Source organism: Sturnira hondurensis, unplaced genomic scaffold (genome assembly GCF_014824575.4).
Source record: "Sturnira hondurensis isolate 20B ecotype Veracruz unplaced genomic scaffold, ASM1482457v3 Scaffold0008897, whole genome shotgun sequence".
NCBI lineage: Eukaryota > Metazoa > Chordata > Mammalia > Chiroptera > Phyllostomidae > Sturnira > Sturnira hondurensis.
Genome location: NW_028081528.1, coordinates 5,270,103 through 5,414,281, shown reverse-complemented (window position 1 = coordinate 5,414,281; position 144,179 = coordinate 5,270,103). Strand labels below are relative to the sequence as shown.

At 37.2% G+C, this 144,179-nt stretch overlaps 2 protein-coding genes across 5 annotated transcripts; one reads left to right on the top strand and one right to left on the bottom strand.

Moving 5' to 3' along the window:
- The first annotated feature begins 1,993 nt into the window (after positions 1-1,993).
- Positions 1,994-6,520, top strand: SP8 (Sp8 transcription factor). 4 transcript variants are annotated; one of them, XM_037056302.1, is made up of 3 exons: positions 2,002-2,088; positions 2,837-2,933; positions 3,090-6,520. In XM_037056302.1, exon 3 carries the CDS (start codon positions 3,123-3,125, stop codon positions 4,584-4,586), a length of 1,464 nt encoding a protein of 487 aa, XP_036912197.1. In that variant the 5' UTR covers positions 2,002-2,088; positions 2,837-2,933; positions 3,090-3,122; the 3' UTR covers positions 4,587-6,520. The 4 variants fall into 4 exon arrangements, with proteins under 4 accessions (XP_036912196.1, XP_036912197.1, XP_036912200.1 ...); XM_037056301.1 differs by lacking the exon at positions 2,837-2,933 and having other exon boundaries at positions 1,994-2,088; XM_037056305.1 differs by lacking the exon at positions 2,837-2,933 and having other exon boundaries at positions 2,006-2,088; positions 3,094-6,520.
- A 19,645-nt stretch (positions 6,521-26,165) lies between these two features.
- Positions 26,166-121,524, bottom strand: ABCB5 (ATP binding cassette subfamily B member 5). The gene is made up of 27 exons (XM_037056246.1): positions 121,472-121,524; positions 119,105-119,162; positions 116,589-116,739; positions 112,527-112,581; positions 104,014-104,205; positions 103,762-103,933; positions 101,439-101,563; positions 101,177-101,354; positions 99,712-99,825; positions 99,273-99,383; positions 97,091-97,216; positions 95,595-95,798; positions 86,861-87,031; positions 69,690-69,851; positions 68,047-68,184; positions 59,803-59,946; positions 58,794-58,898; positions 58,548-58,625; positions 53,561-53,644; positions 45,316-45,519; positions 42,418-42,518; positions 41,423-41,563; positions 33,306-33,462; positions 32,767-32,964; positions 31,394-31,600; positions 28,042-28,188; positions 26,166-26,423 (listed from the first exon to the last, which is right to left on the bottom strand). The coding sequence occupies exons 1-27, from the start codon at positions 121,522-121,524 to the stop codon at positions 26,226-26,228; spliced, it is 3,774 nt and encodes a 1,257-aa protein (XP_036912141.1). The 3' UTR covers positions 26,166-26,225.
- Positions 121,525-144,179: the final 22,655 nt, after the last annotated feature.

The window sequence follows — 144,179 nt, the reverse complement described above, 5'->3', positions numbered from 1 at the left end:
TTAATTTACTTCACACTTACTTCAAAGTATAAGAGTGTACCTTACTCCCTTAATCAATAGATATGATGTACAGTCAATATCCCAACACTGTTAGGAAGGGGTTGGAAACACACTCTCACACCACATCAGCCTGCTCAGGGAAACTTACACAAATGATACCGCCTGACTTTGGATTTCAGTAAGCCCCAGGAGGACCTTTTTTTTTTTTTTTTTTGTACTGCATCTCTGGAAGCTGTGATACACTCGAGGAGTGTTCCAAAATGACTTAATTTTTTTTTTACCCAGTCAAAAGAAAACAATTCTTCCAGCTAAACACACTTTAATCAATTCATCCTTAAAAAATAGATTTCTGGGAGCATTTAAAGCTGTTTAAAATATGAACTACTTTTTAAAAAACATGAATATTCAGGAGGGCTCCAAGGGCTGTGGACTTTTTGCTACACTGGTGTGGTGCGCTCTGTGGTTTACGATGTTCCCTTGTGGTGGCAGTGAAATTGTAATGACATTTCTGAAGGCAACTAGTAACACGAATGGCAAGCCAGTGACTAAAACCCAGTGAATCTGAACTGAGTATACCTATTAACGCGCACACACATTCACAGATATCTGACCCAAACACTGTCAGATGCAGACGCCTCCATACATGTGGTCCAAGATTTGTCAAAACCTTGTCTCTATTCTCAGATAAATAAAACCCACACATATCCATTAACATTCTAATTTTTCTCTCAGAAAGAGGCAGTGGGGATTTCCTTGGAAAACTTCTAAATTCCACAAAACGCTCCTTAATTTCTCACCCAAAGAGAATACAATACTCTCGTCCCTTTCTCTATCTAATCCTTTTGTATTGAAATTTACTCATCGCCACGGGACAAACACACCCTTTCCCTTAGACTGAGACTGGCACTTCCAAAGACGAATCCCTCCTCAGAAGGAAGAAAAAAAAAAAGAAGAAGAAGAAGAAGGAAAAGAAAGCCACTGCAGCAAAGTAACAACTGGTGGAGGAAGGCGCACACACGCCCTAACTCACCCCTAAAAATACCCTCAGCCTTCCCCACCTTTCTTCTACCCTGCCGCGGTGGAGTTGGAAAAGGTAAGGTAGGTGGTGTCAGTACGGATTTCCTTTAAAAATGTAGTAACAATGTCGAAGAAGTTAAGAACAAGATCAGTGAAGATTTTAGGTCCAAGGACCCAGGGAGCTGGCGACAGGGATGGTGTTTGTGCGTGTTTACTGACTCAGCCTCCCCTAGCCTCGCAGTTCGTTCTTCAAACCGCCAGTCTCCCCGCGGCCTCCCGTCGCGCACTTCACCGCGCTGCTCCTTTCCCCCCCACCCCAGCTTTGTCTCACACTCACGCGCGCACACACGCCCCGCGCTCACGCCGGTCGCCCTCTGCCACACACACGCACACTGCCTCCCTGCACCCCGCCTCGAGCGCGCGCACTCGCGCCCACCCTGCCCCCGGCTTCACGCGCACAGACAGACCCGCACTCCTCCTCTGCCCTCCCCGGACTCGTCACTCACGGTCACACTGCAGTACACTCACTCGCACCTTCCCCCTCAACACTTTCCTGGTCTGCCCCTCCACCCGCCTTTGTCCCCCGCAGCCCCGCCGTCACCCACCACACCCCCCGTTCTCCGCACCGTCCCTCCCCTCCCCGCTGCTCTTCCCCACAGTCACGGTCACGCCGCCACACTCCATCCCTACCCCACTCCCCGGGCTGCACTGTCTCCCAGCTCGGGCACACGCGCACAGTTACACGGCCTCCCCGCCAGACACCCGCTTCGCGCCCCGCGCGCCCCGCCCGCCCGCCGGCCGCGCACCCCTGGCCCCCCCAGCGCGGCCGGCGGCTGCGCCGATGACCTCACGGCGCGCGCGCGGCGCGGCCCGGCGAGGCCGCAGATTGGCTGGCGGCGCCTCCGCGGCACTTCAAAGCCGGAGAGGGAGCTACAATTGTGGTGGAATGGGCGGAACTGATCATTGTATTGCACACCTCTAAAAAAAACACTGCCTCTGATTTATCAATATAAAAAAGATCCTCTGAGAGGAGGAGGGCACTTTTGTGTGATGGCAACTTCACTTCTAGGGGTGAGTCTCAGGATTTTCTCTTGCTGGTTTAATTAGTTTCCTTTTATTGCCGATCGGAGGGGGTTAAAGTCGCCCCGGCCAGGCCACGGGCTATCAGTCTCTATTGAGAGCTTTTCCCCCCCCTTTAAATACAAGTGAGTTTGGAGAAAAGAAAGAGGGGGAGAGGGGGGCAGAGTCACTTTTTTTCAGCGCAGGAAAAGGTTCCGAGGGCAGTCAGACCAGCCACCTCGCAGCGCCCGGCCGCTCCCTGCCCAGGAGACGTGCGCCCTGCCCATTTCCCAGGCGACGATTTCGGGGGTAAGGAGAGCAAGTTTTTCCTCCTGGGCAAACTGCAGATTTTCCCTCTTCCCTCTAAAAAATTTCGCAGCCCGCCTGGTCTTGCAGGTACGTTGAACCCGTCTCATTCTTTAAAAACTATTGTAGACCTTTTTTTTTTTTTTTAAGTAAAGTGAAAGAAAGGCAAGAAGAGTGAGCGAGCCAGCTTTATAGTTTGACCTCTTTTGGCCTGGGAGACACATCCCATGACGGGTTTCTGGGGATCGGAACAGAATTTTCAAAGCTCTCTCTGGATTACACGGCAAGCGCTTTTAGAAGCAATCCAATGGTATTCCCTGAGGCTTCTCAGCAAAGGAAACTTCCTTTCTCCCTAATCTGGACTTTTGCTTGCTTGTTTGTTTCTAAGTGCCTGGGGCCTTGTGTGCACGAGAGTGTTGTTTTAGGTGAGAATATTTGTCAAACTCTTCTTTAGCATGACGCTTTGCTCCCGAATCAGACGCCGGCAGCCAAACTTGTCCCCTCCCGTAGAGTAGGAAGCAGCCGGGCGCCGGGGCTGTTGGGGGAGCCAGGTGAGTTGGCGGCGGCACGCCGCAGCGAGAGATGGGGTGCCGACAGGGCGTTTTGAGGGCTACCAGAGATCTGATGCAGATTTCTTTCCTCCCTCCCCCACCGGCCCTTTGCCCACCTCCCCTCCCCCACCCCTTCTCCTCTCCCTCTTCCCGCAGGAAGAACCGAGGTTGGGATCCACTCCTCTGGCCATGCTTGCTGCTACCTGTAATAAGATCGGCAGCCCCAGCCCGTCTCCCTCCTCCCTCTCGGACAGCTCCTCTTCCTTCGGCAAAGGCTTCCACCCCTGGAAACGTTCCTCGTCGTCCTCCTCCGGCAGTTGCAATGTAGTGGGTTCCAGCCTCTCTGGCTTCGGTGTGACTGGCGCCTCCAGGACCGGCGGTTCGTCCTCCGCGGCCGCGGCGGCCGCAGCGGCAGCGGCAGCGGCGGCGGCCCTGGTGTCCGATTCGTTCGGCTGCGGCGGCTCGCCGGGTTCCAGCGCCTTCTCCCTCACCTCCAGCAGCGCCGCTGCCGCAGCGGCCGCGGCGGCCGCCGCTTCCACCTCGCCCTTCGCCAACGACTACTCGGTGTTCCAGACCCCCGGCGTCTCCGGGGGCAGCGGCGGCGGAGGCGGGGGCGGCGGCGGTGGGTCCTCCGCGCACTCGCAGGACGGCTCGCACCAGCCGGTGTTCATATCCAAGGTGCACACCTCGGTGGACGGGCTGCAGGGCATCTACCCGCGCGTGGGCATGGCGCACCCGTACGAGTCCTGGTTTAAGCCCTCGCACCCCGGCCTGGGCGCCGCCGGCGACGTGGGGTCGGCCGGTGCGTCCAGCTGGTGGGACGTGGGCGCGGGCTGGATCGACGTGCAGAACCCGAACGGCGCCGCGGCGTTGCCCGGCTCGCTGCACCCCGCCGCCGGGGGGCTCCAAACCTCGCTGCATTCACCGCTCGGAGGCTACAACTCGGATTACTCAGGCCTGAGCCACTCAGCCTTCAGCAGCGGCGCCTCCTCGCACCTGCTCAGCCCCGCGGGGCAGCACCTCATGGACGGCTTCAAGCCGGTGCTGCCCGGCTCCTACCCGGACTCTGCCCCGTCGCCGCTGGCCGGTGCAGGGGGCTCCATGCTGAGCGCCGGGCCATCGGCGCCGCTGGGGGGCTCCCCGCGCTCCTCCGCGCGCCGTTACTCCGGTCGCGCCACCTGCGACTGCCCCAACTGCCAGGAGGCGGAGCGGCTGGGCCCGGCGGGGGCGAGTCTGCGGCGCAAGGGTCTGCACAGCTGCCACATCCCGGGCTGCGGTAAGGTGTACGGCAAGACGTCGCACCTCAAGGCGCACCTGCGCTGGCACACGGGCGAGCGGCCCTTCGTGTGCAACTGGCTCTTCTGCGGCAAGCGTTTCACGCGATCCGACGAACTGCAGCGGCACCTGCGGACCCACACCGGTGAGAAGCGCTTCGCTTGTCCCGTCTGCAACAAGCGCTTCATGCGCAGCGACCACCTCAGCAAGCACGTGAAGACGCACAGCGGCGGCGGCGGAGGCTCGGCTGGCTCCGGCAGCGGTGGCAAGAAGGGCAGCGACACCGACAGCGAGCACAGCGCTGCGGGCAGCCCGCCCTGCCACTCCCCGGAGCTGCTGCAGCCTCCTGAGCCTGGGCACCGCAACGGCTTGGAGTGACTTGCACCCCGCTCCTGTCCCTCCCCTTGACCTCCCACCCCGCTCTGCTTGGTCCCCACCTGTCCTGGTCTCAGCTCCAGCCTCTACACTGCATACTGCTCTCTCTTTCTATCTTTGTTACTCTTCTAACTCCTTGTGTGACTTAAGTTTGTAAAGGGGATATGAACATGTAAGTAACACGCATTGCCATTCCGGGCCCTGGCTTTCCCCTCTACCCGGTTTTGCCGTCCGACACAACCCGAACCCACGCCCCTCTGGGCCTTTAATTCTCGCCTCCCCTCATTTTATGTCCGCCATCCCAGGGTGTGACAGGCCTATTTTAGAGGGAAGCAACCCTGGAGGTAGAGCTGGAAGATTCCAGCGCCTGGGAGATTGGCCTCCACTCGGGCGGGAGCAATTCAGCTGAACAAGGTTGAGCTCCGCTGTGGGGAGAGCGAGGCAGGAGGCCTGCGCAGGGTGTTCTGCCGGGGACAGCTGCGTAAGTGGTTGTAGAACCGCCGGGCTGCTGCCTGCCCTTCGCCCAGCCGTCGGAGCTTGGTGCGTGTGCCCGGCATCTGTCCTCAGAGATCCGGAGTTTGCAGAGTTTCGCTCTCCCAGCTTCAGCTCAGTCTCTTTTTCTTTGTTCCCTAAGGTGGAACCGATGCAAGTTTCAGCTAAGGGCAGTCTTGGGGAATCGCTACAGCAGCCTTCTTTCAAGTTTATAACATTTTTTAAAAAACTGAAAACCTACAGGAAAAAAAAGGCACCCTTCCACTCGGTTTCTAGCTAGTTTTTCTTCTAGCAGTGAGCAAGTCTTTCTCTTCAAACTGTGCTAATATTGATCCCAAAGTTATTTTGATCGCATTAGCTTATGGGGTGGGGGTGGGGGTAAGTGTAGGTGTCTTTCTTATGCAAAATACCCCTTTCCGGTGAGAACAGATTCACTATCTCCGTGTTTGTCCTTTTCTACCTCGTTTTTTCACCACTCCCTAGCCTAATCTTTTTTTTTTCCATGCTAGTTCAGACATCAATTTGTATAGTACTCATTTCTGTAAATTCTTGCAGTTCATTGACGATTCTTAGGGTGAAACTTTTTTTGTGTGATTTAAACTTACAAACAAGTGAAGAAGCTATCGTTTATTCCAGACGAGGCTGTAGTTTAAATGCCAAAAGGGGGAACATGGGGGGAGGTGGGAAACTTTGTAAAATATATCTGAACCTAATGGTTTGTACAACTGGAGAATCGTTCTAGATTAGTTACCAATTAACTATGACTCCACCAGTGTATGGATGCGAGGTGCAGTTGTCCAGGAGACGATTTTGTATAGTATTTTTCTTGTACATTACTCCCAGTAAATATTTGAAAATATATTGAAGTAAACTTGATTTTTTTTTGGTTACCAGAAAATATTAAGAGTTATTGTTGCAGTTCTGATGAGCTGCAGGTTTTTGAACTCACTTCTGGAGGTGCAGAGCCACAAACGCACTTTCGGGGCCTAGTTTTGCTCGAATATTAATTTAGATAAGGTATCAAACTGTAACTAAGACAATATTTGATAAATGTGGGATGACATTTAATTTAATGGAGCATGTACTTATTTGCATTTGCTGGCAGTTCAGGCATAGTTAAAGTGAGAGTTATCCTATATTTCATAGCTGGGTTTGTCAAAACCCGTGTATTAAATAAATTGTCCAATTGAAACTCAACTAACTTTGGCCTTTGTGTATTTCCTGAAGGTAATATTGTTAGCTGTTAATCAACACTCCTGATAGTACATTTAAATGTTTGCAAATTCTGCAAACTAATTGCTCATTGTAATGTTGAAATAATTTGGATATTTCACATTGAAATGAAAAGCCCTTCTCTGGAACATTTTAGACTTGCATTTTAAATGCATGAAATGTAATTGATTTATTTGTAATATTTTAAATGGTATTAATAAACTCAGATAAAAGACTAGGCCAGTTAATTTGTTTTTGTTTTCCTTTTTAAACTATAGACATTTGCATTTTTTTCAGTTAAATATCTAATTTAAACAAAATATCCTGTTTTCTGGTAATATTTAAATAATTGCCTTTAATATTACTCAGATGGAATGATCTATTTGGCAAAACTGTTTTCTCTATTTACAAAGAAAAAGATTAGTGTCTAAGAAATGTAATTAATTATTTACCAGTAGATTTAGCTCAAAGCATCAGGACTTACTGACCTCTTAAAATTTGGACTAAGTCACCAAACAATTCAAAGAAATTTCCTGTGTTGCTTCCTTCTCATTCTCCAGGAGGAGTCCGGTTGATTGCATTTGGTATTTAAGAGGGCAAGACTTACACTGGAAGATCAATACATCTAAAATAAAAACATGGGTTCGGGGATAACTTTTGTTGTTAGGGGGTGGAGGAGGTCAAGCCAACAAAGGCTTGTTTTTGGCATTCCATGTCTTAGCTAAAGATCGTGTAGAGGTAAATATCAGCAGTAGATTCCTGTTGAAATGAGTTATCTGTTCTTTTAAAGTCTCTAAACAGCCACCAAAGAAAAGGAAGGTTAAACCTTAATCTATTTACTAGGCTTTTTGTTCATGGGTGTCAATGATGCCAATAAAAAATATTGTCTTGTTATGTCTAAGTGCATTTAAGCAATGAGTTCCTTGAGCCATACTTTTGAAGGTAAAAAAATAAAACTTTAAATGTTGATTGTTGTTATATCAAACTATTTCACTATTAGATTAATATTATTTTGAATCAAATTGAATAAAAAGTTAGTGTTCAGATGATTTTAAGTTTAGCTTCTTTCTTTCGGTTTGCCTTCTCTCCGCCCCAAGTTCAGTCTGGGTGTATATCTCAAACTGAAAACCTTCTTTTGAAATGTATATAAAGTCATTACTACCCGTAACAACAAGTGAGAATATAGAGTGCTATGAATATTGTAAATTTAGAAGAAGCAACAGAGTAGCGATTAAAGTGTTTCAGGATAAGGGAGTGTGTGCTTCAGTGGCAGACTGCCTGAATCCTACCATCTCTGCAGGTACTTGAGACCTCCAGTCCCTAGGGTTTTAGGGAAGCAAGTTAGTTCTGAGTCTTTGGTATACTGTAGCTCCAAATAATGGTTTAAAAAAGTAAAACAGTCTCTCTCTCTCTCTGTCACTCTTTCCTAGGAATAACACGCAGAACACAGTTTAAAGTGTTGTTTCTTTTTTATTGAAAGTTGCAGTGCTGAGGAGGAACCGGTTCTGAAGGAGTTAAATGTAGTGGCAGGTAAGGAGAGCTGCTTGGTGCATTTATAATATCAGTTGCATTACTTACAGATCGCATTCAATTTAAGAGGTGGATGATGACATATTGTCTAGGAGAAGATTTCTTTGGGGTGGTTGAAGGGGGACAGATATTTCTGAAGTGTAAATTTCAAACTTTCACTTTCTTCCTTTGGCTTCTCCTTCCCTTTGTAGCTTTGGTGTATTTTGTTGTGGTAACTATTGAACAGTATTTCTAGACTCCTGCAGGGTGGGCAGGGTTCCCTTTTGCAGACGAACATCCTCTTTTCAGAGGACAGTGTGGATGAAGTGCAAAATTGTGATTTCTCCCTTCCTTGTCTGTGATAAAGCACCTCTAACAGTGCCTTAGAGGCTCTCTCAAATGAAGTCAAAGGCCGAGTTTCACTGTCGACCGAGGCACAAGCTTCCAGTCTTGCAGATCAAGGTAGAGTTAAACTAGTTGTTGACCCAGAGGTCAGGCCAGCATGTAATCAGCCTAACCTCAGTGCAGCCTTTCTGTTTACCTGCCTTATTTCTTCCCCAAACTTCAGTGTTTCTTCCTTCTACTGCTCTCTCCTTCTCTGGCTCTACTCTTGCTTAGGGACATATGTGACTGTGATTTGTTGAGGTTGCACTATCAACGAAAATATTTTATGATAGAAACTTAATTTAAACAAATGCAATGAGTTACTTACTCTTTGGTTATCAGATGATCTCAGAAATAAGTTCCTGGATGCATTCGCCCTCTTTCCACTGTCCTCTTACTTCAGTTTTGTTATAACTTCTCAGCTGGGCTTCCCTTGGGGAGAGAATGCTGAAATTAAAAATTGAAGACAAGCAGGTGGTGAGACGAGACTCCCGAGTGGGCAGATCAATAATCCTGCCATTAACATTTTCATCTCCCCTCAGATCTTTTGGTGAGATTATTGAATGTAATATTACAGCAGGCCTGTAGAGGAATTTCTTTAAAATAAATATTTTATTTTAGAGGATTAGATAAAAGGTCAGATGGAGGTTTAGATTGGTACATCAAGGAAAGAACTTTAGAGGAATAAAGTATAGATTTAATTGTTCTTCACTCACCTTATATGGTAGAGATAAATATTATAATGAAAGGAGTTCTGCATTTTGCTTAGTTTTTCATATAGATAGCTTCAAAGGGGGATTGATTTAATGCAGATATTTTGAATAAACTGGGGTTTTTAGTTTCCTGCTGATTTTTTTGCTACTTCTGTCCAAACTGGCGTTATTTTTGCCTACACCCCTATGAAAAACTCAGGTATGATCAAGTCTCTTCCTTTTTAAAAATATGATTTCTACAGTTGTCTGCTTTTTCTTAAAACATAGCCCTGTAGATGAATTCTGTCGTTGCACTTAAAGAAAATCGTGTTAAGAATCAAAAGGAATGAAGTGTAGACTAATGCGGTACTCATTTTTAAGTTAATACTGTTCTGGGTGGCATCTTTTGAAGACTTTGCTCGATATACAATTGTTGCCGTTGTTTAAAAAATAAGATTCAGAATTTGCCTGTGCCCCATTTGTTCCCTGCTTCCGGATTAGAGGCAAGCCGGTAATTCCTTGCTCTCCCGAAACCCAGGCCGCTTCGGTTTAAGGTGATGCGCGTCAGTGGGCGTCGCTTTTGGTTCGCTGCTCTCCCTCTGCACACAAGTGTTGATCTGCTAGAGTAGCGGGGAGGGGGATCTATTTTCTTTGGTCCCCGGGCGCGTGTTTAATTTAATTTGATTTTCTGCGGAGTCTCTGGGCGGTGAGGGAGGAAGCAGCCTACTGCATTTTGCTTTGGCTCCTAACGACAGCCAGGCTTCAAGAGCTCTAGGACAGCGGAGAGCTTGGGGGTGACTGAGAAACCAGGACTTAAGCGCCCGCTCCAAGTTGCCACTTTTCACTGTTGTTCGAAGGATATTCTTTCAAGCCCATCTACTGGGGCTTCTTATGAGCCCACTCCCTAATTTTGCTTCTCGGGCAAGCACTTTGCTGTGAAGGAGGGGACCGTGGAGGCTCCCTCTGCTTCTCTTGCGGGGCTGTTAGCCGAGGTCTGTCTGGACTGCCCAAAGTTTCCCTCATTTGCCTTTTCAATGAATTCAGGGGGGGATTTGGAGCCGGGGATAATTTCCCTGCCTTTCGGAAAGCTACGTCTTCTTTCCTCTAGATGTGCCCGTGCGGGCTGCTTGCAGAAGGACCCCCTGACCCCGCGGTGGCCCGCCCCCATTGCGCATGTTACAGGGAAGCATAGGGCAGCGGGGCAGGAGTCTGGGGTCTTCTCTAGGAGCCCCCGCCCGCAGTTCTTCTAGAGCTGCTGGGGCCAGCTGCCAGCGCACATACAAAGGTGCGGCAGATAGCGAGCGCCACCCTGTGCCCCACGCCCGCTCTGCAGCATGCCAGGGGCGGGCAGTGCCGGCCCACCAGGCCTGTGCTTCACGGGGGCCTCCGGCCCTGTCCGAACCCACCCTGGGAATAACAGTGGTGAGCCTCCTCCGTGTGCACCTCCAGTCTTTCAAAAGGCAAAGGGGCGGGACCCGGGTGGAGGATTCCCTTCCCTTCCCCGGCTCTCCAAACCCTCAGCATCCTGACTGCCCTCAGTCATCCAAGTCAGCTCCTGGGCCTCGGGGACTCCATCTCACTCTACCCAGGGTGGCAGGCCCCACATTGCATCCCGCCGGTTCCATCCTGCACCTGCCAAGGTTGTTTTCACCAAACTTGTTGGGATTTCCCTCTTGACCTTAGTGGTCACCGCCTGCCCTCCTTCACCTACTGTGCTCTTTTCTTGTCCAGACTGTGGTGTTCACTGCCATCTGCGCCCCCTCCCGCCGAGGTCTTGGGGGGGGGGGAAGCGCAGCGTTCTCCATTGGTGGAAGTTTTATTCTTGTCATTTTATTACGGCTTTGTCAGACTCCAAGGAACTTGCGCACCTTTTCCCACGCTGTTATTTTAAAAGAAGGAAAATTAAGACTAATTGGCTGTGAAACTCTGCCCTTTTTGATTTCACGAATCAAGGAACAGGTTGGCCACCTTGGTGGCTACCTAGGGGAGCATTTCATAGTTATAGAAGTATGATCACTGTACTTGTTGAACAGAACTTCTTTTTTATCATGCTGTACCTATACCCCAATAACTTCTCCTGGGCTTTCTTCCTCTTCTCCTTCCTTGCCTTTCAATCTTTTGGGAATTGGGAGTGCCGGCAGCGTTCTCAGGCCCCATATATTGGTAACATCTGAAAAGAGGGGAGGATGGATAGATAGCGCTGCCTGAAGTGCGTGCCATACTCCCTTGAAAGGTTTTAGAGAATGAACCCTCAACTCAGGGAGGAAGGTGAGGGAGAAGTCAGCTCCTAGTAAACCTCTCTTCTGCCCCTGTCTTAGGCACCTCTAGGACTTAAGCCTTCTTGTCTTAGGAGCTCATCATGCAGGTTGGATTCCTGGTTCCGCATCGTATTCCGGAGGTATGTCAAGGATTAAATTGGTCACTTAGTGATGGTTGTGCATGCACCATGTGTATGCATTTAGGGAACCTTCTGATGAGGCTGGAGCATAAACATCCTTCTCGACATCCACATGCGGGGAGTTCTCAAGAGTTGTACCCCAGTGCAGGGGCATGGCTCCAACCATGGCGGCCTATGGTTCAATCCACAGCCTCAGCTGGCTCGGATCTCTGTAGCAGCGAAGGCAGGGCAATGGCCTATCTGATCTGCAATGAGGGCCTCCAGCGCCGAGCCTCTGCAGCTGCCGGTGGAAGCTCTCTGTCCACTAGGCGCTCCCAAGTCCTCCTCCCCCTCCCCCGCCTTCCACCTACCCAGCTGGTGACTGGAGCCCTGCCCCCACCCCTCTCTCCCGGGCGGAAGCCGGGAAGCGCCGGAATGCCGCGTTCTCTCATCCTATTGGGCTTAGGTGTTGGAAACCACCGGAGGACAGAGTTTCAGTGCTTTGATCTCCTGTCCCAGCCATTCTTTAGCACAGAGGGGTGAGTTTAAATTAAATTTCTTTCTCTGCTGATAAGTTCTAATGGGCCCCAGAGGTGAATAATTATGCAGTAACATTTCATGGGCTGTTGGAGTGGGACTTCCCACTGCGCTGTCACCAGGAACAGAATATCCCAGGAAACTACAAGTACCTTTCAGACCTCGGCGCAGATGAGCGAGTCCTTGCCCACTCTCACCTTTCTCGTCCCTGCAAAGCAGTTTGTCGTCACATTTTTCATTCAACTTTTATTTGTGGTTTTAAAATACTTTAGAAACCTCGACTGAAGGATCTTGTTTGAGGGTAAAAGGATATTTGCTTTGGGGAGTAAATATGAATTCCTATCAGGACAAGGTACACATTGATAAAAGCTGGGCTGCATTTTTCTGGAAACAGGCAGATTTCATGGACTTGCCTCAAACTACCCAGAATTACTCTCACCACCTCTCTTCGCTTGTTTTAGTGAATTACTACTCTGTTGCTTGATTCCTGAGTAAAAGGGTCAAGACCCGAGGCTGCAGCAGCGAGTGCTCTGGACCTACTTGGTTTGCAGTTCAGAAATGAACTTTCCCTTTGGGGCGGGGGCGGGGGGGGGGGGAGCACGGTTAAAAGGGAAAATGCATTTGCTGCTTCATTCGAAATACCTATTTATCAGGGAAATGTGGACTTAATTCTATAAGATTTTGATTTATATTTAATTTCTCCCCAAGACACATAAGAAAGAGCATAAACAGTTTGAATATTTCAGTGGGTCATGACATGTTGAAACTCAAAAGGAAATCAGACTCCTAACCTAAATCAAAGAAATCTAAATTTGTAATTTAAAAGCACAATGGAATTCTTTATTGTTTTGTTTTTCAAAGAAAACCCTTTATACTCCGTTTACATCAGTGTTTCATTGCATAGCATTTTCCTTGTTTACTTTTCTTCCCTTTAAATTTCTCCCATTAAATACATTGAGCTCCCACAAGCTTTAAGATTTCTAAATCAACACATAGAAACTGGAGCCTGCTTATCAAGTTTTCACTCCTCTCTTGGCAACTAATTTGAAAGGGCCCAAACAATGAGTTGATTTACAACATTATGCTCAATTCACCCTGTACTGTAAGAGAACGTTGAAAAAAAAAAACCTCACTAATTCACCTGGGGTTATCTTTATGTCTTTGAGGGGACCAGTCCTTCCAGCTTTAAGTTTTCTAGCTGTTCCATTTTAAGCACAGAAATAGAAGAAAGTAGATGTCCACTCCCCCAACCCCCAACAAGAGTTCAGGTGATTGTCTAGTTCAACTGAAATTAAAGGATTTGCACTACCCAATTTTGCACCCAATTTACTGTCCCCAATTATGCAGTTACCCTATCATCAGGTTTCCCGTCGTTTCAGGAAGTTCTGTGCTCGCTCTTCTACACTGATCAATGCTTCATTTCTCTATTACATGCTTAGCCCTTAGTTTGGCTTTATTTTTGTTTCCTTTTTTTGCTTAAGCAGTTTCGTTTCCTTTTTAATTTAATGAACAGTGGCCTTTGTAAGGGAGGGGAACCTAGTGGCAGGTGGAAATGGGTTTATAAGACAGTCACATTAATTTAGTGAAGTTTAAAAAATATCATCAAGTTATATGTACTAACAGAATTTGTCTCTAGAGACAAATAGAGAATATGAATTCTCTATTTTTGAGGGGGGGGATAGTCATTTTTATAATATTAAATTATATTTCTCCCCAAACTTGAAGAAAATAAGGTTCTTCTAGGTGAAAATTCAGCAGCCTTTGTACTATCAAGCAGATTAAGCTTTGCTTTCATCCCAACAAATATTCGGTTTAAGAGTTCAGTGGTTAAACTCTTGGAAGGAACGCATGTCTCCTATGCCCTCCAAAATAACATGTTTTAGTTTATTATCACAGTCAAATGTTGTAATAGTAAGAGAGACCAGTAAAACAACCTTGTAAATATTTTGGTGAAAAAACATGATAAATTCTTCAGTTGCCTATACTTTGTGGAAAGCATATGATTTACTTTATTTAGTATGTGGTATAATTATTAAGTGTGAACATATTTTGCTTCATGACATGTTTGCTTGAATGTTTTAATATGCATGCCCAGCAAAATCAGAATCATTGAAGTGTTCCATTCTCAAAATTTTACCTGTTGTGCTTTCAGAGAACATTTTGCTTCAAAAGAGGGATATATAATAGTAATCCCTGTTATAGAGAAATGGTATTTAGGTCTGTGAAGTGGTTTTGGAGCTATTCTCAGTATTTTATGTGGTATATTTTGTTTTGTTTTTTACTTAATTTTTTAAAGTAAACTTTTCATTTTGGAATCATTTTAGAGTTACAGAAAAGTTGTATAAATAGTACAGCGAGTTCCAGTTGTTTTCCTTCTTGTTAACATCTGACATTACAGTGTTATATTTGTCAACCCTAACAAATCAATATCGGTATATAAGTTTAAAAAAAGAACCAAAGGCAGCAAGTGTTGCATGGCTCATCTGTCAGTGGTAGATTGTAGCTTAGCACAACGTTGACCTCTTTTTGGGCGGCTTCTTACAGTCAGGGCTCCTTACGGTCTTCTCACCTGTGCAGAAGCTATGTCCTAGTAAGTAAGTCACTACAGAGCTGGTGCTCAGGGGTCTGTCTTTAAAATAGTTTCTTAGGATGAAACATTTTAATTTTTTATAGGTAATTAAAATCTAAGAAATTATTGTATATCTAGTTCCATGTTTATTTTTATTTCATGTTTGGAAGCACCAGATTCACTTTTAAATGATTGATAGTTTCACTCCAAACTAACAAAAATTTATTTTTAGCAATATTCTATTTGTAGTCTAGGCTTATTTTATATGCTACAATTTTAAATGACTTATTTACTTATTGTTATTGTCCTTAATATAGTTACTACAAAGTACAAATAATCTAATTATTCAAGTTTTTTCCTATATATTTTTCAATTTAAGTTTTAGGGTCATTTTTGTGGAGGAGTTGTTTCTCAGAGTATAAAAAGCTTTAAAATCTTAATGGTTGACTTTTAAAAATAAGCACAGGTAAATGTCTCCTACACTCCATGGAGCAGTATATTTACATGGATTTTTGTCTTGTTTAAGTAAGATTGTGGAGAGTTTCATGAAAAAGAAAATTATTCTTTATTTCGAATGTATTTACACTTTACCTAGGGTTGCCAGATAAAATACAGGATATAGAGTTAAACTTGAATTTTGATAAACCATAAATAATTTGTCACTATAAGTATACCCTGTGCAATATTTGGGACATACTTTTACTAAACATGATTTTTTTAAAAAGTTCAAATTTAAGTAAATGTCCTGATTTTTCATTTTTAAATGAAACTCATATATCTATAAGGACAAAGCTTAAAAAAAGGAAAATATAAAAACAGAATAACTCATGCCTGTTCACAAAAACGCTGGGAGTAGCGTTCTGTACTATTTTGAAAGGGAAATGAAGGACGTAATGAAGTTAGGATTTACTTGTTATCTGCAGGTGACAGTTGCTTTTCCAATTATTCTTTTGTGCTTTTTAGTTTTCAGCTTGTTTGGCTTCATTCTGTCCGGGCTATCCTCAAACATTTAGAACGCTAGTACTACTCGCTAGTACTACCGGGCTGTAATTAGGAGCTGCATTTACCTAGCTCTCAGGAAGGTAAGATTGTGCTGATGTTTGCTGCTCAGCATCTCCATGCTTTTTTATTATAATAATGCTGTAAGAAAGGAAGTACTTTGTACTTTATACCCACCCCCTGGTTTAATTGCGCTTACTTAAACTGTCCAAACATGGACTCTTACTCCAAGTAGTCACGTGTAAGTTGTAGCAGCAGTACTGCATATGAAATTCACTTGCTAGGTGTTCTATAAATTATGACTAAGTAATCAATTATGAGTAAGAAATCAAAGTACTCTATTCCAGGTGAGTCTGTCTTTCCTCTGTGGAAGTATTGCTATAGGAAATAGAGGAACTAGCCACTCATTTATTCATGGCAATTTCTCAAAAAACAATCCATTATTGCCCTGGCTGGGTGGTTCAGTTGTTTGGAGCATCATCCCATCCACCAAAAGGTTGCAAGTTTTGTCCCCTGGTTGAGGCATGTGCATGAGGCAACTGATTGATGTTTCTCTCTCTCTCTCTCAAATCAATAAACAGTTCCTCAAGTGAGGATTTAAAAAAAGAAGCAATCCTTATTTAATGTAATGGCTTTCTGTTTTGTGGTTCATTTATGCCATTCATTTATTTTTTCTAATAATTTCCTATCTCTTGATAATGATTATTTGTGATTATCCCAGAAATAATGATAAAAATTCTGCATAGCTTGTACATAATACAGGCTAATAAGGGGTCAGGGAAAGAATGAACCCAACATCTAAGGTTTATCCATATTGCCTTCACACAGCTCAAAGAGTAAGTAAAAACAGTATTAACAAGCCATGTATGCCCATCAGATAAATCATTAAGAACAATACAGGCAGTCTTATATCCATAAACAGAATTTATTTAGGACCTACGCTTAAAAGGCAGCCACCCCTTAGATTCTACTTTCATCAGGCAATAAAACTACAACAGTGAGAGTTCAGAAGAAACTGGTAGGTGGGAAGTTTAGAGATACTTAATTTAAAGGCTGGCTTGATGGTAGCACTCCCTGGAAAATTGTATTTAAAATTAAATTTTAAACAGATTCCCACAAACTGCTATACTTATGTTTTCACTCTGTTTTATAAAACCAATCATATATTCATTTGGATTAATAAATATTTAAAAAATATAATTATCTCTGTGAATTCCAAAGGGAGGAATTTTGGACAAAATTAGATGCTCAGTGAAGATAGTCTAGAAAGTACCAGAAATTGTGAAAAAGCAGAGAAAACAAATTACCTTAACTCCACTTCTGAGATACAATTGTGTTTTTACTTATAATCTTTTTTCTATGTGATTTTCTTTTCATATGTATGTACAAGTGCATAACCTGCTTTTCTCCCCATTAATATTAAAATAAATTTCCCTTACTATTAGAAATTCTCTGCAAATATAATTTTAAACATTTATAAAATATTTAACTTTATATATCAACTTTTTGCCTACTTCCCTAATATTGAACATTTAATTGTTTACAAATGATTGAACATCCTTATGCATGACATTTTGTTCAAATTTCTGATTATTTCCTTAGGATACTAGAAAAGGAAGAAATTCTTGAGGGATAAGAACATTTTAGAGGCTCCAAGTAGAGATGACCAGATTACTCTCCTGGAAATACGGAGCAGTTTCTATTGCAGGAAACAGCAGTTAAAGAGCCAGCTTTACACGGACTGATTTCCTAGTCTTAGTTTATTTAATAAGGGAGGAATGAATTCATTATTGCTTTAGGATGTAAATTTTATAATCAATAAAATGTATTTAAAAAGAAGTGATTTTGGAGAGTAATTAAAAAATCCTATTAAAAAGATGCAAATATTAGATTCCTGCACCTTTTCCATATATTTATTTGCCATTTTCACTTTCTCTTTTGTGAATTGCCCTTCCATGGTTATGCCCTTTTCTGAATGAGAGTCCACTTGATTGCAAAATGAGGCAAATGATCTGGGCCAGTGGAGAACATTCTGGAAAAAGTGAGTGCTGGCTCTGGAAGCAGAAACTCCCTTCATGCCTTTGCACCATAGAATTCTCTTAAATTGGGTCCCACAAGTAGATTCCCTTTTATTAGTAACAGATTAATTATGGTAAGAGGGCAGATGTGTTATACTAACATTTTACAAAAGAATTTTGGAAAAACGACCAGTTGTATTTCCCAGTTAAGACTGGACATTGTTTTGCACAGGCACGTGACACTAAAATATACATTCAAATAAATATGTTAGTCGTAACTGGTAGAAAAGTTAAAAAAGGATTCAATCAGTGTGTCCATAGGATACACAAAAAATGACATTTTAATGACTTTACTAATTAGCCAGATGTTTTGGCCTCTGGCTGCATGAAATCTTTAAGTTTATTCATTCATTCATGGCCAATACAGGCAATAAATCTGATTAGAATCAGCTGTTATAACTGGACAAAAAGATTTATTTAAAAATTTGGTATTTTATCACCATTGGAGAAGTAGTGTCCAAGAGTTCTGCTGCCTATAAAGTCAGGTCTACTTAGTCAATAATTAATTCTAAGTTTTTTAGTTTCCTAAATCTTTATAGTTCAAAGAGTAACTCTTTAGTAAGCTTGAAGTTTTGCAATACCTTGGTGACATATTCACTAGCACTTGAAAGAAATGCTTAAATACAACCACTAAAGATTCTTAAATTCTTGAGTTGTTGAGAGGAGGGAAAGGAAGAAGAGGAAGAAGATGGTGAGTGGATTGGACTCATGAAATCATAGCACATTACATCTTATCTCTAATATAGTCTCAGTTTGTAGTAGAGATAAGAGTTTAATTTATAGTGATATTTTAAGTCATTTGTTTTTGTTCAAAATTTTTTAAAATCAAATCAACAAATACTGAATGTCTACTTTGTGCTCATACTTTGGGTTAAAAGTTAGCCTTGAGCATGATCATGATTCAGTCATAATTTGAGGACTTATCCATAATTGTAAAATAGAAGTTAATTCTGAAATTCTTTAAGGGAAATTTTTGTTTTAAAAAAATGCCCATCATCTTGCCCTTATGACTCTAAAATTAACTATTTAAAAAGTAAAAACATGTAGGTATTATAGTATAATAATTTTAAAATGTTCTAAGTATGTTAAAATAAAATAACTTCAACCTTGATCTGCAAGTGTGTATGCATTTATTGGAAATTAAGCCCAATCTATTTTATCTAAAATTGCTACAAGGGGACAGAGATGAATTTAATTTGTCCTCTAAACAAAGTTACTTGACTATTAAGTATATTTAAATATTCAATTGTGTAAAACAAACTAAGAGAACTCACTCATGGGGGTAAATAGACATTTAGCAAAGCTTTTTTTAAATTTTACCCATGTATAAGAAATTCTTAATACACTGAAACTCAAAAGAAACCAAGGAAAGAAAAAAGAAAAGAAAGGTGACAAGAGTTTATGTCTTTTTCAACTATAGTGAAGCAGAGAAAATAAGTTAGCACTTACTGGTATTGATTAATTGTTCTACATATGCTCAGGTTTACAACTTTTATTAATAAATTCTATATAAAGTGACCGGTTTTATAGACAAGTTTTTCTATTGTTTTGACCAATGCTTCTCAACCTTTTTGTTGTTGCTCGCAAATCCCTTTGAGACTCTGATAAAAACTATGGATCTTATCTTAAAAATATGTTCATCTCAACACCTTTCTGCTGCCTCTAAATGGAGATTTAGAGCTAGAGGCCCTTTCAGTCCCTAGTTTGTATTTCTACTAAAATGGTACATATTTTAGAAGAATTTTAATGGTGTAAATCATAGAAAATGTCTCATCTTTGGCTGTACAATCTACCTTGATAAAAATTAACAGGGAGAAAGGAGAAGGGTTAACTCTTGTCTGACTGTGGAGTTTCTGTGAAGATACTAAATTCTTATTGANTCTGATAAAAACTATGGATCTTATCTTAAAAATATGTTCATCTCAACACCTTTCTGCTGCCTCTAAATGGAGATTTAGAGCTAGAGGCCCTTTCAGTCCCTAGTTTGTATTTCTACTAAAATGGTACATATTTTAGAAGAATTTTAATGGTGTAAATCATAGAAAATGTCTTATCTTTGGCTGTACAATCTACCTTGATAAAAATTAACAGGGAGAAAGGAGAAGGGTTAACTCTTGTCTGACTGGAGTTTCTGTGAAGATACTAAATTCTTATTGAAGGAGCAACTTGAGGTACGTAAGAGAAAAACATGGGAGTGTTGCCCCTCACATTTCAGAAATGTATGATCAAAATTTTATTATGTTTTATACTTCCTTTGCTTACTTTGTATATGCTGGGTTTGTGATACAGTTTTCTAGTGGTCAGGTTTAATTGTGTCTAGGTTAATGCCATAGGCATTCTGCCAATACATAGGATGTTATTGTTAATCATTAAACACTCTAATTTTAAAACAATTTCATTACTTGAGGTGGTATTTATTTTATAATATTTGGAAAGTCATTTGTATGAACAGGAGCCTTAGTATAGTTAAGTAAACCTAAACCACTTTTGATGACTCCACCTTAGTCGACACTTTACCTCACTACTTTTTTTCAGTTACATTTGTAAATCTGTCTGTGCTTTTGCATGATATAGCTATCAAGATCTTTTTTTATCTTAACCAGAGAGAGAGGAATGAATGCACCAGCTAGTGGATTGCAGAATGGGACAAAAGAGTTATGCTAAACACCCTGAAGGCAAAGATAGCAGGGATTGTCTCTCTCCCACAGTGAGAGACAATCTGTGTAGATACCAGGGTCTAATCTTCCCTTATGCTTGTGAGTGTGTGTGTGTGTGTGTGTGTGTGAAAGTAGGGAAGGCTGAAGGGTTGTGAGGAAATCATGCTATTGCTGGAGCAGCTGTATCACAACCCTTCCAAATGGTAACTGGGTTTTGTATGAGAATTTTTTCAGAGTATGGGTAGGCAGCAAAATCCAGCTTCACACCAGAATGTTAACCAAAGAAGAATCTGTACCTTTGTGTTTTTGCAGTGCAAGGAGGAGGCAAATGGCAAGTCATTTCTCTCCCTCTTTCCTTTCCTTCCTTCGTCCCTCTCTTCTTTTTTGTTTTAAAGACAACAACCTTTTTAAAAAAAATATTGGTGTGTGTGTGTGCGAGGGAGAGAGAGAGAGGGAGAGGAGGAGGAGGAGGAGGAGAGAGAGAGAGAGAGAGAGAGAGAGTGTGATCGACTTGTTGTTCCGCTGTTTTATGGATTCATTGGTTGGTTCTTGCATGTGCCCTGGCCAGGGATCAAACCGGCAACCTTGACGTGTTGGGATGATACTCCCATTAACTGTGCTCTTGGGCCAGGGTGCAAGTTATTTTCTAAGAGAACAAGTCAAAAGTATCTTACCATTTCCAATTCCTTCTCAGAGAGATAATGGGTCAGCTGTGGAGTCAGATTTTCTGGGTTATAGCCTGGTTCTCTAATTTCCTTGGTGTTTGACCTTGGGATAGTTCCAAAATTACTCTGTGCCTCATGTAGTAAAATATGAAAAATAATAGGATTATTCTACTGTCAGTAAGTTAATGCCTATAAGGCTTAATCCAGTGTCTAATACATGTGTGCTCAATGCATATAAAGTTATTTTTAGTAGTTCTAGCTTATTTTATAGTATTAATTGTATTATTATTATTGCTTCTACTAATACTGGGAACATTCCAGTTTATAATGGACCTTTGTTACTTTGGAGGTTTTCTACTTTCTCCATTTTGGGAATCCCTGTTGACCTTGTTCTTGATGAATGTCTCTTCATTTCTGGCTTAGCTCTAGGAAACTGGGAACTAAAAGAATTTATGAAACTAATATAGGCAAATGTGTAATTTTACCGAAATTGGGGCCATGGGACTAGGAATTTAAATTTAGATTTGTGCCCTGGCTGATGTAGCTCAGTGGATTGAACGCAGGCCTGTGAACCACATGATCATGGTTCGATTCCCAGTCAGGGCACATGCCTGGGTTGCAGGCCAGTTCCTAGCAGGGGACTCATGAGAGGCAACCATACAGATGTTTCTCTCCTTCTCTCCTTCCTTTCCTCTCTAAAGATAAATAAATAAAATCTTTTTAAAAAAAATAAATAAATTTAGATTTGTACCTCTCTTCTTAGGTTTGCTGAGGACTTGATGGTGGGATTTTTTTTATTCCATTACTAAGCTGATTGCTGGAGTGCATTACAGTCTTTGTTGCTTGTTTTCTAATAGGTTTTTCTTTCTTTAGCTCTTGTTATCTCTCCCTTCCCCGCCCCCCCCACTGATGTTTTGGTAATTTAACAACTTTAATCCTTTTCATGGAATCTCTTCTTGACTTTCAACTGGGTAGAGAATATTTTAGCCATTTATTATATTACTGTGATGCAACAGGGTTGCAGATCAAACAAAATACCTCCATTCAATAGCAAATTTTTCTTGGCTTATAAAGAATAGCATCCCACCATTTACATCTACAAAAACACAGATCCATCCACTAGACCATTTTCCCCCTCAGTCTAATAATGCGACTGTGATTGCTCATGTGTAGTTTTTCATACCTTGTTGTCTGATTTTTGTTTTTCTGAAATCTAAATAAATAAATATCTTCTTTAAGGAGATCCTCAAGCTGTTTAAAAAGAAAAACATTTTCCTAGGATTTTAAACTTAGTTAATTTTAAATTATTAAGAGAGCGTGTCCAACAAATTCAGTTATATTGGTGATGATTTTTAGCTTATTTCCAAAGATATTATGATCACAGATACTATGCTTTTGTCTAAGACATATGTGTCTTAAATTTTTTTTAGTTTAAAATTCTCACATTTCTGCAATTTTATCCATTAGAAATTTTTTTTCAAATCTACGACACTTATACAGGGAAGTAAACACTAAAGGAAAAACCGATCTCATACCTTGGGCTGAATTCAGTCTTGTTCCAATGGTGTGGATGTAGAGAGTATTTTTAGGGCGTGGCTGGCTAATTTTATTAGATCATGTAACTGCAGCCCACAGTTTGGTTTTATCCTCACATCCACCTGAGGGACTCCTATGAGCAATGACCACGCTCTCCATTCAGCCAGCCATCTCCCTGCATAGACTGTAGAGACAAGTCCTCGATGCTGTGGTTGAGACTGTAAGCTCTGGAGTTAGACAAGGATGTGAATCCAAGTCCAAGCCTCAACAAGTTGCTGAAGCTTCAGTTTTCTTCTCTTTAAAGAGGGATAATATTAATAACATGTGCCATTACAGAGTTGATGTGAAGACTAAAAAGATAATGTACATAAAGTGCTTATCCCATGTTTGTGTGAAAAATTTCCCCCCAAAATGGTAGCTCTCATTAGAAGCAATAGTTTAAAATGATTTTAGGAAAATTCCAAAGGGTATGGGGTCGGAAGTGTGTGAAGCTCCTATATTTACAGGGTACTGTTTTTACTTGCTTGCACATAAAGTTATTAAGTGAAAAGAAAATAAAGTTAAGTAGAATTTAGTATAAACTTCTACTTAATAAATCTTGTCTCAGGATAAAAGGAAATAGCAACAATAGCAACATCCAATAGAAGTGAAGACAGAAAGACAACTGCATTCCAAATCCTGGCCTAGAAATGAGAATAGATAGCATGTTGTGATGGAAATCTATGGGGCTTGGAGGCAAGAAATGTGAGTTTTTGCTTTCTCATCAGCATATAATGGTGACGTTGAACTGGATGTTTTCAGAGTTCTCTCTGAGTTTATACTCAGTGCAAATATATGAAAACTTGTCTTCTCCATGGACTAAGAGTTTCAGTGTACAGCCTTGGTAGCAGACTGAGTGATGGCCAGAGAGGGATGGCAATGTGACGAAGGCAGCAGAGACAAGAGGGATGCAGGCCCAAGAAACGGGCAGCATCTAGAAGCTGGAAAAGAACGAGGAAGAGATTTGTTCCCAGAGCCTGCAGAAACTGATTTTAGACTTTTGACCTCCAGAACTGTGAGACTAATTTATGTTGTTTCAATCCACTAAGTCTGTGGTAATGTGTTACAGCAGCAATAGAAAAGTAGTACATGCTTTATCGGCATGGTTTTGTTAGAAAGAGATAAATTGTGTAACTTGAGGTACGATAAAGAGATATTTGGTGATTTTTGTTTTTTTAAAAAATATAGCTTTTAAATGAACTTTTTAACTTCCAGTAATTATTGCTAATAGCAAGGAAATGAAGGCTTAAAAGCAAGTGTGTCTCCCGATCCCTCATTCTTCTAGTTCAGTTTACCCACTTTCTTCCCTTGATTAGTTCTTTTTTTAAAGATCTATTTTTAGATAAAGGGGGAAGGAGAGAGAAAGAGAGGAAGAGAAACATCGATGTGTGTGTGAGTTGCCTCTGACACACCCCCAACCGGGGCCTGGCTCACAACCCAGGTATATGCCCTGACCAGGAATTGAACCAGCAACCCTTTTGGTTCACAGGCTGACTCTCAATCCTCTAAGCCACACCAGCCAGGGCTGATTGGTTCTTATAAGTGAACTTCCCAATCAATCTGTAATTCTACCTCACAAACCCACTTGGAATAAGACCTCTAACTAAACAAAGAGCACATAGCTCAACACTAACAGGAAATATTTTCATACAACAGGTCATGTGCAAAGTACCTGTGCATACTCTATGGGCACAATGGTACAACAGGTCATGTGTAAAGCACTCTATGCATACCATGGAAGTGACACACTGAGTAAGCTAACAACCAGGTTATTAGCTATGACCTAAGTTGACTTAACATGAAAACATACCACAGCTTGTTTTAAGGAGTGGCAAGATATAAATAGGTTGGCTGGGTTAGTTATGAAACTGGTGTGACATGGTAGGGATTTTTTTCCCTTACATTAACATCTGTGCCATAGCTTATCCTTGCTAAATTGTTTCTATTGCACTGGTACTCTCATTGGTGTTGCAGTTATTTTAAGACTCACTGAACAGCCCTTCCTCCTAGGAAGGAGTCTCTGATAGATCCTGGCCTCTCTGGTGAACAATTTTTGTTGTATTTAGAACTTTCTAGGCCAGGTATTTACAGGTCCCCACCTCCTCTCTTTTTATACTGGTACATCATTATTATCTCTTGTTACTACTGTATATCCAAACCCAAAGGCAAAGGAGAAGCAAAGGGCAAGCACGCCTGAACAAGTTTGAATTGAGGTCAATCTGGATAAGTATTAGCATGTGAATCATGACTACCAGAAATCAGTGTTTTCTTGAGACCAGGAAAACCTGAGACTAAGGGATGTGTCATAATATAGATAAATGTCTTGAGGGAAATTAGCCAGTGTATGAAATTCGACAATGTACACTCAAATACAAAATTATTTCAAAATTAAAGAAAACCAACTTGAACTATGGTACGACTAAAATTAAAAGAAAATTCAGGTAATTAAAATTACATTTGCTGTGTGAATGGAAAGAAAAAGTTAAGCGAGCCAAGAATAGAAGTATCCTAGCCAATAGATCAGCAATGACTGATCATAACCCATGACAAGGTGAAGGTGATACAGGTATCCCTGCTTCCCCAAATGTGCCATGTGCCACTTTCCTTTTAGGAAAGACCTACGTTAGTACCTGTTTTCTCTATCCAAAAGAAGCCTGAAGAGGATGCTCAATTTTTTGGTAAAAGGGTTAAAGTGAAGACAGTCTTCAGGGTTTGTTCTGCAGCTAGAGGTTATATGGGCAGTGCACCAGCCGAGCCACGACAGTGGCAACCCCGGGCTCTGGAACTACACTCTGCATCCCAGCATCGAGTCGCCAAGGCTTGGAATCATCTGTGAGCATCTGGGCTTTATTTCGATTTATTTTGTACATCTGTTAGCAAGATTATATATTACTGGAAAAGTGTACTTTAGATAGGTTGGCCGTGTCACTGTAAATGAAAGAAAATGTAATTAGAATGGAAATAAAATCACGAAGCAATTACATATTTGGGTAAATGGAAAACATGGCTCGGACTACCAATATTGTTATTTACACAAAACATTTAAATCATACATATATAAAATAAGGTATGAATAAAATTTATACAAATCCCTTGATTAATAATAAAGGTATTTAAAATTTTTCACCCACAATAAAAGTAGCTCTTATTTCAAGTAAATTTAAGTGTTCATATACTGGTAGGTCTGTGATTTATTCTGCCAAACCCAAAACTCAGAATAATGGAATTTTCAAGATGGATCACATGAAGCATTTTGCTTACTGGTAAAGTGAAAGATAACCACCTAATTCATAAGAGATTCTACACTGTCATCCTCCCTGCCCCCCTAACAAAGCAAAATAATTTTTGGAAACAGTGGATATTCATTAACAGAAACATTGAGAGAGATATTATGAGAGAGATTCCTGAGGTCTAGAGAAAAGGACTAGCTCAAAGTACTCTAATAAGAATTAAATGTGCTGGAAGTTCCAAATTAAAATCATTCTTCCTGCAATGCCATAGGCCCAGCTACATCTTACTCTCTATTTGCTAAAATCTTTCAACTTAGTTAACTTGACAAATTTTTCCTCCTGGAACGTAGTCCTGGTTTTATAGCAGAAGTTGATGGGAAAATAGATTCACTTTGCAGAAAATTGCTTTATAAGCAAGTATGCTAGAACACTTTTATAAAGTGAGGGATAGGGGCATTATTTTACTCAAATGAGTTTAGGAAATTTTTGTTTCCTTTAAAAAAATCTGAAGGGAAGAGAGTGTATAAACACAACATGTCTGTACTTGCAGAGTATGATTCTAGATATTGATATATCAGTAAAAGAGATCAAAGCATGCCAAACAATTACTAAGTAATCTTTCTTTTCATCACACAAAGATCAAGGTATGTGCTAACTCTAACAGCATCACTGCACTGACTGTGCATTTACTAATTTAAAATATGTGTCTTGATTTCTCAGGAGCTCTTGGTGAGTGCCCCATTCCTTTACTTTTCCATTGTGCAGAACCACTATCAAGTCTGCATTCTGTATCGTGGAGAGTCTGTGAGCCACCACTAGGCACGTCCTCTCCTTACTGATCTCATCAAGGGCATGCTGGACCACCTGGAAGAGAGAAGTACTGGTGATCACTAGCTCCCGTTAGATGCTAATAAACTTGCCTAAATCAAATCAATTAGGGTGACTTAATAACATTCTTTGTTTATTTGCTTATTCCCAAGGAAGTTGCCCTACTTTGAGAAATATTCACCCTAATCAACAGAAATCTAGAAAAAGTAATTATAGACATTGTAAGTAACACTTTTAATTGGACAAACATTTGTGACAATGAAAAAAAATGAAATGGTTATTTGTATGTAAGTGGTTCCAAACTCAAGGTCAGAAAGTAGTACTTCCACACATAAGTAGAATTCATTTACTTTCTTCATTTCTTTTCATAGTATTTTTAAAATAGAACTTATCTGTAAAACTTTTCTGACCAAAACAGTATCTCAGCTACAATAAGGTAATAAGGCTGTATAAAGGAAATAAGACTAGAGGTAAAAAGCAGTATTTGTTGAATATATAAAATGTTCCATTGACTGCTTTCCTCCAAGGTGGATGGATATCCCATTTGAATCTGCAATAAACCTGTAAGGTGGGGCATTTTCACTTTTCTGATGAGTGAACTTAGATTTGAAAAGCTTCAGTCACTTGACCAAGGTCACATTGATAGTAACTGATGACACTGATGAAAAAGAAAGTTTTTTCTTTCATAACACACTGTCTCCTTGGAAATCAAGAATGATAATCACCTACAAACAACAGAAGAGCAATTGCGTAGGGGTTAACCATATGAGTTCTTAGGTCAGACACCCACTATTGGCATTTAGGAAAGTTACTTTACTTTTCTAAGCCTTAGTGTTCTAATCTGTAAAATGAGCACGATGATAAAATAACCTAGTTCATTGAATTGTTATGAGGATTGAGATACCAGCATATAGTGAACAGTCAATAAATACAAGTTGGGGCAAATGTAGGTTTATAGTTGTGAGTATGCAAAACAGAGTTTATTCTTGTATTATTGTTACTGTATTAATTTCCACACGGACAACTGTAAATCTATGTTTGCCCCACCCTGTATTAATTATTATCATTTATTTAACCAATGTACATTTAACAAATAAGTGCCTACTAGGAGTATGAAACTCCTGAGGGACAAAGGACATAGCAAAACCAAACATCTGAAGGGTTCGCAGTGCAGGTTTCCTGTCACAGGGCTGCCTGCTGCCTTGCCCCCTTCTCAAACAGAGCTAATCCTCTGTAGGAGGTGGTGTAACCAGCAGGCTCTGACGCTGCTGTTCAGATCGCTCTGTTACACAGGCAGGTTGGTAGACTGCCTTCTTAATTTGTTTGGCTTAATAGGACTAATAACAAAATAGAAAAGTTAAATTTCTTGTGCTTTTTCCTTGAGTGGATAAACATCAGGCCCCTTTTAAAATAATGAGACAAATTCAAGAGAGGAAAGCCTTCTAGAACATGAGATGCCCTGGGTCCCAACTCTCTCCCACCTCCCCACCAGCCCCTAACCTTATTTTACAGGCCTATTTCTTAATTAGAACTGGTGACCCCATGACTACAATTCTCTCCAGGCTGTTTCTTCCTTTAAACTGACTTTATTTCTTCCATGATACTTCACTCTCATATTTGATATTATATTCTGAGGTGAAAAAGAGGATGTTACCTTTTCATTCTCATTGTCAAGGGCTGAGGTGGCTTCATCCAACAATAAAATTTTTGGTTTTCGGAGAAGAGCCCTTGCAATAGCTAGTCTTTGTTTTTGGCCGCCAGAAAGCTGTGCTCCTTTCAGTCCAACTTGTGTGTTGTATTTCTGTTACAGGAACATGCAATTAAGAGAGCAAGGCTTGGTTATTTAAATTACCATGGCAACTGTGGGCGAGAACCATCTAAATATTTCAAATTTTGCTACTCTGGAAAAATTTGTGTCCCAACAAGTGCTGAAGTGTATTCTTGTGCTTTGTTGTAAATAAATGCTAAACCAGCGGTAAACACCATCTCATTTACATATCTAATCTGATCACATGCAGCAGATCTTTGCCAGTGTGCTCCTACAAAGGAATTGTCTGAATTAAAGCATAGGAAAAAAATTATTGGCAAAAAGAATTTCCAAGTAAACACAAATCTTTTTCCATTGTTACATTACCTTCTATTTTGAGGTCAAAATAACTTAAAGCATCTAAACACATGGAAACTTTTTGGTTCCTTTATTTGGCTCTTGCTAAATCCCTATCAGCAAATCCCTCCAGATGCCAGAATGCTGTTCTCAGTGTGTAGGTAGGTATCTTTCTGGCTGTGAGTTAGGCTGGCATCTTGATAGTGACATTTAGCATTTCACAATGTTTCCAAAGCTCTCCTACTTACTAATGACCCCCTCCAGTGTTTCCCTCTGTAGAGGGTAAAGGAAATTTCTCATCTCCTGTAGCCTTTGTAGTCTGCTAAGTCAGGATCGATCAGTTTAGTTGGTGGAAGCTGTCTCCTGCTTGTTTTCCAGATGGTCCCATTGACTGCTTCCCTCCAAGGTTTCACACCACTTTCTAGTAGTGGTAGCCAGTTGTCTAACAAAATACATGCCTTTGGTACCCAGACTAGAATGGGAGGAGGGGTTAGCTCCACTGGAAAGTAAGTCCAAGGGTAAGCCTTCTAAAGGTGGATCCTGTAGCAGATCACAGAGAAGGTGCAGCATGTGACTACATGCTGTTCATTTTGTCTTAGTACGTTGGAGAATTGGAATGAATTGTCTCTCTCTTTACATTTGACTACTTTAGGAGGTGCCACTCAGGCAAAGTGAGTATGGAGAGAGCCTATGACATAGTCTTAGGACAAATGTGTCTACTTATTCAAAGTTCATTTTTCAATTTAAAGTACGCAGTTGCTTGCTTTATATAAAACAATGCATGTGTGAATTATTAGAGTTCAGGGAATGTGTCTTTTCTGAAGTGAAATGCTCTACAAAGAAAACAGACTTCAGCTATCTCCTCTGAGATTTTAACTGGGACTGCCAGCAGGCCGGGCCCCTTCCTCCTAAAATGTATTTTTTATGAACTTCGGAATCATAGGGCAGGGTAATCTGATAAAACTATGTCATTTATTTCCACACACTGCAAAATTTCAATCTAAATTGGAGACTCCAATCTTAAACCCAAAAGAGAGAAGATTGGGGAATGATAATGGGTTTGTAGCTCTTTCAGCTAGACTTGCTTAAATTGTACATGGATTTTTCCACGTACCTGAAGAAGGTTCATTCAATACTATTTTAGAAATTACTTTGAATTTCTTGTCTTCTCTGGACTGTAGGAAAATATAAGTCTCAAGGATGAATTAGATGAAAATCAAATTCAAGTGTTTTGCCTATCATTAAAAAGAACAGGTTATAAATGTAGATGTGCACATTGTCTCCATAGCAACTTTAAAACATTTTCAGGTATTTAAAATGATGATTTTTGTTTTTTAATGAAGAATCATAGAGTTCCATTCTTTTCTGTTTAAACTGAAAATCTAAATCAGTTTTCTGGCAAACACTGGGATAGTGAGTGTTCAGAAATCACCTGTTTTATGAGGTCTGTCAAGAAGTGATCCAGCCATGTACAATGAAAAATAGAGACATTTTCTGAAGAAGATACAAATACAAGGAACTTTGTACACAGGACAATGACACCTCAGTCCCCTTCAAAGTAGGTACCTTGGGACCTCACACAGTTCTCCCAATCACCATCAGCTGCCCTGTCATATTTTTCTGAACTTCACCAATGGTCTGAAATCTCTTCCCTTTCAAAGGTGATTTTAGTTTGGGGAAAATCTGGAAGTCAAAGGGCACCAAATTGGGACTGTAGGGGGACTGGGTCACCTGGCTGATTTGATGTTTCACCAAAAAACTCTGCATGAGATGCGATGCATGAGTGGGTGTATTGTCGTGATGAAGCTGCCAATCACCAGTTGCCCATAAGTCATCCCAGTAGTTCACGTGGAGGAGTGTTCAAGCTCAACACAAAATTGGATACAGATTCATTGCTCTACTCCCTCAGTTTGAATGCCATGGCCACACAGTAAATATGCTCACTCATTGGCATCTACCATCCCCACTGACTAGTACAGTGAAGTTGTCATTGTTCATGCGCATTCCAGTCCACTTTTGGCTGCCAGGTTACATGAATGTCATGCACACTGACATCATTATATTAACAATGGTTGGACTTTTTCTGGAGAGACCTGGTATGAGATGCCCAAGGGGCAACAGCTTCTTACTATGAAATGGGCTAAAAGCCATTTGGGTCCTAGAGAGAAAATCAGAAAGGATTAGACAATCCTCAACCAGCTGGAAAGTCCTGCAGGGCCCTGGGGAGGAGTTGCAGAGCGGCTCCAGTGGTCTAAGCCCTACCCAAGGAGCAATGGTGTGGCTTGCCTGAGCTGCCATTCTGTGTGATACTGTGGGGACCAGGGGACATCTACACATGGTCTGTTTCTCAGAGGAGCTTCAATACCAAGGTTGTATTGCTTCAAGTTGTCTCCTATGCCTCAGGCTGACATTTCCAAACACCTGCAGGTCATCTCCATGATATATATCATACATATATTACCCTTAGCACACTTCAAATTGACTCCTTGGTATTCACCCTTGTGAAATCCTGAGAGCTACATCTGTTTAAGAATTCCATTTTTTTTTGTTAAAAGGAAATATACTATAAATTGTATATGCTGTACATTACATATATTTAACACATGATATTATTTAATATCCCCAGAAAGGTCTGAGGAAACAACTGATAATCCAATACACAAATATTTGTGAGGAAACATTTCATTATTCATTCTAAGTAAGATTAAAAAAGGCTACATATAGCCTCATGTAATTTTGATCACAACACATACACAATTTGTGCATGTAGGGGTAGGGGAGGAAATGAATCTTGAGAGCTTTTGGAAATTGGAACTGGGATTGGCTGTCTCTGAGCTGGCCCACTAAACTATTTAGGCTAACTTAGCAGCTTTGTAGCTCAAGATTTCAGATATTCTCTTACCTCAGGGAGACCCTCAATAAAAGAATGGATATTTGCTGCATTTGCTACTTCTTTTATCTCATCTAATGGCACCACACGGCTATTATCACCATAGGCGATGTTCTCAGCAATGCTGCAGTTGAAGAGCACAGGCTCTTGAGAAACAATTGCTATTTGGGAACGGAGCCATTGCACGTTCAACTCCTTTGCATCCACACCATCAAATAGCTGCCAAGACCAGAATGGAGAATGGTTTGTGCAGATCCAACAGTGTGTCATATTACATATAAAATTATATAAATAATAATATATATTATTATTTATAAAGCATATAAAATATTACAGTTCACTGTATTCAAAAATATACAAATCATAACAAGAAGTTTAGGCATTCAAGCTATTTAGTAGTATAATGTTACCCAAGGAAGGCTCATAAATCATATGTTGCATACAAGCCAACAGTGAGAAATGACTAAAATGCCAACTCCCAAACTTACTTGTCATTTCTAGGAGTGGCCACATATTCTAGACACCTGCTCAGAGTTGAGAATAAAGCCTGCTGCTCTGTTCTAAGTTCTTATGGAAAATGAACAACCTCCACTGTAACAGGACTGTTGCATTTTATCAATTGTCACTGAGAATCAGTGATGGGGAAAAGGTGGCAAATTACAGGAGAATAACAACTAATAAGGACTAACAAAAGTCTTTGACTTCTAGGAGCTTTTTTGTGTGTGAGGAGGAAGAGGCAGAACAGGAGGTGGTGTCTGTGTTGCGTGTAATGCAGTGGTGGTTGAGGGGAAAGGATAAATGAAAACCTGAAAATAACATAGTGTAAGAAAACCGTTAGGTGAGAAAAACACCTAGTCTTTGGAGTTCAAAGGAGGTAAAGGTTGCATTTTGAGATCAGGATGCAGGATTTACTGGAGCTGATTCAGATAAGACCCAATTATGCATAATGTTTTGAGAACTGGGGTTGGGGGTTTTGAAGATGGGGTGGGGGGTAAAGAGCAGAATGCCTTAACCAGGGAGGCAGAGGAAAAGTATTATCTCTTAAACAAGAACAAAATAAAGGAAGAGCCTGGATATGGATATTAGACCATTCTTCTAAACATTAGACCTGTATTTTAAAAGAATTCCATGGTGTATAAGATCAAAATTTCTACTGCCATAATGGTTGAAGAATCTTTGGGTCTTTATACTTAGCCTCAAAGTTCTATCCATTATTTTTGTTACTGCTTTGCTTGTCCTCTTAGTAAAGGGATAGAATTTGTTTTCTTTCTCTTAGCTAGTGTACTGTTTTGCTCTACCCAAGCCAGTGAGGATGTTAAGCTCAAGAGACTGTTTAAGAAGAGCACACTAATCCACAGATAAATTGTATTTAAATTAGGTCTTACTATTTGTCCTTTCATGGGGTCATAAAATCTCTGAAGGAGTTGGACAGAAGTGCTTTTTCCACAGCCACTGCTCCCAACAAATGCTACCGTCTTCCCTTTCTCAATACTGAGGGATAAGCCGTGAAGGATGAGGACATCTGGACGACATGGATAGAAGAAAGAGACTTCTCGAAACTCTATATTCCCTTCACATGTGTCCTGTGAAAGAAAGTTGACAGCATTTAGAAGGATGCCTTTGAAAGGCTGTAATACATTATAGCACTGTGGATGAGTGCTTTTTGGAAACTGTGCATGTTTCCATACTATTTAAACATCATATTCCTCTCCATAGAGCTTCTGATTCCACATTGGCTTCTGTTACTTTTGTTTACATTTTTATATCTGTACTTCTTGTTGTGTTCACTACTGGGCTTCACAAAATTGCTTAAAAGCCCTGGTTTCCTTTGAATTCACTACACAAACACAGTCCAATCTGCAGATTAACTGTTAATATGGACAATTAACAATAAGTGGACATTTAAAATCATAGATGTACTTACTGGTTTTTTCCCTTCTTGACTATAGCTGTTTATAGTTGGCTTCTTTTCCAATAAAGCAAATAGATGTGCAGCCCCAGATTTGGCTCTTGAATATTCAGGTGCCAAAGCAAGTGTTTCTCCAATGGCCATAGCTCCATATGCAATTGCAGTGAAAACTCTATTGGAAGATAAAGCATTGGGATCTTAATTAGTCCCATTTCAAACAATGGAGTCCTAAAAGTAAAGGAAAAAGCAGGCACAGGAGTATAATCTTTTGAACCAGACACCACCACTAATACTAAAGGCCCAACAATGATATCTCTTTTGTAATAACCACAATAAGCTTTGAAGCTCAGGTAATCTTAAAAGTTTCTCTTCCAGTTAGAGACACAGATCAAAGGCCCTAACTAGTGAATATAATTTTTTTTAGCCATCTTGATGTAAGGCTCACTTGCTTGGAAACATGAGAGAGAATTCAACTGATATTAGGAAGAATGAGTCTCTGGAAGTGAGATCTGAATGTACACATTCAGTATGAGTGTTCTCCCCTTTTTTCTGCATATACTATCATGTAGTTAGAACAGATAATTGATGCCACATGATTTAAAGACAGCAAAGCATGGATTTTGTTAAGCTCTTCAAAACAAAACCTGATTAAAATGTACCTTAGCAAGATATGAAGAAGAGTTTTGATCTTTTAGGTTTGCTATAGATTATGATGTCAGTTTCAAAACATGTTAATTATAAAGTGGTAAGTATGCAAATGATACTTGGAAGCATATAAAATATTCATGGGAATGTGGCATACCACATGATCATGGTTGAATATTATTCTTTTTCATTTTAGACATGAAAACATTTTACTGGAATGAAAAATAATGCATTTTAGTAAGCAGAGCTAAATGTACATTTCAGCTAAGACCGGATAATAAATTTCACTGGCCACATTTAAACATCAGACAGTAAAAGGACATCACAGAACCCAGTTGCTAGTGTGCTGTGCTGGATGACAGCAAGGTTAACAGGTGTGGGCTCCTTATGAATTTCTCTGGAGATGGCACCTATCAAGGGGTGGGTGTTGATGCCGTCTCTTCAGTGACCCAGACCTTAGTTCCTGACTCTTGATTTCACAAATGTTAAGCACAGCAGAAAATATAAAAACACCCAGTTTACTAAGATGTTGGATGCTAAAATTATTGTAGGCACTAGTTCTGTGATGTCAAGGCATTTTTAGTATTAATACTTAACAGACATTGTTTAAAGCTCAAAATACCTTGCAAAATATTCAACACCCAATTATAAATATTGGAAGTGGTTATTGAGTTTGGGTAACACATCAGAGGTTTTTCTTTTATATAATGCAAAAAAAAAAAAAAAAACAAACCGAATCAGATTTAAACCTCAGTTTAATCTATGAGCCAGCAGGTGAGATAGGAGGATAATTGGATTATGAGTCAGGTGACTTGGATTCTGTTTCCATAGGGATAAAGGCTTTTCAGAACAATTGAGAAAATACCTTCCTCTTCTGATTTGAGAGGTCTGAAAATATGTACCTATCCCAAATTTCAACCATTGTAGTCATTTAAAGCATTAGGTATAGATTTATAAAGGCTAATGTCTTACGTCCCTTGTGAAATGGAAATTTATCAAGAAGGGGAGAGGGACCTTCCATTTAGAATTTGGGTCTGTGAGAGGCAGATGACCAGATGCACAACAGATCAAAAAGAAAAGTTTCAGCAGAGGAGGTAGAATTCCAGTTTAAAGCCCCGAGGCTGTCTTTATTGTGTACGTGCTGAGTGGGATGGGGGTTGATGCTCATGAGGATTATATGGATGGAATCAGGGACATTTCATCTTCTTTATATTTTTCCCCATGTGCAGTAGGCCAAGGCTAGCCTGCTACAGAACCTGTCCTAACTTAGTCCAGCCCAGTTCATTACAGTAAACTAAACTGCAATTGACTTCTACTCAAAGTGTTTAGTGCACAGCAACCAGTGCTATCACTCCATGTCAGAGTTAAAACCACATCCTTCAAATCTGGTCCAGACTCTTGGAAGCATTTGAAACAAGAGCCTACTCCAGAGAAATGTTCAGGCCAACTTCCCATGCCACTGCTTGTCTGGGGAACTTCATCTACTTGGGAATATATAAAGAGGAACAATTTGCTATAATAAGAAATGTTTTTAAATCACTAACTTTAATGTTTTAAAGTATTAATCTATAATAATTGCCTATGTATTCCCTTCATGCCTCTAAGTAAGATTATAAGAAACATTGCATAGTTCAGAAATGATTTTCATGTTGAACTCTTGATGCATAACTATATAAAATGGGAATTAAAAATCCTAAAATTTAACTTCCATAACTTTCTTAAGCTTAAATTGTACATGGGAGAATAAATCTTATTCACAGTATTATCCTTAAATGGATTTATACTGAATTTATACTTCTATACTGAATGTACAGTAAAAATGTTTGGGTTGGTAGGGGTTGAGGGAGAAGAATATTCAACAGGAAGGATTTTCAGGTGCTGGGTCTCCTCTTCTCCAACCTTACAGGTTTTCCATGGGTTTATGGGCCATTGTCACTGTACCCTCACTACACTGGNAAATCTTATTCACAGTATTATCCTTAAATGGATTTATACTGAATTTATACTTCTATACTGAATGTACAGTAAAAATGTTTGGGTTGGTAGGGGTTGAGGGAGAAGAATATTCAACAGGAAGGATTTTCAGGTGCTGGGTCTCCTCTTCTCCAACCTTACAGGTTTTCCATGGGTTTATGGGGCCATTGTCACTGTACCCTCACTACACTGGTCTTTTCAATCATGTCAAAGCAATGGGAAATCTCCTTGTTCATTGTTGCTGCTGAAATACAATTTGAATTTTAAATAAGATCTTTTGGCTAATAAGAACACAAAAAAGCATAGAAATAAATAATCCTTATTTAAGACAAATGGCAAATAGGAATATCCTACACAGTTACTGATTCAGATCTAGTTTTCCCCTTTAACCCTGCTCCCATATACAGTTTGTACCACTTTGACGACTTACTCTAAGAGGGAAAACATGGGATTTGGGGGTTAGGGGTTCAGAGTGAGGGCTCTGAAGCCAGATGACTGGGACAACATACACACTCTGCCATTTATTTGCTAGCTGTGTGACCTTGGGCATGTTCTCCATGTTTCTGTTTCCTTGTTAGAAAACAGGAGATGACAAGGCTATACACATCTTAAAGGGTTATTGTGAGAATTAAATACATTAATAGCACAAGGTGCTTAGTATGATGCTTAACAAATGTTTAAGTTATTATTCCTTTCATAGAACTGAAAATTAGTGAATGGCATGCATTCTACTGGAAACTAAGATCTCACAGTTCTATAAGCACAGATTGGCACAGCAGACCAAATTGCAACATTGGAGGTCCCCACTCAGTTTCCTTTTTCTGACTGGAGGGCAGAGTATCCTTCCTCACTGAGGTGACCATTATGATTATTCTTATACTCGTTTCTCCTAACATCCATATAATAATCCAAAACTCCTTTCTTCCCATCCTAAATTCCTTCTTCAACAAATGGGAAAGGGAATATACACAATTTATATTTATTTGGTACTTTGGGTTTTATAGAATGTTTTCATATACATTATACCATTGGATCACAAGGAGACAGGGCAGCAGGAACTCTTATCACTTTTTAACAAATGAGGAGAAGCCCAAAGAAGTCAAGGCTAGATTTGCCTAGGGTCACATAACTATGAAACTTGGGACTGGAACCTCTTTATTTATTGTTTTCCCTTACATGTGCTCTTTCCAACAGTAAGCTGCCCTGAACTATCGCTCTCTGCATGTTGGAGTTTGTTAGCACTTGTCTCCCATATTAAAATCTTCAGAGGAACCTAGATATCAAATCTCCCTTGATTTGTCTCCTTTAGATCCCTCCAGTCATTGACCCCTCTATTTAGTCTCCTTATCTTGTCCGCCTCTCTTCTGGATAATCTCTGGGGAGGAGTGGGGCAGAAATTGGGTGGCTGCCATCAGAGTGAACACAGGAGAAGACTTGCTTTCTTGGTTTGGCTAACTAAGGTTGCTCTCCAAATTACAATGATCACATACACGATTCTTCCAGGGCCTTCCAGCCTACCAGAGCAAAGACAGTAGTGGAAGCCTAATTGGCTTTTCTCTATCCCTTATTATTCAAGCTATCAACCAACCACCAATATTTATTGAAAAATCTGCCTATACTGTTCTTTCGGTCAGTAATCACATTGAATTTTCAAAGTCCTATATGATTTCCTGTCAATAGCCACATTTGGAGTTTTGAAGGACTAGGCCGAAATACAAAGGCCTCCTGGCTCTGCTTCACAGGCTGCTTTCAAAGCTGTGGCTTTATTATTACCATACTAAAGGCTGCCATGCCTGGATTCTTTCTCATCTGTGTGCTCTACTTTGCTTCCTGCTAATACAAGTAGCAAAGAAGAAGGAACAGACAGGAAAACTCTGAAGTGGGGGTACGAAGAGTTAAAGAAACTTCTGCTGGTCAATAATGGTTTCTGGACAATATTGCAAAAGGAAAGTCAGCTAGAAACTAACCTAAAGACACTAAAAATCACACAGAAGAAAATTATTTTCTATTTTTCAAAGTCTATGCATTTATAGTGAAGTGAATTGAAAGTGTTGCCAGGGCTAATGGAAGCAGAAGGGGACAGTTTTATGGAATGTATGTGTGTGAGAACCTAAACAAGAGATTTTCTACCCGACTATGCATCAGTGGCAAGGTAGCAGAGTGAACATGTTATCACCTTTTAAAAAAATGCTCATTTCAGAGAAACTTCTGTAATAATAGAGATGGATGGAGACAGCTTCTACTGTAAGAAATGTATGTTGCTGATCTTACCTTTAACTGGAACATAATCAACAAAAGAAAAAAGCAAACAAAATATAACCAGTCATTGAAATTAAGAACAATCTAACAATAGCCGGGGGGTGGGGTGGGGAAGGACAGTGTGAAGAAGGGTTTTCAGGAGCTACTATAAAGGACACGTGGACAAAACCAATGGGGAGGGTGGAAGCAAGGGACAAAGGTGGCTTTGGAGGGGGTGAGAGAAAATACAGACAGCTGTAACTGAACAACAATAAAATAATTTAAGTTAAAAATAAGAAATGTATGTTGCCTTTTTTTAAAGGAAGTAGTTAAGGCTGATAGTAGCCATGCTGATAAACTGATATTATGAGCACTTTAAGGACTGTGCCCCTGCCTTTCATTTCTTATGGCACACTGTCATTTCTTAAAGAGAGACAGCTTACCCATCCCTGTGGCTGTAAATCCTGAAAATACATGCACATTTTACAGGTGAATAAAACATCTTTATTTTTAACAATAAACTAAAATATAAAAAAGTAAACTAAAATATGACTTTCCCAATTTTTATATAAATCTAGGAGATTTCTAATAGTGGCCAAAAGAAAGCCCTAAGGTTTTAAGTGACTATGGAGAGTAGCATGGGATTCTGTCTCCGTGTTTATATTTCTTGAAAAAGTGTGATCCTCAGAACAATCTGTGGTATTTAGTAAAATGTAGATGCCTGGCCCTAAGCCAGATCTACAAGTGTCTGGGTTAGAATTGTGGGTGAGTTTTGGGTATCTGCATTTTTAACCAGCTCCTTGATTGGAAACCGAGTTTGGACACCATTGATTGAAAACCAAGTTTGGAAACCACTGATTGAGGGAATGACACAAACTTCTTTTTACCTAAGGAATATTCTAGAAGGACAGAGTATCTTTGTAAACTTCTTCCATTCAATTAACTGATTAGATAGAGAGCTATCACCCTAGATTCTGGGATGCACAGAGTCTTCTAGGCCAGGCGTAACTTAGTGTGTCTAAAGGGACACTTGTGACATATTCATGGTGGTTGGGGGGAATACACTGGGTTTCTAAGAGGCTAGAGATTTTGGTGTTGAAGACAAATCTCATCTATTCACATTTTTGCATACTTCTGTACTCATATTTTCCAGAGACCCTCTCTGTTTTGTCCACACTATAAAAAGCATAAGCATGCTTATTCTGTCTGCAGTCTCGTTAAATGAAACTCAGAAAGTGATATGAGTTGCTCTACCTCGGATAGTTCCCTGTTTCTTCCTTTCCTCGGGCACTGGGAAATACCAATGTGATACTATTTACTAATCATTACTCTTATGGTGATAATCTACATATATTCTGACAGCTAAAATACTTTGTCCAGAAATGACCCTTTTTAAGGAATTTAATGAAAAGTAATTCAGGAAATATATGCTAGTAGGAAAAGGAGTTCTTTTATTGGGGCCTTTGATTCTCTTATATTTTAGGGTCATAAAATAACATTAGGCAAGTTACTTTTTCCATTTATGTTAAGAGAATCAAACCATCTCCAGATATTCAAATATTTAGAAAACTAAAAAAGAAGTTTTTAAAAAAGTAATTTTACAGAAAGATTCTATGAAAGTTTGTCTACAGAATTAGTAACAACAGTAAATCGTAATAACAATAATAATAAAAAATGTCTGCCAAGCAAATCCTCTGCCATATTGAATCATGAAATTGATTTGTGCTTTGCCACTTACTGATGAAGTGACTTTGGGAAAATTAGGTAACCTCCTTGTGTCTTAATATTCCCCATCTGTAAAATGGGAGCCATAACATTTCACAGGGTAGTTGAAAGAATGACTCAGATAATGCATGAATCAGGGCAGCTGAGAGAATGAATCAGATAGGTGTGTGGATGTAAGGGGGGTGGAGGAATAGAATAATCTTGAAAAATAAGAGTAATATGGAAAAGTTGACTTTGTAAGCACATTTCCAGGAATGACTAGATTGCTTAATTATGAAGTCCAAATTTCCTTCTGTATTTTTATTTTATTATTTTAAATATTTTATTTATTTAATTTTGGAGAGAGGGGAAAGAAGGGAGAAAGAGAAGAAGAGAAACATTTATATAAGAGAGAAACATCGATTGGTTGCCTCTCATATGCCCCCAACCTGGGACCTGGCCCACAACCCATGTATGTGCCCTGACTGGAAATCAACCCAGCAACCTTTTGGTCTGCAGGCGAGCACTCAATACACTGAACCACACCAGTCAAGGCTCCCCCTTTATTTTTGATTCAGTTATTAATTCAGTAAATACTTATTATGTGCCTACTGTGTGCCAAGCTTTTGTTTTTGGTTCTAGGGAAATATCCGTGACCAAAACAGGTTAAGCTCTGCCCTCCCTGAGCTTATAGCCTATTCACTCAAATAAATAAGGAAACAAAAAGATAACTCCGTGTAGTGGTAAGTATTATACATAAAACAAGGTAATAAAATGGAGAGTGATGATGAAGAGGGGCAGGGGGATTTCTTAGGGCCATCAGCAAAAGTCCCTCTGAGGAATGAACTTAGGAGCAGAGGCCTGGATGGTGATAAAGAAGCAGCTTGGCAAAGACATGGGGAATGGTTGTTCTAGGCAGGGGGAAGACCAAGTGCAAGGAGATGGTAGTTTTAGGGACAGAAATGGCAAGTGTGGGGCTGATGTGCAGGTCACAAAAATTACAGTGATGGATAAGGTTGGAGAAGGAAGGCAGGGGCCCAAAATTCATACCTATGTAAACAGAATTCCAAAATAGAAGCTCCAACACATATTTTAGGAAGAGGCAACGTTGTTAGGATACCATACTTAATTCCAAATGTGACTTTTCTGAAGGGTAATACTGACGTGTGTTTCTTCTGGGACATTTGCTTAGCAAAGAACTCAACCTCGATTTAAAGTCATGTTTGATAAAGCTATCTGTACCTTCAGAGTTTTATGAAGCTTCACTAATTCCAGAAGGAATGGATGAACAAAAAACATATTTTACCCATATCTTCCTAAATTCTAATAAACTGAAATAGGGAGCAATTCACTTAGGAATTTAACTCAATAGATTACCTGTATTATATCAGTATCAGTATTTTAGCAGCTCGATTGAACTTACAGATATTAAATAACAAAAAATTAAACATTTTCCCAGCATGCCTTTCCCATATACATGATTTAAATGATAATGCCTATAAACTAGACAGCTTTCTGGTTAATTTAAGTACATGACTCATTTACAAGGTTTAAATATTTGTACAACTTACATGAACATGCCCTCTGGGGTCATTCGCCCAGCTTGAATTAAATAGACTCCAAATCGAAACCCCACTGCATAGGCAAAATACACAAAGGCATGGCTGAATGCATAACAGCTTCCAATGATCTGTGCTTTCTTCAAGGTATTTCTGAAATGCACAAAAATTTACCAAATACTGGGTCACAAGTTATACCAAGAACATTTCAATAAATGTAGAGTAAGGAATATAGAAGATTAGACGTGTTATTTAGGGGATATACATTTTCTAAGAATTGGAAATAATTTTTATAACTACTGAAAATTATTATTGGGAAAACAGAAAATGTAATGATTTTCTCTATAGCTATACACTTAATTCAGTATAACAAAATTGCCTCTATTTACTTTCAAATGAATGGATAAGTCTGAAAGGACAGTTAATGAAAGAGTTAAAGAGGTTTAGTTTAGAAGTATTTAGAAATATTTTCTGTCCTAATCTTTCACTAAAGAGAATAAAGTGTGGAAATTAAAGGTCAGTACCAATCACAAGCATGGGTATAAAAGGGTATAAAGCTATCTCTCTGATAAAGTAATACAAAGAGTATCACTGAGTAAATATGATAAGGAGGACTAATTTAAAATTAAAAGGGATGATCCATTTATTGTGTATATATTTGTTTTAAAATGTGAATCATTTTAGACATTCAATTTAAAAGGCTGAGCAATCTTGTTTTCTTTCTTGAATTGATTTCTCTGGTTTTCCTTCAGGAAAATAAGAAAAGGTGCACACTTAGTAAAGGCACATGGCAATGTGGGAAGAGCTAAAACATATTCTAATGGTGCTTGCTCTCGACTCCTCTTTTAGTCTTCTCTTGATGAAGTCAAATGAGAAATTATGGTATGCCATTATTAGGAAAGATTCCTGAGCAAATGAATTGGCAGGCAAAGCTCTGGGATCACCAGGAGTACTGCCTTTACAGGAACAAACTCTAGTTAACGGAGTCAGTATGAATCTACAATTACCTGTGCTGAGTCAGAAGCGTCTCCTCATATGTTTGCTCAAAAGCTTTTTCTCTGGTCAATGACACTATAGTACGTATATTTTCTACAGCTTCAGTTGCTATCTTATAAAATAGGATAAAAGATAGAAATAAAGTTAGTAAAGATCAAAAATCGCGTGGTCGTGAATTTCAGTCACTTACATAGGGGACATATTAAAGTAATTAAGTCGGTAAGTTTTCTTAGTGAGTTTTCTTAGCTTCCCTTTTTCTTTCCCCTAAAATAAGATAGGAAAATAGCAGTTCAGGATACTAGGCTCAAGGAATATTTCTTCTGAAAAGATTTAGTCCATTGACTTAAATTTAGCCTCCTTTAATTTTTCACAGAATTTCTATTTAAACTGGTTCCATAGGCAGAAGTTTCAAAAGTTAGTGAGCATTATGTCCATATGTAATTATGGAAAAGAACTGTCCTGTGAATTAAAAGATAACTCAAGGAGATGAGAGCAGATATAATAAAATAAATAACTATTTTATTCTAACAGAGAAAAGCAAATTGCAACCGAAAGCCCGGGGAATATTGCAGTAAAGTAACGGGGTGTGGCTATAGAATTATGTACAAGCTGCAGCTGTTTCTTACTTTATTGTCTGTGAAACTAAAAGATATTTAATTAAAATCTAACTGATGCTTTTCCATATTTATATAGTTTTAAAAAGGAGTAATAATGTGGGATCCAAAATGGAGACTCTTGGCTTAGAATAAGTTCATGGACATGGGAATACACATAGACTTGAAAGAGAACCTTCCTGCTTTCACCTTCTGTTTCCAGACTGGCCGAGTGGGTTGTGGGACAGAGTAAGACCTAGATGTACACAAAGTGTTCTTTGAAGGAAAACTGGGGTTATAGGGAAAGACTAAGTTTCTGGACTATGGCCAGGAAACCTGGATTCTACTCTCTATTTTGATGTTTTGTTTGAAATTCTCATTAATTTAAAAGTGAACTCAAAGAAATCTCAAATTGTAACATTCTGTGATATGCAAAGAAAATGGGTAAGAATGCTGAGCACTTGAAAAAATTTGAAATGAATAAAAAACATGAGATCACTTTTAACATTGGAGAAAGTGTTATTATGAATTTAGAACCTTAGATAATAATGCGTCTTTAAACTAATACTTCCATTTTAAGTCTGAAAAATAAAACATTTGATATTTGTCAAAAGCTATACATGCAACCAAAGAAGGAACAATACATTTTATTTATTCATATTCTCAGTTTTGGTGCCTGAAAAACTGACTGATTTAAAGCTACCGAGAAAGCTACTGTATATTGTGATTAATCATACAAAAAGGAAAAATCAAAGGGCACATGTACAACTAAAGCTCATGATGAGTAAGATGAGTAAAATATAATTAATTAGGGTCCCATTAATTTGGAAGTTGTGATGATTTGCACATGGGAGGCTTAAGTAAATTTTCACTGTGTTAGTTGCAAATAATACAGTATGTAGTTCAGTCTACACTGCTCAAGCAGATATTCCAAGGTGCTTATCTAGTGCAAGAAGCGTGGAAAGGTCCAAGGGTCATGCAAACCCAATTTTGATGGGTCACATGTTTGACGTCCCTCTTCATGAATATTCATGCTCCTTATGATGTGCCAACTGTGATACAGTCACTGTCTTACAGACCTTTAATGAATATTAAAATCATTTTCATATTCAGAGGATGTTTAACAGTGTGCTAAAGATTTGTGAAACTGTATTGTGAGAATAGGTAAAAGATCTGGGGATGGATGGCCAAGGCAGGACTCTGCATTGACATGAAGTAGCTTACTAGAGGCTGTCATGAGAAACAGGCTTTGGATCTCTAGCAAGATGAAAGCCAAGAGGAATAGGATAGAAGACCACCAAAAAGAAGGAGGAGGGGGAGAGGAGGGGGGAGGGGAAGAGAAAAGGGGGAGGGGAAGAGACAAAGGGGAGGGGAAGAGAAAAGGGGGAGGGGAAGAGAAGGAGGAGGAGGAGGAGAACTGAGAAAGTAATGCACTGCTCTCAACTGAAGAGACAGGGTGGGTAGAGATGGATGGACACTTGACAGGTTGGCTGGGATATTATACAAGGGAGTCCTGCTTTGGGTGCCTGATTAGATAAAATGACATCTCTTTCCATTGTTAGATGTTATGGCACTACAATAATAATGTTTCCCTAAATCTCCAATACAAGATTGTTTTCATGAATATTATTAATCCTAAGAAGCTTAAACATGTCAAAGCTTTTTCCAAGAAATTAAATAATTCATTTTAATCGGCATAAAAGTGATTCTTGTTTCTAAAACCTTGTTATAGTGACTATCAATTAAAAAATTTGCAGCACTTTATATTCAGTAACTATTATATTTCTTCTTTATTTTGAAAAATAAAATACCCAGAATTGTTCAAGAAAATTTAATTATTCAACAATCAGAGGACAGGGAATCATATGTTAGCAAAGTCTCCCATGATGTGGTAACAGTAATAATGGCTGACATTACTGAGTACTTACTGTCCAGATACTATTCCAAGTGTTTTGTACATAATAATACTGTTTTGTATAATTCAAAAATATGTACATGGATACTATTTTTCCCACTTTACAGATGAAGAATTGAAGTCCAGAAATGTTGACATACTTGCTCTTGTCACACATTTATTAGTGACATATATGGACTCTAATTCAGCCAATTTGACTCTAGAGCCCATGGTCTAAATCATGCACCCCATTGCTATAACAGACCTATATCCTATCCTATATCCACACTTGCCTGTATGCATTTCAGTACATATATACCACTTTATAGATTCCTAAGAAAAGAAATTAAGATATTGCAAAAAAGGGATTTCTGATTGTTTTCCCTTAAATGTTATGATGATAACAACAGTCTTTATTTTACCTTTCCAGCACGCTTAAGTTCTTGTTTATCTTTGTTGGCAAATCCAGTCATTGCTGAGGTTTCAATCATTCCTGTCAGAGCAAGTACTGGAGCAATACTCAGAATCAAGAGTGTCATCTCCCACCCATATATGAAGGAAATGATCACTGACAGTCCTATGTTAGTTGCATTTTGTGTTAAGACACCAATCCTCGGACCTGTTGCCTATAATCATACATATTGAAGGAAAAAATGTCAGTTAATTTAAAATTTATAAGAATTGTTATTATAGTTTCTTGCAAAACAAGGTAGGCTCTTTTTTTTTCAGAATGTATACTTAGATTTTAACTTTGAGTTCATGCTTAGAGATTAAATAATATCCACATTTTAAAAATGTCCTGTATTATGGAGTCATTTTGCTTTATCTACCTTATATCTGATAGTGTTGTTTTTTGATATGTTCCTATGATTCTTTAAATATCTTTACTTTCTGTCACAAGTAGGTTTTCTCAGCCCTATGCCTGGAATCTACCTTCTCCAAGGATTCTCAGTTCCTCTTAGAGGAGAATGCTATTTAGAAGTCAAAATATGGTGCCAGTTATACTCATTGTTAGTGAAATGTCAGTAGATAGAACTGGGGAATGTGTGTGTGTGGATGCACGCACACATTGAAATCTACTTTATTTCTCTAGTTATATTTCTTAAAATTCATGAGTTCACATCAATACCTACAATTCCAATCCAACACAGCAATGTCATTTTCAGCTCTCTCCCTTCCAAGATTTGTTGTCTCCTCTTCAACAGTGAGAAACCTGGCTCTCATTTTCTTTAATAGATGTATGTGACCGATCTCTCTATATGTAACCAGTCTGCCATCATGGCCCCTGCCTCTCCTCTGTGTGGACATATTCCTCACTCTGCTCTGGCTTGGTTTTCCCAGACAAGCATGCTGCCACACGTGAATGCCCCCTCCCCCACCGTACGTGGGCCCAAACCCAGCCCTGCCCTTTCCTCTGGCACTGATGGAAGGCTGGCTTCTCAGCCACTGTGCTAGGGGAGAGCTGAATTGAATAACGGAGGATATTCATTAAAATGTACACTTTGAAAGGGAATTTAAAATTATATCTTGAATCGCCTTTCTGCACTTTATAACTTGATTTCACTAAGCAAAGTCTAAAGAAGTATTATCAAAGTGGAAAAGAAGTTGGAAACATCATGGTATAAGGTAACAAAAGAAATTTAAAAAATTAAGTAGAAATATCTTTATTACTCTTTTACAAAAACCACATGTTTATGAATCAACTATCAGTAGAGGTGTGAAACATAATAAGGAAAATGTTAAATTCCTTTAGTGCTGGGATGAAAATGAGACCCTTATTTACTTAGAAACACAGCTATAATCAACCAATATGTCAATTCACATTTTAAAACATATATTTTACACTGATCATGAAAGTATGACCATTGGAAAAGGTTTAGATAATGCTAAAATTTACATCTTTACACACACACACACACACACACACACACACATTCAAGTTAGGATTGTTATGTATATGTAGCTTTTTCTATCCTGCTTTTATCCCTTTACATTATACTATAAGCTTTTTCCTGGATCATTATAGTCTTAAAATATTTAGATTGCTTCCTATTTTTTCAGTACTACTAATAAAGATGTAATGACTATCTTTGTGTGAAATCTTTGTGCTTATATTTCATTTCATAATGTTAAATTCCTAGTCTGAAGTATATGTTAAACAATATATGCTCTTACATTTTTGGTAGCTATTGTCTAATTGCTTCTCTAAAAATCATATCAGTTTTCACTAAACTACTTCCAAATTAGTATTGTCATTAAAGTAACAACAGTAAAAAGCCCCTTTTCTCCCCAGAGTTCTGTCTTATTCCTAAAAAAACTTCTGTGGCTTCAGTTTCAAAACTGCATTTGGCATTGATCCACTATTTCCCAATTTCTCACTAAGTTATCAAATAAAATTTCAAAAAAGTAAAAACAATAAGAGCAAACACCAAATCAACCACTAAATACTGAAAACTAAGATAGGCAGATAACCTATTTTAAGTGCCTTAGGGTATAATACACACAAACTCTAAGACCTATGAGGTTGAAGTAGGAATGTCACTTGGTAGTTAATGATGACTTACACTCTGTCTCTTGAGAGTTTAAGGATGAGATAAATGTTTTTACGTATAAAATTATGCAGTATGTTAGAGAAAGAGGTAGAGATACATGTCTAAATGAGCCACGCTAGATAAACATTTGAAAGCTACTTAAAACTAGTGCAAGGATTATACATACCAATCTCATTTCTCAAAACAATTCAGTGTAAACTTGTCAAAAATTTTAAACAATTTTGTTCATCAAAATTTTTGATGAGATGGTTTTTGTATTTGAGTGTTTCTTGGTACTTAATTTTCTACAAAGTAACCTGTACTTGCATATCCTTGCTTACCCAATGCATTTTGAATATCTTCTTGTGTACTTAAACTGCTGCTTGAGAATAAGATTATATACCTTTTTAGATGGTATTTTCATTTAGGCAACCAGAAACTTATTGAAATATTCAGTCATTTCAACCAAGAACAGGGCACAAACCTTGGCTTTTGGTGATGGTGGTAGAATAAGAAAAGTATGAATGTATTTTTCCCTTTCCATGAAGAATTAACAGAAAATAACAAATATTTGGCCTTGAAAAATACTATAAGCAATTGAGCAAAAAAGAAAATAAAGAGAAGGAACTTATGTACACAGACAACAGTGTGGTTTTGTGGGTGGGAGGTGGGTGGGTGAAAGAGGTGGGGGTGAAACAGGATAGATAGATAAATGGCAATGAAAAATATAATAAAAGATAAAAATTAAATTAAAAAATGTTAAAAAGAATAATACGGTAAGACCCAATAGAAAATGGTCTCAAAGAACCTGAGGCATTATGGGTATCTATGGAATAAATTTATAACTGGAATCAGAGTAAATTTAATAAAACTTCCTTAGATAACAAAAATATAGTTATTTTCTTGGAAAGTAAGTGCAGAAAATTATGCTTAAATAATTCTTTAGATAACAATTATTTTTGGAGTATCTACCAAGTCTAAGGTAGCATGGTAAATGTGGGGAATACAATTTTTGTAAGAAAATTATAGCATATAAAGAGAAATGGCTAGCAAAAGAAAATAGAGGAAAGGAAACAGTACACAATTGTAGAAGTAAAATTCCATATGGTACGATTTCAGCTTCTGGCCAACATGGAGTAATGGAATGGCTTTATACTCCCATCTAAAACAAACAAAAAAAACAGGCAAAAACATGAACCAATGGTATTCAAGGTACTGAACCTAAGGGCAGAGATGGGAAACAAACAAGGTAAGTCCTATCACTGCCCCAGTGTACCCCCCTCGAAAGAGCATCCAGGCGGTGGAGTAGGAAGGGTGAGCTGACAGAGCCCAAGAGATGACCTAATTTGAGTGAATGAAGCTGAGACTGGGAGAGTTGAAGGAAGCAAGAATTTGCTGCACAGAATACCAGAGAGAGGTGTATGGAAAGAGAAATGCAGATATCTGCAGAAGGTCCTCCATTATTCAGCTCAGCAATGCCTGTGTGAGGGCTGGGAATAGTACCTGGTCACACCAGTTAGACGGGAAACCTCATGATTCACATTGTTGGGTAGAGTATGTAGGAGGGTCTTGCCTCAGTAGTAGGCTCTAGTCCTGCCTAATAAACCTTAAAATCAAGATCCAAAAGGACCAAAATGTTTTCAGGTAATTTAACCACATCCCAGAAAAAAAAACAGACTTACAGAAATACAAAATTATTCAGCACTCAAAAATATTAAATTTGCAATATGTGGCATTTGCTCAAACACTACCAGGTATGCAAAAAAGCAGTAAAATAGGGCCCATAATGAGCAGAAAAATCAATCAATTGAAACTGAGCAAGAGCAGCCACAAGAGTTAGAATACAATGAAATGAAGTTATTATTGTATAACATATCGAAAAAGTTAGATAATCAAGATATCAAAAAGACCCACATCAAACTCTACAAATGAAAATTTCAGTGCTCATAAATAAACTTTCATTGGAACAAGTTATGCCCTTTTGTTTATCTATAGTCTGTTTTAACGCCACAATGACAGAGCTGAGTGGTTGCTAGAGAAACCGTAGTTCTCGCCTTGCGCTGCTGCTCAGTGTGCTGCAAATCCGGGATGTGATTATAATTTGACTGCATGTTAAGTGCCACGTGTATTGTTGAACTGACACTTTATCCTAATTTTAAAAACTATGAGTGCATATTCAACATCTAAAAACAAGAAAGGAAAAGACTCTGAATGTCCTGCTTTTAAGGGACAGTGAACTGTTCATTATTGTGTGTTCTGACTAGATACCGCAGTGTTGTGTTTATTATGCCATGACACTTTCGGTTACTAAAAATACATAAAACATATCAACATTAACAGATTAAGCACTCATTGCAATATTCCTAATTCACAGGAAATTAACATTCAGAAAAATTCAAAAATTTAAAATGATGTATCTTATCTTAGCATAACTTTTTTGTAAAACTAAAAAGTAAAAATGAGGGTAGAATCAAGCCTCTGAGTGGTTCATTTATTCGCTAAGCAGAGAAAGCCATTTATAGGTAGCAAGTTAATTAAATCATGTTTGCAGCAGTGAAGAAATGTGTTTAGAGAGCATAAACTTACACTGGATGATTAGCCTTTTGGTGAGAACAATGGCTCAAAAAGTTGAGAACCTTGACAACAATAACAATAGTCAATTAAAAACCAAGGTAGATTATTTTGCTAGCTCTACCTGGTTCTTGATAGGCTGGCATATGTTACTGATACTGCTCAACTGTATGTAGGTGTTTTGAGGAGCCAATGATGAGTTTGAAGTAACTGAAAAATTAGCTGCTATGAATAGTCTGTGTGGAACAGCTACAGGTGAAAATATTTTCAAAGAAGTTGAAAAAACTAAGTCAGTACAACCTGAAGTGGAATCTACCCAGATGTATTATAACTGATGATGGTGAAATTATTTGTAGCGCAGAAAAAAAGCTTCATTGGACAAATATACAAAGTTTGTAGAAATGTAATATAAAGTGTTTAATATTTTATTCATTGCATTATTCATCAGCAAGTAGTTTGTGGAAAATAATTGCATTTCATAAAGACTATTGGGACAGTATGGCTTTTGGGTGCTGAAAAGGGGGTGCAGAAAGAGACGGCAATTATGTCCTTATAATTTCATGCAACCTAGTCTTCCAAGGAATCTAAAATGGCCTCATACCTTTAGTAAAATGATATATTACCCGGAAAATAGCCTGTTGATAGACATACTGGCAGTACATGATTACCTCAGGCTGAAATAATACCAGCTGAGTTAGTTGTATTTAATCAACTATTTCAGGAATCATGTTGTCCTATGACTTTATTTCACTAGCATGTTCTTCTCATGACACTCAAAATATCAGACCTCTAAAAATTGCCAGGAGAATATATTTGTGCTCATTAGGAAAGATTTCAAAATAATGTTTATCTTTATTAAGGAGTGTTTTTAATTAACATTCACCTTAATAAATTTGATAAAATAAAGTGTCACTGAAATTGCATGATGAATAAACTGAGATGAAATGTAAGTTGCTACGATAGGAAATACGGCCCTGAATTATTTTTTTCATAATTCTTCTCTAGTGTAGTGTGACTTTGTGGGAAAAGAAATAGCGGACAAATAAGATGGTAAATAATTCTTCCTTTGATAAAAAGAGTATCCATTCAAGCAAGGGTTTATGTGAATAACAGGTTAATAGACACAGTCTCAGTCTTGAAATCTTTCTTCAGTTATTTTGCTTTTTTTTGTTGTTTTTTTCCTTTTTCCTTTTTTATTTTTATTTTTTTAATATATATTTTATTGATTATACCATTACAGTTGTTCTATTCCCCTCCTTCATTCCCCTCCACCCTGCACACCCCTCCCCCACCACCCCCCCTTTAGTTTATGACCACATGTCTCAAGTTCTTTAGATTCTATATTTCCCCTACTATTCTTGCCCTCCCCCCTATTTTCTACCTACTGTCTATGCTATTTTCTATACCTTCTCCCCCCTTCTCCTCCTCCCACTCCCCTGTTGCTAACCCTCCATGTGTTCTTCATTTCTATGGTTCCACTCCTGATCTAGCTGTCCTCTTGGTTTGCTTTTGTTTTAGGTGTGGTTGTTAATAACTGTGAGTTTGCTGTCCTTTCACTGTTCATATTTTTCATCTTCTTTTTCTTATATAAGTCCCTTTAGCATTTCATATAATAAGGGCTTGGTGATGATGAACTCCTTGAACTTGACCTTATCTGAGAAGCACTTTATCTGTCCTTCCATTCTAAATGAAAGTTTTGCTGGATAAAGCAATCTTGGCTGTAGGTCTTTGGATTTCATGACTTGGAATACTTCTTTCCAGCCCCTTCTTGCCTGTAAGGTCTCTTTTGAGAAATCCGCTGACAGTCTGATGGGTACTCCTTTGTAGGTGACTGTCCCCTTATCTCTTGCTGCTTCTAGGATTCTCTCCTTCATTTTAATCTTGGCTAATGTAATTATGATGTGCCTTGGTGTGTTCCTTCTTGGGTCCAACTTCTTTGGCACTCTCTGAGCTTCCTGGATTTCCTGGAAGTCTATTTCCTTTGCCAGACTGGGGAAGTTCTCCTTTATTATTTGTTCAAATACGTTTTCTACTCGTGGCTGTTCCTCTTCCCCTTCTGGTACCCCTATAATTCGGATGTTGGAACATTTAAAGATGTCCTGGAGGTTCCTAAGCCTCTCCTCATTTTTTTGAATTCTCATTTCTTCATTCTTTTCTGGTTGGATGTTTCGTTCTTCCTTCTGGTCCATTCCATTGATTTGAGTCCCAGTTTCCTTTCCATCACTCTTCGTTTCCTGTGCATTTTCCTTCATTTCAATTAGTTTAGCCTTCATATGTTCCTCTAATTTGTGGCTAAAATCAACCAGTTCTGTGAGCATCCTGATCACCAGTGTTTTAAACTGTGCATCTGAGAGGCTGGCTATTTCTTGGTCACTTAGAGTTATTGGCTCTGGGGCTTTGAGTTCTTCTTGAGCCATATTTTGGATTGTTCGTGCCTGTTAGGTATGAGGAGTGGAGCCCTAGGTGTTCACCAGAGCAGGACAACTCAGTGGCTGGGTTGTGACACTATATGTGGGGGCGGGGTCAAAGAGGAGCAACGGCGGTCTCGTCTGCTGCCTCCTACCGCTGCCGCCGCAGCTGCCACCGTCACTGGGACCCGCGTGTTCTGTCCCACTGTGCGTGAATGTGTGACTGTGGTCAGCCACTGGGTTCGCCCCCTGGGGCCTGTGAGGTCCGTCTCACTGTGTGTGAATATGCGACCTCGGTCAGTCTGCCCCGCACCCTGACTGGGTCCGCGCTGCCTGTGTGCCTGTGTTGGGGGATCTTTCTTGCCCGACCCTGCTCCCCTCGCTGGCTCCACCCCTCTTACCTGTCCCAGTTGAATGGTTCGTTGTTGTTAGACTTCCATATAGTTCAATTTTCTGTTCTTTGGCTGTGTCTTTGTTTACTAAACCTTTGTTGTATTCAAACTTGGTTGTGGGAGAAGGCACAGTGTTTCCACCTATGCCTCCACCTTGGCGGAATTCCTCTGCTTTTTAGATTTAACAACTTTAACATCTGCCATCAGTATTCAAACCATTTTTCTTTAGCTACTACTTCTCATTCAATGAAAATGATTTCACCTGTTCAGAAGTTATTATGAGACCAACATTCACTAATTGCAACAAGAAAGTTTCAAGTGATCTGAATAAAACTTAGCACATAATCATTTCCAGATGTACACATGAATCCAACTTGTCAGACATTATGGTAGATAAGATCTTATTTGCTGTGGGAAGAAAGAATACTAAGCTCTTATTAAAACTTCTAAATTTTGTGTTTTTATTTTGTTACTTTTTCTTGTCTACTTAATTCTAAGCTCTTTCACTAAGTCATTCTTGCATCTTCTTCAGTGTACTCGTTCTATTACATCTGCTAAATCTTCTGTATTTTTGGTTAAAAATATCCAGAACGGCAAGGCTTCCTTACATCTTTTATTGAGAACTCTTTGTTAGTCCTGGGACTTACCTGGTCTCTGTATGTGAGTCATGTCAGTGTAGCCGACACATGGGCAGTCACCTGTGTGTATATGCACACATGTGTACCACATACATATACCATTTAAAAATAAAAGCAATATACATACTCCTTGAATTTGTGCTATATCTATGGCTAATATTGTTGTCAAGGCTCCTGTGTTGTTTTCCTTATCATCAAACCAGGAAATATCCTAGAGAAAAAAGGGAATTAACATATGATTAATAAAAAGATTCTCTGAGTTTTTGTTTTGCTATAGTATGTCAGAAGGCATTTACCTGTCTCCTCATTCACAGTTACTTAAATTTTATAAATATCATGGATCAAATGACTTTTGTTTCTTATTTCAGAAAGATCTGTACTTAGATATAAACTGAAAACTTAAGTCCAACAGCATGGACTCATTGCCATCATATAATATTGTTATAATAATTAATGTTATAATGGTCAGTTTGAACCACCAAGTAATTTGTAGTTTTATTTTGCAAGTAATTTGTGGAGAGTAGTGAGGTGAGCCCTCACTGGCTTGGTCAGTGGTTTGGGCGTTCTGCAAAGTGAAAGGTCGCTAATTTGATTCCCAGTGGTACATGCCTGGGTTGAGGGCCAGGTCCCTGGTTGGAGACATGCAAGAGGAAGCTATTTGATGTTTCTTTTCTTCTCTTTCCCCTTCCTTCCCCTTTCTCTTAAAATAAATAAGTAAAATCTTTTAAAAGCTAAGGGGATATACAACAGAACTTAGAAATATTTCCAAACCTTCCTACCTAAACTGATTGATAATAAACAGCTTCCTTCCCTTTCAGACCCCATAGGGAAGATTTACCCTGATACTTCATAATACCCCCTAGATTTTACAGGCATGGGCCATTGTGAAAAGCTGAGGAGGCTAAAGGCTGCTATGAAATGTGTGCAGCCAAGAAGCGTGCAGTCTGAAGGAGACAGGTCAAAAATACAGGCGATAAAAGCATCATGTTATAACCAATTTCATTTTTAACAGCAAATAGAGACAGCACTTAGCACTTCTCAAAGTAAGGAATTCTGATTTCCTTTTATTAGCTATTGAATGTTTCCTCCTACTCACTCAAACCAGTTATATCTCTTGTGGATTAAAACTTCATGGAAGCTGTCTCTGAAAAATGACTTATTTTTAGCAAGTGAAAAAAACTGTGGTCTTGTCACAAGCCAGCCAGGAACCTGGTGCTCAGGTTAGAGATTTCTGCCAGCTAGAGAAACAAAAACATAACACATGGAGGGCTGTGCATTAATCATGAAGTCACGTGGGAAGAAAGCTCCCATGGAAGAACATGGCAGGAGCCAGAGTGTGTACAGCCCTGGCACGACAGCACTGATCTCTAAATCCCTGCATTGCAATAGTGTCCCAAAGACTTCAGGGTCTTTGATATCCAAACGGCATCCTGTAGAGATCTTGATCTGCACAGCACAGTAACCCAACCCTAGTTGTGCACTTACATCAGAAGCAATGATGCTATAGCAGTCTTGAACTGGAAGACACTGTCTGTTTTTTATTATATACTTAAAAATTTAAGTATATAATACATTTTCCAATTATGTCTATATTGTAACATGACATGAATTGCATAAATAATATTTAGATACAATAGAATGTTACAATGTAGAAAGAGAATTTATTAATGAATATTACATTCTTAATTCTATAGCAACACATAAGGCATAGGATACATCTGTGACTAGTCTTAGTCATTATTTGACGTTCAATCAGCAACATGTCCAACATTGCTTTTCATGTTAGCGGCTGTACACTCTAGGGATTGTTTTCCAGCATAGGGAATACATGCTCAAACACTTAGCAGAATTTCTAGAACTCTGCATAGTTGGGGTTGAGTAAAAATTCTTGCTTCTTCTATTCCTGATGGTAAAACAATTACAAGTAAGGCTATCATGTTTTTTTATACTAGTTAATATATTCTTTTTCCTATCAATAATTTTACTAGAAATGAGTAGACTATGATAAGTAGTTGGTATGTACTTTTCCATTTAACCATCACAATTCTATGAGATAGATACTATAATTGTCTGTATTTTATAAATGAGGAAACTGAGGAACTAAGAAATTAAATAACTTGTCTAAGGGCATACAGTTGGCAAATACTGAGGCCAGGATTTGAACTTAGGCAGCCAGATGCCAGAGTTTTTAATCAACTATGCCTCCCATCTAACTGAAGCACTGTAGTTGAATTTCATTACCTGTTTCTTCTGTTTCAGTACTTGTTACCTGAAATCCTTTTGGAAGTAGTTTTTGGAGATCCCTTAGTGATCACCATTTAATACCATCATTGTATCAATTAAAGACCCTCCCTCTGAGGCCTTAGCCACTCTATTTTAGAGAGTAATGGGAAAAAAATAAATTTCAAATCTGTTGAAAAACTCAATGGATCTATAGGTCAACATTTATAATTAAGAAATATGTTTAGCTTTGAAACAAAATGAACAATGAATTATCCACAACAACTGAAGTCAGCAACAATTAGAACACTCTTTCAACTAAAAGGAGCTCAAGTAATCAAATAAAATATAAATTTTATACCTACAAAAGGACCACACCTGTTTCCATAAATACCTCTACCTCAAATGAAGTTTCAGAATGGTTATAAAAAATGCTGCAAGTCTTAGCATGCTGTGTAAGACTTAAAGTCTCAGGACAAAAATGAGATAATAAGAGTTAGGCAAAACTGAACATTAGGAGCTTCCCTTGCTATAGACAAAAGTAAAACTGGTAAGATATTTACAAAGAAGAGGCCAAATATATTATTACTTTCTTTTTCTCCAATTAAAAGAAAACAAAGATTAGAAGAAAAAGAATACTGAAAGATGAAAAGGGAAAACAAACAATAAGCTGGAAGGGCTGAGTTAAATTTATGAGGACATTTAAAAAGGCAGAGAGCAAGAGAGGTTCTGTGTGTGTCTTTGCATGTGCATGTTTTTTGAAGGACCAGAGTTTATGGGTGTAGATGAGTACATTCTTATGGGCAGAAACGACTTTATTCAAGAATGTTACTGTCCTGATGTTCACATGGCTAATGCTAGCAGGGCATTAGTGCCCATCACTAACAATCAGGATATTGGATTAATAATATTTGCTGGCTAAACTGCTCATGGCCTTGAGACTCTTTCACTAAAAGCATGCTGTGAACCTCTAAAGAGGAATTTCAAAGTAAAGTTTGAAAAAATTGAAATGTATGCTCTTTTTTTCAAATCCTTACCCAAGGACACATTTTGGGGGTATGGGGAGGAGGGACGGAGAGAGAATGTGAGAGAGAAACTTGGATCAGTTGCCTTTGGTGTGGAGATTGAACCACAACATGGGTATGAACCCTGACCAGGAATCCAACTTCGATCCTTTGGTCTATGGGACGATGCTCCAACCAAGTGAGCCACACGAGCTGGGGCAAAATGTACTTTCTTCAGCATAAAACATTCAGACACTCAGGGAACATTTTCAAAAATTCCCAGGAATTGAAAATCCTCAAACATGAAAAGACATAAATCACACCAAAAAATGAGCAGGAATTGTCAACAAATGTGAAATCTAGCATTAGTTAGTTATAATTCCACTTTATTTCATCAGAGATGTGCTGCAGACATAACATAAAGTGTTCATTAAAAAAAAGCCCCTAAAGTATCAAGCTTAACATGAGCAAGATGTGCAGGAATTAAAACGTTTTGTGATCTCTTAGGTAGTTTTTCTTTTTTCTGGATTAAGGAGTGTCTCCAGTTGTCTCTGACTTGATCTTTTTGAGCACAGGGTGTCAGGCACCAACTGCTTCTGAGCATCAGGTTGCTATGGGAAACCTCCTGTTTGTTCCACAGCACTTTGGACAGCAGAGTTCCCTAAGCACACAAAGGTGGAGGAGTTTTGTTACACGGCAGTCCTCCAAACGCTACTGCTAAAAGTCACAAGATTTAAAAACTGGTTTTGATGATTTGGTTGGAGTGACAGAAACTCTATTTCTGAAAAGAAATGACTCTGGCAGGAAGCTATTTGTTCCTGCACAGTGAGCTCTGGTGACAGAAAGTGTGGTGAAGGGCTCCAAATTACTGGCTTTCAGGGTAACCCAATACACTTCAGCCTCCTGAAAGAATTTTTGAGGTGCTGAACTGCGACATTCCTGCCATTTGCCCCCGAGACTCACTTCTCAAGATTATTACTCAATCCACCTAGTTTTAGTTATTTCACAAGTGTGATTGATCATCTGCGTGCAGCAGGCTGACCTGCCAGCTAGACTGAGTTACCTGAATTCAGGTCTCTTCCCATTGGGGGAGAGAGATTGGATGCTTTAAAAGTTTGAAGTGAAAAGAATTTAAGGGGGGTATGGTAATGTGAAAAATGCAAAAATCTAAACAAAGCAAAACTAAAAAACCTTAAGCTGTGCCCATGGATGAGAACAAGGGAGATTAACTCATTAACTCCTCCTTTTAAAATGTTCTCCAGATATTGCAGCTCTTAACGCTCCTTTTCAGTTTTAATTTGATCTTACATTCATATCAACATTTGATCTTACATTATGCATTAAAGATAGATTTGTCAAGAAAAGTGCAAGGAACAAGAAGTAGACTCCAAACCCTGTTTTCTATAAGTTGTAATTTAGAATATAATTTTGGATTTGCTTCTCTTAAGGAAATATACTATGAGAATTCTGACATCAGATGCTGGTTGGAACACAAAAAACAAGCTTTTAAATGAGAAAAAAGGGATTATATCAAGCAAGCAAAATTCAACCAGAAACACTGAAATTAAGAGCAAACGGACGGTAACCAGAGGGGAGGTGGGAGGGGATAATTGGGGGAAAAGGGTAAGGGTTGTCAGGAACATCTATAAAGAACACATGGACAAAACCAGTGGGGGTTGGGATCAGGGGTGGGAGGTAGGGATGGCTTGGTGGGGAGTGGTGGGGTGAAAATGGAAACAACTGTACTTGAAAAACAATAAATAAAATAAAATAAAATAAAATAAAATAAAATAAAATAAAAAAGAAATCGACTTGAAGAAAAACTCAAAGCTAGAATATTTAAAAGAACATTGTAAGTAAAATAAGAAAGAAAGTCAACTAAACACTGACCTGATACAACATGGCTTTAAATGCCAAGTGTCTTAATCTCATGGTTAAAATTTCCCCGGCTCTGCCATAAAATAATCCCTGGAAAACAAAAAGAAGATCTATATTTATTTTTAGCTCTTTTCTATTTCTTTGTAGTAGTCACTATATTTACTTATTTATATTTTTAGTTATTATTTTTAACTCAAATAGAGAAGACAACATAAAAAGTAATCATGTTCAAATTTGTTTAATTCATTGAACACTTACTTGAATAAAATAACTGATAAAGCAAGTAACACCCAAAATGACAAATACCATGGAATACATTTCTGCATCATGCTTTAATGTGGTTTTATCATCATTTTCAAACATCTGAAAAGGAATACATTTTTTTAATCAGGTGACTGGAGGGACATATGAAAGAAAGAGAAAAAAACAAAAATGTCCATTCACTAGGATTTAAAATAAATTTCAACATAATGAAATTATAGACATATTCCAGGAGGGAAAGAACACCACTGTTCTATCCTCTATGTTTATTAAATATGGTAAAAACATAATTTGCTCTTAATTCTCTCACTTCAGCTATGTAAATATTAAATCAGACAAATGAGTCCTCCATCTGTTATTATTTCATAGTAACCACCTGTTTGAATTATTTCCAATAACTTTTAATAACTCAGATTTCTTAGTATTATTCTATTTAGAGCACTACCTATAATATGAGAACTTTGTACGTGTCCCTAGAACTTGTTCCTAAAATTAGTAATTATACATATATTGGAATCTGTGTTGACAAAGCATAGCTGTGCAAATCTGGAAGACTGAAAATTTAACATAGCTGTAGTAAAATCCTTGAATTCATCAACTTTCCTGGGTCTGTCAGCATAATACAAAACTCTACTTCCTCTCCCTGATCTGGCTGGTAATAAAAAATGGCCACTGTCTCAACCAGTTGAAAAAAGAGCAGTTGTATCTGTCCATTTTATTGCTTCAGTGCTTTAGAATGCTGACACAGAACTGGAGTCAAAATTAGAAAACAATGCAGTTTCTTTACTGATTGCCCAGTCAACAAGGCCCAGCTAAACACTTCACAATAGAGGTAGGCTTATTTCCTGAGAACATTTAGTTAACCTTTCTACCATGGATCCCACTGTGGAGGTGACCCTACAAGTCCCAGTTTTCCCCTTGCCAGATCAGAGTATAACAGGTCTGTTCTCTCAGGCAACACTTTGTTTAAAATTGTTAAAAATATTAGCAAATTAGTTTTACTTACAGTTATGATTTTTGCAAAGATAACAGAAAATATGGGATGAACAGCTCCATTTAGGACAGAAGCCAATGTCCCCAGAACCACAGAAGGCCATTCAGACTTGTTTAATTTAAAAATTTTTAATAGTGAAACTTCAGGAAGACTTGCCTATAAAATAAAATATCTTGGTTAAAACCCAGTTTGAAAGCGTGATAGAAATCGGCATTAGTCGCCTTCCTGTAATGTAAAAGTCATCTTTTAAATTATAGACCAATTATAATGTAAAGAAGCAGATATAATAGGTGGCAGAGTAGGAAGAATCCTTAGAGAGATTTCACTGCTCACATTACTGATGGGAATCTCAAACATACAGACATCTTGCCCCAAAGTGACTATTTGTGCAACTTCTCCTTTCACTCAGTCGCTACCATTGGAAATACAAATTAACCCACGTGTTCTGATAGCTAAGACTCGCAGAAGAAATGGGAGGCATGTTTTCTTTATTCTTGTTAAACTAGATAGAATATCATACTGTAGGATAGGGCAAAAATCTGGGTAGGAACTGAGCAGAGACAAAAGGTAAAAGTTTTATTAGCATTTTAAGCTTGAACATTTTCCATTTTCATGAGAATTTACAGAAACACTTTCTAATACCTTTGTTAAAAGCTTCTTTGTGGCTCCTGTTTACAAAAAAATTGCTTCAATATCTGACCATATTACTTACACTTGCCAAACCTCAGTTTACTCATCTTTCTAAGGGGGATGATATCAGTTTTTATAAGACTGTTTTTAGAATTAAGCTTAACTCGGTATCTGCAAACAATAAGTACCCAATAAATGTTAGCTGTTGTCGATGTTTTTATTACAGAGAAAGGATTATATTATGCAAAATCTCGGTCTTATATAGAGAAAGCACAATGCAACTAACTAACTGTTCTGGTATCTGCCAGCCCTTTCAATGGAATGTGTGGACGTTGAGATAAATTTTCAAAATCTTGTGAACAGCTTTGTGCTAAGTAACTATTTTGAATAGGAAAGTAGACAGCAAACTACTAAGCATTTCATATGTTAAAACTTCCTCATGGTATTCACTCTTGAAATAATGACATTTATGAACCTAATAACTGGCAAATTTTTCAGGAAAGACTATAAATAGTTTATCATTCTTGCTTTAATTTTAGTCTGGAAACATAATGCACACTCTATTGTTTGAACAATAGAACTTTTCAAATTCTAAAGCCTTGAAAGTACTTTCAGGATGGCTAAACCACAATTACATGACTTAATTTCACTATTTAGTCTTTCCTTTTGAAGTTTTCTGAAGATCATCATCACAGACAGCCTCATTTTTTAGTTGGTTGACTATTCAAAAAATGCAGAAATTTAAAAAGTTGCATACCAACAACTCTTTGTTGAACACTGAGCATGAATGTTTTAAATCAAAATTTTAAATAAAATTACCTCATTTTGTAGTAAAATAAAGGCTTAGTGTGTACCAGGACATAACACTAGTGAATTACAGAACCAGTATATGCAGGAGGGCTATCTTGCTCCTATGGAATAATCTATCATTTTGCCTCTGGGAAAATATACCATAACAGGTTAAAAAGTAAGTATCACTAAAATAATGTTATCAAGATATAAAATAATAAAATGAAATAAGATAAAAACAAAATAAATATACCAAAGCAAGGCATTGAAAAAGTCTTTAAAAAAATTCACTGAAGCCAAATGGCAGTGTACCAGCAATGCCCGCTGGTACACTGACACAGAAGGGTTCCTGTAACACTCACCTAGCAGGGGAAGCTGTACTACGAAGGGCCCACCCTCCCCTTTTTGGGGGGCCCCTCCATCATATACCTACCATGTGACCCAGTCACTCCATTTCTAGGTATTTACTCAAGAGAAATGAAGGCATATGTTCACACAAAGTCTTATATGTGAATGTTCATAGCAGTTTTATTTGTAATACTCCAAAAGAGTGAATTACCCAAATTATGTCAACTAGTGAATGGATACATAAGTTGTGGTATATCCATACTCAGCCATAAAAATGAATGAAATGTAAATTCATGCAGTGACATGAATAAATCTCAAAGTAATTATGTTAAGCAAAAGATGCCAGAAGAAAAAAGTGTATATATTGTCTGATTCCATTAACATAATTGAAGAAAATGCAAAATAATCTGTAGTGACAAAAAGCAAATCTATGGTTGTAGGATAGGAAGATCGGCACTGAAGAGGTGTGGGAGAAAGGGGTTACAAAGGGCAGGAGGACACTTCTGCAAGTAATGGGTATGTTCATTATCTTGATTGTGGTGATGATTTCAGAGGTTTGTAGCTATGTCTCAACTTATCAAATTGTACATTTTAAATATGCACAGATTGTTGTATGAGAATTATAACCCAATAAAGCTCTAAAATAAAAAAAGATGAAATTTAAAATTCTTTAGGAAAGTTTTTTACTTTTTAAAAACCCTTTTGTACATTTTTATAGCATGCCTATAAATTCATATACTTTTATATCAGAAGATCTTAAAACATGCTATAACCTATAGTATATTTAGGTAACATGGAGTGTTTCATGATTTTACTATGTATTTTAATATTTAGTATCAAATATTTAGTACATAGAATTAGAGCTGATTTTTTAAAAACATTTTTAAAAAGATTTTATTTATTTATCTTTAGAGGGAAAGGGAAAGAGAAAGAGAGAGAAGGAGAGCCATATCAATGTATGGTTGCCTCTTATGGGTCCCCTTCTGGGAAGTGGCCTGCAACCCAGGCATGTGCCCTGACTGGGAATCGAACCGCGATCGTGTGGTTTGCAGGCCTACGCTCAATCCAATGAGCTACACCAGCCAGGGCTAGAGTTGATTTTTTATATTGATAATGTAAGCTGCAACCTTGCTAATTCAAAGATGAGTTTTAGTACTTTTTTTGTGTGGATTCCATAGCATTGTTCACATGGATAGGACAGTTTTACATCTTCCTTTCCTATTTGGATGCCTTTATTTTCTAACCGTGTTGTACGGTCTGGAATTTCTAGGATGATCTTGAATAGAAGTGAGAATTTACATCTTTGTTTTGCTCAAGATATTAGTCTTTCACCCTTCAGAATGATGCCAGCTGTAGATTTTTCTGTTGATGCCCTTTGATCAGTTGGGGTAATTTTTTTCCGTTTCTGGTGTGTTGAGAGTTATTGGGAATGGATGGTACATTTTATCAAATGAGTTTTCTGCATTTATTGAGATGATTAGATAGTTTTTTCTTTAACATTTTTAAATAAGGGGAATTGCATTAGTTTCTGAATGTTAAACCAAACTCACATTCCTGGGATAAACCCTACTTAGTGGTAATGCATTATTCTTTTCATATATTGTTGATTGTAGTGCTAAAATTTTGTTAAGAATTTTTTCATCTATGTTCATACGGTATATTTGTCTATAATTTGATTTTCTTCTAATATCTTTGTGTAATTTTATAAAATTTTCATTTCAGGACATGTTCATTCATTTTTAGAGAGAGGGGAAGGGACAGAGAAACAGAAACAGCAATATGAGTAACATCAATTGGCTGCCTCCCATATGTGCACTGACCCAGAATCAAACCCACAATCTAGGCATGTGCCCTGCCCAGGAATCGAACTGGTTTATGGGATGGCACTACAACCAACTGAGCCACACTGGCCAGAGCTCTTTGTCTAATTTTGATATCAGAGTAATGTTGGTCCCATAGAATAGGAACTCCTTCCTCTTCAATTTTCTGTTTGGTAGAATTCACAGTAAAGCCACTTGGACCTGGAGTTTTCTTATAAAAAAGATTTTAACTACAAATTCAACTTCTTTTTTATAGATGTGAGATTATTCAAATGATTAATATATTTTTCAGTAGGCCTTACTAGTTTATGTCCTTCAAAGAATTTGTCCATTCCATTGGAGTCATAGTACTTGTTTCCATGTGATTGCATTGACAGCTGCAGAAATGTAGTGATGTCAGCACTTTAATTCTCAATATTGTCTTCTGTGTAAGTCCTACTTGCCCAGTCTGTCCAGAGTAGTCAGTTTACTGATGTTCTGCTTTGAATTACATTGATTTTTCTTCTTTAAAATTATTGTTTTCTTCTAGTTTCTTAAGGGGGAACTTTATTAGTTTATTAATTTGCAATCTTCCTTTTTTAAATAATATAGGTATTTAGTAGTATAAATTTCTTATTACCCCTTTGTGCTTTACCCCATACATTTTGAAATTCTTATTTTTTGTTCAGTACAAAATACTTTTGAATTTCTCCTTTCATTCCTTCTTTGATTCCTGCATTATTTAAAAGTGAGTTATTTAGCTTCCAAAAACCTCTAGACTTCCCAGGATGCGTTCTGTTTTTGTTTCTGATTTTATTCTATTTTGTGCTGAATTTTAAAAAGATTATTAAGACTTGTATTATAGCCCAGAATATCTTCTATCTTGATAAATGTTTCAGTTGTACTTGAAAAGAATGTGTATTCTTCTGTTGATAGGTCTAGACTTCTCAAATGTCTATTAGGTCAAGTTGGTTGATAGTGTCATTAAAGTAATTTATATCTCAGCTGAACTTTTTTCTATTTGTTCCATCAATATTTAAGAGAGGGGTGTTTAAATCTCTGAATAATATTGTGAATTTGTCAATTTATCTTTTTAGTTCTTGATAAACTGATATTTTTATAATTATGAAATAATTCTCTTTATCTGATATTTTTTTTGCTCTGAAATCTACTTTGACTGCCATTAACATCACAGTCTACCTTCAAGTATAATAATATATATCATTTTAGAACTTTAAAATAGAATACTTTCATTTCTCCCTCCTAGTCTTTTGGCTATTTTTTATACATTTTCACTTGTGTTATGCACCCCACACGGTAATGTTATTTTTCCTTTAAAATGTAAATTATTTTTAAAAACATATTTAAAAGACAATTATTTTATATTTACCCATTTACATACTATTTGTGATACTCCTAATTTCTTTATTATAGTTGCCCATTTCCATCTGGTATCCTTTTCCTTCTGCCTGGAGAATTTACCTGAACATTTCTTGTAGAAGAGGTCTGCTGGTGGTAAATTACTTTAGCCTTTTTGGTCCTGAAAAATTTTATATGTTGCCTTCATCTTGAAAGGCATTTTTCTGCATGTAGCATTTGAGTTTTTTCTTTTTAATACTTTACAGATATTGCTTTATTGTCTTCTGGTTTGCACTGTTTCTAATGAGAAATCTGTGTTTTTTCTCACCTTTATACATATTGTGTTGATTTTCTCTGGCTGCTTTAAAATTTTTCTCCTCATTACATTTTTTAAAGCAATTTGATTATGATGTGCCTTGAGATAGTGTTACTCATGTTTACTGTACTTGAAATTTATTGAGCTTCTTGGATCTGTATGTTTTTAGTTTTCACCAAATTTGGAAAAAATTTTTTCACTATTTGTTCAAATGTTTTTTTGTTCCCTCTAGCCTTTCCTTTGGGGACATATGAAATATAGATGCAATAACTGTTTAATATTCCTACTAATTTTACCAAGTGTGCCATTCTTGGACCTATTTTTATTAATTGATTTTTCTTTTCATTAGGAGTACCATTTTTCTTTATTTTAATTTCCCTGGTGATTTTTGATTGAATGCCAGACATTGTAAATATTACTCATTGGCTATTTTAAAATTCACATTGAGCCTTGTTCTGGGACACTTTAAATTATTTGGGACCAGTTTGATCCTTTTGAGTTTTGCTTTTAGGCTTTTCTATATGGGCTTAGAGCTTGAGTTAGCCTGGAGCTAATTTTTTTCTCTCTCTGAGGCAATACTTTTCACCTCCCTCTCCCCGTCTCTCTCTGTTTCTGAGAAGCTTTCTCCCCTCTCATTCTTTGCTCTGAAGACTCACCTACTTTTGACTACTACCTAGGCTGTGTGTGGGTTTCTCCTTCCAGCTCTGAAGCTTGGAAACTACCCAAGCAATAACCTGGGTCAATAATAGGTTCGTCTCATTTTTCTTCCCTTTCTTAGGCGTCACTGTCTTCTGCCTGATGTCCATTGTTAGAGAACTGTTTCATGTATTTTGTCCAGTTTCCTAGTTGTTTAAGGCAGGAAGGTAAATCTAATCACAGTTAACCATAAATAAACCTTAGCTGGACGTAGAAATGTCTAATTTCATCTGGTTTTCACAGCAATTGACACAAATGATCTCTTCCTTTTTTGGGTAATACTTTGCGTAGCTGGCTTGTATGAAACCACCTTCTCCTGGATTTTCTTTTATTCTCCAGTCATTCTTTAAGCTCCTTTACTGGCTACTGCCATTCAATATGAATTTAAATTTTGCAGTGTTCTAGGTCTCAATCTCATTCTACTTACTTCTCCACCTATACTCTATTTCTCCTTAGACAGCTTTAGTCAGGCCTATAAGGTCCCTTACTTAGTCACCATCATCTCTTCCCTGCTCTGTTATCTCTGGTCCACTCAGGCCCCAAACACCATTTCCACACAGCAGCCACATCAAGTATATCAGTTCACTCACTCTTCTGAATAAGACCCTTTTATGCAACAGTTCTAACCTGCTTTGTGTGGTGGAACCCTTTGGAACAATGGTGAAGTCCACGGACTCCTTCCCAGAAGAGTTCACAATGATGTACTAAAATAACCCATTGATCTCAAAAGAAGCCAATTATACTGAAATATGGTATTCGAAAAATTCAGCAAAAAATTCAAATTGTGATAGTTATGAATATGCTTCATTATTAACACATTAAATAATAAGATTTAATAATGATGAGTGTAAATAGATCTGAGATGTCTAAAATAATATAATATGAAAATTTCTGTGATTTTCATTGGTGACATCACAGGCACTGGTAATTCTACTCTACTTTGTTGTTTATATTCATAATAAAAGTAAATTAAATTTCTATCAAGGATAGGTGGGGAAAAGTTTGCAATTTTTTCCCATTTAGGCTCACTGCTCAGTTCTAACCAGAGATTCCTTGTGGGTCATGAACCATTAATTAAAATCCTGATGGTTTCTCTTTGAATATGAAAAGTGTCCAAAGCTGTTATTACAGCCTACAAGACACTACATGATTTAGTGCCTGAGTATCTCACACACTCCCTCTGCTTACCCTTCTCTTCTTTAGTCACTATAACCCCCAACTCCAGGCCCTTATATTTGCTGTTTCTGTATTTAAGATAATATCACCTCTGTCCTAATTATTGATATATTGCCTCTCAGGTCCAAATTCACCCTTTTGCCTGACAAATATTTCTCCTTTAACAAGTAGTAAGATATCAAGCCCTATCTGCAGAGGGTACTTGAAAGATACTGCAGAAGGAAAAAATTTTTCTACCTACTCTTTTTGGTAGGTCATTGGGAAGGCTCCTCCAGGGTGAAGTTTTTCTCCTATATTCTGCTTTCAGTGTTTCCAGAACAAGGTGCCTGTGCTATACAGTTTTCTCATATGTTTGGCTACCAAGTACTTTCTCTAGCTCTTGGCTTGGCCAGTAAAGGTATAACCATGGGCCCAGACAGCACGGGTCTGTTTCAGCCAGGTCATGGATGCCTGTATCCTCCTATACACAGCTTTGTTCACTTGGGTGAGGAGTACTTATGCTCTTGCTTGCTTCCCCACTCTTACCCGCAGGCTTTTTCATAGTCCAGATCACCTTTCTTTAATCACCTTTCTATTTCATACCCCTCAGTAACACTCTCTTCAATCCCCACTCTTATCTCAAGTCTCATTTTTGTTTCCCCATTCAGCCTCCCTTTTCTTAACATGCCCAGCACCTCTTTGGGCCTCAGCCCATACTCTGAACATTTCGCTCAGCACTCTGTCTGGTTGTACCCTAGGATTGGACCACTAAATCCTATATGTATATGCTGGTGCTTATTTGTGTCCTGGTAGTGAAGTGGATTTGGGTCTTTATATGATCCTAATTGATCTTGAGCATCACTGCTGGTATCTGTACCATACTTCCTGAGCCACTGTTTTAGCCCATGGTTAGCTTCATAGGAAAGAATGATGTAGCATTCTCGTGAGATTTCTTGTTCACACAATGACCTCTGGCAAAAATACAGTCTTACTTGAGGGCCTCTTTCTCATAGTGGATGCTAGAGTGAAGTCTGGGAAAGATTTATGTTTTATAAATTTAGTGCTCTAGTAAAATTTTATCATAAATAAATTCTAAATATTATAAGGATTAAATAAAAATGCATTGGAGAATATGGTAAAACTTGTTGATAATTGAACCATTACCTCTTTATGTTGAGTAGATTCCTCAGACTTGTCAGTAAAGTCTGACTTGACGCTATTCATGGAGCAAGGAGAAAGAGAGTTGGTATTTTTTTCAGAACATGCCATTGATTCCAGTTGTCCATCAGCTTTTTTAATATCCTGAATAATGAATATACAGGTTACCATTAGAATAATGCCTTAAAAATTCAAAGGAACTTTATTAAACACCCCTCTAAAACTATATATTTTGTCTCTGTTATCGAAGTGGTATACTCGTGTTCTCATGCAGGTCTTGCTGAAGTTTTCAGACTTCACAGAGAGCAAGTCCAACTCATACTAAAATGTTAGTGAGTGATGATAACTTATTCTGCCTCCACCCCCTCCCCAAAGATCTGTATAATTAACTGGAGAAAACAATGCCTTAATCTAAAACAATTATTTCACCAGCAGGAACAGATCTTAGTTAAAGGAGCTTTGTGAGGGAGATGACTCAAAGACACTCTTTCTGACCTCTTCTTCCTGGTTTATACATTTGTAACATGTAGTTTATAACACTTAAATGTGAGGCTGGTCCTGAGCCTGAGGGAGATCAGAGGAGAATAATATGTTCCACGCCTGCTACTGCTGCCCATTGCAGACTGATCAAAAAGCACAATTGCTGAGGCCAGCTCATAAACATAAGAAATTCTAAAAATATCAAGTTGAACTTAATGAGACTTTAAATTATAGGATAGGGTGAAGCTCTAAACCAAAATGCTCTAAGTCTAGTTTTGTTTTTCTTGGTATTTAGGGAAATGAGACCAGTTTTAGTGGTGTGAGTAAATAAATTTGACTACTCCATGGAGAGCAGGGAGGAAGGGGACAAGACAGGAACGGAAGAGGACCCCAGTTAGGATGATTGTGGCCAAGATCAGGGTTGGGAGTGGAGATGAAAGACAGAGGTGGATTTGCGTACAAAGGAGAATATGCACATGAAAGGCTTCCCAGGGACACCGCTTCTTTCCCAAGCTTAACAACTGTTAATCAATCTTCTCAAAGTACAATGAACTTTAATCATTCTTATACTATCCTAACATCTTTAATCAGACATTCCTTTATTGTATCACTTTCTTTCCTTTAAAAAAACTTCTCTACCAAGAAAGAAATATTTTATTTGGCTTTGTTCAGGAGATATTTACTTTGTAATAAGTTTAAAATAAAATTTTGACCTCTTCTCAAATTTTTCTAAGAAGGTGTTTTAAGAGGACAAAGACAATTCTTTTTCTGGGAAGGCTGCTAGACAAGGTAAGTTTTGGTATGTATATATCTACTTGTTTTGTTTCATTTTTTGTATGGGAACTCACTAAAGAAATATGTCTCTAAATAATCATGCATGGCCAAGACTAATAATTACAGCATTAGTCTCCATGGTTTGAACTTTTCTGAAAAGTTTGATTGGATAATGCTAATGTTAATCATATAATAAACTTTATTATGTCAACAATAATTCAAAGCACTTTACATGATTTAATTTAACACTCATAGAAATTCATGAATAGGTTACCATTATTTTCCCCATTAGAGATTAGAAAACCGAAGAAAAAAAAGTTGAAATAACTTGCCCAACGTCCAAAAACTATTAAGTGGCTGAGTTGGGATGCCAGTTTAAAATATGTAAACATTACCTGCGACATTGCAAGTGAGTAATATAGGCCTTTTTGTGCCATCAGTTCAGCATGAGTTCCTTTTTCCACCACCATCCCATTGCTCATGGTCACAATCACATCAGCACTTCGGACAGTGGAAAGTTGGTGTGCTACCACAATCGTAGTCCGGCCTTTGCTGGCCTACAAAACAGCGGTTATAGAAAAAAAATTATAAAATTAGTAGAAATAACAAACTCTTGGACTTCCGCCAAGATCGAGGCATAGGTGGAAACACTGTGCCTTCTCCCACAACCAAGTTTGAATACAACAAAGGTTTAGTAAACAAAGACACAGCCAAAGAACAGAAAATGGAATTATAAGGAAGTCCGACAACAATGAACCCTTCAACGGGGACGGTAAGAGGCCAGCAGCGGAGCCAGGTCGGGCAGGAAAGATCCCCAGACCTAGGCGCAAGTAGCCCGGACCCAGTCAGGGTGTGGGGCAGAATGACCGAGGTTGCACATTCGCGCACAGTGAGACAGACCACGCAGGCCCCAGGGGATGAACCCAGTGGTGGAGGGCTGACCACGGTGGCACACTCGCGTGCAGTGGGACTAAACTCAAGGGCCCTGGTGACGGTGGCAGCTGTGGCACCTGTGGGGGCCTTGGTGGGAGGCAGCAGACAGGACACCATTGCTCCTCTTTGACCCCGCCCCCACATATAGTGTCACAACCCAGCCACTGAGTTGTCCTGCTCTGGTGAACACCTAGGGCTCCACTCCTCATACCTAACAGGCACGAACAATCCAAAATATGGCTCAAGAAGAACTCAAAGCCCCAGAGCCAATAACTCTAAGTGACCAAGAAATAGCCAGCCTCTCAGATGCACAGTTTAAAACACTGGTGATCAGGATGCTCACAGAACTGGTTGATTTTAGCCACAAATTAGAGGAACATATGAAGGCTAAACTAATTGAAATGAAGGAAAATGCACAGGAAACCAATAGTGATGGAAAGGAAACTGGGACTCAAATCAATGGAATGGACCAGAAGGAAGAACGAAACATCCAACCAGAAAAGAATGAAGAAATGAGAATTCAAAAAAATGAGGAGAGGCTTAGGAACCTCCAGGACATCTTTAAACATCCCAACATCTGGATTATAGGGGTACCAGAAGGGGGAAAGAAACAGCCACGAGTGGAAAACTTATTTGAACAAATAATAAAGGAGAACTTCTCCAGTCTGGCAAAGGAAATAGACTTCCAGGAAATCCAGGAAGCTCAGAGAGTGCCAAAGAAGTTGGACCCAAGAAGGAACACACCAAGGCACATCATAATTACATTAGCCAAGACCAAAATGAAGGAGAGAATCCTAGAAGCAGCAAGGGATAAGGGGACAGTCACCTACAAAGGAGTACCCATCAGACTGTCAGCGGATTTCTCAAAAGAGACCTTACAGGCAAGAAGGGGCTGGAAAGAAGTATTCCAAGTCATGAAATCCAAAGACCTACAGCCAAGATTGCTTTATCCAGCAAAGCTTTCATTTAGAATGGAAGGACAGATAAAGTGCTTCTCAGAGAAGGTCAAGTTCAAGGAGTTCATCATCACCAAGCCCTTATTATATGAAATGCTAAAGGGACTTATATAAGAAACAGAAGATGAAAAATATGAACAGTGAAAGGACAGCAAACTCACAGTTATTAACAACCACACCTAAGACAAAAGCAAACCAAGAGGACAGCTAGATCAGGAGTGGAACCATAGAAATGAAGAACACATGGAGGGTTAGCAACAGGGGAGTGGGAGGAGGAGAAGGGGGGAGAAGGTATAGAAAATAGCATAGACAGTAGGTAGAAAATAGATAGGGGGGAGGGTGAGAATAGTGGGGGAAATATAGAATCTAAAGAACTTGAGACTATAAACTTGTGGTTATAAACTAAGGGGAGGAGAATGGTGGGGGAGGGAGTGTGCGGGTGGAGGGGAATAGAACAACTGTAATGGTATAATCAATAAAATATATTTTAAAAAAGAAATAACAAACTCTTTAATATTCAAGAAAACTGCTTGTCATATTTTACATGTCAAAGAATGTCATCTTTGAGTATAGGAATTTAGAAACATTGATAGATTAGGAAGGCCAATAAAAATTAAAATGAAAAGAAAGTCAGAAAGCTAATTAGATTCCATATTGGTGGATTTATAAAACCACAATATCTTAGAATTAGAAAAGCAACTAAAACTCATTTAATCTGAGCCATCTAAGAGCTATTTGTCTAGTAACTTTTAAAAGCAACTAAGTAAATAACTTAAACTCAATATTTCTCATTTTTGCCCTGGCTGGTGGTGTAGCTCAGTGGATTGAGCACGGGCCTGCGAACTAAAGGATCGAGGTTTGATTCCCAGTCAGGGCACATGCCTAGGTTGCAAGCCAGTTCCCAGCTGGGGACACAGGAGAGGCAACCATACACTGATATTTCTCTCCCTCTCTCCTTCCCTTCCCCTCTAAAGATAAATACATTTTAAAAAAAGGACTGATTCTTAAAATTTTTTTTCTCATTTTCTTTGTCTTTAAAATCATGATATTTCTTAACTAAGTGGGTACAGATTCAAGGTAATATATGCTTTTAACTTTGTTACAAGTATCTTATACATGTGAAAAAGTACATATTAGTGTACAGATCAATACACTTTCACAGATAGAATACATCCAGATGCATAGTATCCAGGATAAGAAACAGATTGTCAGCACCCTGAAACTCTCTCAGGCCCTATTTCCATCACTGTTGTCCAGCTCACTCACACCAATGGTAAGCACTATTCTGATTTTTAAGAGCATAGATTAATTTCAATTTCTTTGTGTATTTTATATAAATGGAATCATGTAGTATATACCCTTCTATGTCTGAGCATCTTGTTTAACAGTATGTTTTAGAGATTCACCTATTTTGTTGTATATAACTGTGAATCATTCATTCTTATTGACAAATCATATTCCATTGTACAAACATATGATTTATATACCTGCCCTACTGCTCTCTGACATTTGGGTAGTTTCAGGGTTTTTTCCATAATGTTTTTATGGATGTTTATGTGGTGAACATGTGTATACAATTCCACTAGTTATATGCCTAGGAGAGGAATTGCTGAGCCATATTCTCAGCTTTTTTAGATTCTGACACAGCTTTTCAAAGTGGTTGTCCAGATTTATAAACCTCCAAAAGTACAGGAGAATTTTAGTTACTCTATATTCTCACCGATACTTGGTAAATTTTGTCTTTGTCTGGTAGGTGAGTACTATCGTATTGTGGCTTTTATTTGCATTTTCTGATGATTGATTAAGTTCAACAACTTTTTGTCTGGTTAGTGACAATCAGGATAGTCTCTCTTGTGAATTGTTTTTGCTCATTTTTCTATTGGAACTGTTTTTTTCTTGTTGATTTTCAGGAGCTTTTTATATATTTGACATATGAGGAGTTGGTCAGATATTATGCATTACAATTATTTTTTTCCTTTAAATGGTATTATTATTTTTTCTTAATGGTGCCTTTTGATGAATATAACTTAAAAACTTTAGTGGAGTCTAGCTGATCAATATTTCTCTCACAATTTATGTTTTTTAGTTTGTCAGATTCAAGAAATCTTTACTTCAGTGTCATGTGAATATTTTCCTATCTTTTTCTTTACAATCTTTATCATTTGTCTTCTCTATTTAGATCTATACACCACCAGAAATTAATTGAGTGTGGTGTCAAGCAGGAGTCAGTGTACATTTTCCCCATACAGTAGGCCCCCCCTTATCCAAGGTTTCACTTTCCATGGTTTCAGTTTCTCTCAGTCAACTGTGGTCTGAAAATATAGAGTGGAAAATTTCAGAGACATTTTGAGAGAGATCACATTTATACAACTTTTGCTACAGTTTATTGTTATAACTATTCTATTATTAATGGTTATAAATCTTTTATTGTGCCTGACTTATAAGTTAAACTTTATCATAGGTAGTATGTATCAGAAAAAACATAGTATGTATAGGGTTTGGTACTATCTGCAGTTTCAGGTGTTCACTGGGGGTCTTAGAATGTATACCCTGAAATTAAGGGGACAAATGTATAAGTTAACTAACAGTCCCAGCAGCACTTTTTAAGAAGACCTTTCTCTGTTGCACTGCAGAGCTGTCTTTGTTATTAAATCAGGTGACCATTATTTTGTGTCTGTTCTTGTATTCTGTGTACTGTTCTATTCATTTTGTCTAACACCAATACTATACTGTCTTAACTACCATAAATTTAAAATAGGCCTTCGTATCTATTTACCTAAGTCTTTCAGCTTCACTGCTTCTCTACAAGGTTGTCTTCATTATTCTTCAGGTAATGTAGTTTTGTAAATGCCTAACACACTATCTGATACTTTGGGGATACTAAAGGCACACTAAAATTTTTCTGAGTGCTTAAGAACTTCTAGCTAATATTATTATTAATACTATGGCACTAATATATTACTGATATTGACTTTTTATTCTTATCCATTACAGAGAAGGAAACTGGAGTTCAGAAAAGTTAAGAGGCTTCCTCAAGGAATCATCTAGTCACTGGAAGCACTGGTAGTAGAACCTGGTATGGTGTACTCTGTTCTCTGGAAAGGTCTCTCTATTGTAGAATATATCCTCAATGAAGCAAATGAGTATTTCTTTCAAACTCTTCTATTCCAAATGTATAAGTGAAGAAAACTTTTTTGAGAACTTTTCAAAACAATAGGGATTGATAGGTGGAAACAGATTTATGACATGTCATATGTAAAATGTAGGAAAAATGTATGCATCATATTATAACTATGTTAAATATCTATCCATAGAAAAATAAACTTATATAGAAATATATCAAAATATTAATAGTGCCTATATATAATTACTGGGCCTATGGGTTGTATTCTTCTTGTCTCAGTTTTTTCAATTTTATTTACTAATATACAGGTATTCCATTTTTGTTTAAAAGCAAGAGAGCTAAAATAATTTGGAAAAATATGTTCTATTTTTAAAAGCTTTTGTTCCTATGATATTTACAGGCACAGGAGCAACAAATAAAAGTTATTATGAAATACTGAATAGTTACACTGTTATTATTAAAGGTCTTTTTTTACTACTTTTATAGTACCTTACTTACATTCTGATATATTTCGCTTATGTTGAGGTGACCATCTAAAGTATCATACAAACCAGGACACTCTTGAGTGGGACAAACTGGGAGATATGGTCATGTAATTATAACTTAAAACCCTTTGAACTGATGATCTATTGTCAGGAAAGTAAAAGGGGAATCATATATCACTCAGGTTAAAAATGGCAATAGAGAAGTGGTGACTACCTAAATTAGATTTTAATATTTAAACTTACTTTGAGAAATAGTACAGGGGATGAAGACACTAGAAATCATCAAAACTAGGCTTCCACAATAAGCAGACATTGTTATTAGTTTTGCTTTTTGAAATATACTATATATCTGTAAATGTAAAACACAGATATAGTTATGTCAGGAATATATACATTCATATACGCACACACTTGATGTGCATGTGTCTGTATGTACACACACATTTCGTATTCCACCAGGCCAACTAAGAATGTTATCATTTGGGTTAGGAATGAGGATTGATGCCTAAAGTTCAGAAGTGAGCGTAGGTCACTGTATCAGTCAGTCTGAAGTTGCTCCTGGTCACGGCAGCAGTAAGGACCCCTAGCAGGACCAGATTCATGGGCATATGAACTATGCAGTTGCCTTAGACCCATGCTTAGAAGGGTCCCGCTTTCGACTTGATGCTCTATTGCTATCTTGTGATTCTTTTTTTTTTTTTTTGATGCTGAAACCCAGGATCAACATCTTGCAAATTCTTAATTTTTGAAAAAGAAACCCATTTTTATTTTTCACCAAGCCTCACAAACTATGTAGCTGACCCTGACCATTAGTAGCGGTAATAAGATTTCCAGGTAGGTGTACCATAATTTAACACAAAGATGAATATTAGGAAAGTCCTTTAAACAGGTAAACTTAAAAAAAATAGTTTGACATCTATCCAATGCAGGGTCCTTTCTTGTCATGACCTCAGTTACATTCTAATAATCGGGCTCAAATCATGATTCAAAGCATCTAAATTTATTTATATTTAACCTGCATCTCCTGTCACATAGAGCAGATAGGAGAGATTGCCCTTATCAGCCCAATGTTTCAGATATTTTTCTATAAATATGAAATTAAATAATACAATTAGCACCAAAATTTCCCTGTTTTTTTATTTTGAAAGGAGGTCATTATCTAAATTGTTTAGCTATTACATGAATATCTAAGCAATTTTCTTAAACAACAAAGAAGACTGATGATGTAGAAATGAAGTCCACTGCTTCAATAAAAATTCATAATACAGTTTACTCTGACATATAATGATGAGTATAACTCTTACTGTACTACATGTTAACCATATACAAATTGTAAACAACCTCATAGATAAGACTGTACAGCAGCAGCCCCCACCTTTATGGCACCAGGGACCAGTTTCATGGAAGACAATTTTCCCATGGAATGTTGGGGGAGGGAGGGAGACAGGAGGTAGAGTTCAGGAAATGCGAGCAGAATCCATGGGTGGGGAGGAGGGAGGCTGGGAATGCTTGCTGTACAGTGAATTGTGTTGCTAAAGGAAGATCTGATTTTCAAAAATTTCTTTGTTATTTGTGTTCTCTGGAGTCACAACGCTTAGACTTGAATCTGGTTTCTGACAATATCTGGGTTTGTGGTCTTAGACGAGTTTACTTCCCTGAGTCTCAGTTTCCTCGTTTGTTAACTGAGGAAAAATCATGCTACCTATATTTTAGCATTCTTGTGCAGATTAATGTTCTTGTTATCATGACTTGTACATGAAAAGTTTGTAGCAAATACTAGTCTTTAAGTTATTAATTAAATATATTTAAGCTGCAGACCCTTGACTATTTATTTATTCAGGCCAATTCAAAAGATAAGTTAAGGTCCTCAACCTTGAGAAGACTAATAAAGGAGGCAGAAAACAATTTAACAAAGTAACAAATCTATAGTAGAAGTATATAAAAATACTACAGAAGCACAGAAGTGATTAGCTGTTTAGCTGAACAGAGATAGATGGCCAAATCAATGACTTTTGAGTAGAGTCTTAATGAATGGATAAAAGTTTGTCAAATGGGAAAAATAGAGGAAGGGCAATATTCTAATAGAGGATACAGCAAGACAAGGCAGTTGGTCCCAAAAGAACATGGATTTGTGGGGAATAATGAGGTGCACAGTAGAGGTTGTAGAAAACAGAAGGTTATGGGGCTAGGAATATAATTTAGGGCTAGTTCATGTAAACCAATGTTAAGGAATGTTTTTCCTGTAGGGAACAGAATTTATTGGAGGTTTCTTTTTTTATTTATATTTTTAGAGAGAGGGGAAAGGAGAGAAAAGGAAAGAAACATGAATGTGTGGCTGCCCCTCATGTGACCTGGCCTGCAACCTAGGCTGGTGCCCTGACCAGGAATCGAACCAGTGACACTTTGGTTCACATGTTGGTACTCAATCCACTGAGCCACACCAGCCAGGGCTATTGGAGGTTTCTGAACAGGGGAATAGTGTACATAAATGAAATCTGTTATTTAAAAGTTACCCATCACTCTATAGTTACATACGGATGTAGAACTTTTAAGGTCTTTTCTATTAGATTTCTATCTTTTTCATACAGGCCGATCTTAGCATGTTTTTGAGACTTAAGAGGTTATAAAATGATCAAGGTAAAAATGATTGATGCTGTAATGAATAAAAATAGACATAATAGTCTGAACTGTTTTTATTGCTCTTTTTTTTGTTCCTTAAGGCAAATAAATATATATATGTAACATATATTACATATATAAATTTTAATTTCAGATGATGAACAGCAGTCAATTCTGTTATCTTTAAAAAAGAAATCATGCCCTGGCTGGTGTAGCTTAGTGGATTGAGCATGGGCTGGGAACCAACGGGTCACTGGCTCGATTCCTGGTCAGGGCACATTCCTGGGTTTCAGGCTAGATCTCCAGTAGGGGGCATGTGAGAGGCAACCACACATTGATGTTTCTCTCCCTCTCTTTCTCCTTCCCTTCCCTTCTCTCTGAAAATAAATAAAATCTTTAAAAAAATAAATAAGAAATAAGAAGGCCATAGAAATAGTCATCCATCAGTAAACCAAACAATGTTATAGGTTAATTATTATTAACTACAGATGGCTAGGTTCTAACATTTCTCTCTTTGGTTTTGCTTACACAGTTCTGTGAGCTGACTGGGAAAGTGTGCTTATTTCCCTCTGAGAGACTGAGACACAGCAGCTCTGAGAGGTGAACCAGTGGATGCCAGGCCACATGGCAAGGCTGAAATACACACTGAGATCCTCTGAACATGCAAAGATCACAAACCCTGCCACATCTGTTAGGTGTCTTCCCATTAATGTGACTAAAGCTCTTTGCAATGAGTACTTCTTATACCTTGCCAATTTCCTGTTCCTGTACCTTATACTAGTACTAAGGACACACTTTCATGCAAGTGAACACTTTTGTTAACAATTTTACATGTGAACAAAGCAGACTTATTTAAATTTCCTCTATTGAAATGCAGGTAATAGTAAGAATTACTGATCTTTAATACTGATCTTACTGATTTAAGCATGCATACCAAAGATCTACTTTTGTTGTATAACATATACTTAAGTTACACAATATTTACAAACTATACCCTCTGATAGTTTATGTATGATTCCCAAAATGGGCTATTTCTGAATTTTTTAAAAGAGAAAAAAGATAAAAATATTGAAAAAGCAAAGTGCCGAAGTAGTGCCTCAAAAAATAGAGTCAATCGTATAAAAGACAGATTCTGCTTTTAAGCAAGATGGAATGTCAAGAATAAGATTTACCTTCTCATCTGAAACCAGGAAAACAACAGGAAAAATATATTGAAAAATGTTCCATGTTCAAAACACTGAACATATTAGGCAGTGAGACACAGTGATCCCTGAGATACTTGATACACAGAAGGTGAGTACTACAGCTCCTCATCACCATAAACGTGACCTAAAATTGATGTACTAGCCATAGGGAACAAAACAAATCAACACTAATTGTTTCAGACTTAAAACACAAGGGATTTTGGAAGCCAAATTCTCCTAGTAAACTGATCAAAGAAATTTGAGCTGATGCATTTTCTTTTAGTAAGAATTACTATAAAGATTAGAGAATTTACTGCAATCTATTCCAACATTGGGTTTTTTTTTTCTGAATGCCTCGAAGTAGGTGTGGTAGATTTCCAATATGCTTTTATTGCTATTATTTCTTCTGCAAAGTATCAATGTGAAAGAATTCCCTAGCATCTCCTCTCCTCCTTCACAGTTCATACAAAGCTAAAAGCCAAGCAATTAGCTATTCTACCAAAGAAAGGTCAACAGGAAGGTAGGCTCTACTTGACACTTTGCTGGCATTTTTCAGATTATTTCACAATTCCATGCACAACCATAAATCACCAGGTAATTATTTTGGACTTTGAAATAGAAGGTAGTTTAAAACACCCTTGAAAGAATTGCTAGGGTAGAGATAAGGGCCTGAGGAGACCAGCTAGCTTCTCACCAGTGTTGGTAATGGGCCTTGGATAAAGGTGGGCAACAGGAAAAGAAAGAACAATGCAAAGCTGTGAGCATTTGAGAGGGCCTGCGATTGACTGCTTGGTCAATTAACGGGGATAATATACTCTCTGGGGAAGCCAGTAAACACAGAGTTCTGGTGCTCCCCAGCAAGTGTCGGCGTGAGAAACCCATGAGAACACAAGTTCTCACGGACTACCACTCAGAAGGTTGCCTCCCATGGATTGAGCCCATTGCCAACATATGCTTGTGGCTTTCCAACTGTTTTTAAGCTTTTAAAAAATATTTTAAGCAAAATCCTTTCAACAAATAAAAGCTCATGTGGAAAGTTGTTATATTTATTTTTCTTTAAAAATTTTTTTGAGTTTTTTTGTGGTTTTCTATTTTTTTAATTTATTTTAATTGTTGTTCAAGTACAGTTTTCTTTTACTCCCAACCCAGCCCATCCCCCAGTGCTCCCCACCTCCCTCACATTTCCACCCCCACCCCCTTAGTTTTTGTCCCTGTGTCCTCCACATTTGTTCCTGTAAACCCTTCCCCCTTTCCCCTGAAATTCCCTCCCCTCTCCCCTCTGGTCACTGTCAGCCTGTTCTCTATTTCAGTGTCTTTGGTCATATTTTGCTTGCTTGTTGGTTTTGTTGTTTAGGTTCCTGTTAAAGGTGAGATCACATGGCGTTTGTCTTTCACCACCTGGCTAATTTCACTAGTATAATGCTTTCAAGTTCCATCCATGCTGTTGCAAAGGGTAGGAGCTCCTTCTTTCTTTCTGCTGCACAGAATTCCATTGTGTAAATGTACCATAGTTTTTTGATCCATTCATTTACTGATGGGTATCTAGGTTGCTTTCAATATTTGGCTATTGTAAATTGTGCTGCTATGAACATTGGGGTGCGTAGGTTCTTTTGGATTGGTGCTTCAGGGTTCTTAACATATAATTCTAGCAATGGAATTGCTGGGTCAAAAGGCAGATCCATTTTTAGTTTTCTTAGAAAATTCCATAGTGGTTGTACCAGTCTGCAATCCCACCAACAGTAAACTAGGGTCCCCTTTTCCCCTAGTGAAAATATCTTTTCCAATATCTTTTCCCCACAACCTCTCTAACACTTGTTGTTTGTTGCTTTGTTTATGATGGCCATACTGACCAGTGTAAAGTGGTATCTCATTGTGGTTTTAATTTGCATCTCTCTGACAGCTAGCAGTATTGAGCATCTTTTCATGTGTCTGGATCCTCTGTATGTCCTTCTCAGAGAAGTGTCTGTTCACATCCTTTGCCCATTTTTTAATTGGGTTCCTTGTCTTCTTAGAGTGGAGTCGTGTAAGTTCTTTGTATATTTTGGAGATTAAACCCTTTTCTGAGGTATCATTGGCAAATATGTTTTCCCATACAGTTGGTTCTCTTTTTATTTTAATACTGTTTTCTTTAGCCATGAAGAAGCCTTTAATTTTGATGAGATCCCATTTGTTTATTCTTTCCTTTATGTCCCTTGCTCTAGGGGACATATCAGTAAAAATGTTGCTGCATGAAATATCTGAGATTGTCCTGCCAATGTCCTCCTCTAGAACTTTAATGGTTTCATGACTTATAGTTAAGTCTTTTATCCACCTTGAATTTATTTTAGTGTATGGTGTACTTTGGTGCTCGAGTTTCGTTTTTTTGCACATAGCTGTCCAGTTCTCCCAACACCATTTTTTGAAGAGGCTATCTTCACTCCATTTTATGTTATTGCCCCCTTTGTTGAATATTAATTGCCCATAGAGACTTGGGTTTATTTCTGGGCTCTCTGTTCTGTTCTATTGGTCTATGTGCCTGTTTTCACACCAGAACCAGGCTGTTTTGATTACAGTGGCCTTGTAATACAGTTTGGTATCGGGTATTGTGATCCCTCCTACTTTGTTCTTCTTTCTTAAAATTGCAGCTGCTATTTGGGGTCTTTTATGGTTCCATATAAATTTTTGAAGTGTTTGTTCCATGTCTGTGAAATATGCCATTGGCACTTTAATAGGTATTGCATTAAATCTGTAAATTGCTTTGGGTAGTATGGACATTTTGATGATGTTAATTCTTCTGATCCATGAACATGGTATGTTTTCATTTGTTTGTGTCTTCCTTGATTTCTTTCTTCAGTGTTGTGTAGTTTTCTGCATACAGGTCTTTTACTCCTTGGTTAGGTTTATTCCTAGGTATTTTATTTTTTCTTTTTGCTATATCAAATGGGATTTTTTTCTTGATTTCTGCTTCTGCTGTTTCATTGGAAACTTGATATATTTAAATGAACCATACTCATTAGTGGGTGGCTGAGATGATGGTGGGGTCAATCCTACCTTGCCTTCTTCTACTTCTTAAGAGGCTTCTGGAAAATCCTAGCCCCCAGTACTCCAAGAATACCCTCTGTGAAACCTCTCAGTACTCTTTTACAAATTTCCATTTTCTTAGCTACTAAAGTTTACTTGACTATCTGTTCTAAGAAGGTCTCTGTGGTAGTTATATGGGAAACATGAAATTTCTGGTATTTTAACTACCTTACCATGATATCAAAAGCCAATTAGCTTGCCATTCTTTTGGGTCAGCAGTAATTTCATAGCTGAACAATGTCAAATTACTGTCAGGTCACTTCACCTGTCTTAGAGTAGTTTTTCTTTTGTAAAATGGGATGACAAATAGCAAAATATCAGGCACTTAGAGCCATATTTGATAAGTGACTCATCTACACCTCAACTCCTTCCTTTCAACCTGTAGGAAGCTAATCTTGTAAATATAAGTCAGACTCTCTCTCTCTCTAAATATATATATTTAACAGCCTTGAGAAAGGGAAAGACATCCAATATCTAAACTCTGTACTGAGATGAAACCAAGTATACTATCTAATTAGTAACAAGTGGTAATACTCTGTACTACAAAGTTTTCTTTTTATAGCCAGACTCTTTAATTTCTAATAAAACATTAATAATGGACAATAATACAATGATTTATAGTCATTTAATACCTTTAGCTTTACATTTAGCTTTATTAACAAGCTAATACTTGTAGATAAATAAACAAGAAAAAGTAAATGATGAAGCGGTGGGCAAGGAGAAAAAAATGCTAAAATAATTAGCTCATCTTTCTTCCATGAGGGAGTAATATCTTACCTATACTAGAATGCTGACCAATGAATAATAAATTATAGGTGTCTTATTGGGTAGCAATTATGAAAATCAGTATGTTATATATAAGAGTTTTCTTTACTTGTCAGCAAGGGCAAAACTTAAGAGTAATTTAAATTTACAGTTATCACTAAGATGCATATCCATATCATAGACAAGTATTTTATTGTATTTAATAGCATTGTATTGCATTTTTATAACACAATACAATGTATTATAAAATAATACACTATCATTATATAATAATAATATTGTATATTATTATTATTATTATTATTATTATTATATTTTAGGACTCTGAAATAATGATGATTTAAATAATGATGATAATTTGATGACTAAATTAATGATGATTTAAATTCATTTGTAAAAGAAATATCCAGTACCTATACATACAGTAGCATCAAAATAAGCAGCCTAGGGGACAAAAGTGAGTCTATTATAAGTCTACATGAGATCCTCAATTTGGGGTATGGTTTGAGTTTTTATTCTAAGAGGGCTGAGTGGTTTTGGGAAGAGGCTAGATTGTTATTTTTGAAATGCTCATAAAACATGTATAACATCCAATTTATGATTTTAACCATTTTAAGGGTAGGGTCCACCTGGATCTGAGAGGCTAATTTCTTTTGTATCACTATTATTTTATATTCAGGCTTAGATTGCTATTCTTTTTTTGTAGTAAATATAAATAACATATAATTTTGACCATTTTAAGTGTATAATTAAGTGGCACTAAGTACATTCACATTGTTGTGCAACCATGACCACTACCATTTGAGAACATTTTCTTCATCCCATACTGAAACTCTATACCTTTTATACTATAACTCTCTATTCCCTCTTTCTCTCAGCCCCTGGTAACTTCTATTTTATTTTTTGTGTATAAGTTTGACTGTTCTATGTATCTCATATAAGTGTAATCATACAAACTTGTCTTTTTGCATCTGTCTTATTTCAGTTAGTATAATGTCCTCAAGATCATTGTTGTAGCATGTATCAGAATTTCCTTCCTTTTTAAAACTGAACACTATTCAATTGTATAAATATATCAAATTTCATTTATCCATTTGTTTGTTGATGGACATTTAGATTGTTTCTAACTTCGGGCTACTGTGAATGATGCTACTGTGAACATGGGTACACAAACACTGGTTTAAATCCCTAATTGCAATATTTTTGGTACATACCCATACTTGGAACTGATGGATCATGTGATAATACTATGTCTAATGAAAGGCTAGTTTTTTAAAAAAAGATTTTATTTACTTTTTATTTTTAGAGTGAGGGGAAGGGAAGGAGAAAGAGAGGAAGAGATACGTCAATATGTGGTTGCCTCTCATTTGCCCCCAGCTGGGGACCTGGCCTGCAGCCCAGGCATGTGGCAATACTTCTTGCCAGTTCCTTCTTGCCTGCAAAGTTTCTTTTGAGAAATCAGCAGATAGTCTTATGGGAACACCTTGGTAGGCAACTCTCTGCTTTTCTCTTGCTTTTAAGATTCTCTTTTTTGTCTTTAACCTTTGGCATTTTAATTATGATGTATCTTGGTGTGGTACTCTTTGGGTCCAACTTGTTTGGAACTCTCCATGGTTCCTGGACTTGCATGTCTATTTCCTTTGCCAAATTAGGAAACTTTTTTTCATTATTTTTTGAATGTTTTGAAAAAAATTTGAAGATTTTTTCTTTCATTATTTTTTAAATTATTTTTCAATAAGTTTTCAACTTCTTGCTCTTCCTCTTCTCCTTCTGCACACCTATGATTCAGATGATGGTATGTTTGGAGATGTCCCAGAGGCTCCTTATGTTATCCTAAGTTTTTTAATTTGATTTTCTTCTTGCTGTTCTAGTTGAATGCTTTTTCTTCCTTATGTTCCAAATTGTTGATTTGAATTATGGCTTCCTTCCCTTAACTGTTGGTTTCCTGTGGATTTTTCTTTATTTTACTTAATGTAACCTTCATTTCTGCCTGGGTATTTTTTATGTTGTTGCTGTACTCAATGAGTTTGAGCATCCCAATCACCAGGTTTTGAATTCTACATCGGAAGGGTTGGTTATCTTCTTTTTCTGGGGTTTTGTTCTGTTCTGTCATTTGGGCCATATTTCTTTGTTTCCTCAATTTGGTAGCCTCCCAGTGTCTGTTTCTGTGTATTAGGTAGAACTACTTTGACTCCCTGTCTTAGTTAGTAGCATGGCCTATTGTAGAAAAGGCACCTGTAAATTGTGTGGGTTGGAGTCTTAGGGCAATGGCCAGGTTGGGGCAATCCACTTCACCTCTTTGTGGCTGTGTACAGAGGGAGGGCTTGGAGAGGGGACAAGCCGCTGCTTGGCTTCTGGATGTTTGCCTGGCACTTGCTCCATCTCCTGTCACTTCATCCACTTTCCATATGTGCTCTGGTGTTCAATCCCAGAGTGGGTGGGTTTGTGTATATTCTAAGTCCATGTAGGCCCCTTAAACAGAGTCTCCTGAAAATCTGGCAGTTTCTTCTACTACCCCAACCTCCATTGGTTTTTATAGCCAGAGGTTATGAGGACTTATCTTCCTTGCAGTGGAACCCTAGGCTGTGCTGTCTGGCCTGGGGCTGGGATTGCTTGCTCCCAAAGTATCCCTCCAATTTTTATCCACTATATGTGAATGTAGAACTGTCCATTCTGCTACCACTACCTGTTAGCACCACACTGCATCTCTGTGCCTCTCCTCCCTTTTCCACAACTCCATCCCTCCCACCTGTCTAGATGAATGTGGCTTCTTTAAATCCTGGGTTGTTGTTGGAAAATACAGGTCTATTTTCTGACTGTTCTAGGTGTTATTTGTTTTGAGATCTAGTTGTAATTCTTTCTGTGGTTGCATGAGGAGGGAAAGCATGTCTACCTATGCCTCCATCTTGACTGGAAGTCTTGCAACTATTTATTTTTAATGTTTGAAGAACTTTTAACTGCCCAGAATCATTAACATACTGGATGAAAAGACAATGGTGACAATATTTAACATTTAAACAACTCTGGAGCCTGTTACAGTAAGTTTTTAAAAATCTTATAAATGTATATCAATTATACCTCAATAAACCTGAAAAAAATCTTACATAACTTAATAGGTGATTAAGTTTAATCATTTTTAGTACATTCAAGCCCTAAGAAATGAAATATCAACAATCCTAAACACAATTTGAGTACATTCTATAGGGATAGCCCTGTTCTAGATATTAAGTGTAAAAAATGAATAAACATTAGTCATGCCCTGGAGGGAATCGCTGTTGCTCCTTCCCCCAAGTGAACCAAATTATCAGTGTCCACAATAGACATAAATATTCTCATCAGTTGTATATGAAAATAAGAAATATCATGTGCAACATGTGACACATTCATCATGGGATGGAACAAGAGTAAAAAACTTATATAATTTGATTTGCAAGTTGATAATAGTAAGTAATTAATTTTTCAATAAGCAGTGGGCACTTTGGCTGCTAGTAACCATTTCTGTTCCCAGAAAATCAGTATTTAAAAGGAAAAGCCTGTATTTTCCTCAAGAGAAAAACAGCACATTTTCTTTTTTTTAAGTATATTTTATTTATTATGTCATTACAGTTGTCCCATCTTTTTTCCTCCTCTATTCCGCTATGCTGTGCAACCCCTCTCTCACCAACATTTCCTCTCCTTAGTTCATGTTCATGGGTCATACACATAAGTTGAAAAACAACACATTTTCAAACAAGTCAAAGTAAAATGTGCCATTAATCCTTGTGGAGGATTTTGAGGCCATTATTAGAAAGAGGGTTTGGTCATTGAAAAAATTATCTGATGTTTTCACAGTGCCACCACCAACTATCCTCCCAGACGCACTGCAGTTAGGTAAAGAGTTACAACTGCACTGTAGGCTTGAAGCATGTGCCTGCAATAAGCAGAAGGTCAGTGTGAAATTTGAGGGTCCATGGGCTATTGGGATTAGAAGTTCAAGATCGAGTCAAACCACACTGTACACTTCTCTACTTGAGGTGAAATGAAGTTAAAATGAGTACTCCGGGGTTGCCCTAATGAAAAGTGGTCAGAGAAAAGAATCCCACAGTTGTGTACGGAAAAGGCAGAGGTATAGTCATGATGGTGGTAGTGGTGTGGGGTCACTATGGGAAAGTGGAAATCGCAAACTCATTGGAATGAAGGTTTATAGAGGATGATTGCTTAGGATATCAGCCTCAAATATATTTTTAGCACCAATTATAGCATCTTATTCTCTTTTCCAAATCATTTCCTATAACCATTACATAAATTTTTACAAGGGTGAACATCCTGCATCTATACATTAAGCAAGGTATTAAATAATAAATAATCATTTAATAGTCCACTATGGCACTATACTTTCTTATATTTAAAAACAATGCTGAACCAGGAATATGGAAATAAGAAATGTGTCTGCTCACTTACCTTTTCTAGTGCAGCTTGAACAACTGATTCACTTTCTGTATCGAGGGCAGATGTAGCCTCATCTAAGATCAGTATCTTTGGGTTTCGAACTAAAGCTCGAGCAATTGCGATTCTCTGTTTCTGTCCTCCACTCATTTGAGTTCCTTTTTCACCTACTAAGGTATTAAATTTCTAATGAAAAATAGGAAAGAACACAGAAACAGAAGAGAACGTGATCAAATGATTAGAAAAGGAAACGACAATCACAGTTATGTTTTAATACCAGCTTAATCTCTAATTCAAGATGGCTGGTTTTGACCTTTGATTTGTTCTTTGTAAAAACAAACAACTATTAAAAAAACTCTAGTAAAGAGAGGACCTAAGAACAATTGGGCCAGCCATAAAAGAAATTAAAATACATGATAATCAAAGATTTTATGAAGATTAATAATTTGAACCAATTTTCAGTTTTTAGGAAATTTTTAGAATACATTGACATTTTTAAAAGAACACTGTAAAGACATACTTAACTACTATTCAAAATGTTCATTAGCAATTTAATGCATTATATATAATCTCCCTGGATATTACAAAAAAGAGTATGAAAAAAATTACTGCAAAAATAAACTTTCCCTCAAAGCTTTTTTCAATTGTGGGAGACTTTTTAGGTCTTCTTTCACCTTTTTTGGGGGGTAAATGCATATTTAACAAAGTAGTTATCTTTAGATATTTGAGGTGTGAGGTAAGTTTTAGAACTAATGAAGCATGGTTAGTAATACTCTATTGGATAAAGTCCCTGATCCAAAGTTCATTTCTTCAAAGATATAAATGTATTGAATAAATATCCTTTCTAAATCTTTAATTTCTAGAGTTTGACCTTCAAATTTGTTTTTTAATATATAAACCTAATTGAGGAATAATTTAATAATTATATACCTATAAACATTATACACTCAATAAAATGCACTCAATTTAAGGATACACTTATATGAGTTTTGACAAATGGCTATACACATGCTATCACCATCCCAGTGAAGACTTAGACTATCTCCATCAACCTAGAAAGTTTCCTCATGATCCTTCCTAGTTGAAACCCATACCCTGCCTCAGGATAGCATTGATTTGATTTTAATCACTATAAATTAATTTTGCTAGTTCTAGAACTTTATATAAGTGGAATCATACAGTGTCTACATTTTAAGAAGACTTTTTATAGAGCAGTTAGACTCACAGTAAAGCTGAGAAGAAGGTACGGAGATTTCCCATACATCCCATCTCCAGACATGCCCAGAATTCCTCATTATCAACATCCCCTACCACAGTGGTATGTTTGTTACAATTAAACCTACACTGACACCTTATAATCACCCAAAGCCCCTCGTTTACATTAAAATTCACTCTGGATAGGATTTTGGACAAATGTATAATTATGTATATCCATCTTTATGGTATAATACAGAGCATTTTCACTACCCTAAAAATTCTCTGTGTTTTATCTACTCCCCGTCCCCCACATCATCCCCACCTCCAAACCCTGGTAACCACTAATCTTTTACTGATTCCATAGTTTTCCAGAATGATATATATTTGAAATCATACAGTATGTAGCCTTTCCAAACTGGTTTCTTTCACTTAGTAATATGCATTTAAGTTTTCTCCATGTATTTTTGTAACTTGAAAGCTCACTTTTTTTTTGTGCTGGATAATATCCCATTGTCTAGATGTACCACAGTTTGCCCATTAACCTATTGAAGAACATCTTGGTTGCTTCCTAGCTTTGGCAATTATAAATAAAGCTGCTGTGAACATATTTGTGTAGGTTTTTGTGTGGACATATATTTTCAACTCCTTTGGGTGAACACCAAGGGGCATGGTTGCTGGGTAAATTGGTAAGAATATATTTAGTTTTATAAGAAACCACCAAAGTGTCCAAAATGGCTGTGCCATTGTGCATTCCCACTAGCAATGTTCTTGCACCATTAGTAGAATGAGATATATATGTCCGGCACCATCTGTTGAACAAGAGTTCCTATTGCACAGCATCCTTACCAGCATATGTTGCTGTCAGAGTTTGGGATTTTGGCCATTCTAAATTGAGTGTAGTAGTATCTCACTGAAGTTTTTAATTTGCATTCCCCTGATGACATTTCCCTGATGACATGATGTGGAGCATCTTTTCACATGCTTATTTGCCAACTGTATATCTTCTTTGGTGAGGTGTCTGTTAAGATCTTTGGCCTATTTTTCATTGTGTTGTTTTCTCATTGTTGAATTTAAAGAATTCTTTACATACTTTAGATAACAGTACTTTATCAGCTGTGTCTTTTGTTAATGTTTTCTCCCAGTTTGTGGTTTATCTTCTCATTTTTTGACATTGTCTTCCACAGAGCAATTTTTAACTTTAAATAAGTCCAGATTATGAATAATTTCTTTTATGATTTGCAACTTTATCATGTCTAAAATTTCATTGCCATATCCAAGTCATCTAGGTTTTCTCCTACATTATCTTCTAGGAATTTCATAGCTTTGCATTTCATATGTAGGGCTGTGATCCATTCTGAGTTAAATTTTGGGAATGATGTAAAGTCTGTGTCTACATTTATAGCTTTCTTTTTTTTTTTTACAAGTGGATGTCTAGTTGTTCAGTACCATTTGTTTGTTGAAAAGACTATCCTTGCTCTATTGTATTGCCTTTGCTTCTTTGTCATAGATTAGTTGACCATATTTATATAGATGTATTTCTGGAGTCTGTAGTCTATTCCTCTGATATATTTGTCTGTTTTTTCATGATTCCATGATGTCTTGATTACTATAGCTTTACAGTAAGTCTTAAAGTTTTATTATGCAGTCCTCTAACCATATTCTTCTTCAGTATTGTGTTGGTTATTCTGGCTATTTTGTTTCCACATATAAATTTTAGAATTTGTTTGTTATCCACAAGATAACTTGCTGGGATTTTGATTGAGATTACATCAAATCTATAGAACAAGTTGAGAAGAACTGATATTTTGGCAATATTGAATCTTCCTTTCCATGAACATGAAATATCTCTCCATTTATTTAATTCTTCTTTAATCAGAATTTCATAATTTTCTTCATGCAGATTTTGTTAGACTTATACCTAACTATTGTGGTTTTTACTTTGGATTTCCCTGGTAACTAATAGTGTATTTTTTCATGTATACAATGTTCACTTGATTCTTTTTTTGTAAAATGTACAAGTTTTCATCCATTTTTATTCTTTCTTATTACTGTGTTGTAAGAGTTCCTTATATGTTCTGGGTGCATCTTAGCCAGATCTCTGTATTGTGGATATTCTACTCTGTCTTGCCTTTTTATTTTTTGAACGGTATCTTTAAAAATTAAATTTAAAAGGTTTTAATTTCAATTAAGGCCAGTCTATCATTTTTTAAAATAGTAAATGCTTTCCTGTCTAAAAAATCTTTACCCCAAGGCCATAGAGATTTTCACCTAAATTTTTCATTTTGAACTTTGACAGCTTATGTTTTTACATTTGGCCTGAGATCCATGGCAAATTAATATGTACATATAGTGTGAGGAAAGGGTCATACTGAATTTTTTCCACATGGATATCCAATTTTTCTAGCACTGTTTGTTAAAAAGACTTTCCCCCATTGAAATATACTGGCCTTGTGAAAAATCAATTGACTAGATATATGTGGGTTTATTTCTGGACTTTCTATTCTGCTCCATTGGTCTACATGTCATCCATTCTTATGCTATTACTAGTGCCTTAATTGCTGTTTTAAAATTAGGTAGTACAGGTCTTCCAGGTTTATAGTTCTCATTTCAAAATTATATTGGCAATTCTCAGTACTTTAAATTTCCAAATAAATTTTGTAATCACCATGTTGATTTCTGCGCACAAAAAAAGAATTCTCGGATTTTGATTGGTATAGCATCAAATTTATAGGTTAATTTGGGGAGAATGCATAGCTTTAAAAATATTCAATGTCTAAATCAATGAGTACATTCCATTTATTTAGAGCTTCTTTAATTTCTCTTAGCAATGTTTGATATTTTCACAGAGAAGATTTACATATCTTTCATTACATTTATTGTTTTATATATTTTGATGCTATTGGGAATGTTGCTCAATTTAATTTCATCTGTAACTATTACTGTTATTTAGAAATCTAGTTGATTCCCCCCCCCCCCGACAATTAGTCTTACAGTTATAGATTATGTACACCTCTTTGAGTGACTTTTGGTAGTTTGTGTCTTTCAAGAAGTTGATCCTCATTATCCTGTCAAATTAATAGGCATAGCTTTGTTAATAGTATGTTTTTTGATTTTTAAAGCATATTTTATTGATTATGCTGTTATAGTTGTCCCAGTTTTTCCCCATTTGTCTCCTTCTGCCCATCCGCCTTCCCTCCAGCAATTCCCTACACCTCCTTAGTTCAGGTCCATGGGTCATGCATATGAGTTCTTTGGCTTCTCCATTTCCTATACTGGTCTTAACATACCTGTGTCTATTTTGTACCTACCATTTATGCTTCTAGATCCCTATACCATTTCCTTCATTCTCCCCCTTACCCTTCCCAGCTGATAATCCTCCAAATGATCTCCATATCTTTGATTCTGTTCTTATTCTACTTGTTTCTTAGTTTGTTTTTGTTTCTTAGATTTGGTTGTTAAAAATCTGTTGACATTTTAATGTTCATAGTTTTGATCTTCTTTTTCTTAAATAAGACACTTTAACATTTCATATAATAAAGGCTTGATAATGATGAACTCCTTTAACTTCACCTTGTCTGGGAAGCACTTTATCTGCCCTTCTATTCTAAATAATAGCTTTTCTGGATAGAGCAGTCTGGGTTGTAGGTCCTTGCTTTTCATTACTTTTAATATTTCTTGCCAGTCCCTTCTAGCCTGTAAAGTTTCTTTTGAGAAATCAGCTGATAGTCTTGTGGGAACTCCTTTGTAGGTAACTCTCAGCCTTTCTCTTGCTGCTTTTAAGATTCTCTCTTTATCTTGAACCTTTTACATTTTAATTACAATGTGTCTTGATGTGGTCCTCTTTGGATCCAACTTGTTTGGGACTCTCTGGACTTGCATGTGTATGTCCTTTGCCAAACTAGGTAAGTTGTCTTTTATTATTTTTCAAATAAGTTTTCAACTTCTTGCTCTTCTTTTTCTCCTTCTGCATCCCTGTAATTTGGATGTTGGCCCTTTTTGGATGTCCTGAAATCTTTTTAAACACTACTCATTTTTTCGAATTCTTATTTCTTCATTCTGTTCTGGTTGAATGTGTATTTCTTCCTTCTGCTCCAAATTGTTGATTTGAGTCCTGGTTTCCTTTCCTTCACTGTTTGTTCCCTGTATATTTTGCTTTATTTCACTTTGCATAGCCTTCACTTTTTTCCCTATTTAGTGACCATACTCAACTATTTCTGTGATCATCCTGATTACCAGTGTTTTGAACTCTGATCTGAATAGTTGGTTTTCTTCACCACTTTGTTCTGTTTTTGGAGCTTTGATCTATTCTTTCATTTGGGCCGTATTTTTTTGTCTCAGTATGCCAATACATAGCAAGGGGTGGAGCCTTAGGTATTCACCAGGGTGGAGCAACTCCTGTCTCTGTGTTGTGGCACTGTATGTAGGGGAGGGGTCAGAGAGAAAACAATGCTGCTTGCTTGGTTCTTGCTGCGTTCAATTACTTGCCTCACTACCCTCAAGCAGATTGAGCTCTTCTGGTGCAGATTTCAGGGTGGGTGGGTTTGGGTATGTTCTAGGGCCCTGTGGGTCTCTCCAATGAACTCTCCTCTGAGGCTGGGAATTTCTCCATCTGCCACAACTCCCACAGGTTTTTACAGCCAGAGGTTTTGAGGCTTTCTTTCCCATTGCTGGAACCCTTAGTTTCACAGTCTTTCTCACTCCCCAGTTGTTCCTCCCAGTTTATCTGCATGTAAATGTGGAACTGCTGGGTCTACCAGTCACCACCTTACCTTCCTGGTCCTCCATGTCCTCTCAGCCCCAGCTGCCTGGCTCCACCTCTCCTACCAGTCTGAATGAAAGTTTCTTCTTTAACTCTTTGGTTACTGGACTCTCATATAGTTTGATTTTCTGGCAGTTCTGATTATTTTCTTGTTTTTAAATTTGTTGTTGTCCTTCTTTTGGTTGTGTGAGGAGACATCTTGCCATGGTTTAATTGGAAAGACAATGGCTTAATTCTATTACAAACTGAGATCATATTCATTTTTATTTTAATGGTCCAAGATATCGTTTATCTCAGTGAACATTACATGTGCACTTGAGAAGTATGTATTCTGCAGTTATCGGTTAGAGGATTCTACATATGTCAGTTAGATCTACTTGGTTGCAGTATTGTTCCAGTCATCTATATCCTTCCTTTCTGCCCATTCTATCAAGTACTGTAGACTTCAACTAAAATTGTGAGCTTGTCTATTTCTCCTTTCAGGATATATGTATATGTATATGTGTATATATATATATACACATACATATATATATATATACAAATATAAATTTTTGCCTCAGTAATTTTGAAGCTTTTCTGAAGTGCATAAACATTTAGATTATGTTTATGGAAAATGTAGATCATAGGTCCTTATTTATTTGCATGTCTAGTTTTTTTTTTAGCATATGTACTCAATTCTGTGTGTGATATGTTGGAGAGACTGAATTTTGTTTTCTTTAAAAAAAGTTGATTTTTTTGTTCTAGTAGGCAATTCAAATTTTGACATCACTTTGAACTTGTGTAATCTTGGTTTTATCCTTTCTTGGGAGTGAATCTGTGGAAAGTCTTGAAACTCAGCAGGATCCAACCTCCAAGTTCTGTCTCTTCTGGGGATCTTGTAATGGCTTGGTTTTAGGATTTTTTAGGACAGGTCTAGTGTCAGCCATTCTCTAAGGTGTGGCCTTTACTCCTAAGGTATAGCTTTTATTGGTGTCTCAGCTTTATGTTTGAGGTATTAAAAAGATGTTAATGTGATCTCTCCACCATGGCTGGGCTGTGATTTCAACATCTCCACCATCCTGCTTGATGTCTAGTATCTCTCTTCTATTCCCAGCTTCATAGCAGCTGCTCTCTGTGGTAAGTCTTACATAGTCTCATCCTCAAAAGTTTCCCACAGGATACCTACATGGCATCCTGCCCCCACCTCAGCTCCACAGCTCTCTCACTGCCTTTCCCTTTGCTTAAGCTGCCCTGAAGTTCTATCTCTGTCGTTCAGCTCCGTGGGACTGCCATGTTCTGTCTGGATTCCAGTTTCCAGAAATGTCGTCAGGAGTTTGTACCCAGGCAGAATGCTGCAGATTCATGGACTTTCTTCATGAGTTTCCTTTCTCTCAGGGATCACAATTTTATGCTCCCTTTTATTCAGTGCTTGGAAACAACTGTCCTATTTTAGCCAGACTTTTGGTTGTTTATTGGAAAAGGCTAGCAAATGTTAGTTAGTCCTAATATATTAATTGAAAAATATGTGTGTATCATAGGAATATCATAAAAGTGATGGTATTTTTGGGGCATAGCTTTCCCCAATTTTTCACTTACGTGAACTAACCACTTTTGAAATTTTTGTTTAATACTATGCTTATTCTTATTTCTCTGGATAAACATGGTGGTGGAATTTTGTTTCCATCATCATAAGCCAGTATCTTTCATTTGTTCTTTGGATTATATCTTTAGGATTTATTATTCTATTTATAGTAGGGGTCACCTTTGTATAAATATGAGACTTTTAGTAAAAGCGAGTAGTAACTTACAGGGTATAATGTAAGAGGCACCAGAAAGCTCCTTAATTCCAAGTGGGAAACTGAAGATGACTGGTGTTTTGAGAAAAGGAAGTCATTGTAAGTGTCAAAACGTCAAAGAAGGTCTGTGTTTTTCCAAACCATAAGGCAAAGAGTGACCTCAAGTCTTTCACAAATTTGCTATCTAATTATGATGCTAAATAGTGGAGATAGAATGTATTTAAAAGCATAATGAGCATTTTTATAAGAAAAACAAGGGAACAAAATTATTTTAACTTACAGAGGGCAATTTGTAAAATATGCGCATTAAAAAGAACTTTTTCATTATTTTTGCCTTCGGGGATGGTGGAATTTTGTCTCTATTTTAATTTCAAGTCTTACCCTTTCATATGCCATAGGGTACTTATTCCCCACTACATTTTCAGTTGATACTGATGAACGGACATTTTGGGAAATGCAAATAAGTGGTTTTACAGCAATCAGTTCCAAGCACCCATTAGGATATGTCCTCATACCAAGAATTTTATCTTATTATATCTATTTCCAAGTATGACTTCATGTTTCTTATCTAATATTAGCTCCATGTGCTTCTAAAAAAATGGTCACCTATTTCTTTTGCCTTACCACAGAACCAATTTGAACATTTTGTGTGATATTCCCACTTTTAGCCACAAGATGGCCTTGCAAAGCAACATTTTGTAGACATCATTTCTCAGCTTGTAATGATTTTGTTTCATGTAATCTTTGTTATTTTTCTTTTTCACTTACAGTGAGAACCAATTAGACATAAATATAATTTTTAAAATGTATTGTTCAATGATGTACTTCTTTTGGTTGTTACCACACTCTCTCATTTATGGACGTTTTACCTAGGACAACTAAAAAATTAATAACATCCTCCTACACTGTAGAAATTATTGCTTTGTTATTTCATTTTGGAATATGGTAGGGCTTATACTCTAAGCTAAGGCAGAGCCTGTGCCTACACTAGGTATAGGGTACATAGTGTACTTACATTAGGAAATTCCATTATAAAGTCATAAGCATTTGCTTCCTTCGCTGCTTTCTCAATATCTTCATTGGTCACACCTTCTCTTCCATATTTAATATTGTTACTAATGGTAGTCCCAAACAAAACAGGCTCTTGGCTGACCACTCCAATATGCTCTCGATAATGCCGCACATTTAAAGTTCTGATGTCGCTCCCATCCACAGTGATCTGCCAATCCAAAGGAATGGATCGTGTTGTGATGCCTGTCACTGCGCTGTGTTGGGAGCCTTTTCTACTAGTGTAAAACATAAGCTGGGGATTACGGTTTTTCAGGAATCGAAGACTGACTATATTTTGATAAAATATTTATAGCATTTATATTGTTAAAACGAGACTTTTTCTGCTAGGTATAAACCCGAAGAATTTTAAAAAATTGGCTTAAAAATCTCACCACATTACCTAAATATCTTTATTCGAAGACCCACAAATTAGATATTGTAACGCTATATATTCTAGGAGCCATAATGTTATTGTATAGACACAGGTAACAAATTGATGTGATCTTTGCATTATTTTTCTAGGAAATACCCTTCTTTATTTCTCTTCAACACCCTGCTCCCCTGCAAAAGGCAAAAATATCTTCAATTCATTACTATAAACCATAGTAAATGAGTGCTGTCTTTCCCATACTACCTATTACCCTAACATATTCAAGTGACAGAGGCCAATGTTTGATGATTGTAACTCGGAGTCTCTCTTTCTCACCAGCTCTGGTGTTCTGTTTAGGTAAGGGTAATCTATGCAACTACTTTATATATGAAATGATTATCCAGTAATTTATTTTATGTTAGTATGGATGCCTGAGTATAGTAGAGTGCAAATGAAGGCTTACTTAAGAAGTCAAATTTAAGTGAAACCAGGCTACTGGAGAGTAAATTTTCTTTTGAAAATAATAGTTGAAAATTTGAGTAGAAGCATTAAATTATGCTTTTGTGACTATCACGCTCTCACTCCCTAAGTTATGTACAAGTGCATATTAATTAAATTAAATTAATTAAAATTAAGTGTAACTTTATGTATGACAAGAGAGCATATCCTGTACAGATGTCATTTCTCTAGGGTGTTTTGAGAAAGTGAAATTCATGGTAAGTTCTGGGTACTACCAATTACTATGTTTTTTTTTTTCTTCCATAGCATTTAATACCTTCTAACATACTATATAATTCACTTATTTTATTTGTCTGTCCCTACTTGTGAGAATGTAAACTTGATGAAGGCAGAAGTTTATGTGCTTTGTTCACCAATGTATGCCCAGCACCTACAACAGTACTTGGCACATAGTAGGTGCTCAAGAAATATTTGTTGAATGAATGAATGTGTAGGAAAGAAAATGATAATTGCTTCTCTCTGTGTTCCACTGTTAAAAATGGAAAGTTGCCATAGCTATAAAATCTTTATAATAGGTAGCATTTCCAAGTCTCATTGTGTAGACTGGGTATAATATTGCCAGGTGCACTTACAAAGCCGTCTTCAGGATCATACAACCTCTGCAGGAGTTGGACTGCTGTACTCTTGCCACTGCCATTGGGGCCGACCAAGGCTACTGTCTCTCCAGACTTAATTTCGAGATTCAGACCTTTCAGAATCTATCAGAATGCATGGGAAAGAATTCCATAAAACTAGGATAAGTGAGAATATGGTTTACATATTTTTGAAATTTAATGTAATTAAGACAAAATGAATTCTTCTGTGACACTTAAAAACAAATTTAGACCTTGTTATACAATATCTGTTTTAATATAATAATAACCTACATGATGTTGGAAAATAATTGTAAAAGATCTCTCATCATCTCTCTGCATGAAGAAAAAATCTAAATTCAGTGTAGTTATTAAATATTAATTAGCCACAACAAACTGTATTTTCAGCGGGCATACTTTACATGAATTTCATGGCTACCAAGTTAGTGAAAATGTTACTTTTTAATTTGCAACAGCTGAATAGAATCTTGCCAGATATTTTTGTGAGCTATATAAGAAAGTTTTTTAGAATATATGTAATATCATTGCAAAATATATTCCAAAGTAAAACAATTGTTAAAACTTTAGTGCTTCCTCTGAATGAGATTCCATGAATAGGAACCTTCCCTTTTCCAGTGGTGGCTCTCCTGGGAACATTTCAATTTAGGGGGAACCTTTAAAATATTCTCAATTGCTGAGGAGTGCTATGGGCTTTTAGTGTCTGAGGGACCTGCGACATGAGAGAAACCTTCCAAATGACAACAGCAATCCCATTGAAAAACTCTCACCTATCTTTGCTTGCACTTGTATGTACTCAGCCTGAGTATTGGAATCTTTCCTTGGATTCTCTCACTTTGATCTTCTCATTTGTAAAGAAATTGACCCTTTAACTAGCCAAACATAAAAACTTCAAAGGTCCAAGCAGAGAAAACTTCTCTAAAGGAGGTGAGAAATCAGATCCCACAGTGGGAGGAGCTCTCTACCTGCACTTTTTTACTCTGTAGTTGATCTGTTCCTGCCTTAGAAGAATTTGTACTTTATTTAAAATGAGTGAATCTCTTTCTTAAAATTATTTACTCTTCAGCTTAACAAGTAGAGCTATGTTTCAAAATTTCATTAACAAGTAGTTGCTTAAAATTCAGAGAGCACTTTACTATGCAACATAGCACAACCATGCTTACATTTCCAGGAGGCTAACTCAAATGTTACAAAATGGAGTTGAAATACTCTAATTATGTTAAGAAAATGGTAGAAGACAATACTACTACAATAATGGTAATTAAGTAATAAGGAATTAAAAAATAAAGAGCTTTGAAAAGAGAATTCCATTCAAAGACTTAGAGAAAAATAAAGAAGTAGGAATAGGTAGATCTTTCATGATGCAAATTATGCAGAGCACATTTGTATATTTTAAAAGACATTAGAGGTGGATGACATTAGCAATTTTATTAATTTTACTTAAAATAATGTCTTTTTCTACAAAACAGGTATTCATTAGTACTCTTTGCAATCTTTAACTATTTTTTGAATAAATATACCATAAAATGAAAGGAGGAAGACAAGAGAAAAGACAGACACATTTTCTCAAGAATTTGTCAAAGGCTGAAGGACAGAGAAAGGAGGATAAACTGCGTTGCATGTGCATGCGTGTATATTTGCATGTGCAAAAGTGAGGTGTGGGAGTAACTGAGGTACAGATGCTGTGCAGTATAAGTCCTAGGGAAGAAAGAAGTGAACGCACAACCAGGCCTAATTCTCCCAGATTAGAAACTAGGTTAAAATGAGTTATGTTAAGTGGGACAACATCCAGGGACTTCCAATGGATGACTTTTTGGTGGGTGCTGCCGAATCCAGAGTGAAGGAGTTCCAGGGAGTTGAAAATGCTCTAGTCAGTTGAATATAGAAAAGAGGCTGCAGAATGTAACTGGCTCACTCAGAGTTATTTGGATTAGTTATTACTAATAACTAAGATTACTTATTACTAATTTCTCTGTATTTCCTTCCTTCCTTCCTCCGCACTACCACCTTCTTCCCTGCTGTCTCTTCGTTTTCGTTTTCAAATCTCTGAGCAAAGTAGCTAAATCTTGGCCCAAATGATTCCAGGTTATCTCATAAGAGGAGATTTTAAGCAATAGACAGTGATACCAGAAAACGTACAATTCTATAATTAATTTTAACCTACCTTGACAGAAGGTCTTGATGGATAACTGAAAGAAACATTTTTAAATTCTATAGTGCCCTCTATGCATTCTGGTTTATAACCTGTTGTTGAAAAGTTACCTATAGCAGGTTTCTTGGGGAAAAAAAAAAAGAGAATATTGTAAATCTTCAAGGGACTAAATTGATACTCTCTACATTCTAAAAAGTAATTTAAAGATGGGTTTCTTTTGAAATGTTTTCCTTTTTACTTCATTGTAAATCAGAAGTGCACTGATTTAGAATGAAGGTTTTAATAAGACACAATCTCCTTGTAAAAGAATTAAAACAATCTCTCTCTCCATAGCCAATTACCTGACATTGATTTTGCCCATCTTTTGGTTTTAGTGAAACGAGTGTGCCTGTTTTTTGGTTTCCTTTTTACAAATATGTTAGTTATTTTTCAAAGCAATTAGAAGACTTACCTTATTGATAATCTGAAAAATATTAAAGGCAGCTCCTCGGGCTATAGTGAAGGTTTCAAAGTTAGGGACTGCTGTTCCAATACAATAACTACTATGGATTACACTAAAGAAAACCTACAAGAACAAAAAAAATGATCCTTCCTCAGTTATATAAGAGAGACAACAGAATACAGTGTACACTTGGTTGAGACTCAGACTGATATTAGAAAAATTAAGTAGGGGAGAATAGAAGAGGCTGTCAAGTACAAAGGAAATGCAAGTTAATCCCATTATACTTTGGCTTTTCCTAATGTGGGTCAACTTTTGATTGTCCCACAGTCTTGTTATCACCCTCTGGGAAATCTGAGCAGGAAAACTGGCTCATGGAGGAGTGCCTCCCATACCTGAACCTGGTTGAGTGAGGAGGGGATAAATAACAAGCACTCTCCTCCTTGTTGTTTAGAGATAAGGATGTGCTAGATTTCACTAACACAGAGACATTGCACCATTTTTGTCCAGACTCTATGAATTCTTGTCTTATTGGACACCTGTCCATTTTTTAGAGAGGTAAATCCATCTCTGCCAAAAATCAAATAAACAAAGAACCCTACAACCTAGGTACTATTTTTCCTATTTACAGATGAGGAAGGTGAGGCTAAGCAAGTCATTTACCCAAGTCACACACAAATGGAGGAGCAAAAAGCAAGGATGTGTCCCAAGTTCACTGTGTTCCAGTTTCATTTATATGAAATAAATGAGCAGCTTAAAGTCTTAACTATGAAAGTCTCAAATTCATAATATGACTTTAGCTGAGAAAAAAGATACCTACATAGGAAAGCTAGACAATTCAGTTCAGCAAGGCAAATAGTTCTTAATCCTGAAATAATCTGTTGGTTGTTGAAATTTGGGAGGATAACTGAGTAAATTCAAATTTAATGCATAACCTCTAAGAGTTTAAAGAATTCTAAGTTGTGATGTTGGACAGAGCTTACATAGTTTGCTTAAAAAAATTTTTTATCGTTCAATTACCATTGTCCTCATTGCTCTCCACTGCCCTGCCCCCTCCCCCAATTGTTATATGCTGAAAGGACAGAGGAAGGGCAGAGGAGTTCAATCCACAGACTGTTTCCAGAGGGAAGACATCTAGCAAGCTAAATGTAGAGTGCCATCACATAGCAGCAAGATTGAAAGGAAGGTGTCTCACCAGAGACTGGCCTTTTTGACTGCTGGATTAAGAAAACTCTCTCAATGGAAAATTAAATTATGATTCTCCTAAAAGTGTGATGCTTATAGAAGATAGGCTGGAAAAATATATCCTGCCATTCATACATATAATTTAAAGGTAGATACAAATCATTTGAAGAAAAAATAGTAGCTTATTAAAATATTTATTTTTGAATATTCAATGTTATTCAAAGAGAAATCTTTATTATAGCAAGAAAAGATTTATCCAGGCCAGTTACTTTTGTTCTCAAAGAAGACTTACAGCAAGGACAGTTCCAATGGTATAACCAGGTTCTCCATTCAGAATCAAGGAGGTTCCATACCAGAAAGTGAGTCCATAGGTTCCATTCATAAAGAAGTACACAGCACCAAGAGAGAGTTTTGAAGCTATAGCCTTTTTAATGCCAACATCCTTTGCATCTTTTAGGTTGTGCGTATACCTTAAAAAGAAGAACCATAATGTAATGAACAGCCTTTGGGGAAAATACAATCAAACATGTATTGTCATAATTAAAAGAACAGACCTTTGAATTTCTTTCTCTTGGGCCCCAAAGGCTATGACTGTCCGGATTGATGACAAAACTTCCTCTGCCACAGCTCCAGCTTTGGAATAGGCATTTAACTCCTTACTGGTCAATGAGATGACTATCTGTAATAAACCACGACCACAGCTAGTCAAAGAATGACTTTGGTATAGTAACAATGCTGACAACTTAATTCAGGTAGAGTTTAGAATAACATAATTTTATTATTGCCAAAGTACTTTACATCACTTAATCTAACCTCATCAGTTTGCACACAGGGAAACCAGTGACCAGAGATACTGACTTTTTAAAGTCTCACAGCAGTGGAAGAACTTAGCTTAGTATAACCTATAGTCTGAATCTCTATATTTACCTTCTACTAGTGGAGTTTCACTGTTTTCTCTCTGTATTTTAAAAAAATTAGAAAATGTGTATTTGCATTAATACAATTGGTAAAGACTTGATTTGGAGAAGGACAGTAGGGTAACAGTTCTTTTTGGATACACTCTGGAAATTAGTAAACCTAATATAACTTGATTTGATTTGTTATTATGGGAAAAGCAAGGCTTCTGGGGGATCTTGGTCACAGGGTTGTGGCAGGAAGAGAATGATGATCCTGCATATACCCAGAAGTGCCTCCTGCAGCGATTCCTCAGCATTACAGCGCAGTAAATTCTGTACCTTCGAACACTAACAGCTGAGGCTCTAGAGACAGAGAGAGGAGAATATCACGCTTCATGATATCAGGTAGGTTCATGTGACTTCTCAAGAATTTAAAATCAGAATGGGCCTTTTTCTCTGTTAAATACACTTACTACTCTTTTGATTAGTAAAGGATTTAATTTAGTAATTAACGCAACAGTTCAATGAAAGGGAATAGGAAGAAAATTGTCCTTGGATCTGTGAGTCTAACTATTACCTACTCACATAACAAATCATCCACATTCAAAATACATTTTGCACACTTGGCGCTAATTTGATGTAAGACATGCTCAGCCAGTTGTTAAACTCAGAAGATAGCATAAGCTGAGTAATACTTATTATTTTATTTTTTAAGATAATAATTTCTATGATATATCACTAGAAGGAAAGCTGTACCTAGCAAAAATCCTTGTACATAGCAAGTATTTAATAAATGTTTGCCAAATTTAATTACATTGAAGGAAGGTAGAACTTAGATTCCCCACTGATGATCTTTTCAAAAAACTTGTCTCTGTCACTTCCCTGGGCAGTGAAAATTAAAGATCTGATCTTAGTAGCATACTGTGGGTAATCTTCCTCAGATGTTCTCATTTCAAATAAGCTAGAGATAAAGAGTTTGGTAAGGGTTACCAGATAAACACTAGAAGCCACACTAAATAACAATTTGTTGTCTAAACAGCCAAGTCTATTGTTAAGGAATTATTCAATGACAAAATATTTTCATTGCTAAAAATTCTTATTTGGTTGACTTTGTATATTGTTAGCAAATAAACTCAGTGTATTTTTGGCTTTGATTTTCATAAAGAACCATTATCTTTCCAAAATTAAAACTCTATTGCTTAAGAATATACCTCAAATATAGGTATATATTACCTCAAATCTAGGAAATTACCTCAAATATTACCTCAAGAATTATTACCTCAAATCTAGGAAATGGGTATATACATTGGTAGAACTGACAAAAACTTGATTTGGAGAGAGCTATTAAGAATATATTGGTGGCTTTTAGATTTCACAAGGAACATCATTTTCAAAATCAGGCTGTAAATAGATTAATATCTTGTGGCATATTCACAGTGTAACAGTACAAAAAATAATTTAAAATGCACATACATAATTTGTTAAAATTTATATAATACATAAAAATAGACAGCAGCAAACATTTTAAATATAATTTAGAGCCTTATTAAAAATTTAAACTTTAAATGGTTGTCATTAAAAAGTGTTTGAGTATTTACTGTTTTATGATTTTCTCACTCTGTTCTAGTGAAATAAATTGCACCACATTTACATGGGAATTTAGAACACATAAGATACTTCCAGCAGCCAATGTGCCCACACATAATACTTTACCCATGCTATCATTTGAAGCTGCATTAGGCTACTAAATAAAGAGGAATATTTTTAATGTTAGTAAGATACTAAAACCAACTTCACTGTAGCCTAATAACTTGAAAATAGAAAGGTGATTAATGGTGAACAAAATCAAAAGTAATTTTGTGTATAATGTCCTTTTCTATTTTGAGACATAAAAAACAAAAAAAAATACCTTTCTGACAAACATAGTGAAACACTAGTTCACATTCCTGCTTCTTGTCAACACATTAGCCATCTTGCTTACCCTAGAAAACATGGCTGCTGAAGCAATTATAAGAGGAGATGTAGACAGAGTCACCAGGGTGAGTTTCCAGCCCTTCACCAAACCAATTACCAGGCCAATAGAAAATGTAGACATGTTTTGAAAAAACAGAGCAATATTGTCTCCAATACCGTCGTTGATTTTGTTGATGTCACTGAAACAAATAAAGGCAGCAAAGTCAGTTATATGACATATATGAAAAAAAGTTGATAAGCCACACATCCATCCTCTTACTCAGTCATTCGAGTGTTAAGTTCACCCATGTCACAGCCATCAAACCAGCCAATGTCCTGTGCCAAAATGGAATGAAAAAACTGTTTTCGAATTCTCTTGGTCTGTCGGGCTGCAGTCATAATCCAAAAGGAAATCTGCATGTAGCCAAAAACCAAGGCAGTAACTCCTATTCCAACATAATACAGGGTCAACCTGAAAAAAAAGATTATCAGAAATGTTAGTGAGACTGAAGAGCAACTTCTTCCCTTGTTACTGACACCTCCCTCCAAATGAAACAAACAAACAAAAAAGAATCCAATATTTGAATTAAAAGTCACATTATTTGACTAAAAGAATTTATTTATTTTTTATTTAATCCTCACTCAAGAGTATGTTCATTGGGACTTCAAAGATGGAGGCGTAGGTGGAAATACTTTGCCTCCTCGCACAACCAAGTTTAAAGACAACAAAGTTTTAGTAACAAGAATGCAACCAAAACACAGAAAATTGAACTGTATGGAAGTCCAACAACAACGAACCATTCATCCAGACTGGTAAGAGGGGTGGAGTCAGGGGCTGGTGGAGAGGGGTTGCACAGGAAAAAGTGGCCAGACTGGACAGACCCAGGGGTGCAGGCAGCTGTTGACAGATCCCAGGTGTGGGGTAGCAACAGGCGGACCCAGTGGGGGTGCAAGGCGGCTGGCTGACCACAGTCATACATTCGTGCACAGATAAACCAGGCAAAGGAGTGAGCAGTGAGACAGACGGCGCAGGCTAGGGCCCCAGCAATGGGAATTAAAGCCCAAAAGCACCAATTGAAAAAACTCTTGGGGTCAAAAAAAAAAAAGATGTGCTGGGAGAAGCTCCCAGGCTCACAGAGAGTTTTTTAGAGAGATCCACAAGGTCCTGGTGGGTGCAGAGGTGCACACACCCAGGAGCCAGCACCAGGGGTTAGAAGAAGCTCTTCTTTTTGCTTGCGGGAAGCAGCAGAGGAGACCAAAGTCTGAGAAAGAGTGGAACAAATGCCATAGCCCCTCTCTGACCCCACCCCCACATACAGTGTCACAACCCAGCAACTGGGTCACCCAGTCCTGGTGAACACCTAAGGTCCTGCCCCTCATACATAACAGGCACGAACAGACCAAAACATTATGTCTCAGAAGAACAGCTCAAAAACCAAGAGCCAATACTTCTAAGCGACCAAGAGATAGCCAACCTATCAGATGCACAGTTCAAAATACTGGTGATCAGGATGTTCACAGAACTGGTTGATTTTAGTCACGAATCAGAGGGATAAGTGAAGGCTAAATTAATTGAAATGAAGGGAAATGCACAGGAAACCAATAGTGATGATGGAAAGGAAACTGGGACTCAAATCAATCGAGTGGACCAGAAGGAAGAAAAAAATGACCAAACAGAAAAGAATGAAGAAACAAGAATTCAAAAAAAATATGGAGAGGCTTAGGAACCCCCAGGACATCTTTAAACATTCCAACATCTGAATTATAGGGGTACCAGAAGGGGAAGAGGAAGAGCAACAAGTGGAAAACTTATTTGAATAAATAATAAAGGAGAATTTCCTCAATCTGGCAAAGGAAATAGACTTCCAAGAAATCCAGGAAGCTCAAAGAATCACAAAGAACTTGGACCCAAGAAGAAACACACTAAGGCACATCATAATTACATTAACCAAGATTAAAATGAAGGAGAGAATCCTAGAAGCAGCAAGAGATAAGGGGACAGTCACCTACAAAGGAGTTCCCATCAGACTGTCAGTGGATTTCTCAAAAGAGAACTTGCAGGCAAGAAGGGGCTGGAAAGAAGTATTCCAAGTCATGAAATCCAAAGACCTACATCCAAGATTGCTCTATCCAGCAAAGCTTTCATTTAGAATGGAAGAGCAGATAAAGTGCTTCTCAAATAAGGTCAAGTTCAAGGAGTTCATCATCACCAAGCCCTTATTATATGAAATGTTAAAGGGACTTATCTAAGAAAAAGAAGATGAAAAATATGAACAGTGAAAGGACAGGAAACTCACAGTTATTAACAACCACACCTAAAACAAAAGCAAACTAAGAGGACAGCTAGATCAGGAGCGGAACCACAGAAATGGAGATCACATGGAGGGTTAGCAACAGGGGAGTGGGAGGAGGAGAAGTGGGGAGAAGGTACAGAGAATAAGTAGCATAGACGGTAGGTAGAAAACGGATAGGGGGAGGGCAAGAATAGTATGGGAAATACAGAATCTAGACAACTTGTGACACATGGACATGAACTAAAGGGGGGAATAGTGGGGGAGGGGGTGTGCAGGGTGGAGGGGAATGAAGGGGGTGGAAATGGGACAACTGTAATGGCATAATCAATAACATATTAAAAAGAAAAAAAAAGCATGTTTTTTTATCTTTGAGAGGAAGGGAAAGAGGAAGAGGGGTAGGGGGAAGAGGGAGGGAGGGGGCAAAGGGGAGGGGGGAGAGGGGAAAAGATGGGGAGAGAGAGACACCAATTGGTTGGTTCCTGTCAAACCCACAAACTATGTATGTGCCCTGACTGGGAATCTAACCTAGAACCTTTCTGGTATATGGGATGACATTCCATATGGAACCCAGCAATTTCACTTCCATGTAATCTACCTAAGAGAATAACCTATTTCTACATATATACCAGTAGAAAGATTATTTTTAAATAGTCAAAAAATACCCCAGAAACAATCCGCACGATGAACAGATAAACAAAATGTGATATATCTTTGCAGTGGATTACTGCTAAACAATAAAAAGGAATAAACTACTGATACATGTTACAATATAAATGAACCTCAAAAACATGGTAAATAAAATAAGTCAGGTGCAAAACTCACACATATATGTTTCTCTGCATATGCAATGCATTTAGAGGTAGAAAGCAGGTAAGTAGTTGCCTGGGACTGGAGGTCGGAATGGGTTTTGACTGCATGCAGAGAAGGGATCTTTGTAGCATGATAAAAGTGTTCTGAAAGTAGATTGTGGTGATGGTTGCTCAACTCTGTAAATTTACTAAAAACCATTCAATTGTATTCTTAAAACTGGTGAGTTTTATATTACATAAATCATGCTTCAATTAATCATATGAACAGTATGATTCCAATATCATCAAAATTATATATGCATACTTGTACATGTAAAAAGACTAATAATATAAACCAAAATTAAACCAAAACTGCCTATTAGCCATTAATAGTAGAAATATAAGTGATTTAATTTTCTTTGTGCATTTTTATCTTTTTTACATTTTCTACAGTGAATATATTGAGTATTTAATCAGAAAAGGTAATTAAATAATTTTATGTAAGTACTGATTCACTTTTTAAAGACTATTCCTTGAAAACAATGAAAAAATGCATTCAATTTATTCCACATGAAAGAACTGTACTTAATTTTTCTCATTTCTCACTTTTCTGTTAACTGTTCTTCCAAAAGACCTTGCACCCGGAAGAAGAAACACTACTCGTCCCGTGACCAGGCTTTATTTTGCATCAGGAAATGAAACAACCTTCCGGGTCTAAGTCTTGTACATTCAAAACTGTATGCAAATTAAGACTGATTTAATGACCCCATTTATTGCACATTTATTGTGTGTTAAATATTACGCCAGGCGCTTTACATATCTGAGCATCATTGAATCTTCAGAAAGTATTCACATCACATTTTACAGATGAAGAGGCTGAAGCTTATACAAGTTATCCAATAGTTTCTATGGCTGGCAAGTGGAAGAACCTGCCATTTGGATCCTGAATCTGTGATCTGAATTCTTAGCTTATGAGCTGAATCACTCTGGCAATGTTTCTGGGAGTAAAGAATTCTCAGATGGGTTTGGGAAACACTGCATACTTAGCATCACTGCCCCTGGAAATTGGTAATATACATAAAATATTCTTAAAAATCTAAAAGCAAAGAAATAGTTTAATTTTGTTCAACCTAGAATATTACAGACCAATTAAGCATAACAATCCCATTCTTTTAAAATGTATTACCTATTAACATCAGTCACTTCCACCGTATATAATTTGAGAAATGTTCCAGGCTACCACTTGATGCAGCAGAAATAACTATCTATTTAATCTGTCACCCAGTATCTGATCTTCTGAAGTAAGTGAACCTCCATTTTACTTGCAGTGCTAATATGCCCAGCTACATTGGATGTGGACATATGACTAGTAAAAAGACAGAAGAATTTCTGATTTCTTGATTAAATCTAAGCCATACTTCATCCTTAGACTGCCTATTTTTATGTGTGAGAGAAGTAAATTTCTATCATGGTTAAGTGACCATCATGATGGGCTTTACATTAAATGCAGTTGAACTAAGTCTAACATGGTTCTTGGTCCTCTAGTTTGCCCCTTCATTTTCAAGTAGACTATAGTAGATGTATCCAAAGTAGCAAAAAATTAAAGCACAAGTTGCTTAAAAGTTCATATAGAATTAATTAACTCTTGACACAAAAGAGAAGGCATCATATTCACTAACAATAATCTTAGGACCATTTAGTCACTATAATCCAATTCAACAAGAGGGGATTCAATTATTTTCAGAATAACTGCCTGATAAATAAAACAAAGGCATAGACCTAACATTAAAACATTACATTTTTATAAAATAATGAGTCATTGTCTTTGGAAAAGACATTGTCTTTGGAAAATAGGTAGAATAAAATCCTTCAGTTCCTGATTATTATGCCTAATAGAGGTATTAGTTTATCCTAATAAAAAAAGTCATATAAAGCAATAATGTGGTCGTCAAAACATTAGTTCCACAGAATGCTACTAGAAGTTAGGAGAAAAAGTTAGGTTCCCTAGTCAAATAGGTTTGGAAAACTTGGATTAATGGGAGACTTTACCTTGTTTCTCTGTCCTGTGTGTACTCAAGGGGAGGCTGTCATATACAGTGTTTTCCAAACCAATTTGACCATGGACCCTTTTAAAATCATGTATCTCAAATATTTCCAAGAAAAGAACACTGGTTTGAGAAATAGTAGCCTAACAAACACATTATAAATGTTAAAAATGATTTTTTTATGGGTGGGAGAATCCTGGATGCTTATCTGTTTATTTTTTGTTTTTAATACATTTTATTGATTATGCTATTACAGTCATCCCATTTTACCCCTTCATTCCTCTCCACCCTGCACACCCTCTCCTACCCACATCCCCACCTTTAGTTCATGTCCATGGGTCATACTTATAAATTCTTTAGCTTCTACATTTCCCATACTACTCTTGCCCTCCCCCTGTCTATTTTCTACCTACCATCTATGCTACTTATTCTCTGTACCTTTTCCCCCTCTCTCCTCCGCCCACTCCCCTGTTGATAACCCTCCATGTGATCTCTATTTCTGTGGTTCTGTTCCTGTTCTAGTTGTTTGCTTAGTTTGTATTTGTTTTTTGTTTTAGGTGTGGTTATTAATAATTGTGAGCTTGCTGTCATTTTACTGTACATGTTTTTTATCTTCTTTTTCTTTCATAAGTCCCTTTTAACATGTCATGTAATAAGAGTTTAGTGATGATGAACTCCTTTAACTTAATCTTATCTGAGAAGCACTGTATCTGTCCTTCCATTCTAAATGAAAGCTTTGCTGGATAGAGCAATCTTGGATGTAGGTCCTTGCCTCTCATGACCTGGAATACTTGTTTCCAGCCCCTTCTTGCCTGCAAGGTCTCTTTTGAGAGATCAGCTGACAGTCTGATGGGCACCTCTTTGTTGGTAACTCTCTCCTTTTTTCTTGCTGCTTTTAAGATTCTCTTCTTATCTTTAATCTTGGCTAAGGTAATAATGATGTGCCTAAGGTAATTATGGTGTGTTCCTCCTTGGATCCAACTTCCTTGGGACTCTCTGAGCTTCCTGGACTTTCTGGAAGTCTGTTTCCTTTGCCAGATTGGGGAAGTTCTCCTTCATTATTTTTTTCAAACAACTTTTCCACTTATTGCTCTTCCTCATCCCCTTCTGATACCCCTATAATTTGGATGTTGGAATGTTTAAAGATGTCCTGGAAGTTCCTAAGCCTCTCCTCTTATTTTTGAATTCTTGTTTCTTCATTCTTTTCTGATTGGATGTTTCTTCCTTTCTTCTGGTCCACACCGTTGATTTGAGTCCCAGTTTTTTTCTCATCACTATTGGTTTCCTGTGTATTTTCCTTAATTTCACTTAGCATAGCCTTCATTTTTTCATCTGATTTGCGACCAAATTCAACCAATTCTGTGAACATCCTGATCACCAATGCTTTGAACTGTGCATCTGATAGGTTGGCTATCTCTTCATCACTTAGTTGTATTGGCTCTGGAGCTTTAATCTATTCTTCTGTTGGGGCCATTTTTTTTGTCTAGTTGTGCCTGTTACCTATGAGGGGCAGAGTCTTAGGTGTTCACCAGGGCAGGGCAACCCAGTTACTGGGTCGTCAGGCTGCATTTGGGGCAGTGGTCTAAGAGGGAACAATTGCGCTTGCTCTGCTCTCTGTTGGATTTTAATCCCTTCCACTCTTTCCTCAAACTAAACTGGGCCTTTTCGGTGCTGATTCCCATGTGGATAGGCTTGTGTATGTTCTAGGACCCTGTGGGTCTCTCCAACAAACTCTCCTGTGAGGCTGGGAGTCTCTCCCAGCACCTCAACCTCCACAGGTGTTTTTCAATAAGTGTTTTGAGGCTTTATTTCCTGGCACTGGGATCCTGGGTTGCACGGTCTTGCTACCCAGTTTCAAATGGTTTATCTGTGTGCTATTGTGGGACTGCTCAGTCAGTCAGTCACCTTGTGCGCCTTGCCGGGCTTCAATCGCCACCTGGCTGGGTCAGCCCGCTGCTGTGTTGCGCACCCAGGGTTTGTCAGCTGCTGCCCTGCATGCCTGGTGCCACTGCATTTTTTTTTTTTTTTTTGCCACAACCCCTCTCTGCCTGGCCGCTAGACTCCGTCCCTCCTACTGGTCTGTATGAATGTGTCTATTTTAACTCCTTGGTTGTCGGACTTCCATACATTGCAATTTTCTGTCTGTTCTGGTTATTTTGTTTCTAAATTATTGTTGTCCTTATTTTGGTTGTGGAAGGAGGCCAAAAATGATTTTAGTAAGTTTAGTAACCTTTTAATAACTGTACAGACATACTTTTTCAGCTTATTCTCCCTTTCATTTGTTCTTTAAATGGATATCCATATTTTTAAAAGCTCTAAACTTTTCGTAAGAAACTCATACTTCATAATAGTACATTTGAATCTTGCCTTCATACTGTAAGAACAGAATTCAGTAGAAGACGATACCCTGGGTCCTAATGAGGAAGTTTTAGAAAACAAAGTATAAAGAAACTTTCTGTGAAAGTTGCTAAAAACAACAGAATTTTCCCTCAAGGAAACTTGAGGCTACAGCAAAGCACAACTTAAGGGGATTCCATTCACACAACACAGAACAGCACTACGGCAGAGCTTTTGGTGATGAGGAAAATATTCCCTATCTGTACATAGTGATTCCCCATCACTGTGGCAGCCAGCCACATGTGGCTGTTGAACACCTGAAATGTGCCTGAGAATGAGGAACTGAATATTTAATTTTATTTAATTCAAATTTAAATAGCCATATGTGGCTGTGTCTAACATATTGGACAGTAGAGGTCAAGAATTATGATCCAGAGGATGTCACTGCCATGTGATAGGTGTCTCGTAGGGCTGTGCAGCATGCAGGCTTCACTTTCGGGTGAAAACATGAGACATCACTTAGATCTATAGCAAAGATTCATAGTTTTAGTGAGATATTACTGAAATCCAGTAAATATATGCAGTAAAGTAACATCTCTCTGACTAATAAACTCAATATACATCACAGGCAAAAGCATACTGTTTAGCCCTGGCTGGTGTAGTTCAGTGGATTGAGCACTGGCCTGCGAACCACACGATCGCGGTTCAATTCCCAGTCAGGGCACATGCCTGGGTTGCAGGCCGGTTCCCGGCAGGGGCCAGTTCCCAGCAGGGGATACATGAGAAGCAACCATACATTGATGTTTCTCTTCCTCTCTCCTTCCCTTCCCCTCTAAAGATAAATAAATAAAATATTAAAATAAAGCATACTGTTTAATACATAAAACTACTAAGAATATCCTTATAAATTACTTATTTCAGACTTTACAAGTTTTAGTCTAATTAAAACTATAACTGTCTGAATAATTAGTTTCCAAAATCAGTCAATCAAATTTTATCATTTGATAAAATGGTAAAACAAGTCCTTCAGTCTGCAAGGTATGTACTTTCAGTTCTAGGAGGAAAAATTTTTGTAAAAATGCAACCCCCAAAACAATTTTTCTCTTGGTGATAATTTTGTCAAATACAACTTAAAGTGTATGAACCTATATACCTTTTAAATAGAACAAAGTATTATATACTAATTATATTTTATAACAATGAAAGAAGAGGACATGTTTGCTTTCATTACTTGTAGTATTAATGATCAAACTATTCAGTTTTTTCCTTATAAATATTAAATAAAGCACCAGGGAATGCATATGATGTTTACATTTCATTTTGACTTACACAATCATATCTTCATTCAGCTTCTCTTGAGACTGAGTACAGTTTCGATAATTTGCTGCAAAAAAGATTTTTAAAATATAAAGGCAGTTAATTCATACTGTTTCATCCATATTTCTCCAAACCAAATATAGTGTATTTTCAAGAAAATAAACTTAATAATGCTTACGCACAGGTTTATGATTATCTTATTTTCTATTATTTAACTTAAAATTTGAAATAATTTTGTTGTCTCAATAAGTACTTATGCAACATGAAAACTTATAAGTTAATATTAACTGTGAATCTCATACCAGGAAAAAATTCTTTAGGACATTTCTGATTTCAGTCAACAGTTGTGTATAATTAATAGTAATAAAACTCTCCTTCCCTGCTAAGATTATGTATTTAGAATTCTGTTGGAGATACCTCTGAGAATAATTTAGAAAATCCAAGAAAAGCAAGAACATGTGAAAATTCTAGAAGCAGGAGTCATGGGAAAAAGTTAAATAAAGCTCATTGAAATATGTTGAGTGTAATAAGGATGGCAACATAATAGAACAGTATTTAAAACACACCTTGAGTTAAAAGTTTTCTATATAAACTGTTTTACCGATGTTGGTAAAACATATATGAAATGTCAAGGAATATACCAAGGTTGTGATTTCACCAACAGCACAAAACAGTGGTTAATAATCACTATCATAATATTCTTTCTTAAACCTCTATAATAAATATTTAAAATGAATTGCAAACATCATGACAACATCTGTTTTTAAAATCCTCAACTGAGGATATGTTTCATTGATTTTAGAGAGAGAGGAAGGGGGAGAGAGTGACTGAGAGAGAGAGAGAAACATGCATCAGTTGCCTCTCATACACACCCCAGGGATTGAATCTGCAGCCTTTTGGTAGGTGGGACAACTCTCGAACCAACCATGTTGCCTACCTAGGGCAACATCATGACTCTTCATCTTCTACATAACCCTCAAATCTTCACATATGATAATATTTATGATCATTATTTGTATGCTGACAAGAGTTTCCCTTTTAATCCATTTATGAAATTATGGCAGAAAAAAATTTTAAAGCAGTATATTCTAACTATTACAATTAACATAGTAGAAGTATCAGAATTGACTAGTAAAAGGTTTTAATGAGATTAATGGAGCTAACAAAAATAATAAACATTATTTCTAAAAGTGGCACCTATAATCACATACAAATGGCATAATCTCATTTTGGAGACTATATTAATAGATGTAGCATGTGCAGGAGCTCAACATTGGCTCAAAAATGGACCCCTGATCAGTAACAGCTATATTCATATTTTCATCTTTTGGAGCAAATAACCCTCCTCTATTATCTTCCAGAAAGTCAATTATTAGAAATTTGTATACTTGATGATGAAACAAAACCCTCCCCCCACACACAAAAAACTGGAAAAGTCTTAAAAAAAACCAAAAATTAAAATTCAGATCAATATCAATCAGCTATGTTTGGCCTGTCCTGTCTAAAGCTGGCAAGACAATCAATTATCAAGTAGATCTAACAGAAAGAGTACTCCCAGGGACACTGCTTTAAGTTGCTAGGTTTTTCTTTCCTTCCTCTTCCACTCAGTGATTTGGACACAGAGAGACATCATTGGCAATCATAAATATTTGCTCAGCGAATTGTTGGCCCCTTTTGTTTAACTAACAGAATAATATCCTTAATTTAGCTTCTATCATTAAACTATTAAAAAATTATTGGGTTTGCCAAAAAGCCCATTTGTTTTTTTTTTTCATAAAAGACACATTTTTATATTCATCAGTAACTTCATTGATTTGGATATTTGTAAGTTGGCTATCTCCCTCTCCTGCATGGTATAATGTTGATTGTTCTCAATTAATGTCTCGATTTGATCACTATCAACTTCACTTGGTGTACCCAACCATGGAGCATCGTCCACCACAAAACTTCGCAAACCACTTTTGACACATTAGATCAGGCACAGAAGGTTCTGTATACACTGCACAAATCTTTTTTGTGTTTCAGTTGTGTTTTCACCTTTCTTGAAACAATGAAGCATAATATGCCAAAAATGTTGCTTATTTTTCCCATCTAAGTGTTAAAATGGCTACATAAAAATTCACCAATTTTGATAAGTTTTTAAATATTTATATTTATTTATCTATTTTTTATTGTTGTTCAAGTACAGTTGTCTCTATTTTCCCTGTACCACTCCCCCCCGCCAAGCTCAGCCATCCCCACCTCCCTCTCCTGATCCCACTTCCCTTAGGGTTGTCCATTTCAACATGAACTTGAAAATGTGGGTTATTCATCTTACTGAGAGAGAAAAAGATAAAATGTATTATGGCATTGAAATGAAATTAGGTTTGAATAACAGCAAGTGAAACTTAGTACACATGAGGTCTATATGGAAGAGGTCCAGCCAGTTGGACTGAAAATCCAATTTTAGTTGTTCCTGAAAATCTTTCTCCCTTTCCCCCCATTATCTCCTCCCACCTCCCTTCTGGTTACTGTCATTTTTAAAAAATGCACACTAATATGATAGCTGTCAAAATACAGTCTAACAAAATTGTTTCAAATGAAATGAAGGACAATTAAGTGCTTACTACAGCCATTGTATAGAAAAACCCAAACAAACTTTTTGGCCAACCAAATAGTAACTCTGCAGACAAGAGATCATCACATGCAAGGACATGGAGGTGGACACAACAGTTTTATTCCACTCAAACAAGATTGGGACACTAGGAAGATTAGCCTTCAGGTGGAAAACTGGAAGGTATAAATTAGTACTTAAAGTCAAATAGGGCACAAAGAGAGGTATAATGTATAAAGTCAGGCTTGTGTCTAAAAGACAGGTTTTAATGAGACATTTATCCTAGTTATAATGAATAGTCAAAGGGTACTTCCTTCCTATTGTGTAATTTGGGGAAAAATGTAATATCGGGGAATTACAAATATTAATATTTATAATATACACCAGATTTTTTTAAAGTGAATATTCAATATATTAGTGCCTAGGAGAATTGATAGAATTTGCATCTAAAGAATGTCATCTTAAAGGATATGACCCTAAAATCTGATGCTACAAAGGTAACAATACATTAAGGACATCTATAATTATGGGAAGCACAAAAACACTGTTTCCCACACCTGATTGCTAGATTCCCCTCCTATGTTTATTCAAACTATTTGTCTGCAGTACTATAATTTCCTGTATGTTCTTTTTGGTTTCTTTGCTGTATTATGTTCTATGGTGTCATGCATGTCTATATACATTAATGAAACTCTAAAAGGTCTCTGAAAGATTTAGCCATTCTTGATTTCTTCTTCTTAAAGGATGAATTACAGACAGATATCCAAAATGGCCCATGCCTTTAATTAAATCCTGATATAATCATCACTTCTTTTTTAAATTTAAAATAATTTTTTAATTTTTCAATTAGAGTTGACATACAACATTAATTAGTTTCAGGTATGTAACCCAGTGATTGAACATTATATAACTTACTAAGTAATCATGCCAATAAATTTAGTACCCATCTGACACCATACATAGTTATCGCCATACAATAAATTTAGTACCCATCTGATACCATACAATATCATTGACTATATTTCCTATGCTGTACTTTAGATAGAAAATTATTTGACTATGTAGAGAGATATGCTGAGCAATACTAGGTCTCAGATGATTTTTATATACCATGAGTAGATGGCCATTGGACTTGAATTTCAACACTAATTTTCCCCTGAGTGTTCAGCCAGCAGGCCCACCATGCAGATTTTGGACTTGCCAGCTTCAATTATTGAGTGAACTAATTCTTTAAAATAAACCTCTCTCTACACACACACACACACACACACACACATCCTATTGGTTTTGTTTCTTTGAAAAATGCTGATGAATATAAATTTTGATTCTTTAGTCCCTAGCAATATAAAAGTCTAAATGTCTTAAATACATACTATATAGATACTGTTTGACAACACAATAATATGTATTATGAGCTCACTGTTTGTTTATTTCATGCTTTTAAGACTCCAGTAATATAAAGAAGCAAATAGTATACTTACTTGCGTTGGTTTTGACTAGACACCCACTAAGAAGGTTATCACTCATTTCTCCTAAAATAATTGACATTACAGGAAGACAGGCTCCATTTACCAATGATGCCAGTAATCCCAGGACCATGAGTGTGAGGTCCAGTCCATCAGCAAAGCGAAACTGGAAAAATGAACAAAATGTGGTAGCAAATTAAAACCAAAACCAACCTATAGTTTTTGTCATCAAATAAATTTTATTTTATAAATTAATTAAGAGACTAAATAAATGTATAAAGTCATGGCTAAGTATTTATGAAGCTAAAAAATCACCAGTTCTAGGGATTGACAATGCATTTTAAAGAAACTGTTGACAAATATAAAGTAGCATAATCAGTACAAATTGTAGACCTGTGATGTGAGCCAGATCAGATGTGGGCATGAATCAGAAACTTCCTCCTATTTTGTTGATTCTGGACTAAACTGAGATATTTCAAAAGATTACAATGATAATGTCTTTGTTGATGGACAGTTGTCTTCAAATTTTCAATCTAGGCTTATCACCATCATAGCAATGAAAGTGCAGCGAACAGTAACTATCCAGTAAAAATTAGTTTGCCAAATGTAATTAATTACAGTTTTCATTCTAATTTTAAATTTCTCAAATTTTTTCTATGCAGGACTGCATCTGTTCTGTAAATTAGGGTCTACAATAATTTGCAAAGCTGTTTAAGAAAGAAATAACTGAAAGTCAAATACTGAAGTGCTTCACATTCTGTTCTATAGCAAGTCCCCATAGCACTATCTAAAACCAAAAACGAACTTGCAAATGTGGGTTATTTGTCTTACTGAGAGAGAAAAAGATAAAACATATTATGGCATTGAAATGAAATTAGGTTTGAATAACAGCAAGTGAAACTTAGTACACGTGAGGTCTATCTGGAAGAGGTCCAGCCATTGTTAATATAATGAGTATGGTTTGTGCAACATCAATGTAACCTGGCAGCCAAGGAGAGTGGACTGGAATGAGCATCTGTGAACAATGATAACTTCACTGCACTAGTCAGTGGGGGCGGTAAACACCAGTGAGTGAACATGTGTACTGTGTGTCCAGTTTGCATTCAAAATGACTAAGCAAGTAGGGCAATGAATTTGCATCGGATTTTGCATTAAGCTTGAACTTTACTCTGCAGAAACAATTCAGGTGACTCAGAAAGCCAAAGCTCTGGGCCACTGGTGATTGGCAGCTTCATCATGACAACATGCCCATTCATGCATCACGTCTTCTGAAGAATTTTTTGGCAAAACATCAAATTATCCAGGTGACTCAGACCCCATACAGCCCAGATTCGGTGTCCTGAGACTTCCAGCTTTTCCCAAAACTAAAATCACCTTTGAAAGGGAACAGATTTCAGACCATGGATAAGCTTCATGAAAATAGTATGGGGAAGCTGATGGTGATTGTGAAAACTGTGTGAGGTCCCAAGGTGCCTATTTTGAAGGGGACTGAGGCATCATTGTCCTGCATACAATATTTCTTGTATCTTGTATCTTCTTTAATAAATGTCTCTATTTTTCATATTACATGGCTGGATACTTTCTGGACAGACCTCCTGTGTTATAAGTGGGGACTGAAAAACATTTAATGTTTTCCCATTCATTCATGCAATAGTTAATAAATATTTATGAATTAAATGCCATAGCATTGTACTTGGCACTAGAGATAAGAGATTATCTGTTCTTCCATGCACCATCCTCTAGAATAGTGTGTTACCTCCTTGATAAAATTTCTCATGTTCTGCTACATCTCAGATTTTTTAAAAAATTGACTTTTGAAAAAAAACAGATACTGTCTCATGTGTATTTCTAGTGATATTTATAGCTAGGCTGATTTACAGCTAGAGTAGATATAAGGGCTGTTTTGAAAACACATTTCTGAAAATATTTCTTGAACACAATGCCAAAGAATTGTGTTGATACACACTCTGTTGCATAGCTTTTACAAAATATTTAGATAATTATTTCTTATTTAAAAAGGATTTATAGCACTTTAAAAATAATAAAAGCAACTCATCACTGTCTTTTCATTGGAAAATACTGAAGTATAAACAAAATAGTAAAAGTCACTCATAACTGAACGCCACTCAGACATAACCTGTGATGTTTATGTATCTCATACACACACACAGACCTTTTTTCCCCAAATCAGAATAATTGTATAGATAGTTATTTCTTAAAAGAATTAAACCTGTTTCATTTATTTTTTTCTCTTTTCTTTTTTGCTCAATTCCTCCATCCCCGCCCCCACCATCCTCACAGCTGTCAGCCACAGCTGTCAGCCTTTTCTCTATCTATTATTTGCTCATTACCACTTACTGTACAACTGCTGTTGGGTTGATTCTATTTTTCCCATTGGAAATAATATTTTGATAAATTGTTTTTAATTGCCCTTTCCTCCCAAGTGGATGTAAACTATCAGTCATTTTACACACTAATGGCAATTTGCTAAAGTTTTCTGATATGCATACATTCTAACTGATTTCACTTACTATCTCAAAAGGTCCAACAATTGGGTTTCTTACTTTGGGCAGTTGTTCCTGTAGTTTTCTGGAAAAATAAATGTTTAAAATGTAAAGGTTACAATGTGCATTAATTTGCAACATTTTCCAATTATAATTGTGCTGAAGTGTCAAATTTCACTCTTGGTAGCAAATTTATAACAAGGCTGAAATTTAAAAAACAAATTTAATGATAGACACTACAAAGCTTTTTAGTATAGTCACTGGAAAAGTAAGTTGTCTCTGGCTGTCCATATTAGTTAGAGTAACTGAAGGTACACATCTGGAGTAAATTTTTTTAAAAATATTTTATTTATTTATTTATAGACAGAGGGGGAGGGAGGGAGAAAGAGAGGGAAACATCAATGTGTGGTTGCCACTCGTGCACCCCCTATAGGGATCTGGCCCACAACCCAGGCGTGTGCCCTGACTTGGAATTGAACCAGTGATCCTTTGGTTTCCAGGCTGGTTCTCAATTGACTGAACCACACCAGCCAGGGCCATCTTAATTATTTTTAAATGTACTGTTTAGTGATATCAAGTACAGTCATATTGCTGTGTTACCATCACCACCATCCACCCACAGAACACCATGAATCTAAAAATAAACTGAAACTGCCAGCCTCTAGCTAACATTGTTCTACTTTTTGTCTCATGAATCTGACCACTCTAGGAACTTTGTATAAGTGGAATCATACAATATTTTTGTTTTATTTTATTGTTATTATTAATTTTAGTAGTAGCTATCCTAATAGGTATGAAGTAGATTAGAATTTTTAACCCTTTGCAACAAATTGCTCAAGAGCAACTCTAAATGTTAAATGGAATTTCTATTAATTATGCATTAAGTAACTATACTGTGCATTTTGTTCCCCATTGAACATTTCATTTCGTAGCTTACATTACATGTAGGTCCACATGAAAACTGTAAATTTTATCTATTTATTTCAGAGAAATTTTTCAATTGAATACACACCAATTCTTAAACATTAACGGAAGACAGGAAGGGATCAGATTAAGTTTTCTAAAAAAGATATCACAGAAAGGCAAATTTCCAACTTTTCTCTCCAGCTTTATAGCATATTGTTCTATCAGCATTGATAAATGAGAAGTCACTTAATTCTATTCTATATGTGGTTAATAATTTACTTATGTTTTGGGCCAACTGCTCTGAGATGATTCATGGATGACAAAAGGCGCTTTATGATTGTGAAGTCCTTCCTCCAGCCCAAATGCAGATTTTAAAGCCTAAGACCAAGTTAATTCTTTTTAAATAAATTTTATTTCAGGAAACACTCTGTCTACTATTGACCTTCCTGGAATGCCTTGGAAGAAGGGATTGGGTAGTTTTTTAAGAGTGTCATGCTCTAGCAACTGAGCTAGCTGAGTGTCACTTGGGTAGTCTTTTAAAAGTCTTTTTTTCTACCAGAGTTGAAAGTGAAGACTCATAGATAGAGAACAGACTGACAGCCATCAGAGGGGAGGAGGGGTGTGGGGCTAGACAAAGGAGGTGAAGGGATTAAGCAAAAACAAACAGAAACAATGACTCAGACACAGACAACAGCATAACAGCATGGTGATTACTAGAAGGAAGAGTGAGTGGGTGGAGGTAGAAGAGGGTGTAGGGGGAATAAGTGGTGATGGAAGGAGACTTGACTTTGGGTGCTGAGCACACAGTAGACAATGTGTTATAGAACTGTACACCTGAAACCTATATAATTTTATTGGCCAATGTCACCCCAATAAATTCAATAAAAAGATTGTACAATAACAATAAAAACAAGAAAGCGAAGAAGAGCACATGGGCAGGTATGGCGGGAACTCCCTTTCTGGCTGTGGTAGCCCTACATTAATGGACCGAGTGATCCAGAGGGGTCTGCTTGAGTCTCACAGTTTATACATTGAAATGTAGTGTAATTATTATGGTGAAGTAGAAATATAATAGATTTTAAACCATTTTTACTCTATATCTCTAAATTATGAATTATAAGTGAAAACAATTTTTATAACATACACACACAGATATCCAAAAAATCAGAATCTAATATTTTCTTTTATTAAATGTGCCATGTGGAATGGAGGATTCACAGAGAATTAAAATCGAATTCTCTATCTGGTAAGCTACAAGTTCAGAAGAGGTGATATCTGAAGTATCAAATTAATAAATCTTATACTATTAACACTTCCTAAAATTACTATTAAATCAGCTGCAACACTGATTATGTTGAAGTCCAGCAACAAGCAAATAGCATTGCTAGTTTTGGAAAAAAATATAAACTTTATTTGCTACAGCTATGAAAAGAATAAGGTATCTTTGAAGTTGCAGAATACTTTTTATAGAATTTAGGTAAAGTTTACCTATTTCTCTGGTGATTTCCTTGCATCTCTGCGGCTCTTTCAGAATTTGCCATCACAGTTACCATTAAATTATTCTGAAACCAAATATTAACAAATATACCATGACTACATGAAATTTTATCACTTAGTTGATATAAAGCATTTTTTATATCCCTAACAGCCTCTGAAAAATTATGCTGCTGACTTTCACACTGCCTCTCCATTCCCCTCCCAACTGAGGTTTCTGGTTAGGTTTCTATTCAAATTTTATCATTGAATTTATAACTTCTTTGTTTCACTCTGGACTTGGGTTTGAACCCAATGAAAATTCTATGCTAGATTCTGTGACAATGTATAGTTTTCAGGACACTGAATTTTATTTCTACTCTGCCACTGATTTGNTTACCTATTTCTCTGGTGATTTCCTTGCATCTCTGCGGCTCTTTCAGAATTTGCCATCACAGTTACCATTAAATTATTCTGAAACCAAATATTAACAAATATACCATGACTACATGAAATTTTATCACTTAGTTGATATAAAGCATTTTTCATATCCCTAACAGCCTCTGAAAAATTATGCTGCTGACTTTCACACTGCCTCTCCATTCCCCTCCCCAACTGAGGTTTCTGGTTAGGTTTCTATTCAAATTTTATTATTGAATTTATAACTTCTTTGTTTCACTCTGGACTTGGGTTTGAACCCAATGAAAATTCTATGCTAGATTCTATGACAATGTATAGTTTTCAGGACACTGAATTTTATTTCTACTCTGCCACTGATTTGTTATAATTGATGAAAACTTTATCTTATGGTTATTTTTCTCTGTAAAAATTTGATGCAGTAGTTTCTGTGGGTGGTTTGAGAGAGCAGGGCTCTCTAGTTCACCCAATATAAGCAAGTTAGAGCTTCTACCAAATATAAACTAATGGTTATAAAAAATAGAATATATTAATAACTCATTATTAAAATTCTATTAAGCATAATGGATTCTTTTTTGGATGACACTTCAGAATCCTAGCTTGTCTTAAGGTTACAGTTATTTATATAAATTATCATTTCAATGCAAATGTAATCGAGATTTTTTTAACTCAATCTCATTTGTTAGATCGTCTAACATATTACCTATTTTAAGATGACTATACAGAATATGGATTTAAAATCTAGAGTAGAATTACTAAATCACTAAATATTACCTGAACTTCTGAAAAAAAATACACTTTGAAATAGCAAGCTTCTTCCCAAAGAAAGAAGTCTTAATGGGTTAGCTTTTAGTACCTGAGAAAAAAGGCATGTTCTTCCTTTTTCAGAAATTATGGTCATAACTCCATGTAGGAAATCTTTACAACTGCTATACTGACTTTACACTATTTTATTATTTTGACATATGTGTAAGAAAAGTAATAAAACATACTGTATCAATTATTTGTATTTTATGGTAATTAACAATTATATAGTAAGACTCATATTCAGGAAAATCAAAACAACTGAAGCTCACCTTGTGAAGTGTCTGATCTTTTCATTTACATCAAAATCATGTGTGGTTTCTCTTCTCAACAAATAACTTCACCCTCATACCTGTGCTTTAGAAAGCTCATTTTCTGATCCCGCTGTAATATCTGATTACAACAGTGGTTCATTTCCAGGTAAAGCACATTGTGTTCTTCATGTCACGCTGCATACCAAAAACCAATGTAAGCAAAGACAATTTAATGAGCCAAATAAACACTCTTTTTAAAGATCTGTAGTGTTTATATGCCCAATTTTCTATTTAGTCCCATTATACTTTAAGTTAACTGAATTAGTAATTATAATAACTAAAATAAATCTCTTCAATATGTCAATGTCACATTGATGTAATAAACAATCATTGAGTAATACTGCACGCAGGGCATTCATTCAAATTACCTCATTGTTGCTATCTAAAGATAATCACCTCCTTTTGTGCTTTGCTCTTATCTATATTACATTCTTTGACAAATTCTGCCTTATACCATAATTCTAAGTTACCCTATTATATTTCTTTATCTAGTTCTTTGTGAGTTCATTGAAAAAGTATTGGGCTTATACAATAAGCCCAATACTGACTTATGTCAGCCATTAGTTTATAAAAATAAAAAGATGTTTCCTTCTCCTAAGGAACTCATATGCCTTTTTTCCCTCTATACTACAGCCTTGCTACTCCATGTGGTCCCAAGACCAGCAATATCTGGTACCTTACTGGAAATGCAGTATTAATTTTTTGAATTGTGGCAAAATACACATAATATTTATTTCATTATTTTTGATGCTAATATAAATAAAACTGTTTTCTTAATTATTTTCTGATAATTGCTAATGTGTAAAAAAGGAAATCTTTTTAGATTCCACATATAAGTGAGATTATACAATACTTTTTTTGTCTGACTCATTTTACTTAGCATAATGATCTCGAGGTTAATTTTTTTAGAGGGAAAGGAAGTGGGGTGTGTGTGGGGTGGGAAAAATAAATCACTGTTTCAAAGAGGTATTGGCACACCTGTGCTATAATGAACACGTGGGTGCAAATACCTCTTTGAAACAGTGATTTATTTTCCTTCATATACATAATCACAGGTGAAATTGCTGGATAATACGGTAATTCTATTTTTAATATTTTGAGGAACACACAGATCATTTTCCATAGTGGCTGTATTGAATCATGCGTTTTAAAATTTATTATAGAAATGTAGAATTTTAGATCTCTTCCTAGAACTACTGAATAAAATCTGCATTTCAGTAAGATTCTCCAGCTGGTTTGTATGAATATTAAATATGAGAAACAACTCTATAACACCTAGCATTAAGTATTGGCAAATAGAAGGCATTAATTTCTTGGAGAACATTTTATTTTTTTCTGCAAAATTTAAGAATATATAAATGAAGTTCAAAATACAGTGCAATACTAACAATATTATTCTTATCTACTGTTCATATCATGGTTTTAAAGTATGATCAAAGAACCTCTTGACATCAAAATCTCCTGGAGGGCATGTTAAAAATAAAACAAACTGATTTCTAGGCCTTACCACCTCCTTTCCCTCATGTGGTAAGAAGCTAAGGCAATGATCTGAGAAATCTACATTTTAAACAAACTTAAATGATAATTTTTAAAAATCATCACCCAATGACATTTTTTCATTGCTTTTCAAGAGGAGGGTGAGGGAGGGGGGAGAGATGGGGGAAGGGAGAGAGGGAGGGAAAGAGAGAAAGAAAGATCAGTGTGAGAGAAAAACATCTATAGTTGCCTCACATATTCCTAGACCAGGGATCAAACCTGCAACCTAGGTGTGTGCCCTGACTGGGAATTGAATCTGCAAACTTGGTTATGGGATGACACTCCAACCAACTGAGCCACACCAGCCAATCTAAATGATGATTTTTTTTTTGGCATTGAATAGCTTAGAAGTCTTTGCTGTCACAAAGCTTATACCCTATTTTTGGGACAGTCACAGTTTTAACAAAAAACATACATAAATTAGAAAAATGAGATAGTGGTAAGGTTTTTTAACAAGATTTTATTTATTTTAAGAGAGAGGGAAGAGAAGGGGAAAGAGAGGGAGAGAAACATTGATTGGTTGTTCAGGTGCCTCTCTCACACAGATTGGCCTGCAACCTTGGTATGTGCCCTGACTGGGAATTGAATCAGTGATCTTCTGCTTTGCAGGACAATGCTCAACCAACTGAGTCATGGCAGTCAGTGGGTAAGTTTTAGACATAGGTCTAAAACAGGGCAATGTGATGAAGAGTAATGTGATCGTTATACTGTCCAGTCAGGGTAAACCTCTTCTAGAAGATAATTTTGAAGATGAAAGCTGAACTGTAAGAAGGAGGTTGATTTATAAAGATCAAAGAGAGTATCCCAGAAAGAGGGAGTATGATTTATATGGTGGAGAGAAAAAGTACATGGCACAAAGGGACAGAAGATGAAAGAACATGGGACAATGAGAAGGTCATCATTATATGGAAAATTATAGGTTAGGCATGACAGCTACTTCTTTGTTCCTCTATATCATCTAATGTTTTGAAAAGAAAATAAATTTGGTTTGAAACATATCAAATGTGAGATACTGGTGAGACAATCAGGTAGTAATATCCAACAATAAGTGAGTAATATGAGAACAGAACTGTGAACATCTTACTTGGCCTAAGCTAAATCTGTCAGTCAGGCAGCACTTACTGTTTGATAACTATATAGAGGTTATCATAGAAAATACTATAGAGGATAAAAAGAAATACAAAATTAGAAAGAAATATTTTGTTTACAAGGGCTCTTGGCTTAAAAAATTTGGGCAGGGTGGGGGAGGTTCATGTACCAAGATAGAAAGTCAGAGAAACTGTGAGAAGAAATTTTCTGAGTGGCACTTAATACTGAAACATGGTAAATAATAATAATATGATGCATAGCTAAGGTAGACAGGTTGAATGGAAAACATGAGATTTTTGATTAGATGAATAAAGATATGAATTTTACGAAAGCTCCAAAAGGAAGAAATCAGTAGTAGGAAGATCATTGTTAAGTATGGACAAATTTCACAAATTTTTTTTGTTTCTATCTTCTCCATAAGTCTATTCTTTCTGAAATGAAGTGTTTTATACTCTTCACAAGCTGTAATTAGGAGGTTTTCATACATTCTAATACCTGACTTATTGCAATTCCTCAAATGCTGTTTCCTTCTTCTATTCACATGTCTAACAAGACTGCATTATTGAGAATTATATGTAAGAACTCTAAAAAATACACATACCCAATGTGGTGATTAATTTTATGTACAATTTGGCTAGGCAATGACACCCAGTTGTTTGATTAAACACCAGTCTACATGTTGTGAAGGTATTTTTTTAGATATTATTAACATGTAAATTGATAGATTTTGAATGAGGCAGATTACCCTTCACAATGTGGGTAGGTCTCATTCAATTAGTTAGTCTAAGAGAAAATGCTGAGGTCCTATGATGAAGAAAAAATTCTGCCTCCAGATTGCCTTCAGATTCAAGACATCAGCTTCTTGCCAGAATTTCCAGCCTTCAAATTTGCTCTGAAGATTTCACTATTGCTGGCTACTACACTTATGTGAACAAATTCCCTAAGACTAATCAATCAAAATCTATATATCTATCTACCCATTGTCTCTTCTACCTATATAGAGATATATTTAAACACTATGTATATATTCATATTCTCCTATTGTTCTTGTTTCTCTGGAGAACCTTGACTAATATAACTAGCAAGACAAAGTTATGTGATGAATAGTACATAGAGTGACTGACTATTCTACCATCTGAAAAGAACATTATGACCTAGAATGGTTTCACTCCACAGATGAGGAGGGCCCTGAGGAGGAAGGAGAACATAATTTCAGGAATTCAAAGGTAAATGATCTCACAATTGAAGAATAAGACCAGCCTGGTTAGAACAAACAGTTCATGCAGAAACAGAGAAAGAGATGAGGTAGATGAGATTATAGAAAGCATTGAACTAATTTTTTAGAGAAAAATACTATCATTTTCTGGAATGAGAGGGACAGAGTCCTTGGTATTTTGTACAATTAACCTGATGTCAGGGATAGACCGGAAGGACTTGGGGCAAGATAAGATTTAGGTAGATCCATTATAATCCAGTTTGATAGCCATAAGAAAGTCATATTTGAGAGATGTTTCTAAGGGAAGGTTGACAGGATACAGATTCAGAGGACAAACTGAGGTGGGTGTGACTGGGGGGCAGGGAGCAACTGGGAGCACACCAGCCACTATGTTAAATATTGAAGGGATGCAGATCCTATTAACTTCATGGTGGACTCTGTCACATACAAGGAAAGCACCATAAGTTTATGAGTGGATTTTTCTGCAGAAACATTAAGAGAGAGTGAGGTGATATACACAAAATGCTGACAGAAAAAAACCTGTTAGAAAGTCTGCTCATGAGTTGCTGGGGATGCCTTGCCTACAGATTCTCCTCAACTAGTTCATGGACACTCCCAACATTCTGCATGCAGAATCACCCCTACCCCCACCACCCCAACCAGTGATAATCTCCCTGTATATACCCCTAAGAGCAGTGGAAGCAAACCTTCACAGATAGCTAGTGAGCATGCACATGCATAGTGTGGGATTGGGAGAAAGCACACAAAACTGAACTGTAGGAAAACAAGGAAATGAGAAACTGTCAGCACATGGTATGGCTTTGCAGGATGAAGAGAAGGTATTCAATCTTAAGAATTTCCAGCAAAGAAACGTGGAGCAACATAGTCATAAAAAGGGTCTGACAATGCCTTAGAATCCCTACCAGGGTTGATGGAAGGTCTCTCTAATCCAGTCAGTAAAAATAGGAGCACTGCAAGACTTCAAGAAACATGAAAAAATTAAAGAAACATGAATCTACTAAAGAATCACAATATTTTACAAGTAACTGATCCCAGAGAAATGGGGATCTGCAATTTGCTTGATAAATAATTCAAAATCCCTGTTTTAAGGAAGATCAGTGAACTACTACAAAACAGAAAGACACTTCAACAAAATTGGGAAAACAATACATGAATGTAATGGGAAGTATAACAGAGATTATTAAAAAAGAAACAAACAGAAATTCTCCAGCTGAAGAATACAATAAACAAAATAAAATACAATAGAAAGCAATCAACAGCCCATTGGATCAAGTAGAAGAAAAAATCTATAAAGTGTAAGATAGGTCATTTGAAATGACCAGTCAGAGAAAAAAGAAAAATAATGAGATTAAAGAAAGACTATAAGAACTATAGGATACTATTAAGAGATACAATCAATCCATTACAGAACTCATAGAAGTAGAAGAGAGAAGGAAAGGGGCAGAAAGCTTATTTAAAGAAATAATGACTGAGAACTTCCCAAGTCCAGAGAGGGATTCTGACATCCAAGTTCATGAATTTTATAGATCTATAAATAAGTTCTAACCAAAGTGGTCTTATCCAATACACATTATAATAATATGGTCTAAAATTAAATACAAAGAATTTTAAAGCATCGAGACAAAAAACATTCTCATATATAAGGAAACCCCCATAAGGTTGTCACAAGATTTTTCCACAGAAATATAGGCCAAGAGAGTAAAATGATATATACAAAATGCTGAAAGAAAAAAAAACCTGTTAACCATGAAAATTTAATGTGCCATAGTTGTCCTTCAGAAATGAAGGAGAGATAAAGACTTTTTCAAACAAAAGCTGAGAAAATTCATCACTACTAGACCTGTCTTATAAGAAATCCTTATAGGAGTTCATAAAGCTGAAATGAAAGGATGCTAACTAGTAACATGACAATATAAAATAACTGGTAAAGGCAAGTGTACAGTCAAATACAGAATACTCTAATACAGTAATATGATGGTGTGCTAATCATTTAACTCTAGTGTAAAGATTAAAGGACAAAATTATTTAAAATAACTTTAGCTACAATAATTAGTTAATGGACACATAACATAAAAAAAAAGTAAATTGTGACATTAAAACATAAAATATCGGCAGAGGAGTAAAAGGGTGGATTTTTTTTGTATGCAATCAAAGTTGTTATCAGCTTAAAATAGATTGTTATATCCTTAAGATGTTCTATGTAAGCCTTGTGGTAAGCACAATGCAAAAGCCTACAGTAGATACACAAAAGACAAAAAGAAGATAACCAAAGCATACCACTACATGAAATCATTAATTCACAAAAGAAGAAAGCAAGAGGAAGTACAAAACATCCAGAGAACAGTTAATAACATGAGTCCTCACCTATTGATAATTATTAAAATGTAAATGGATTACATTCTCTAATCAAAATGTGACTGAGTGGATTAAAAAAATAAGACTCAACTGTATGATGCCTATGAAAGATTCATTTAAACTTTATGAACACACATAGGCTCAAGGAGAAGGGACAGAAAAAAATATCTCATGCAAATGAAAATTAAATGAGAGCATGGGTAGTTATACTTATATCAGAAAAAATAAATTTTAAGCCAAAAACTGTGATAAGAGACATAGAAGATTATTCTATAACGATAAAGGGGTCAATTCATCAAAAGAAAATAACAATTGTAAATATGTATGAACCCAGCATTGGAACAGCTATATATATTAAGCACATACTAACAGCTTTACAGGGAGAAACAGGTAACAATACAATAATAGTAGGGTAATTCAATACCTTACTTTTGACAATGGATAGATCATCAAGACAGAAAATCAATAAGGAAATAATGGACTACAATTAGAGAACAAACAGATCTACTAGACACATATGTAACATTCCATATACACAGTAGCAGAATACACATTCTTCTCAAGTGCACACAGAACATATTCTAGGTCAGATCATACATTAATTCATAAAATAAGTCTTACCAAATTTAAGAAGACTGAAATGACAACAAGTGTCTTTTCTGACCACAAAGGTATGAAACTAGAAATATAAAATGGAGGAAACCTGGAAAATTCACAAATGTGTAGAAATTAAACATAGACTCCTAAATAATCAATTTATCAAAGAAACAAAAAATATTTTGAAACAAATGAAAACGGAAGCACAACATACCAAAACTTATGGGATGTAGCAAAAACAATTCTAATAGAAAAGTTTATAGCAATAGATGCCTACATGAAGAAAAAGAAAGATCTCAAATAAATTATCTAACTGTACAGCTCAAGGAACTAGAAAAAGAACAAACCAAGACTAAAGTTAGTAGAAGGAAATGACAAAGATCACAATGAGGAGAAATGAAATTGAGACTAGAAAAACAATAGTACAGACAAAAGAAACTATAAGATAGCTTTTTGAAAATATAAGCAAAATTGATAAACCATTAGCTAGACTAATAAAAAGCAAGACAAGAGCTCTGGCTGGTGTGGCTGAGAGGACTGAGCTCCAGCCTTTGAACCAAAGGGTCACTGGTTCAATTCCCAGTCAGGGCACATTCCTTGGTTGCACGTCCTCTCACATGGGGGCATGTGAGAGCCCACCACACATAGCTCTTTCTTCCCTCTCTTTCTTGCTCCCTTCCCTCTCTCTAAAAATAAATAAATATTTTTTTAAAAAAGAAAATAAATGTTAGAAATATTTAAAAAAATAAAAAGACCAGCGGGGAGATGGGAAGGGATAAGGGGGGGAAAGGATGAAGGGTTTACAGGAACAACTCTAAAGGACACATGGACAAAAACAAGAGGGGTGGGCACAGGGGAGGGAAGTGGGGATGGCTGGGGTGGTGGGGAGGGGTGGGGGGAAAGGCAGAAAACTGTACTTGAACAACAATAAAATTCAGGAGTATCTAATAAAAAATTAAATAAAGTGGTGGTAAGAGAATGATTAAAAAATAAAAACAAAGACTCAAATATATAAAAATAAGAAATGAAAAAAGGAGCTATTACAATGGGTTCCACAGAAATACAAATATCATAAGAGACTACTAGGAAGCCCCTGACGAACTGTAACTCAGAAAAAATAAATTTTGAGAAAAAAATCAACCTACCAAGACTGAATCATGAATAGAAACTATAAATAGACCAATAATGAATAAGAGATTGAAAAAAAAGCTCTTTCCCCACAAAAAAAGCCCAGAACTAGATGTTTTCCCTATAAATTGTACCAAACACTTAAAGAATTAATGTCAATTCTCAAACTATTTAAAAAAATTGAAAAGGAGGGAACACTCCTGAACTCATTCTTCTGCCTTGTGGTACCATGGTACCAAACTAGATGAGGATAATACAAGAAAACTATAGGCCAATATCTCTTTTAAATGTTGATGTGAAAATATCAAAAAAATACTAGCAAACCAAACTCAACAGCATGTTAAAAGGATCATACTGCACGATCAAGTGAACTCCACTTCTGGAATGCAAGGATGGCTCAATGTATGCAAATCAATAAATGTTATATATCACATTAATAGAATAAATAATAAAGTATTATATTATCAACTCAATAGAAGTAAATATTTTACAAAATTTAACATTTTTCATGATAAAAGCCCTCAACAAATTGGATATGTACCTCAACATAAAATCCATACAATGTTAAGCCCACAGCTAACATCATGCTCAATGGTCAAAGTTTAAAAGTTTTTCCTCTAAGATACAGACCAAGAGAAAGGTGAGAATGTAAACTGATTAGCCAGTATGGAAAAGAGTATAGCACTTCCTTAAAATACAGGCATATTTCACTTTATTGCACTTAGCTTTATTGAGCTTCACAGGTATTGAGTTTTCATCAAAATTGAGGCAATACTCTCCACCAGCAAAAAGATTATGATTTACTGAAGATTCAAATTATGGTTAGCATTTTTAGCAATAAACAAAATTTTAATTAAGGTGTGTACATAGATTTTTTAGACATAATGCTATTGCATACCTAATAGACTAGAATATAGTGTAAACCTAACTTTTACATGCACTGGAAAACCAAAATATTTGGGTGACTCACCATATTGCCTTTGCTTTATTGCAGTGATATGGAACCAAATTCACAATATCTATGAGGTATGCATGTATTATCATATCACATTACAATATGATACTGCAATTCCACTTCTGGGTATATGCCAAAGTAAATGAAAATGTTATATTGGAAAGATATCTGCACTCCTGTGTTTACTGCAGCATCACGCACAATAGCCAAGATATGGAAACAATCTAAGTGTCCATCAGTGAGTTAATGGATAAAGAAGATGTGGTATATGTATAAAATTACTCCACCAGAAAAAAGAAGAATATCCTGCATTTGTAACAACATTGATCTTGAGGGCATCATACTAAATGAGGTAAGTCAGATAGAGAAAGACAAGTGCTCTAGTATCTCACTAATATGTAGAACCTTAAAAAAACTAAACCCATAGATACAGAAAGTAGAATAGCTGTTTCCAGGGACTTGGAGGTGAGGGAATTTGGGAAATGCTGATCAAAGAGAACAAACTTGCAGTTAGAAAATAAGTTCTGGAGATCTAATGCACAGCATTGTGATTATAGTTATAATACGGTAGTATATACTTCAAAATTGCTAAGAGACAAGATCCTAAATATTCTCACTATAAAACAAAATTATATTTATGTGATGTGATGGCAGTGTTAGCTAATGCTGCATTGGTAATCATACTGCAATTTATAAATATATCAAACCAACACATGTACACCTTACACTTACACAATGTTATATGTCAATTATATTTTAAGAAAAACAATAAAATAGTTAAGAAAATAAGAAATTTGACTGAGTGATGCTAGAAGAAAAGTAACTTGAATTAGATAGATTTAGAAAGACTATTAAAAATAATTACGAACTGATTCAAAAGATAGAGTGCACTAGAAATAAGTGATATTTTAATCTTCATTGAATTTTTGGACATTGATATCTATCAAAATATTAAACAATGTCATCACTATAAGGCATATTAATTTAGCACTTTTAAGATATATTTTAGCCCTAGCTGGTGTAGCTCAGTGGATTGAGCACGGGCCCGCAAACCAGACGATCGCGGTTTGATTCCTAGTCAGGGCACATGCCTGGGTTGCAGGTCAGTTCCCAGTAGGGGATGCATGAGAGGCAACCATACGCTGATGGTTCTCTCCCTTTCTCCTTCCCTTCCCCTCTAAAGATAAATAAATAAAATCTTAAAAAAAGAGATATATTTTAGCCATAAATTTTTTCAAGAAAAAGTCTCATTTGGAATTCTTCACAAATTATGAGAAACAATTAAAATCAGCAAATCCATTTTGCCACCTTAGGTAATCCTGAGGATTATAAACTCAAAATCACATACAATTTTCAGACATAATATAAAATTAAAAAACTATGGAGTACAGAGAAAAACATTGTAGGGAAATACTTTTGTCTTTTACTTATTCAGATAAGTCTATGTAGTAAGACAAATGTGCTGTGTAGTGATTTGTACGAGCTATTGGCAGCTGTTTGTAAAATTATGGTTCTTCACTGTCATGTTAGACTAAAGTTTTTGCTAGGATTTTCAGTAAACATTTTAGAATAGTTCTTTTATACTGGAAGCTATTCTATGATTTGATATTCACCAAAGTATCAATTTTACAACTCCACCTTTGGCGTTGGTACAAAGGATATGTATGTGTGTACATGCATGTATGTATGTATTCAGAGACACCTTTATTATGGAAACATAACTCAGTAGAACTTCTAAAAAAGTTTTTGTGAGAAAGTTTCTTTTAGTGACACTGTAGTCCTACTTCTGCTTTATGGCCCACAGTATCAACCAAATTCTCAGTAGGCTTGGTTACCACATTTCCCCTGAATTCTAACCCTTGTTGCTCTAAAATCCATGGGAATAGAGTGGTCAGTTTACTTTGGTTTGAGCCTAAATGCATGCTTTAAAGTGACTCTTTAAAGAAACCCATTAAAAATCCTCCCACTCTGGAAGTGTTCTGCCAAGACCAACTCAAAGCCACAAAAAATTTAGGACTGGTTCCAAGTTGGAACCTGTAAGAACTGTGTGGGCCTTTAACTCAGCAAAAATTCCATTTTTAACCGAAACTCAGAATATTAAACATAAGAATACAAAGTAATTTTCCAGACCCAAGAGTAGCTGGGATAAAATTATGGAACTCTACAAGGGAATTCTCAAGTAGAAGTCCTTCTTCTGAATGAAATGAAAGGATCACAGCAGTCTCTGGAGAAGAGACAAGGTCTTGGACAGAGCAGAAATCTGACCCTGCCATGGAGTCATATTGTGATCTTGGCCTAGCTACGCAGTCTCTTCATGTCTACTCTGTTTCCTATTAAAGTAAGTGATTATAACAGTGATGAATAACTTGTTCATTAGCCATCTCTTCACATTCAGAAAAATTTATTACTTTATTCTTTAAGTTAGCAATAGTAATGATAGTGCACAGACATTAGCAGTACTTGTAGTGTGTGTAGGTGAATGGCTTCTTATATATTAATTCTGTCCTGAGCAGTATTCTGCTATACACTGTGAAAAAAATATGATATAGAAGCTTCAATAAATATTAGATGTTACTATTATGCAAAGAGGCAATTGAGGCTTAAAAGACTTAACATTGTCAAGTTGAAACAACTGTTAGAGTGGCAAAGCCAAATTTGTCCACTCCAAAATCTATGCTTTTAGCCTGCGTACTACTCTGCCATTCTACAAATCTGCAACTCATTGTGAGCTCTGAAATTCACAGGAACATTCTAATGTACACTAATTCCTTGGTATCAAAAGGTGAAAAAATACCTATGTTCCCAGGGGCTTTCAGGCTCATTTCCCCCGCCTCCCCCACCACACACACACTGAGTTTCTGAGCAAGTACTCACTGTGACAGACTGAGGTGGAACCTCATTTGTAAACTGGACAATACACTGTACCCTCTGGCATCAATGGGTTGTGGTGTCTCCTCCCATATCTTTTAATAAGAATACCTACTATTTACTGAAGACTTACTCTTGGCTAGGTATTGGGCTAAATGCATCACATACAATTGCCCCTTCATTCCTCATTCTAATTCTGTGAAGGGGCATTGTAATCCCATTGTAAAGATGCGGAAATTGAGATTCAAAGTGTTTAACTTGCCCTAACTAAGAGAGTTGATCAGTGACTGACCTGAAGTTTTTACACACTTATATCTGGACCTGAAAGGGGGAATAATAATAATAATAATAGAAAATCTAAGTATATATCTAGACATGTCTTATATCTAGATATATTTGTATATATATAAATGTATATACTATATATATGAAATGAATATTATCAGCTCAACATTTGGAGAAAAACTGCTACTAGGAGATACTTTAGGACCCAAGCTGACAGCTGGCTGTGTACATGGCTCAACAATGAGTCTTTAGAAGCAGGGAAATAGGCCACTGGTTTCTCTATTAAATTGTTTCTATTAAATTGTGATTCTTAGAACATCTGTGTTAGGATGAAGAGTGCATATAAAAATGCAGATTCTTGAGCCTCTCCTTAGACTACTGAATCAGAATCTCTGAAGAGTATGGCCCAAGAGTATGAGTTTTAGACAAGCACAAGTGATTTTATTCGAATTACAATTTGAAATCATTGCTTAAACTAATGGACACTGGCTCTATCCCTGGTTGTTTTCATATACAGAATCTTTTTAAAGATCTTCTCCTAAATGGAGGAAAAATAACTTCTCAGGGACAATGATATTTTTATTTCATAATATAAATTACAAAAGATTACATTAATGTGGCTCTCATGTGTAAAATCTCCCAGTCAGACAGCCAACACTCATAAATCTATTTTGGCCACTAACAGGCCATCAGTTCCATTCTCATTTAAAAATCAATTGAAAGAAAAGGTATAATTTGATAAAAGATTAATTTCCTATAGGAAAAAAACACCAGATCACCTGGCCACTTGCTTGTTAACATCTCCTTTCATAAATCAATGAGAAGATTAAATCACCAGATCTAAATGAACAATCAGGCAAGTTGTTAGAAGCAATGCCTCTCCCCTTTAAATTTTACAAAGGTTTCTGAGATCATTTCTAATCCACAGAGGGAAAATTACTTTTCCTTTCATGACTCACAGTGCTTTATACATATCAAAAACACATTATAGAGACTTCTGTAAACCACAAATCCAACTTTATGGACTTTATTATTAAAGCTTTCCTAAAAAATATGGAAGTGATTCATTCCAACATAGTCTCAATGGAGTTGAATTTTCTTTTCTCCTGAAGTCTTGCTTTAAAAAATGTATCTCAAGAAAACCTCTGAATATTGTAAAAAATAGATTATTAATACATTTACTAAAAAAAGCTATTTTTGCCAAATAGTTAATAAAACATTAAATGCCAAAATTTTAAAATGTACTCAGGACTTGTTTTAATCAAGTATGGTAAGACATATAGATACAGAATGACTGTCATGAAGGAATAAACTTATAATCCCAGAGCCCTAGAAATATTAAATATGCCACTCCCCACAGGGCTGCACAGGGGAGCAGCATGGGTTTGCCAGGAGGTAGAGGAAGCAGGGAAAAGTGTGGGAGAGCCTTTATTGTGGTTTCCATAGGAAAGGCATAGCAATGCCGCATGAACAGGCTTAGAATTGGCTAGTTTGAATAATTTCAATGGACTTGGGGTGTAGGGGTTGTCTCTAGTTGTTTGGTACCTGATCTTGGACTGATAGGAAGAGGGTAGTGGTGTGCTCAGCATGTGATGGCCCAATAAAAGGGATGGAGGAAGGTATGGTCTCTGGATTGGATGGTTTTGAAGAAGCACTCTGGGATGATTGTTTGCTGTCTCCAGGAATTAGCTAACCCTGGGAAGGGTAGTACTTTCATAATCAGCAAGGCCCAGGATATCAAAGCATCATAAAATACAGAAAATAAAAAAACATGATCAAGAGAATTATGCTGTTACTGTAAAACAAGACAAATTCTTGAATTCATACATTAAATATACTTGTAGCATACGTGAATAGGTAGTCTCATATAACACTAACTCTATTCTGAGATCATGTGTTAATATTTAACCACTTCTGAAGGAAGGGAAGTGTATTTTTTAAAAAATGATAGGTTTAAATTAATAATAAACTAAGTATTATAATGACATTTTAAATTTAGAGCAAGAAAAATTAATGTACAGCAACTTGGCATCTAGGCCCATCTGTTCTGAAATTCTGTGCATGGCCAAAGAGAAGTAATAATTGGTTTTCTTCCTTGGAACACCTAACACTTGAAAACCACAAGTTTAAGGAATGAGACCTGAGAAAACTTGTAAATATGAACTGCTACATTGCAACAGCTGCGGCTACAAGCATGGAAACAGGGGTTACCTAAGATTCCATTGTTTTTTTTGTTGAAAAAAATATTTTCCCATGCAGAGCTAGTGCTATCTAAAGAATCTCTGAGAAAAGTGAAGCTGGGCAAGGGGCCCACATATGGTGTGGAAGTGATTAAAACGTAGACAAAAGGGGCAGGAGGGAAGAGTCAAAGAATGCTCAGATGGAAGGTTCTTGGAGCACAGCATTTGCCCCATATTCCCAATGTGTTTATCTGGCGAGAAAGCTGGTTTTCCTTGTACCTTCTTGGAACATCTATGACAGACTTTATGAGTTTACAAGTCTGTAGCACAAAAACTTTGTAGGTGATTGAAAGGCCTCAACATGAAGGGCTGCAGCATTATGGCATGCATTGTTTTAACTATACTCTGAATAAGGTTCCCTATCTGGTTAATCTTTGAATTTTATGTATTAAACAACAACATAACCAAATTGACCATGCCTGAGGGGAATGGATTAATTAGCACTCTTTGGGTACTAAGTTACAGAAATCCAATGGCAAATAGTTAAATGAAGAACAAAGTCTTGGGGCTTTGCTAGCTTCACCCAACTGAAGGACTAGAATTATGCCTCTCCAAGTCTCTCTCAATCCTAAAGCATTAAAAAAAAATACAGATCTGCTGGATAGAATCTCTGGTAAAAAATATAACAGTAATATGTGAATATAACATAACATAACATAACATAACGTAACATAATATATATAATCCTAGTCTTGATCTTTACGGCAGTCCTGAGTTTAGACTTTGAGTGATCTCACTGGACAATTTATTTTTCCCTATGCTACCAGCATGTCACTGTTAGGAGTTGCTACTTCAGCCTAGATCACAGAATAAAGATTTGGAAGAGATCTTTGTTGAATTCTCTGAGATTTTGGAATGACTAATCCCTGCCCTTTTATTCTGTCTCCTGTAATTGATGGAAGAGTGAGAATTAGAACCCAGGTGTGCCCATGCCTTGCTATTTCTATAGTTCTGATTGGGGAAGAACACAGTTAGATTGATCCTAGGTGGGAAGTGGGTAATTGGCTTCCATTGGTAGGGTCAAAACTGGAGGAAGGTGTGTTTTTCATATACTCCACTAGAATTTATAATAGACATCTCGAATTTCTTCCAACTCAAATATTCTATTGTTTTTTTTGACATTTCCAAAGAAATCACTGTCTGTTGATGCTACTTGGGCTAGTATTGTTTGTGGGGTTATATATTTGAGGCCTAACTATGGTATTAGTCTGTGGGACAGACTAGGAAATAAACCACAGTATATAGTATTCCTTAGATGGAAAAAAAGTTTGCCAAGTTCCAAACAATAGGCAAAAATGATCAACTTTTGAAATAAGCTCTTGCTTTACCTTAGGGTTCAGATAAAACTTAGAATACTCAGATGATGTTTTCTAACACAATACATACATTTTATAAAATATATTTTATTGATTATACCATTACAGTTGTTCTATTTCCCCCCTTCATTCCCCTCCACCCTGCACACCCCCTTCCCCACCATTCCCCCCTTTAGTTTATGACCACGTGTCTCAAATTCTTTAGATTCTATATTTCCCCTACTATTCTTGCCCTCCCCTCTACCTATTTTCTACCTACCATCTATGCTATTTTCTGTACCTTCTCCCCCCTTCTCCTTCTCTCAATCCCCTGTTGCTAACCCTCCATGTGTTCTTCATTTCTATGGTTCCACTCCTGATCTAGCTGTCCTCTTGGTTTGTTTTTGTTTTAGGTGTGGTTGTTAATAACTGTGAGTTTGCTGTCCTTTCACTGTTCATATTTTTCATCTTCTTTTTCTTAGATAAGTCCCTTTAACATTTCATATAATAAGGGCTTGGTGAAGATGATCTTCTTGAATTTGATCTTATCTGAGAAGCACTTTATCTGTCCTTCCATTCTAAATGAAAGCTTTGCTAGATAAAGCAATCTTGGCTGTAGGTCTTTGAATTTCATGACTTGGAATACTTCTTTCCAGCCCCTTCTTGCCTGTAAGTTCTCTTTTGAGAAATCTGCTGACGGTCTGATGGGAACTCCTTTGTAGGTGACTGTCCCCTTATCTCTTGCTGCTTCCAGGATTCTCTCCTTTATTTTCATCTTGGCTACTGTAATGATGATGTGCCTTGGTGTGTTCCTTCTTTGGTCCAACTTCTTTGGGACTCTCTGAGCTTCCTGGATTTCCTGGAAGTCTATTTCCTTTGCCAGACTGGGGAAGTTCTCCTTTATTATTTGTTCAAATAAATTTTCCACTCGTGGCTGTTTCTTTCCCCCTTCTGGTACCCCTATAATCCGGATGTTGGAACGTTTAAAGATGTCCTGGGGGTTCCTAAGCCTCTCCGCATTTTTTTGTATTCTTGTAACTTCACTTTTTTCTGTTTGGTCATTTCTTCCTTCCTTCTGGTCCATCCCCTTGATTTGAGTCCCTGTTTCCTTTCCATCACTATTGGTTTCCTGTGCATTTCCCTTCATTTCAATTAATTTAGCCTTCATTTGTCCCTCTGATTCGTGACTAAAATCAACCAGTTCTGTGAGCATCATGATCACCAGTATTTTGAACTGTGCATCTGAGAGTTTCGCTATTTCCTGGTCGCTTAGAGCTATCGGCTGTGGGGCTTTGAGTTCTTCTTGAACCATATTTTGGACTGTTCATGCCTGTTACATATGAGGAGCAGAGCCCTAGGTGTTCACCAGGGCCGGGCCACTCAGTTGCTGGGTTGTGACGCTGCTCGTGGGGGCGGAGTCAAAGGAAAGCAATGGCAGCCCCCGGGGCCCACACGGTCTGTCCCACACGGTCTGTCCGACTGCTCACTTCTTCGCTGGTTTATCTGCATGAGAATGTGTGACGGCAGCCAGCCTGCTGCCCTGTGCCTTCACTGGGTCCGCCCAACGTGGGGCTGCCTGGGTGTCTGGGGTTGGGGGATCTTTCTTGCCTGTCCCCGCTCTGCTGCTGGCTCTGCCCCCCTTACCGGTCTGGTTGAAAGATTGGTTGTTGTCAGACTCCCATATAGTTCAATTTTCTGTACTTTGGCTGCATCTTTGTTTTCCAAACCTTTGTTGTATTCAAACTTGGTTGTGGGAGAAGGCACAGTGTTTCCATCTACGCCTCCATCTTGGCGGAAGTCCACAATACATACATTTTAAAAGAATTATTATGATTCACACTCTACTCACAGGAGGACCACAACAATTAGTACCTCAAAATATTTTACTGTGATAAATTTGTTTACATATTTATTCCTAGTGCTTTTTTCGCCTGCTCAAATCCAGATTACCTCCACAATTTATAACTTGAGGTAGAGGTCATTTTTCAAATTCTCTATATAAAGCTGACATCAGTTTGCTCCTGTTCTTAACCCTTCATTGCTATTCAAAGTTCGATGCCTCTAGTAGATTAGAATTCTTATTTTATTTTCAGAGACTTAAAGTAGTTTTCCCAAACTCATTATTTTGTAGCTTACGTACCTGAATCCAAGAGAGATGAGGTAGTTTCAATCAGGATCAAAGCTGGTTATTGACAATCAAAAATTTAAAAAATAGCATTTTGTTTTTTAAAATATCAAACTGTAAACATGAAGATAATTATTCTTAGTAAAATGTAAGTAATAATAATAGCTACTCTTCATTGACTACTACTCTGGGCCAGAATTTTATTTTACATGATTCTGTTGATCTCCCATCTTAATTGTCTGGGATATGGAAATTGAGTCCCAGGGAAGTTACTCTGTAATAACTACCATGTGATTTTAATGGGGAGAAATGGTTTCTGATCCCCAGTCCCTTGGGAGTCCAAGTCCACGGCTTTCCTCTGTTATCAAACCACCTTTCTCCCATTTGGCTTCTACTCTGGCTATCATATTTATCATCTTAAGTTTCATTCTAAATTGCATATTTTATTTCCAAAATAAATATTTATGCACGTAAGCCTCATCTTAACAGGAAGTGGAAAATTAAAAATCGCATAATCACCATGAAAGCTTCTGTGATCTTCCTAGGGAAAGGGAAGTTGTGGTTTACAAGGAGCACATGCGGGGACCCTCTAACCAGCAGTGTGTGGGCCGTTGGACCACAGGAGGGGGGGGAAGCAATGGGAGGAGAGCGGAGCACATAAATTTACACTTCCAATCCCCTCAAAATCAAGCATAATTGATGGGAATAATTTGAATTCATTAAATATTCTGCAACATTCTCTTTGTGAATGCCTTTCCAAGTACTAATACTAAAAAGTCAGAAGGTATACAACCTTGCAACCACTAGATGTCACTGTTGCTCATGAAATAGAATTACCCAGGGAGGAGAGTTCCAAGTTTTTAAGGACAGTCTGTTGAATGCTTCCTGTCCTCTTCCCTGAAGTTTGCCCTTCAACTAACTGCTGTGAGAGATGTAAGAGATGAAACGCATGGGTCCTGACAAGGAAACCGTGTTCTTCTTGCAAGAGAGATGACAAAACTTTGTGAGTAGTTACAAGAGTTCATTTGTGATTAGTTGCAAATGTGAAGGGTAGAGGTTAACAGGGGCTATAAAATCTCAGAGGGAGAAATCATTGTAAACTGGAGTCCTTGTGGAAGGTTCCACCCATGTGGGACTTGGGTGATGTTCTAATGGATGAATGAGAAATGGCCAGAAATAGGAAGAGAGCAAAGTCATTCCCTGGAGGAATGACATGAACACAAGCATGGCCAAGGACATAAGCACACAGTCCACGTGAAAGGGAAGATTCCTTTATGGAAGAGTCGGGGTCGGTTGTGGAGGGAATAGATTTTATTAGACCAGAAATAATATAGAGAAGCGTTTGAATTTGCCCCTAAAATGTTGAACAGAGTGATGTGTCAAAACTTTCATCGTGGGAAGATTAACTAGGTATTGAGGTCAGGTACCAACGATGACTCGTGACTTATTTTGCTCCTTTGTAAACTACTATTTGAGTTTTACTCCTTGTGTAACTGCTTTATCCCTCTGTTTTTGAGAAACCGGTGTAATTTGTGATGTGCCCTGTTCTCCTCCTACCAAATCTTGATATGTAAGTAACGATATCCACCGCTTCCCAACATAAAAGGGCACCTGTCCGTTTGTCTTCACATAGAGCGGGGCTTCCGCTTCTTCTCTGGTCGTGTCCCCAGAGACTCGCCTTTCTCTGGCTGACCAATTTTAGAATGACCTGAATCTGTGCTCCGAGAGGTTCAGTCAGCCAACTCCCCTTAAAACAACGCTTTCACCTCGGTGAGAGCACTTCTCCAAGCAAAAGTCCCTCTGTTCCAGTTGTCCTGTTGCAGGTGGGCGACTGTTTCGGGTGTTTTATGTTTTGCTCAAACTCCTCTTAATAAAGTTCTGAGAGCATAAAAAAAAACCCCTTTCATACTCTCAGTCCCTTTTTAGATGCTCTGAGGTGAGGGCAGAATGGCTGGCACGGGCTGAAGAAAGCGGCGCTTCCGGGCGCCGCATTCAGAAACCAGCCAGTCGACGCCATCTCGCTGGTTTCCGGGAGGCCCCTGGGCTCTGGGCTTTCCCCAAGCCCCTCGGCTTCCGGGCGGGCCCCCTCCGGCATCAGGTCGGGGGACAGGCTGCCTGGGCGCAATGGCGCTGCCTGGGAGCCAGAGGATGGAAAAGCCAACCAAGACGGGCACTCGAACGTTCCAGAGGCCCGCCGCAGGGACCCCGTGGGAACCGCGGGAGTTCGGGGTTGTTCTTCCGCAGGGGCCCCACCGCTACATCCGGGTCCTGCTGAGGCGCGTGGGCATTTCCGGTGGCGCCCGCTTTCCCACCTGGCGGCCTAGGTGCTGGCGGCCCTGGAAGACCAGGTTTGTGCACTGCTGCGTGGAGGATGGACTCCGGGGAGGGTAGTTCCCGGTAAGGAGAACGGGCACGGTGTTTTCCGTCCATGAGTGGGAATCCGCGGAGGGCTGTCAGGCTCCGCAGATTTGTCACCTCGTGGGCATTTGGCGCCTCTCGGCCCCAGGTCGGAAGGGTCAAGTTCTTGCTAACCGGAGTGGACCAGCGCCGGAGTGCCCAGGAAGAAGCGGCTGTGGCAGACAAGTGTGGGGTCAGCACGAAAAGGCCCATGCTCCTCTCTCTTGGTTTTCTCTAGTTGAGTATGGTTTTGCATAGAGGGAACTTAAGAAAATCTAGAGGCTTAACATTTGTTAGTGGCGTCTCCCTGTTCAAAGGACAAGGGCTCTTTGGACTCACCTGGTCCCACACGTCAGGATTCCTCGGTGCTGTGTTGTCTGTCCTTTTACTTCCTTGAGTTCACCATGCTCTGTCCTGCGAGGTCGCCCGATCATTTTGTTCTCTTTGTCTGGATCTCCCCTCCACCCTTTTCCTCTTCTCATCTCTGATTCCAGGTTAACTCACTCTTCAGCTTTAGCTCAACCAGCCCTTCCTCCAGGAAGCCTTCCCCAGGTGCGTCAGCTTCTTTATGATAAGCCTTCATAGAGTCACCATCATTGCATTTATCCCTTCTCAGGTATATCCCATATTTGTGTGGTGATTTGATTAACCTCTGTCCTTCCTATTAGAATGTAATTTCGTGATAACGGGGTCCCTGTCTGCCTTTGCTCACCATTAATTCTGATCGTGTCACTGTGAGGGACAGTAAAAGTTACTGCATCTTTACTCTATGTCTCTGATGACATTCCATTGGGAGTGGTGTTGAGGTGGTGAAGAAACTGAAGGTTCAGAGTTAAATTTCTCTAGATAAGAGGATTCCTGTCCTTTTAAGTTGCCTGGGAAAAAGCAACTTTGCATTTCATTCACATGGCATTGCAGTACTGAGCCACTTGCAGTCTGGGCCCTGTTGGACATAGAAACATTAACGTCGTACAATCTGACTGTTAACAATTAAATAGCATGGGGCTATGATTGTTGTACCCACCCAGTAAGTGAGATGAAGCTGAAAGTGTTCAAACCATTCAGAGGATATTTCCACAAA

Excerpts from the sequence above, each read along its gene's own strand:
- SP8 (XM_037056301.1), top strand. The coding sequence starts at position 2,068 with ATGGCAACTTCACTTCTAGGG. Across the intron at positions 2,089-3,089 it reads TGGCAACTTCACTTCTAGGG|GAAGAACCGAGGTTGGGATC; the intron begins GTGAGTCTCAGG and ends CTCTTCCCGCAG.
- ABCB5 (XM_037056246.1), bottom strand. The coding sequence starts at position 121,524 with ATGGCAAATTCTGAAAGAGCCGCAGAGATGCAAGGAAATCACCAGAGA. Across the intron at positions 97,217-99,272 it reads CATCAAGACCTTCTGTCAAG|ATTCTGAAAGGTCTGAATCT; the intron begins GTAGGTTAAAAT and ends GCATTCTGATAG. Across the intron at positions 32,965-33,305 it reads GTCAAGAAGGGAAAAAACCA|GACACATGTGAAGGGAATAT; the intron begins GTAAGTACATCT and ends TTTCTTTCACAG.